This window comes from Cyprinus carpio, chromosome B25 (genome assembly GCF_018340385.1).
Source record: "Cyprinus carpio isolate SPL01 chromosome B25, ASM1834038v1, whole genome shotgun sequence".
Lineage (NCBI taxonomy): Eukaryota > Metazoa > Chordata > Actinopteri > Cypriniformes > Cyprinidae > Cyprinus > Cyprinus carpio.
The window spans coordinates 9,875,278-9,985,449 of record NC_056621.1 but is presented as its reverse complement, the minus strand read 5'-3'; the positions used below and the strand labels follow the sequence as shown (position 1 = coordinate 9,985,449).

Here is a 110,172-nt window from a genome sequence, read left to right as displayed (position 1 = left end):
TGATGGGTGAGAAACATGTTTCTTTCGTATCAGCAGCACAGTTCTTCTCGACTGACCTCTGGTGGTGGATTTGTATTTGTGAATTGTCTAAATACAAAATTCACTAAATGCAAACGTGTTTTCAGCAACACGTTTCCATAACTATATATATATATAGTTATGGTTACATGTGTATGATTAGCTAGCCCTATACCTAATACTGTTCTGCAGTCCATTACTGTCACCTACTGATGAAAGTAGGCTACACAAAATATTATGTGAAAATGTTTGCCCAAGTTATGTTAGATAATACGTACTAAATAATTTGTATTGATATTACAGTACATTTCCAGACACATAATGCTTTACTCTGACTAAAAAAAAAAAAAAAAAAATCATTTTATAGTGAATGTAAACTCACAAGTAGTTCACAGTTTTTTCTTAATGCCACTAACTGTGAAAGAAAAGCTGGGCTTTTTCTGTTGTTATGTTTGCATATTTTAATAATTCAGCTAAACTAGACTAAAATGTTACTAGAAAGAAAGAATTGGTTTCCTGTTTCTGGTGGTCAATCATCTTAAATTGAGATCACACCGTAACTAGTTAATCGAGGTCTTTGGGTTTACATGTGAGTATAGGGACAAGATTTAGCACGTACGTTTTGGTGAAAACAAAATTATTCACTTTGATATGATCATAAAAAAGACAAAGCCATATGTTGTTTTCCTGAAGTGCTTTTTTAGTGAATCTGAAAGAAAAGTACTGTCCACATACTCACATAGTGACAAAGGAAAATCAAAAATAAATTCAATGCTTTACTCATCTAACACAATTTGTAATGTCTATTCAATGCTTTACTCATCGAGCACAATCATGTTTTAAATGATCTTTTGGGGGAAATATTCGCTTGATTTGTAATTAATTAGATTTCGAATTAGATTATTAGCATCTAATGGCTTCAGCATGGTATTACAGATGATATTGAATATGAGCAGGCCTCCTCAAATTAATAATTGTACATGTATTTTTGCATCTTGGATTGTGCCTATGTATAAGAGTAGAGTATATCTCTGGAACATATCTAGTCTTTAAAATACAACCTTGTAAATAGGATTTTTAAGGATGAGAATTTATTTGCAACAATTAATGAAGCCTTCAGCCTCGACTTAAAGACTTAAGACTTGACTCAGACTTCAGATGAAAGACTTGTACATGTGTCTGATAGATACCAATTAGGGATGTCAACGATTAATCGACGATCGATTAAATGTCGATAAGAGATGCAATCGATTAAGGCTGTCGATGGTCGGTTAAACCGCTTTAATGTTGGGCTGCGTGCGGCTCATGCGCAGAACACGTGCGAGCGCTGTGAGTGACGGTGACGGTAGCAGTAAAAAACATCATCATTCATTCACAATGTACAAAGTAAGCTTTTAACGTGAGTTAAACTTTAAAGTAGCCTACATTAAAATAGAAACAACATAAAAGTTATTCAACATAAAAGCATATCATGCGCTTTGCAGGGTTGCGGGACACAGAGACAGAAAGGCTATCCTATTACTTGTTAAATTCGTTCCTACGACTTATTAAATTTGTGGCAATTGTCCATGTTTCATTAATTTTTGGTTCCCTAAATAACCCATGATTTAACTAATTAAGGGAACAAAACTAATAAATCGAACGAATTCCTAATTCATGAAATCTTTAATTTCCCTTCCATGTTTACCACAGTAAGAGATGCGAAAACAGTGATTAAAAGATAATAAAATAAACCTGCGAAATTAGAGGACTGTGTGAAGATTTAGGAAAAGAAACGATGCCTATATGTTATTGAATTTGTGGAAATTAGTGACTAACCGGCAAACCAGAACAAAGCCGCGTAAATGAAGGCTATGGGCTCGAGAGCATCCAGATGCATGGTCACGATCTAACATTTTCCTAATATTCCTCTAATAAACAAAGCTTTTATACCACACTTGTCATAATCAGAGCTTATAATTTGTAAATAAATAATTGCTGGATTCAAAAAGCGATTAAAAGACGCTGTGACCGACAATGACGTTTTCCCCTGGAGCATTCAGTGATGTCACTAAACGTTGACGCCATCGCTCACAAGTTTCTGCATGGACCTAACTAGTGCACAGGTTCTCAAGCCCTGGGACAAAATATGATGCTTTAAGGAAAATGTATAGCCTACATAAGTAATATGCCCAACATAAAAATAACTTTTTTTTTTTTTTTTTTTAAATATGCGAAATAAATCCGACTTAAATAATTAAGATAACGGATTTAAAACAGAAGTGTGGCGGCGCTCCATACGTTTCACGGAAAAAAAAGGATGGCAACGCATTCTGTTTGTTGTGCTTTATTTTACAAGAGAGCACACAATCTTCTGTTTTTTTTTTGTTGTGGTGTGCGCAACCAAATGAAAGTAAACACTTTTGCGGAAAAGTTTTTTTTTTTTTTTTTTTTTTTTTCATGTCTCAGCTGTTTCGATTGCGCCGGAGCCTGCTGCACACGTATATTCTAGCGATTCAAACTTACATCGCAGTCTGTTCATTATCAAAATAAAATAGTCAACTAAACATTTAAAAGGTTACACTGGGTCAGTTTAAATAGACCCTTATAACACACCGGTTCACTCTGCTGTTATGCCAAGGACGTTTTTGCTCATGTGAAGAGGATTATCTTTTCCGTCTAGATATGAATGCGTACAAGCCTAGTTAAACATTATAAATAATATTTTAATATTCAAATACATTGCAAATATGGAAACATTTGGATTTGTGCCGAATGAGACATGAGCAATAAACCTCCAAATAAATCTAGCCGAAGCCGCGCTCGCTCGCTTCGTTCATCGTCGTCTGCACACATTGCACTGTCACTATCTAATGCACTGTATGCCGGATTTTAAAAAAACAAAATAGGCCTACCGGAATGCAAAAGTTAAAAAATCTGACATTTTATAGGACAGAATCCAGCAGGATCAAATTAATGTGAGCAACAGTGTTTTTTTGCAGCAGCGCCGATGTAAGCAGTTCACTTTAATGTGCAGCGCAGCCACACGCGCACCACAGTTCCGTTTGGGATAATAATATTATTTTAAATAACCATAATGTCATTTGAAAACATTTTGCAAAACTGTGTTTTAAAATACAAACAACGAGCACCACCACAAAATCATTTTAAAGAGGCGAGTTCAGCGGTCTCCGTTGCGGCGTGCGCGGATAGAAAACAGGTCAACAAACTAAAATTACCTCAACAAAGTATGGCGCGCTCTCTTTATTTTATCAAATGATCTTAATCACATCTAATCATTTTTGTTAATCCTGCTACTAGCATTTTATTCAGACTAAAATCCCTTTAATTCAAGTGAGAAAGCGTTTGTGTGTGTGTTTGTGGGGCTTTGGCACATCCTGTCATACCGGTGACTGCGTGCATGCAATAGAGCATTTTGCAGCCATTATGGTTAAAACGATTAATCGATTTAATTGATCGTTAATTTAAACGACGATCGCTCATGGAAATAATCGAAAATTTGACATCCCTAATACCAAATTTGTGATTTTCTTCTGTGGAAGAAAAGAACTGGACTGTTGCTCAGTGGTCCAAAGTCCTCTTTTCAGATGAGAGCAAGTTTTGTATTTCATTTGGAAACCAAAGTCCTAGAGTCTGGAGGAAGGACCTGAACCCCAGAGAGAATCAATGGGGTATTGTCAAGAGGAAAATGAGAAACAAGAGACCAAAAAATGCAGATGAGCTGAAGGCCACTGTCAAAAAAACCTGGGCTTCCATACCACCTCATCAGTGCCACAAAACTGATCACCTCCATGCCACGCCGAATTGAGGCAGTAATTTAAAGCAAAAAGAGCCCCTACCAAGTATTGAGTACATGTACAGTAAAATGAACATACTTTCCAGAAGGCCAACAATTCACTAAAAATGTTTTTTTTTTTTTTATTGGTCTCATAAAAATATTCTAATTTGTTGAGATAGTGAATTGGTGGGTTTTTGTTAAATGTAAGCCAAAATCATCACAATTAAAAGAACATCACAATTTAAAAGAGACTTAAAATTACTTCAGTCTGTGTGCACTGAATTTTTGTAATACACAAGTTTCACAATTTGAGTTGAATTACTGAAATAAATGAACTTTTCCACGACATTCTAATTTATTGAGATACAGCATATATATATATATATATATATATATATATATATATATATTATGTACTCTTTCTCCTCAATTGCAGGGAAAGAGGTCTGTGTCCAGAGACTGCCTGAGCAGCAGCAGAACAACAGTCTATTAATAAACAGTCTATTATAAGGGTCAAATGTGTTCAACTATTGTATAAATGATTTATGTGTTTGGTTCAGTTATTTACTAAAATATAAATGATAAAATTATCCTCATGTAGCAACATTTTTATCTTCTACTGCATACAGTATGAAAGCATTTTGAAACTTTTCATTTAAATGTATTATATTTTTGATTTAAAAGTCAATATTAAAGGACACTTTGATAATGGGTAATGCAAAACAATCTTATAAAAAAAATAAAATAAAAATACAAATGTATGCTGAGCTACAAGGCCTGCAGTAGTAACATGTGAGGTCTTGGGACTTAAGAAAACATGCACACAACAGAAAGTAAGTGTCAGGGTTATGGACATGTATCTGTGTGTTTTTTCCCCTCCATGTGCCTGCCCTGACCCCAGTTTCTCGTGCGTTCGATTGTTCATTTGATTCCAGGTGTGTCTCGTTGTTCCCTAATTAAGCTGTGTACTTAAGTTCAAGTCTGTTCAGTCTGTGTTTGTCAGGTCTGCATGTTGGATTACATGTGCTTTCCCCTGTTCCTGCTGTGGATGTACCCCTGTGATTCTTCTATTAAATACCGTTCATGTTATCCACGTCTCCATCGTTTCTTCCGGCAGTGTATCGTGACTGTAAGTGTGCAAGATTGTCCCAGGTTTGGAAAATGTCAAAAGCTCAGCACCCACTAAATCCACACCATCTCTAATACTACCTCAGAGCATCACAGTCCACAGTCACATCTAAACCTCTACTGTATTAAAAAAAAAGAAAAAAAATGGACTGATATGATTTCAGTTAGACTAAAATGTTTACATGCCATTTTAAAAAGACAAATTACTATTTTAGTCAGACTCAAAATAACATTTAATTGTGAATGGAAACCTTAAAGTATCACAATGTTTTAATTGTCACTAACTGCAAATGTAAAGCTGCCCTTTTCCCCTCATTATATTTTCATATTTTAATTATGTGAATCAGTTTAACAGGTGGCTGAATTATTCTAACTTCTCTGTTAGACCACAAGTGTCACTAGAAAACTAAGAAGTGGTTTTGTTTTCTTAGAGAAGTGGTTCTAATCTTGTTTCCAGTGGTCCAACATCTTAAGTTTAGTACTTTAATTAAACACAACTGAATCAGTTAATCAAGGTCTTTGGGTTTACTTGTGAGGAAAGGGACCATATTAAGCATCTGATATTTGGTGACAGTGCAATTCAAATTTTATCAAAGTCTTTTGCTTTTGTTTATTAAATACTGAGCTTGACAGTCCTGAACAGAGGAAGCTGTGTGTTTTCATGAAACATGTTTTCAATGAATCTGAAACAAAAGTACTCTGAACATTTTCACCTGACTGACAAAGCAGAAAAAAGGAGGAGTTAAAACTACTCGTTGATACTCAGAAATGGGTCTATCTGAATGTCTTTACGAGGAATACGTCTAAACACATCAGCTCTGAGATCTTCAACCTCTGCAGAACTTCTACAGATTCTTTCTGTCATTGTGAAGAAACATCTTGAAGAATGAGAAGCTGATGTCTGTGTTGTTCCTGGTGCACAGACTTGAAGGGTTTTATTTGTGTTTCAGTTGAGAAATGCTGACTGTGACTTTTGTATGGACAATACAAAGGTTAGTTTATTTTGGCATGATCATATAGGATGAAAATAAATGAGTGATTTATGCACCAGCTTTATACACGAGAAGAGCTTTGACAGAGCGGACGCGATTCTCCTGCTTCTTCATTTTCTCCTGTTATTACGCTTACAGGTGAACTCCATAAAATAAAAATGAAACCATTTAAAATAGAATGATACTTTGATTATTGTAATAGATCATGAATATAAACAGTGGCATTGGTGAGGTAGTCAATGATCTGTTATGAATTGCAATACAGAAAAAGTGCAGCCTTGTGCAATTTTTGGTATCAAAACACCGCAACAGTTTACATCAGGAAATACTGTCAGAGTACACTATTATAACATGGCTTGTTCATGAAAAATGACTTGTCATTCTGATGGCATTGTTACATTCATTGATATAAATTTTTGCTTTGAGAGAAGAACTAAGGATTTTGAAGAATTTGGTAACCCATTGTCTGATGCTGTTTGTACGAATTGTCTTGAGAAATGCATTTGCTGGTTTGCAAAGGTTAAGGATGAATTGAGAAAAACTGTAATATATGAAATATAGTAAAATTGAATACTGAATACTTGTTCATACCAGATCTGTTAAGCATTCAAATATAAACTAAAAAAGGCAATGTGAATGTAATGAAATGTAGAAGCAATATAATTTGATTATTTTTGATACTGATGATTCTAAATTAGACTGATTGGGGTAAAAAGGGACACTGAAATAAATGAAATGAAGATGTTAAGTACTATTTTATTCATGCTTTTGTAACTGTGTAACAGAAAGCTTCAAGCTCTAAGGAATTTCCTTTTGATGTATTGCGTCAGTGTGAAGAAACATCTTGAAGAATGAGAAGCCTGATGTGTTTGCTGTTCCTGGTGATCTGCTCTGTGCAGATGACTTCAAGTTGTGAGGGCTTTTTAATTTTTGAATAAGAAAAAATGTATTGTTTTCAGATTTTTTATGGCAGTTTCATTTGTTGCATTTGGTGATTTAAAATATGGCAACATGATCAAATTGAAACCTTTTGTCTTATTTCTCCACATTTTAGCTGTCATTTCAGTTGATGTAGAACAATCTAAGTGTTGTGTAGAGTTCAGTAATGTGAAGATTCCTGTGAAACTGGTGAAGTATTACTACTGGACCAGCAGCAAGTGTGACAGACGCGCTATTGTGTGAGTGTCATCAACATTATCTCATTTTCAAACTGTAATGCCAATCTCTATAAGACACTCCATTGAAAAAACAAACAAACAAACAAAAAAACTTTGACTAAATCAGATTTCTGTGTCTTTTCCATCAGGTTTCAGACAAAAGCAGGGAGAGAGTTCTGTGTAGATCCAGAGACCCCCTGGGTGAACGGTCATATTGCTAAAGTGGACAAAAGAACAACAGTCTAAAAGAAGCTACACTGTTTCTATTTGAACTGTGCATTTCATATTGTATATTCAAACCTTTTGTTATTTCCAATGTGTATATATAAAGTATTTTATTTTTACAGAATAATTTATGTGATTGGTTTCAGTTGTTTTAATAAAATATATATCAGTGATAAAAATAATAATATGTAATCAAAATATAGTAATGTTTTTATTCTCTATTCCATACAGGTATATTAAATGTTATTAAAGTGTGTGTGTTTATCCAACATCGCACCAGCAGAGGGAGCCCTCACCTGAGTACTGACTGTTTACTGCTCCCTCTGCTTCTACAGTCATTTCCTGTTTGACAGTATTTAACACGAGTCAGCATGTTTGCTCATTGTGAAGTATTGCCAGTTAACCTGCCTTACCAAGCGCTTCTCATTGTTATTCTGCCTGCCTGTTCTGTGTATGATTTTGCCTGTCTTCATGTTCTCGATTGTTGTCCCTAATAAACTTCTGCAAATGAATTCTAATGCCGCCTCAGCCTCCATGTTACAGTTTATGTGGTTTATGAGGACACAAATTGGCATAATGACATGGGTGTGACAGGTATTACAATGTGAAGGTGATTTTTGAAGACACTTTCTGTGTGCTCGTAATTCAAGGCTTAGAAAATATATTAAATATTTTTTTTTTTTTTTTTTGTTTTTTTGAAAATCTAAAAAAACATAATGTTTTCTATGAGGGGAAGGTTTAGGTGTAGGGTCATAGAAAATGCAGTTTGCACAATATAAAAACCATTTAACCTTTGGAGAGTCCCCATCAACTATTAAAAAAAAATCTGTATGTGTGTGTTATTATGAAGAAATAAAGCATTAATTTTTCATATCTCAGACTATTGTGAATTTTCTAAATATGACTAAAAACAAATGTTAAGGATGATTTGAGAAATGTATCAAAGCAACTGAGAAAAACTGTAATATGTGAAATATAGTTAAACTGATTAATATTGAAATACAGATCTGTTAAGCACTCAAATATAAACAAAAAAAGGCAATGTGAATGTAATGAAATGTAGAGGCAATAGAATTTGATTATTTTTTGATACTGATGATTCTAAATGAGACTGATTGGGGTAAAAAGAGACACTGAAATAAAATTAAATGAAAATGTTAAGTACTATTTTATTCATGCTTTTTGTAACTGTGTAGCCTGTGCTGTGTTCTGGTGCTCTTCTGCTCTGTGCAGATGACCTCAAGTGATGAGGGCTCTTTTTGTTAAATAAGACTTATTTTCAGATTATTTAAGTAAGTCTTAGTTTTACTTGTTGCACTCTGATTTGAAAATATAGATAGATATCAATTTTCTCAAAAACTTTTGTCTCCTTTTTTGTGCATGAACAAACAGATTCACAATATTTTTCTGATTTGGGATATTTCAGCTTTATAGTATTACAATCTAACTGTTGTGGAGAGATCACTGATGTGAAAATTCCTGGTTCCCGTCTTACTACCAGCATCATCTGTCCCACACGAGCTATTGTCTGAGTGTCATCAAACATTATTCATCTTCAAATGGAAGACTTGAGCTCAGCTATGTTTTGTTTTGCTGAAGCACATTCTCAGTGAATCTGAAAGAAAGGTGCTTTCCACATTTTCACATAAACTACAAAGCAGAAAAAGGTTGAGGAAAAGAAAGAGCTAAAAACTGCTCTCATTCTGCAATGTTGATAATCAGAAATGGATTTACATGAATGTCTTTATGAGGAATATGTCTCTGACTATGTATATAAGAGGGTGCTCTGACGTTATTCTGGACACAACAGCTCTGAGATCTTTAAGCTCTACAGAACTTCTACAGATTCTTTCTGTCATTGTGAAGAAACATCTTGAAGAATGAGAAGCCTGATGTGTTTGCTGTTCCTGGTGATCTTCTGCTCTGTGCAGATGACTTCAAGCCGTGAGTGCTCTTTTCCAGTTTTAGTTCTGAATGAAGACAAAAAGGATCGTTTTTAAATTATTTATGGCAGTTTTATTTGTTGCATTTGGTGATTTAAAATGTTGTGACATGATCAAATTGAAACCTTTTGTCTTATTTCTCCACATTTTAGCTGTCATTTCAGTTGATGTAGCACAATCTAAGTGTTGTGGAGAGTTCAGTAATGTGAAGATTCCTCTGAAATTGGTGACGTCTTACTACAGGACCAGCAGCAGCTGTCCCAGACGCGCTATTGTGTGAGTCATCAATCTTGTATATCATTTACAAACTGTAAAGACAATCTGTATGAGACACTCCATAAAAAAATAATAAAAAAAAAAAAAAAATTTGATCTACATTTTATTTTTGTCTCTTTCCCATCAGGTTTAAGACAAAAGCAGGGAAAGAGTTCTGTGTTGATCCAGAGAGCCCCTGGGTGAAGAGTCATATTGATAAAGTGGACAAAAGAAAAACAGTCTAAAAAAACCTACACTGTTTATTTCTATTTGCATTTCATATTGTATATTCAAACTTTGTGTAATTCCATAAAGTAATTTATTTTTACAGAATAATTTATGTGATTGGGTTCACTTGTTTTAATAAAATATATATCAATAATAAAATTATCAAAATATAGTAGTTTTTATTCTCTATTTCATACAGGTATATTAAATGTTATTAAAGTGTGTGTGTGTTTACGTGTTTGAGGACACAAATTGGCATAATGACATGGGTGTGACAGGTATTACAGTGTGAAGGTGATTTATGAGGACACTTTCTGTGTCCCCGTAATGCTAATGCAAAATGCTAAAAAAAAATATACTAAATGTTTGTTTGTTTGTTTGTTTGGTGAAAATCAGAAAAGCTAAATGTTTTCTATGAGGGGTAGGTTTAGGTGTAGGGCAATAGAAAACACAATTTGTACAGTATAAAAACCATTACACCTATGGAGAGTCCCAGTGAACTATAAAAAACAAAGTGTGTGTGTTATTATGAAGAAACAAAGCATTTGTTTTACATACAGTATCTCAGGCTCATCATGAATTTTCTAAATATGGCTAAAAACAAAACCATTTTAGCAGCACATTTCCCTTTCAAAAGCTTTTGATAAACTTTTGATACATTTTCTTCATGGTACTGTCCTGCAGTCATATACTGCCGTCTAATGGTAGACGTTTTCAGTCTGATAGACTTTCAATGACGAAGATAAAATATGAAGCTATGCTGGAATACATTAGATACTATGCAAAGGTTTCCCAAAGTATTACAGATGATAAAACCATGCTAAAAATTCGTGTCCATTGTTAGATTACAAGGATTACAAGATTACAATTAGCAATGGACGGTTTGCATTATAATATCCAAAACAAAAAAGAAAATGTACAGAAAGTTTCTGAGAAACTCATGTTGTCTTGTGAGTTTCTAAAAGGACCTTGTAGATCTCCAGATGGATCTTTAGAAATTTCCAGAGACTCCCCTCTACATCTAATTGAGTCAAAAAATTCAATAGCCCCTTTTTAAATCCCAAAGATGATTTGAGAAATGTATCAAAGCAACTGAGAAAAACTGTAATATGTGAAATAAAGTTGAATAATATTGAGATACTTGTTAATACCAGATCTGTTAAGCATTTAAATATTAACTAAAAAAAAAAAAAACAATGTGAATGTAATCAAGTGTAGAGGAAATAGAATGTGAATATTTTTGATGCCATTGATTCTAAATTAGACTGATTGGGTAAAAAAGGGGACACTCAAATAAATTTAATGAAAATGTTAAATACTATTTTATTAATGATTTTTGTAACTGTGTAGCCTGTGCTGTTTCTGGTGCTCTTCTGCTCTGTGCATATGACTTCAAGCAGTGCTCTTTTTCATTTGGAAATAAGACAAAATGTATTGTTTTCAGAATATTTATGGAAGTTTTTTGGTTTCATTTTGTTGCATTTGGTGATTTAAAAATATAGATATAACAGCTTCTAATCTTCTTGAAAACTTAGTTCTCATAATTTTTTCCATGAATATGGATTTGTGATATTTTGCATATCTTCATATTTCAGCTATCCTTGCAACTGGGGTGGCACAATCTAAGCAGTGACGGCGCTACGCCCGGTTTAGCTCCATTTCTTTATGAGAGTCAGAATTTTTTATAGCCCCGGTTTAGCTCCATTTCTTTATGAAGTAACTCTGACGTCATCAATATCATTTATTTTCTCAGCCCCCCCACATATTGGTCTAGCCCCCCTTAGCACCGGTAGGGGAAAAATCTAAGTGCTGTGTAGAGATCACTAATGTGAAGAGTCCTGTGAAACGAGTGGTGTCTTACTACTGAACCAGCAGCATCTGTACCAGACGCTAACTACAAATGAAAAGCTGCCCTTTTTCTTTGACAAATCATGTTTATGTGTTTTTCCCTTCAGATTTAAGACAATTGCAGGGAAAGAGATCTGTGTAGATCCGGAGACTGCCTGGGTGAGCGGCCATGTAAATAAAGTGAGCAAAAGAACAACAACACACACACTTATGCAAATCCTCATAACATACAATTAATTTATATGGCTATTAATGTTTCAAAAAGACAAAATTTGATATGCTTTTAATGGGTGTTTATTCAGAGTCACATCTTCAATGATAAATCATTTTATTGCAATCTATTATGGATCAAATGCAAAGTGAAGGAAACTGGGTTGTTACTCTGATGCAAATGAGTGCTTAAAAACATCCTTAAATGTAAGATTAGTAAGGCTGATCTTGACCAAAATATACTTTACAGTGCTATACAACACAGAGATGCAAATGTGACACAATACAAAAGCAGAGAACACTGGGAAAGTTATGAATGTAAGAAAAGGCTGAGTGGGTGATTTCAAAACTACATATGACGCAACACCATTAATTTCATTCACAATAACTTTGCTTCCTCCTCATTGTAATAACTAGCTGGAACTTTTGTTTTCAGTTTGAGAAAGTCTATAGATTTGTTCCTCAGTTAGTTAGATTAATAATTTTGTTCACCTGGTGTCTCATTTATTATCTCATTAGTTCCTGTCTATTTGTTCTCCCAGTTTAGTTTGGTTATTTAGTGGTTGTGTTTGCTTGTCTGCCTTATTATTAAACACTGTTGAACACACAGTCTGAGGACTACGGTCTACATATCTTGTTCATAATCTTGTTCAACATTCATTAATTTAATGGGAAAAGGCATTACTCATATTCTTCCATTTCTGTAGGGAGATTTATATTGCTTTTATTACTCTAGAATACATTTTATTACTAATATTTATTTTGTTTAAATGATCTTTCTCTTTATACCAGCTGTGTCAAAAATGTTTGTTGTGTTTATGTGTAGAAATGTAAGGTTGTGTTTTAGTGTTATGCGGACATTAAAATTATTATTATTATTATTATTTTATAATAAAAGTTAATTTCTAAAGGTGTCTTCTGGTGGTGATCTTTCATAATAATACATACATACAACTGTATAATTTTTGCATAATAAAAGATCACAAACTTTTGAACGGGGTCGTTTTTATAAATGAAATGATTATTTTCTCTTGTGGACTAATTTATTATAACTATAATAAAAATTTAATTTAATTGAGCTAAATAATAATATTAATAATAATAATAATTATTATTATTATTATTACAGCAACAGAACAAAAACAGAAATCAAATTAGATGCTAACAAAAGTTTTAAGTTACATATACGTACATTCAATCACATTTTCAATAAAGTATTTATTATAACAATAATAAAATGTAATTTAATTGAGTTAAATAACAATAATAATAATAATAATAATAATTACTATTATTATTACAGCAATAGAATAAAAACAGGAATCAAATTAGCTGCTAACTAATGTTTTTTTAAGTTAAATATACATACATTCAATCACTTTTTCTATAAAGTATTTATTATAACAATAATAAAATGTAATGTAATTGAGTTAATAATAATTATTATTACAAGTTACATATACGTACGTTCAGTCACATTTTCTATTAAAGTATTTATCCTAGCAGTAATAAAATATAATTTTATTAAGCTATTGTTGTTGTTGTTGTAAAAAGCAGAAATAATTTATTGCATAATTTACTTGTATTTTAAAAATTTACTGGGAGAGTGTAGTTCCTTCAAAAATGAACAGTCTGACCTTTGACCAAACTATTTTCATGTTCTCATGTTTTTCTCTGTTTAAAATCTACAATATTTGGTAAAACTGACAAAACTGTGCCCCTCTGTAATACCAAATACATTCATCAAAATTCATGATTTTTTTGATGATGCTTTTGTGTTTGGAATGGCATGAGCGTGAGTCTAATGCATCTAATTTCCTTCTAGTATAATGGCACACTGTGTTCAGTACTCCAGTGTTGTGTTTTGTTTTTTAGCCAGCGTAGCGAAAGAGGAAGTGAAAGCTTTGCTGTTAGGGCTCTCCCTCAAATAGGCTTTGCCTAAGTATGACTTGTGAAGGTCAGAAGCACGTGTGAGATGACAGCAGATACTGTCGGACTTTCTTTCTGTGTGGGTGAATTCAAACCTAAATCTCCCTACTCAAATTCCACCCATAGAGGGATATTCCCTCACAGAAGAGTCTCTATAAAGTCGGAGTGCCCGGACAATGAGCCACACAGCAGCAAGGCCAGCTTGAGTGCTTTACCTCTAACAGACTCTCTGTACATCCAGCCAATCTAATACAACAGAACGGCCACAATGACCGCCTCTCGCTTCATCATTTTCTCCGCAGTGGTGGTGCTTCTGTGCGCAGTTAGCCTCAGTGAAGGTAAGATGGAGGAGAGAGATATATTAATATACTGAAAAACAAGGCAATTTAAAATATGCAAAATATTTCATTAAAGTCTGTGCAATGTACAGTCTAGTTGTATACTGTTTTAACAAAAACTTGTTTTCTTTTAATCTAGGTATGCGTATTGGACCACAAAGGTGCTGTTTTACCTTTTCAACTCGTCCTGTGCCAATCAGAAAAGTGGTTGAGTACAGCAGGACAAGCCAGCAGTGCCCCAAAGAAGCCGTGCTGTAAGTGTCTCAACAATATTCAGCATCTCTGAAAAATTACAGTAGTGTTATTATTATTTAAACCATTTTTTATCTGTTGTTTTTATATATTTAATATTTTTAATAACTTTACATCTGTCATATAAATAATCATTAATATTGTTATGGTTAAACTGGTTTGAACTAATTTGACCAGCAGAGCAATTCCTTTGTGTTTGATGGCATTGAATTTCTCTGAATACAGGTTCAAGACTGTGAAGGGTCATTACGTGTGTGCCAACCCCACTGACTCATGGGTAAAGAAGAACATCAAGATCATTGACAGCAGGAACGTCGGAAGCCAGGGGACCTTGTAATCATGTTGACCTCCGTCCTCCAACTTCTGAACCAATTTGGAAGCACTGGACAAGTGTGGAGTGTGAACAAAACTAAAGAAAAAAAGAATGCAATTATTGTACTCACCGACAAATGCATTGTCCCTAACTGATCAGTATATTAAAGCTATGGGGTTAAACAGTCCAGAATGTATGTTGTTTAAATTGTTTATCTTTTTGACTCATCTGTCATTTGTCTTACTTATGTATTTCTAAAAAGAGTGTTTTGCACTGAAAGATGAAGTATTGCAGATTATCAGCCTATGGCTCAAAGAATCTAGTTTATAGAAGAACATGAAATGAATCAGAATATTTTTGTAATGTGTTATTTAAGGCCATGTAATTATGATGACCTGTTTATGTAAGTTTTTGCTAATGTAACCACAATAAAGACACATTTGGGTCTGTATTTTTACTTTTTTTACTCTATTTGTGTAAAAATAATTCTGTTATCTTTTGCCATGATTCACACTGTTCACACTTACAGAGGTGCTCAGGTTTCAAGATTTCTGCACATTTGAAAAACCTTTAACCTTTATCTGTGGAAATGTAGCCACAGGTGTCCCTTTGTTGTCCATGTGAACAATGAGGCAAACATTGTTTACTTAGGCCTAATAATAGCAAAAACAAGTCACTAGCCCAGGATTTTTCCCAGACTGTACATCATTAATAACGCAGTTCTTTTGGGGTGTTACAATTGCTCTGTAAACCAGACGGAAAGTTTGGAAACAGTTTATGTCCTTATGTGTCTGATGTACAGTGTGTGGTGTTTTCAATCACATAGGTTTGTAGTCTTATATTCTACTGTTGAACTTGAGAAAGTGTAATCTTCAAATATAACACAGTTTAGTTCTCTTTTCTGCCCGCAAATACGTCATGTTGGAAATAGGAAGTGACGCTGTCCATTTTCGCTCCAGATACTGTATGTACGTAGCTATCTGTGTGATTTGACCATGTAGAGGTGGGATTGGGATTCAGAGAAACTACAGTGGTATTTAGTGACGGATTTTGAGGGCTGATCAGTTGGCCTAACACAAGGGCTTTCAACCTTTTTCAGACCAATGACCCTTTAGAGTTTAAGCCTGGCCTCTAATAACATTCTTATATCATCATATGAATGTATCTACAACAGCCTGTAATGTTTACATTATTGTAGTCTATATGTATTTGTACGCCTACATTCTAATGTTACTGAATGTATTTTATGGTAGGGAGAAAACAAAATATTTAAATGAATTTAGCTTCTTAAATCTATTTGTAATGCAAATTTTCATCATTTTTCACAAAGTTTAGTAATATCAAACTGTAGTTTGTCTAATACAAAACTGACTTGGAGTTGAGCTTCAGGAAATGCTGAAAGTGTTAAATAGTTGTGGATGTTAGGCTACAGCTTTGGCTACAGTTTGTATGCAAATAGAACACCTTCACATTAGAGTTTTTTTTTTTTTTTTTTTTTTTTTTTGCAGCTTTGGATGGAAAAAAGGAATCAAGATTAATGTGTCTGTGTAGATGCATGTGGTTTTCAGAAGTATGATGGGTGAGAAACGTTTCTTTCGTATCAGCAGCACAGTTCTTCTCGACTGACCTCTGGTGGTGGATTTGTATTTGTGAATTGTCTAAATACAAAATTCACTAAATGCAAACGTGTTTTCAGCAACACTTTTCCATCTTAATATATATACACATATATAGTTATGGTTACATGTGTATGATTAGCTAGCCCTATACCTAATACTGTTCTGCAGTCCATTACTGTCACCTACTGATGAAAGTAGGCTACACAAAATATTATGTGAAAATGTTTGCCCAAGTTATGTTAGATAATAAACTACTAAATAATTTGTATTGATATTACAGTACATTTCCAGACACATAATGCTTTACTCTGACTTAAAAAAAAAAAAAAAATCATTTTATAGTGAATGTAAACTCACAAGTAGATCACAGTTTTTTCTTAATGCCACTAACTGTGAAAGAAAAGCTGGGCTTTTTCTGTTGTTATGTTTGCATATTTTAATAATTCAGCTAAACTAGACTAAAATGTTACTAGAAAGAAAGAATTGGTTTCCTGTTTCTGGTGGTCAATCATCTTAAACAATTTTTGTGTTTACATGTGAGTATAGGGACCAGATTTAGCACCTACGTTTTGGTGAAAACAAAATTATTCACTTTGATATGATCATAAAAAAGACAAAGCCATATGTTGTTTTCCTGAAGTGCTTTTTTAGTGAATATGAAAGAAAAGTACTGTCCACATACTCACATAGTGACAAAGGAAAATCAAAAATAAATATATATTTTTTAAAAAGCTACTTTTTGTAATGTCTATTCAATGCTTTACTCATCGAGCACAATCATGTTTTAAATGATCTTTTGGGGGAAATATTCGCTTTATTTGTAATTAATTAGATTTCGAATTAGATTATTAGCATCTAATGGCTTCAGCATGGTATTACAGATGATATTGAATATGAGCAGGCCTCCTCAAATTAATAATTGTACATGTATTTATGTATTTTTGCATCTTGGATTGTGCCTATGTATAAGAGTAGAGGAAGACAAGTTGAACTAGAATCCTAGTAATATCTCTGGAACATATCTAGTCTTTAAAATACAACCTTGTAAATAGGATTTTTAAGGATGCTTAAAGACTTCAGACTTGACTCAGACTTCAGATGAAAGACTTGTAGATGTGTCTGATAGATACCAATATTTGTGATTTTCTTGAGAAAGAACTGGACTGTTGCTCAGTGGTCCAAAGTCCTCTTTTCAGATGAGAGCAAGTTTTGTATTTCATTTGGAAACCAAAGTCCTAGAGTCTGGAGGAAGGGTGAAGAAGCTCATAGCCCAAGTTGCGTGAAGTCCAGTGTTAAGTTTCCACAGTCTGTGATGATTTGGGGTGCAATGTCATCTGCTGGTGTTGGTCCATTGTGTTTTTTGAAAACCAAAGTCACTGCACACGTTTACCAAGGAATTTTGGAGCACTTCATTCTTCCTTCTGCTGACCAGCTTTTTGAAGATGCTGATTTCATTTTCCAGCAGGATTTGGCACCTGCCCACACTGCCAAAAGCACCAAGAGCTGGTTAAATGACCGTGGTGTTGGTGTGCTTGACTGGCCAGCAAACTCACCAGACCTGAACCCCAGAGAGAATCTATGAGGTATTGTCAAGAGGAAAATGAGAAACAAGAGACCAAAAAATGCAGATGCGCTGAAGGCCACTGTCAAAGAAACCTGGGCTTCCATACCACCTCAGCAGTGCCACAAACTGATCACCTCAATGCCACGCCGGATTGAGGCAGTAATTAAAGCAAAAGGAGCCCCTACCAAGTATTGAGTACATGTACAGTAAATGAACATACTTTCCAGAAGGCCAATAATTCACAAAAAATGTTGGTTTTTTTTATTGGTCTTATAAAATATTCTAATTTGTTGAGAATGTGAGCCAAAATCATCACAATTAAAAGAACCAAAGACTTAAACATACAGTCTGTGTGCAATGAATTTATGTAATACACAAGTTTCAAAATTTGAGTTGAATTACTGAAATAAATGAACTTTTCCACGACATTCTAATTTATTGAGAAGCACCTATATATATATATATATACATATATATATATATATATATATATATATATATATATATATATATATATATATATATATATATATATATATTGTACTCTTTCTCCTCAATTGCAGAGAAAGAGGTCTGTGTCCAGAGATTGCCTGAGCAGCAGCAGAACAACAGTCTATTAATAAACAGTCTATTATAAGGGTCAAATGTTCAACTATTGTATAAATGATTTATGTGTTTGGGTTCAGTTATTTACTAAAATATAAATGATAAAATTATCCTCATGTAGCAACATTTTTATCTTCTACTGCATACAGTATGAAAGCATTTTGACTACTTTTCATTTAAATGTATTATATTTTTGATTTAAAAGTCAATATTAAAGGACACTTTGATAATGGGTAATGCAAAAAATCTTATAAAAAAAATAAAATAAAAATGCAAGGTAACACTTTATAATAACTGCACACTATTAATCATTAATTAAGCATTAGTAAACAGATAATTCATAATTTATAAAGCATTAATAGACATTAATAAGCAGTTTATAAATACAGATATAAATGCTTTATTCTTGATTCAAAAGCATGTCTATAATGTGTTTAATTATTTTATTGTCATACTTTATTCATGATCAATTTATCATTTCTCAATGAAGTATAGCATTATTTAGAAACCAGTTATTTAGGAGTTGCCAGTGATTCATAAGATCACAAGAAATTGTAAGTAAATGTAGTAAATTCAGGTATTTATAAAGCATTTAGTAGTGGTTAGTTAACTATTTATGTGAGCTCATCTAAAGTGAGGACTAGTTTTGCCTTGTAAAGCATTTATAAAGGATATTTAAAGGCTCAGTTATCTTCTAAACATAAAAAGGAAACAAACACAACACAGTGATACAGAACATAGAAATATTAACAGCCTTTAAATCTCATTTGTAAAAGCTTTATAAGGCATAAATAGTCCTCACTTTAGATGAGCTCACAAAAATAGTTAACTAACAACTACATATGTTTTATAACTACCTGAATTAACCCTGAATTACAGCAGAAATACATGTTAATAAACCATTTATTAACACTCTAAGTAACTATTACTATATGTCTGAATAATAAGATGTATGAATGCACATTTAAATAGGTTTATTAATCATTTACTTACAATTTCTTAGTGATCTTATGAACCACTGACAACTCCTTAATAACTGGTGTGTAAGTAATGCTATACTTCGTTTAGAAATGATAAATTGATCATTAATAAAGTATGAAAAAACAATTATTAAATACATTATAGATATGCTTTTAAATCAAGTATAAAGCATTTATATCTGTATTTATAAACTGCTTATTAATGTCTATTAATGCTTTATAAATGATGAATTAACTGTTTCCTAATGCTTAACTAATGATTAATAGCATGCCGTTATTATAAAGTGTTACCAAATACAAATGTATGCTGAGCTACAAGGCCTGCAGTAGTAACATGTGAGGTCTTGGGATTTAAGAAAACATGCACACAACAGAAAGTAAGTGTCAGGGTTATGGACATGTATCTGTGTGTTTTTCCCCTCCATGTGCCTGCCCTGACCCAGGTTCCCGTGTGTTTGATTGTTCATTTGTGTCCAGGTGTGTTTCGTTGTTCCCTAATTAAGTTGTGTACTTAAGTTCGAGTTCAGTCTGTGTTTGTCGGGTTTACGTGTTGGATTAAGTGTGCTTTCCCCTGTTCCTGTTGTGGCTATACCCCTGTGATTCTCCTATTAAATACCGTTCATGTTATCCACGTCTCCATCGTTTCTTCCGGCAGTGTATCGTGAATGTAAGTGTGTAAGATTGTCCCAGGTTTGGAAAATGTCAAAAGCTCAGCACCCACTAAATCCACACCATCTCTAATACTACCTCAGAGCATCACAGTCCACAGTCACATCTAAACCTCTACTGTATTAAAAAAAAAAATAATAAAAAATAAATAAAGAGTGGACTGGTATGATTTCAGTTAGACTAAAATGTTTAAATGCCATTTTAAAAAGAAAAATTACTATTTTAGTCAGACTCAAAATAACATTTAATTGTGAATGGAAACCTTTAAGTATCACAATGTTTTAATTGTCACTAACTGCAAATGTAAAGCTGCCCTTTTCCCCTCATTATATTTTCATATTTTAATTCTGTGAATCAGTTTAACAGGTGGCTGAATTATTCTAACTTCTCTGTTAGACAAACAGCTGTCACTAGAAACTAAGAGGTGGTTGTGTTTTCTTAGAGAAGGGGTTCTCAGTCTTGTTTCCAGTGGTCCAACATCTTAAGTTTAGTACTTTAATTAAACACAACTGAATCAGTTAATCAAGGTCTTTGGGTTTACTTGTGAGGAAAGGGACAATGTTAAGCACCTGATATTTGGTGACGGCGCAATTCAAATTTTATCAAAGTCTTTTGCTTTTGTTTATTAAATACTGAGCTTGACAGTCCTGAACAGAGGAAGCTGTGTGTTTTCATGAAACATGTTTTCAGTGAATCTGAAAGAAAAGTATTCAGAACATTTTCACATGACTGACAAAGCAGAAAAAAGGAGGAGTTAAAACTACTCTCATGTAATGTTGATACTCAGAAATGGGTCTATCTGAATGTCTTTACGAGGAATACGTCTAAACACATCAGCTCTGAGATCGTCAAGCTCTGCAGAACTTCTGATTCTTTCTGTCATTGTGAAGAAACATCTTGAAGAATGAGAAGCCTGATGTCTGTGTTGTTCCTGGTGCACAGACTTGAAGGGTTTTATTTGTGTTTCAGTTGTGAAATGCTGACTGTGACTTTTGTATGGACAATACAAAGGTTAGTTTATTTTGGCATGATCATATAAGATGTAAATAATTGAGTGATTTATGAACCAGCTTTATACACGAGAAGAGCTTTGACAGAGCGGACGCAATTCTCCTGCTTCTTCATTTTCTCCTGTTATTACGCTTACAGGTGAACTCCATGAAATAAAAATGAAACCATTTAAAATAGAATGATACTTTGATTATTGTAATAGATCGTGAATATAAACAGTGGCATTGGTGAGGTAGTCAATGATCTGTTATGTATGCAATATAGAAAAAAGGGCAGCCTTACATCAGAAAAATACTGTCAGAGTACACTATTATAACATGGCTAAGCATCTTGTTCATGAAAAATGACTTGTCATTCTGATGGCATAGATACATTCATTGATATTAATATATTTACTTTTGAGAGAAGAACTAAGGATTTTGAGCAATTTGTTAACCCATTGTGTGATGCTGTTTGTTTGAATTGTCTTGAGAAATGCATTTGCTGGTTTGCAAAAGTTAAGGATGAATTGAGAAAAACTGTAATATGTGAAATATAGTTGAATTGAATACTGAATACTTGTTAATACCAGATCTGTTAAGCATTCAAATATAAACTTAAAAAGGCAATGTTAATGTAATGAAATGTAGAGGCAGTAGAATGTGAATATTTTTGATACTGATGATTCTAAATTAGACTGATTGGGGTAAAAAGGGACACTGAAATAAATTAAATGAAGATGTTATGTACTATTTTATTCATGCTTTTGTAACTGTGTAACAGAAAGCTTCAAGCTCTAAGGAACTTCCTTGTGATTCATTGCGTCAGTGTGAAGAAAGATCATTAAAGAATGAGAAACCTGATGTGTTTGCTGTTCCTGATGATCTTCTGCTCTGTGCAGATGACTTCAAGTTGTGAGTGCTTTTAATTTTTGAATAAGAAAAAATATACTGTTTTCAGATTTTTTATGGCAACTTCATTTGTTGCTTTTGGTGATTTAAAATATGGCGACATGATCAAATTGAAAACTTTTGTCTTATTTCTCCACATTTTAGATGTCATTCCAATTGATGCGGCACAATCTAAGTGTTGTGGAGAAGAGTTCACTGTTGTGAAGATTCCTGTGAAACAAGTGACGTCTTACTACTGGACCAGCAGCAGCTGTGCCAGACGCGCTATTGTGTGAGTGTCATCAACATTATCTCATTTTCAAACTGTAATGCCAATCTCTATAAGACACTCCATTGAAAAAACATACAAACAAACAAAAAACTTTGACTAAATCATATTTCTGTGTCTTTTCCATCAGGTTTCAGACAAAAGCAGGGAGAGAGTTCTGTGTAGATCCAGAGAGCCCCTGGGTGAAGAGTCATATTGATAAAGTGGACAAAAGAACAACAGTCTAAAAGAAGCTACACTCTTTCTATTTGAACTGTGCATTTCATATTGTATATTCAAACCTTGTGTTATTTCCAATGTGTATATATAAAGTATTTTATTTTTACAGAATAATTTATGTGATTGGTTTCAGTTGTTTTAATAAAATATATATCAGTGATAAAAAAATATAATATGGTAATCATAATATAGTAATGTTTTTATTCTCTATTCCATACAGGTATATTAAATGTTATTAAAGTGTGTGTTTATCCAACACCACACCAGCAGAGGGAGCCCTCACCTGAGTACTGACTGTTTACTGCTCCCTCTGCTTCTACAGTCATTTCCTGTTTGACAGTATTTAACACGAGTCAGCATGTTTGCTCATTGTGCCAGTGTCATGCCAGTTAACCTGCCTTACCAAGCGCTTCTCATTGTTATTCTGCCTGCCTGTTCTGTGTATGATTTTGCCTGTCTTCATGTTCTCGATTGTTGTCCCTGATAAACTTCTGCAAATGAATTCTAATGCCGCCTCAGCCTCCATGTTACAGTTTATGTGGTTTATGAGGACACAAATTGGCATAATGACATGGGTGTGACAGGTATTACAATGTGAAGGTGATTTTTGAAGACACTTTCTGTGTCCTCGTAATTCAAAGCTTAGAAAATATATTAAATGTTTTTTTTTTTTTTTTTTTTTTTTTTTTTTTTAATCTTAAAAAACAATGTTTTCTATGAGGGGAAGGTTTAGGTGTAGGGTCATACAAAATGCAGTTTGCACAATATAAAAACCATTTAACATATGGAGCGTCCCCATAAACTATAAAAAAAAAAAAAATCTGTGTGTGTGTGTGTGAAGAAATAAAGCATTAATTTTTCATATCTCAGACTATCGTGAATTTTCTAAATATGACTAAAAACAAATGTTAAGGATGATTTGAGAAATGTATCAAAGCACTGAGAAAAACTGTAATATGTGAAATATAGTTAAACTGATTAATATTGAAATACAGATCTGTTAAGCATTCAAATATAAACTAAAAAAGGCAATGTGAATGTAATGAAATGTAGAGGCAATAGAATTTTTTGATACTGATGATTCTATATGAGACTGATTGGAGTAAAAAGAGACACTGAAATAAATTAAATGAAAATGTTAAGTACTGTTTTATTCATGCTTTTGTAACTGTGTAGCCTGTGCTGTTTCTGGTGCTCTTCTGCTCTGTGCAGATGACCTCAAGTGATGAGGGCTCTTTTTGTTAAATAAGACTTATTTTCAGATTATTTAAGTAAGTCTTAGTTTTACTTGTTGCACTCTGATTTGAAAATATAGATAGATATCAATATTCTCAAAAACTTTTGTCTTCTTTTTTGTGCATGAACAAACAGATTCACAATATTTTTCTGATTTGGGATATTTCAGCTTTATAGTATTACAATCAAACTGTTGTGGAGAGATCACTGATGTGAAAATTCCTGGTTCCCGTTTTACTACCAGCATCATCTGTCCCACACGAGCTATTGTCTGAGTGTCATCAAACATTATTCATCTTCAAATGGAAGACTTGTCCCTAAAAGAATGTGATATACATCTTTCATTTTCTGACTTTTCTCTTCAGGTTTAAGACAATTGCAGGGAGAGAGCTCTGTGTAGATCCAGAGACGAGTAAATATGTTGCTGATGTGGACAGCAGAACAACTTTCTAAAAGGACATTAACCACTGTACTATTTCTAACTTGTACAGTAAATGATATTTTTAATGAAATGATTAATGGGTTTGAGCTCAGTTATTACATAAAATGTAAATTATAAAATTACCTTTTTGTATTAACATTTTTTTATCTTCTACTGCATACATTTTGGGCCTGCAATACTCACACTTGGCCTCTTGAGAACTTGTGCAAACAACCGGATCTAAGTACATTTTAACATTTTATAGTGAATGGAAACCCCTTAAGTAGATCTCCTTCTCAACATTTATGTCTTAGTGTCATTAATTGTAAATGAAAAGCTGTTATGACATTTGCATATTTAAATTCTGTGAATCCAGATTTCAAGCATGGCGGTCTGACCTGCAGACTGATGTACTGTAACTGAGCAAGAGAGGCAAATAGCATGTTTAAAAGCCCAAACTCAGACACTGAGCACCCATTTGAGACTGCTTCAGTATAAATGGCTGAGTAGACAATATATGACTCCAGTTAAATGACATCACTACAGCCCGAATATTATTGAAATATGCTACAAAAATGTAAACAAGAGCAGAAAAATACAAAAATTATGTGAATCAGTTTAACTGGTGGCTGAATTATTCTAACTTCTCTATTAGACCACAAGTGTCACTAGAGACCAGAAGTGGTTTTGTTTTCTTAGAGCAGGGGTTCTCGCTCCTGTTTCTGGTGGTCCAACATTTTAAGTTAAGTGCTTTAATTAAACACCTAAACCAGTTAATCAAGGTCTTTGGGTTTATACGTGAGTAAGGGGTAAAGGTTTAGCTCATGAAATTTGGTGACAGCACAATTCAGATTTGATTACAAATCTTCAGATTTAGTTAAATTAATGCTGAGTTTGACAGACCTGCAAAAGCAGAAGCTGTGTGTTGTTTTGCTGAAGCACATTCTCAGTGAATCTGAAAGAAAGGTGCTTTCCACATTTTCACATAAACTACAAAAGGTTGAGGAAAAAAAGAGCTAAAAACTGCTCTCATTCTGCAATGTTGATACTCAGAAATGGATTTACATGAATGTCTTTATGAGGAATATGTCTCTGACTATGTATATAAGAGGGTGCTCTGACGTTATTCTGGACACAACAGCTCTGAGATCTTTAAGCTCTACAGAACTTCTACAGATTCTTTCTGTCATTGTGAAGAAACATCTTGAAGAATGAGAAGCCTGATGTGTTTGCTGTTCCTGGTGATCTTCTGCTCTGTGCAGATGACTTCAAGCGGTGAGTGCTCTTTTCCAGTTTTAGTTCTGAATGAAGACAAAAATGATTGTTTTTAAATTATTTATGGCAGTTTTATTTGTTGCATTTGGTGATTTCAAATGTTGTGACATGATCAAATTGAAACCTTTTGTCTTATTTCTCCACATTTTAGCTGTCATTTCAATTGATGTAGCACAATCTAAGTGTTGTGGAGAAGAGTTCAGTAATGTGAAGATTCCTCTGAAATTGGTGACGTCTTACTACAGGACCAGCAGCAGCTGTCCCAGACGTGCTATTGTGTGAGTCATCAATCTTGTATATAATTTACAAACTGTAAAGTCAATCTGTATGAGAAACTCCATAAAATAATAATAATAATAATAATAATAAAATAATTTGATCTACATTTTATTTTTGTGTCTTTCCCATCAGGTTTCAGACAAAAGCAGGGAGAGAGTTCTGTGTTGATCCAGAGACCCCCTGGGTGAAGAGTCATATTGATAAAGTGGACAAAAGAACAACAGTCTAAAAGAAGCAACACTGTTTATTTCTATTTGAACTGTGCATTTCATATTGTATATTCAAACTTTGTGTTATTTCCAATGTGCATATATAAAGTATTTTATTTTTTACAGAATAATTTATGTGATTGGGTTCAGTTGTTTTAATAAAATATATATCAATAATAAAATTATCAAAATATATTAATGTTTTTATTCTCTATTTCATACAGGTATATTAAATGTTATTAAAGTGTGTGTGTGTTTACGTGGTTGAGGACACAAATTTGCATAATGACATGGGTGTGACAGGTATTACAGTGTGAAGGTGATTTATGAGGACACTTTCTGTGTCCCCGTAATTCAAAAGGCTTAAAAAAATATACTAAATGTTTGTTTGTTTGTTTTTTGGTGAAAATAAAAAAAGCACAGTGTTTTCTATGAGGGGTAGGTTTAGGTGTAGGGCAATAGAAAACACAATTTGTACAGTATAAAAGCCATTTCACCTATGGAGAGTCCCAGTGAACTATAAAAAACAAAGTGTGTGTGTTATTATGAAGAAACAAAGCATTTGTTTTACATACAGTATCTCAGGCTCATCATGAATTTTCTAAATATGGCTAAAAACAAAAATTTTAGCCATTTTAGCAGCACATTTCCTTTTTTTGATACATTTTCTTTCATGGTACTGTCCTGCAGTCATATACTGCCGTCTAATGGTAGACGTTTTCAGTCTCATAGACTTTCAATGACGAAGATAAAATATGAAGCTATGCTGGAATACATTAGATACTATGCAAAGTTTTCCCAAAGTATTACAGATGATAAAACCATGCTAAAAATTCTTGTCCATTGTTAGATTACAAGGATTACAAGATTACAATTAGCAATGGACGGTTTGCATTATAATCATATCCAAAACAATAATAAAATGTACAGAAAGTTTCTGAGAAGCTCATGTTGTCTCTTGAGTTTCTAAAAGGACCTTGTAGATCTCCAGATGGATCTCTAGAAATTTCCAGAGACTCCCCTTTACTAATTATTTTGAGAAATGCACTTGCTGGTTTGTAAATGTCAAAGATGATTTGAGAAATGTATCAAAGCAACTTAGAAAAACTGTAATATGTGAAATATAGTTGAATTGAATAATATTGAAATACTTGTTAATACTAGATCTGTTAAGCATTTAAATAAGAACTAAAAAAGGCAATGTGAATGTAATCAAGTGTAGAGGCAATAGAATGTGAATATTTTTGATGCCGGTGATTCTAAATTAGACTGATTTGGGTAAAAAGGGACACTCAAATAATTGAAATGAAAATGTTAAGTACTGTTTTATTCATGCTTTTGTAACTGTGTAGCCTGTGCTGTTTCTGGTGCTCTTCTGCTCTGTGCAGATGACCTCAAGTGATGAGGGCTCTTTTTGTTAAATAAGACTTATTTTCAGATTATTAAAGTAAGTCTTAGTTTTACTTGTTACGATTTAGTGTTGCACTTGGTGATTTGAAAATATAAATAGATACCAATATTCTCAAAAACGTTTGTCTTCTTTTTTTGTGCATGAACAACCAGATTCATGATATTTTTCTGATTTGGGATATTTCAACTTTATAGTAGTCAAGTCAAGTCACCTTTATTTATATACCACTTTAAACAAAAAAGATTGTGTCAAAGCAACTGAAAAACATTAATTAGGAAAACAATGTGTCAATAATGCAAAATGACAGTTAAAAGCAGTTCATCATTGAATTCAGTGATGTCATCATTCAGCTCAGTTCAGTTTAAATAGTATCTGTGCAATCATTTGCAATCAAGTCAACGATATCGCTGTAAATGAAGGGTCCCCAAATAAGCAAGCCAGAGGCAACAGTGGCAAGGAACCAAAACTCCATCGGTGACAGAATGGAGAAAAAAAAACTTGTTACTACAATCAAACTGTTGTGGAGAGATCACTAATGTGAAAATTCCTCTGAAATGGGTGCATCTTACTACTGGACCAGCATCATCTGTCCCACACGAGCTATTGTGTGAGTGTCATCAAACATTATTTCATCTTCGATGGAAGACTTGTCCCTAAAAGAATGTGATATACATCTTTTCATTTTCTGATTTTTCTCTTCAGGTTTAAGACAATTGCAGTGAGAGAGCTCTGTGTAGATCCAGAGACGCGTAAATATGTTGCTGATGTGGACAGCAGAACAACAGTCTAAAAGGACATTTAACCTCTGTACTATTTCTAACATGTATATGATATTTTTAATGAAATGATTTATGGGTTTGAGCTCAGTTATTACATAAAATGTAAATGACAAAATTACCTTGATGTAGTAACATTTTTTTTTATCTTCTACTGCATTCATTTTGGGCCTGCAATACTCACACTTGGCCTCTTGAGAATTTGTGCAAACAACCGGATCTAAGTACATTTTAACATTTTATAGTGAATGGAATCCCCTTAAGTAGATCTTATTCTTAACATTTTTGTCTTAGTGTCATTAACTTTAAATGAAAAGCTGTTATGACATTTGCATATTTTAATTCTGTGAATCCAGATTTCAAGCATGGCGGTCTGACCTGCAGACTGATGTACTGTAACTGAGCAAGAGAGGCAAATAGCATGTTCAAAACCCCAAACTCAGACACTGAGCACCCTTTTGAGACTGCTTCAGTATAAATGGCTGAGTAGACAATATATGACTCCAGTTAAGTTACATAACTTCAACCCGAATATTCCTGAAATATGCTACAAAAATGTAAACAGGAGCAGGGAACTTTATTCCATTGTATGTGGGAATGCACTAAAATTAATTGTTTTGGGGTTAAAATATTGATAAGTCAACTCATTGGTAAAATAATTCCTCTTGATCCTAGGTTGTGTATATTACATATTTGTCCTCTGAATTTTAAAATCACCAAACATGAAAGATTATTGTTAATTCTCTGTTTGCTGGTAGCTAAATCTGTAATTGCATGTTCCTGGAAAAAAAGAAGAAAGTCCTGATGTGTCTCAATGAAAAAAAGGGGATGACCTCATGCCTTGCCTTAGAAAAGATTAGCTATTTTTTGAAAAACAAACGTCATGTATTTTGGTCCATATGAAAAGTGTTCTAGTCTAGAACTTTCTAGAGTCTAGATAGAGGTGACTCTTTTGTGGAACTGATAGACATTGAGAGTATAGAGACAAGTATGCTATAGCTGTGTTTTTTAAGGGTAGTGAGTTATCTTTGAGTTCATTTATGTATTATTATTTATTTATTTATTTTTTATTAAGTTATAATGAAAAACTGAAGTGTTGTCTTAACCTTCATGACAATGTTTGAAATAAAATTCTGTGAATCAGTTTAACTGGTGGCTGAATTATTTTTACTTCTCTATTATCACAAGTGTCACTAGAAACAAGAAGAGGTTGTGTTTTCTTAGAGCAGGGGTTCTTGCTCCTGTTTCTGGTAGTCCAACATCTAAAGTTCTTGCTTTAATCAAACACATTTGAACCAGTTAATCAATGTATTTAGGTTTATATGTGAGTAAGGGGTAAAGGTTTAGCTCATGATATTTGCTGACAGCACAATTCAGATTTGATCACAAATCTTCAGATTTAGTTAAATTAATGCTGAGCTTGACAGACCTGCAAAAGCAGAAGCTGTGTGTTGTTTTGCTGAAGCACATTCTCAGTGAATCTGAAAGAAAGGTGCTTTCCACATTTTCACATAAACTACAAAGCAGAAAAAGGATGAGGAAAAGAAAGAGCTAAAACTACTCTCAGTCTGCAATGTTGATACTCAGAAATGGATTTACATGAATGTCTTTATGAGGAATATGTCTGTGACTATGCATATAAGAGGGTGCTCAGATGTTATTCTGGACACAACAGCTCTGAGATCTTCAAGCTCTACAGAACTTCTACAGATTCTTTCTGTCATTGTGAAGAAACATCTTGAAGAATGAGAAGCCTGATGTGTTTGCTGTTCCTGGTGATCTTCTGCTCTGTGCAGATGACTTCAAGCAGTGAGTGCTCTTTTCCAGTTTTAGTTTTGAATGAAGACAAAATGTATTGCATTTGTTGCAACTGGTGATATAAAATGTGGCAACATGGTCAAACTGAAAACTTTTGTCTTATTTCTCCATATTTCAGCTCCCATTGCACTTGAAGCGGCACAATCTACTTGTTGTGGAGAACTCTCTAATGTGAAGATTCCTCTGAAACTGGTGACGTCTTACTACAGGACCAGCAGCAGCTGTCCCAGACGCGCTATTGTGTGAGTATCATCAACATGATCTCATTTTCAAACTGTAAAGTCAATCTAAATGAGATACTCCATTAAGCAAACTTTGATCTAAATCTTATTTTGTGTCTTTCCTCTCAGGTTTAAGACAATTAAAGGGAGAGAGTTCTGTGTTGATCCAGAGACCCCCTGGGTGAAGAGTCATGTTGCTAAAGTGGACAAAAGAACAACAACTGCTACAAAAGCACAAACTAAGAGTCTCACAGTCTAAAAGAAGCTACACTGTTTTCTATTTAAAATGTGCATTTCATATTGTATATTTAAACCTTGTGCTATTTCCGTTGTGTATATAAAATATTTTATGTACAGAATAATTTATGTGATTGGGTTCAGTTGTTTTAATAAAATATCAATGATACAATTATCAAAATGTAGTAATGTTTTTATTCTCTATTGCATACAGGTATAATACATTTTATTCAAATGTTTGTATCATGAAGAAACAATGCATTTGTTTTAAATATTAAGGTCAGGCTATCATGAATTTTCAATATGACTAAAAACAAATCTATTTTAGTAATACATTTCCCTTCTCATGTAGACACTAAAACACTCTATACTTAGTGTTAATAGAATTAGAAGAATTAAATATTGACAGTATATATATTTTGATACTTTTCTTCATGGTGTCTGCAGTCATATACTGCCATCTAATGGTGGACGTTTTCAGTCTGATAGACTTTCAATAAAAAGATAAAAGATTAAACTATGCTGTAATACATAAGATATTAAGATATAAGTATTGTAGATGATAAAACCATGCTAAAAATTCATGTTAACTGTAAATATGAGATTAAAGGATTACAATTTGTAATGGACCTTTTGCATTACAACTCTATCCTAAAACAAAAATCAATAAAAAAGAAAATGTACAGAAAGTTTCTGAGAAACTCATGTTGTCTTGTGAGTTTCTAAAAGGATCTTGTAGATCTCCAAATGGATCTTTAGAAACTTTCAGTGACTCCCCTTTACTTATTATTTTGAGAAATGCACTTGCTGGTTTGTAAATGTTAAGGATGAATTGAGAAATGTACTAAAGCGACTGAGAAAAACTGTAATATGTGAAATATAGTTGAATTGAATACTGAATACTTGTTAATACCAGATCTGTTAAGCATTCAAATATAAACTAAAAAAAGGCAATGTGAATGTAATGAAATGTAGAGGCAATAGAATTTGATTATTTTTTGATATTGATGATTCTAAATTAGACTGATTGTGGTAAAAAGGGACACTGAAATAAACTAAATGAAAATGTTAAGTACTATTTTATTCATTATTGTGTAACTGTGTAACAGAAAGCTTGAAGCTCTAAGGAACTTCCTTTTGATTCATTGTGTCAGTGTGAAGAAAGATCATTTAAGAATGAGAAGCCTGATGTGTTTGCTGTTCCTGATGCTCTTCTGCTCTGTGCAGATGACTTCAAGCAGTGAGTGCTCTTTTTTATTTTAATTTTTGAATGAAGACAAAATGTATTCAGATTATTTATGGGAGATTTCATTTGGTGTCATTTGATGATTTAAAAGCTGTGATTAGTGTGATATAATTAAATGCAAACTTTTGTCTTATTTCTCCACTTTTCAGCTGTCATTTCAATTGATGACGCACAATCTAAGTGTTGTGGAGAGTTCAGTAATGCGAGGATTCCTGTGAAACTGGTGACGTCTTACTACTGAATCAGCAGCATCTGTACCAGACGCGCTATTGTGTAAGTCATCAATCTTTTATATCATTTACAAACTCTAAAGTCAATCTGTATGAGACACTCCAAAAAAAACAAAAAAAAACAAAAAAAAACTTTTGATCTACATTTTATTTTTGTGTCTTTCCCATCAGGTTTCAGACAAAAGCAGGGAAAGAGTTCTGTGTAGATCCAGAGAGCACCGAGTCATACAGTCCATGTTGATAAAGTGGACCTGTCCACTTAATATAAAAAAAGAAGCTACACTGTTTCTATTTGAACTGTGCATTTCATATTGTATATTCAAACTTTGTGTTATTTACAAAGTGTAATACCAGTGTACTTACATGGTAACTCCTCAGGATCTGTCCACTTAATATAAAGTATAACTCTGGACACCAACCACAATTTATATGTAAAGCCTAACTTACTGGCCGCTGCTGTGTAACATCAGAGTAATTACATGATAAATCTAATAAAAAGTGTAACACTTTCTTTACCAAAAAGTGCTGTCAGTCCTGTTACATGTGTACTTTCATTACCAAAAAGTGTTGTTACCAATGTCCTGTTACACATTTGTACTTACACATACCATTCAGTGTTGTTACATATGTGTAGTTACACAAACATTAGAGCTGTAGATACTAGTATGCATCAATGTGTACTTGCACTGTGGTTACATACTACGTACACATCTAGTTACTAAGTACACAGGTCTTGGGACTTAAGAAAACATGCACACAACAGAAAGTAAGTGTCAGGGTTATGGACATGTATCTGTGTGTTTTTCCCCTCCATGTGCCTGCCCTGACCCAGGTTCCCGTGTGTTTGATTGTTCATTTGATTCCAGGTGTGTCTCATTGTTCCCTAATTAAGTTGTGTACTTAAGTTCGAGTCTGTTCAGTCTGTGTTTGTCGGGTTTACATGTTGGATTACATGTGCTTTCCCCTGTTCCTGCTGTGGATGTACCCCTGTGATTCACCTATTAAATAACGTTCATGTTATCCACGTCTCCATCGTTCCTTCCAGCAGTGTATCGTGACTGTAAGTGTGTAAGATTGTCCCAGGTTTGAAAAATGTCAAAAGCTCAGCACCCACTAAATCCACACCATCTCTAATACTACCTCAGAGCATCACAGTCCACAGTCACATCTAAACCTGTACTTTATTTAAAAAAAAAAAAAGAAAAAAGAAATAAAGAGTGGACTGGTATGATTTCAGTTAGACTAAAATGTTTAAATGCCTAATACTATTTTAGTCAGACTCAAAATAACATTTAATAGTGAAAACCCTTAAGTATCACAATGTTTTTAGTGTCACTAACTTCAAATTAAAAACTGCCATTTTCTGCCCTTTTCCCCTCACATTTTAATTATGTGAATCAGTTTAACCGGAGGCTGAATTATTCTAACTACTCTATTAGACCACAAGTGTCACTAGAGACAAGAAGTGGTTTTGTTTTCTTAGAGAAGGGGTTCTCAGTCTTGTTTCCAGTGGTCCAACATCTTAAGTTTAGTGCTTTAATTAAATACAACTGAATCAGTTAATCAAGGTCTTTGGGTTTACTTGTGAGGAAAGAGACCATGTTAAGCACCTGATATTTGGTGACGGCGCAATTCAAATTTTATCAAAGTCTTTTTATTTTGTTCATTTATTGCTGAGCTTGACAGGCCTGAAAAGAGGAAGCTGTGTGTTTTCATGAAACATGTTTTCAATGAATCTGAAAGAAGGAAAGTTTCGAAAAGTACTCTGTGACATCAGCTCTGAGATCTTCATTTTCACATGACTGACAAAGCAGAAAAAAGGAGAGCTTTGAGTTTTCTCAATTTTCTCCTGTTATTACGCTTAAGGTGAACTCTCTTTGACTATGTAATAGTCATGATACTCAGAAATGGGTCTATCTGAATTGCAATTTTTTCTTCAAGCGAGGAATACGAGTCTAAACACATCAGCTCTGAGATACTTCATGCATCAGGTCTGCAGAGATCACTAATTGTGAAGAATTATCTAAATGATGTCTTACTACTGTCATTGTGATGTGTTTGCTGTATTTAAAATGTGATTGCATGATCTTCTGCTCTGTGCAGATGACTTCAAGCTGTGAGTGCTCTTTTTAATTTTTTCAGATTATTTATGGGAGTTTCATTTGTTGCATTTGGTGATTTAAAATGTGATTGCATGATCGAATTCAAAAAATTTCGTTAATACTTACTACTAGACAACAATCAACTTTCACAAGATTCCAGCAAAAAAAAAGTGCTGTGACGTCTTACTACTGGACCAGCAGCAGCTGTCCCAGTCTTGTCTTACTGAGAAGTCTGATGTGACGACGCAACACCATTTTTTAATTCACAATAACGTTTGCTATTTAAGTTTCTCTGTAAAAAACTAGCGAAACTTTTTGTTTTCATATGTCTTACTACATCTTGAAGAATGGACCAGCAGCAGCTGATCCCAGACGCACTATTGTGTTGCATGAGTGTCATTTAACATGAACTTATTGTTGTGTAAACTTATTGTTGTGTCTCTCCTCTCAGGCTTAAAATAAAAGCAGGGAGAGAGTTCTAGAAACTTATTGTTGTGTCTCTCCTCTCAGGCTTAAAATAAAAGCAGGGAGAGAGTTCTAGATCCAGAGAGCACCTGGGTGAAGAGTCATATTGATAAAGTGGACAGCAGAACAACAGTCTAAAAGAGGCTGCACTGTTTCTATTTGAACTGTGCATTTCATATTGTATATTTAATCCTTGTGTTATTTCCAATGTGCATATAAAACAATTTATTTACAGAATAATTATGTGATTGGTTCAGTTGTTTTAATAAAATATCAGTGATAAAATTATCATAATGTGGTAATGTTTTTAATTCCCTATTGCATGGGTCATTCCACAAAATCGGTGCCTTTTCCACGTTTTATCAATATTTTTTAAACATCTCTGAAATGAAGACATCTTAAAATGAAAGAGAAATTGTATTGTGCCATCTCAGGCTATGTAATTTAATATTTTATGATTATTTTTATACCTCATGTTTTGGTATTTTTATCAACCCTGTTACCGACACAAACAATCTCAATTAATAATTTAATTACAATGCCACTGAATGATATAAGCTTTAGCTAAAAAATATACAGAGGGTGACCTTTAAAATGTTTGAATTTTACACAGGCAATCTTTAAAAACTGGGACAAACCTAATCATTGTCATCCCTGTTACTATTAAAAGTAACAGGGTGACAGTAACAGGTTTGACAATTTCAAACAAATTTGCTAATTGCTAGCTAATAGTCACAAAAGTTCACAAAAGCACATATTGTACACTTTAAAAGGATTTTACTTGCAAATATTGATTATATTGAATGTAAGAAATATTTTTTTATATTGTCAAGCCTCATAAATCATCAAAAATAGAACATTAAAGAAGTGAGAGAGAAACATGCTTGTGTTTTAAGTTTAGGAATCCTGGTTGAGAGATGATGTAAGCTCATGATGTAAGTGATGTTACTTGAATGTACATTATTTTACAAAGGTTTTTTGATGAAGAAAACAGGGTTGACATGAAATCAGGGGACACCAATAAAATGATTTATATTTTATAGAAAAAATGCATACTTATGCCAAAAAAACAATGCTTAACAATGAGATATATTTAGCACATTCATTTTGTAAATTAAAAATCCTGCTGTAAAAGAAAAATCATAGTGAGAGACAGGACAAAAACCTTACCCTTACCAGAATATATGGTTGTTGTTGTTATTATTATTATAGGCTCCAGAATGTCCATATATAGACTATTCATTCTTTCATTCTACTAGTAACAAAATACAACAATAAAGCTGAAGTCAAAAGTTTACATACACCTTGCAGAATCTGCTAAATGTTATTTTACCAAAATAAGAGGGTTCATACAACATGCATGTTATTGTTTATTTAGTAACAACAATAAAAATAAATTTAATTAAAAATAATAATAATAATAATAACAGCAACATAACAAAAACAGGAATCAAATTAATAATATAATTATAATAATAATTATTATTATAATATTATATTATTACAGCAACATAACAAAAACAGGAATTAAAATTAAATGCTAGCTAAAAAAAATTAAGTTACATATTCAATCACATTTTCTATAAAGTTTTATAACAATAATTTAATTTAGTTAAATAATAATTTATTATTATTATTATTATTATTATTATATCAATAAAAGATATTATTACAGCAACAGAAACAAAAATGTAATCAAAATTAGATGCTAGCAAAAAACAAAATTAAGTTACATATTCGATCACATTTTTCTATAAAGTATTTACAGAACAAAAACAGGAATAAAAATAAATCAAAACATTATTATTATTATTATTATTATTATTATTATTACAGCAACAGAACAAAAACAGGAATCAAATTAGATGCTAACTAATGTTTTTTTTTTTTTTTTTAAGTTACATATACTGACATTCAATCACTTTTTATATAAAGTATTTATTATAACCAGTGGTGGATGAAGTACACAAATCAAGTACTTGAGTAAAAGTACAGATAAGTATAATAAAATAATACTCCAGTAAAAGTAAAAGTACTCCTTTTTTCAATTTTACTCGAGTGAAAGTACAAAAGTACTCGATTTTTTATGTACTTAAGTAAAAAAGTACTGATAGATAGATTTATTTTGCAATTTTATATAGGCTACTTAATTAAATTTTATATTAGCACATATTTTTTTATAATCCTACTGCTCAAAATACCTGGAAAATAACAAAAAAATAAAATTTTCTCAAAATAACCACTACATGGAGTCAAAATATATTTTTGTTGTTGATATGGACTACGCTGACGAGAGTGATGTAGTAATGTTCACTATGAAGCTTACACTGCGATGAACCTGAGAGAAAACAGATTTGTGACCCTGGACCACAAAACCAGTCATAATTTTTCAAAATTGAGATTTATGCATCATCCGAAAGCTGAATAAAAGGAAAGGATGATATTTGTCTGAGATGCAACTATTTGAAAATCTGAAATCTAAGGGTGCAAAAAAATCAAAACATTGAGAAAATCACCTTTAAATTTGTCTAAATGAAGTTCTTAGCAATGCATATTACTACTTAAAAATGAAGTTTTGATTTATTTACAGTAGGAAATTTACAAAATATCTTCATGGAACATGATCTTTACTTAATATCCAAATAATATTTGCCATAAAAGAAAAATTCATCATTACAAAAAAAACAAATTATTTTCTTCTTCTACAACAATAACACACCAACTACTTCAGACTAGTTTTGTGAGTCCAGGGTCACATCTGACCATCAGATTTTCACCAGTGAGAAAAAAAGTGTTTTCAAATTTGTTGTTTTGCAGAACATCACAGTTATATATGATATGAGAATAAGGCCTTAACTTTTAAGGAAAAAATAATTATATTTTCATAATGATTTTTTTCTTCTCTACACATCATGTCTGTGGTGTAAAAACATCCCGGCCAAATGCCCCCAGAGGACATTACTTCCCACTTTGATAATTACTGTAGTTACCATGTTCTGAACATCACAGCCTTTCTTTTCCCTCAGATGTAATCTATCTAGGTGACTGAATAAAAATATTTGGACTTTATTTTTTAAAAATTACCTCAACTTAGCACCAGCAAGCTTGTTAGCTAGAAAGTTAGCATCAGCTACCAATATTTACTTATTTTCAGTATGGTTATGACTAAACATTCATATTTGTCTACTTGGCTAGTAGTTAATTCAAACAATATAAACATTTATACTGTTGATAAACAATATAAAAACAGACGTCACATAGGGCTAAATGCATAGCATTTTAATAGAACTGTTAATGTTATGGCAGCGGGGAATTTGAACTAGCATTAGTTATTTTATTAAATCTGTGTTATTTTAATGGTGTGATTTTTTTTGTTTTTGGGGGTTTTTTTTTGTTTTGATTTTTTGTTTTTGTTTTTTTGACCTAAGAGTCACTGATGCTGATGTGTCTGCATTCAAGCATTTCAGTGGGCTTAAATAGATCACCCTTTACAGAAGATTTAGTTCACAAACAAAATGACAGTTTTGACCTAAATATAATTTTCAGTTACAATAATTAATCCTAAAATTCGACATAAGTAACTTACTTTTAGCAGCATCAGTAGCGCGCGCGCTCACAAGATCTCCCGATTCTTAATTGTGAATTGAGTTCACTTGAGACTCGCACTAAACGGTTCATTTGAATCAGTGAGTTGTCGACTCGAGAACAGCTGCAATCGGATCATTCAAATTCGTGAATGAATTGTTTGGTGCGATTTGCGAACCGATTTAAAAGGTTCATTGAAAAGAATCAGTTCGTTCTTGAATCCGAGCACCTGATATATTATAATGAGTAACGATATGTTTTATGAAATGTAGTTAAATAAAAAGTACGATCTTATGCATTGGAATGTAGTGAAGTAAAAGTAAAGGTTACTAAAAATAAAACTACTCCAGTAAAGTAGGCCTACAGATACTGGAAAAATATACTTAAGTACAGTAACGAAGTAAAGCTACTGACCACCACTGATTATAACAGTAATAAAATGTAATTTAACTGAATTAATAATAATTATTATTACAAGATACATATGCGTTCGTTCAGTCACATTTTCTATTAAAGTATTTATTCTAGCAGTAATAAAATATAATTTTATTAAGCTATTATTGTTGTTGTTATATATAATTTATATTTAGAAATAATTTATTCCACAATTTAAAAATTGACTGGGAGGGTGTAGTTCTCCCAAAAATGAACAGTCTGACCTTCCAGAAAAACTTTTATATTTGACCAAACTATTTTCATGTTCTCATGTTTTTCTCTGTTTAAAATCCACAATATTTGGTAAAACTAACAAAACTGTGTCCCCTCTGTAATACCAAATACATTCATCAAAATTCATGATGCTTTTGATGACGCTTTTGTGTTTGGAATGGCATGAGTGTGAGTCTAATGCATCTAATTTCCTTCTAGTATAATGGCACGCTGTGTTCAGTACTCCAGTGTTGTGTTTTGTTTTTTAGCCAGCGTAGCGAAAGAGGAAGTGAAAGCTTTGCTGTTAGGGCTGTCCCTCAAATAGGCTTTGCCTAAGTATGACTTGTGAAGGTCAGAAGCACGTGTGAGATGACGACAGATACTGTCGGACTTTCTTTCTGTGTGGGTGAATTCAAACCTAAATCTCCCTACTCAAATTCCACCCATAGAAGGATATTCCCTCACAGAAGAGTCTCTATAAAGTCGGACTGCCCGGACAATGAGCCACACAGCAGCAAGGCCAGCTTGAGTGCTTTACTTCTAACAGACTCTCTGTACATCCAGCCAATCTAATACAACAGAACGGCCAAAATGACCGCCTCTCGCTTCGTCATTTTCTCCGCAGTGGTGGTGCTTCTGTGCGCAGTTAGCCTCAGTGAAGGTAAGATGGAGGACAGAGATATATTAACATACTGAAAAACAAGGCAATGTAAAATATGCAAAACATTTCATTAAAGTCTGTGCAACGTACAGTCTAGTTGTATACTGTTTTAACAAAAACTTGTTTTCTTTTAATCTAGGTTTGCGTATTGGACCACAAAGGTGCTGTTTTACCTTTTCAACCCGTCCTGTGCCAATCAAAAAAGTGGTTGAGTACAGCAGGACAAGCCAGCAGTGCCCCAAAGAAGCCGTGCTGTAAGTGTCTCAACAATATACAGTATCTCTGAAAAATTACAGTAGTGTTATTATTAAAACCATTTTTATATCTGTTGTTTTTATATATTTAATATTTTTAATAACTTTACATCTGTTATATAAATAGTCATTAATATTGTTATGTTTAAACTGGTTTGAACTAATTTGACCAGCAGAGCAATTCCCTTGTGTTTGATGGTATTGAATTTCTCTGAATACAGGTTCAAGACTGTGAAGGGTCATTACGTGTGTGCCAACCCCACTGACTCATGGGTAAAGGAGAACATCAAGATCATTGACAGCAGGAACGTCGGAAGCCAGGGGACCTTGTAATCATGTTCACCTGCGTCCTCCAACTTCTGAACCAATTTGGAAGCACTGGACAAGTGTGGAGTCCGAGCTAAACTAAAGAAAAAAAAAAGAATGCAATTATTGTACTCACCGACAAATGCATTGTCCCTAACTGATCAGTATATTAAAGCTATGGGGTTAAACAGTCCAGAATGTATGTTGTTTAAATTGTTTATCTTTTTGACTCATCTGTCATTTGTCTTACTAATGTATTTCTAAAAAGAGTGTTTTGTACTGAAAGATAACGTATTGCAGATTATCAGCCTATGGCTCAAAGAATCTAGTTTATAGAAGAACATGAAATGAATCAGAATATTTTTGTAATGTGTCATTTAAGGCCATGTAATTATGATGATCTGTTTATTTAAGTTTTTGCTAATGTAACCTCCTCACAATAAAGACACTTTTGGGTCAGTATTTGACTTTTTTGACTCTATTTGTGTAAAAATAATTTTGTTATCTTTCGCCATGATTCACACTCTTCACACTTACAGAGGTGCTCAGGTTTCAAGATTTCGGCACATTTGAAAAACCTTTAACCTTTATCTGTGGAAATGTAGCCACAGGTGTCCCTTTGTTGTCCTACAGGTTCTGTAAGCTATTTTATATAGAAAAATAGTGGGAAATAGTGCTTCAGTGAGTGTACATCGGTTGTACCATGGAAGGGACGCTATACATAAGCCATCCACCATATTGGAATATCTGTGAACACTCAAGAGTAATGCTGCATTCCAGGCAACCTATAACCTGTGTTTTTCCAACCTTCTACCCGTGAAAGTGCACTGGAACGGCAGTCAAACCCGTGACTTTCCACCCGTTAACTCGTACTAGATCGATGTGCTCCCAGTTTCGTGCTCTGACGTCACATATCCTGCGAAACAACGGCATCCCCTACGGATGCAATGTTTATGCAGCCCCATGGATGCAGTGTTTAAATGCAAGTGGTACACATGATTATGTTATTACAATGTTTAGAAGAAAATAGACGTTGTTAGGACATAGCTATAAATGTTAGGTAAACCTGAACTTGCAACGTTTGGTAAATTAATGCAAACGATCATGCTTATAAAAAACAAATTGTAATAAAATGGCAGGGACCCGATTGTATAGTGCACTGGTTTGTTACATAGGGCACAAAAGAATTGGGAGCATTTTTGTTTTCGGACACAGCTTCATAGTGTCTCTATAAATTCAGTACCCTTTAAAAAAATATTAAAAAACACATTTCTTATCTGAAGTAGGTTTAAATTTAAATACAAACTGTCAGGATTAGCCATTATCAAAAGGCTGAATTTTGACCATTGTTGCTTGTGAGCGGTCTAATGAGTCTGTCAATCAAAAAGTCATTTAGCGCATTTATACCTTTTTATACAGTCTATGATTTATATATGAAAACAGCTCGTAAACAGTAAACAGAAAGATTATAAATTTTTGAGGTGCTTCATAAAGGCTGAGTAAAAATAAAAAAAGAAAGACCAAAGCAATGAGACAAAAAAAGAAGCAAGACTAGACTGAGTGAAAACTGAAGCTTTTCATCACTGGACAGATCTAACATGCTTAAAAATAAAAAAAAAAATGCCAAAATGTGATTCCGCTTGACAGGTAAACATACGGTTACTCTGGGCAGTGTACAAACAATGGACATGGTTTCATCTGGCAGAAGTTATAGATTGGCTATGCTACAGCAAATAAATAAATAAAAATCATATGAAGACAAAAAGTATTGACACTGATTCATATTGTATCTGCTTCCCTCAGACTGTGAAACTAAACAGCATGTGAACAATGAGGCAAGTATTGTTTACTTAGGCCTAATAATAGCAAAAACAAGTCACTAGCCCAGGATTTTTCCCAGACTGTACATCATTAATAACGCAGTTCTTTTGGGGTGTTAAAATTGCTCTGTAAACCAGACGGAAAGTTTGGAAACAGTTTATGACCTTATGCATCTGATGTACAGTGTGTGGTGTTTTCAATCACATAGGTTTGTAGTCATATATTCTACTGTTGAACTTGAGAAAGTGTAATCTTCAAATATAACACAGTTTAGTTCTCTTTTCTGCCCGCAAATACGTCATGTTGGAAATAGGAAGTGATGCTGTCCATTTTCGCTCCAGATACTGTATGTACGTAGCTATCTGTGTGATTTGACCATGTAGAGGTGGGATTGGGATTCAGAGAAACTACAGTGGTATTTAGTGACGGATTTTGAGGGCTGATCAGTTGGCCTAACACAAGGGCTTTCAAACTTTTTCAGACCAAGAACACTTTAGAGTTTAAGCCTGGCCTCTAATAACATTCTTATATCACCATATGAATGTGTCTACAACAGCCTGTAATGTTTACATTATTGTAGTCTATATGTATTTGTACGCCTATATTCTAATGTTACTGAATGCATTTTATGGTAGGGAGAAAACAAAATATTTAAATCAATTTAGCTTCTTAAATCTATTTGTAATGCAAATTTTCATCATTTTTCACAAAGTTTAGTAATATCAAACTGTAGTTGGTCTAATACAAAACTGACTTGGAGTTGAGCTTCAGGAAAAGCTGAAAGTGTTAAATAGTTGTGGATGTTTGGCTACAGTTTGTATGCAAATAGAACACCTTCACATTAGAGTTTTTTTTTCACCTTTGGATGGAAAAAAGGAAGCAAGATTAATGTGTCTGTGTAGATGCATGTGGTTTTCAGAAGTATGATGGGTGAGAAACGTTTCTTTCGTATCAGCAGCACAGTTCTTCTCGACTGACCTCTGGTGGTGGATTTTTATTTGTGAATTGTCTAAATACAAAATTCACTAAATGCAAACGTGTTTTCAGCAACACGTTTCCATATATACCATATATATATATATGGTTATGGTTACATGTGTATGATTAGCTAGCCATATACCTAATACTGTTCTGCAGTCCATTACTGTCACCTACTGATGAAAGTAGGCTACACAAAATATTATGTGAAAATGTTTGCCCAAGTTATGTTAGATAATACGTACTAAATAATTTAGTACGCCGAATTGAGGCAGTAATTAAAGCAAAAGGAGCCCCTACCAAGTATTGAGTGCATGTACAGTAAATGAACATATTTTCCAGAAGACCAACAATTCACTAAAAATGTTTTTTTTTATTGGTCTTATAAAATATTCTAATTTGTTGAGATGGTGGGTTTTTGTGAAATGTGAGCCAAAATCATCACAATTAAAAGAACCAAAGACTTAAACTACTTCAGTCTGTGTGCAATGAATTTATGTAATACACAAGTTTCACAATTTGAGAGATAGAGACTGCCTGAGCAGCAGCAGAACAACAGTCTATTAATAAACCGTCTATTATAAAGGTCAAATGTTCAACTATTGTATAAATGATTTATGTGTTTGGGTTCAGTTATTTACTAAAATATAAATGATAAAATTATCCTCATTTAGCAACATTTTTATCTTCTACTGCATACAGTATGAAAGCATTTTGAAACTTTTCATTTAAATGTATTATATTTTTGATTTAAAAGTCAATATTAAAAGACACTTTGATAATGGGAAATGCAAAAAATCTTATAAATAAAAAAAATTAAAATACACATGTATGCTGAGCTACAAGGCCTGCAGTAGTAACATGTGAGGTCTTGGGATTTAAGAAAACATGCACACAACAGAAAGTAAGTGTCAGGGTTATGGACATGTATCTGTGTGTTTTTCCCCTCCATGTGCCTGCCCTGACCCAGTTTCTCGTGTGTTTGATTGTTCATTTGAGTCCAAGTGTGTCTCGTTGTTCCCTAATTAAGTTGTGTACTTAAGTTCGAGTTCAGTCTGTGTTTGTCGGGTTTACGTGTTGGATTAAGTGTGCTTTCCCCTGTTCCTGTTGTGGCTGTTACCCCTGTGATTCTTCTATTAAATACCGTTCATGTTATCCACGTCTCCATCGTTTCTTCCGGCAGTGTATCGTGACTGTAAGTGTGTAAGATTGTCCCAGGTTTGAAAAATGTCAAAGGCTCAGCACCACCTAAATCCACACCATCTCTAATACTACCTCAGAGCATCACAGTCCACAGTCACATCTAAACCTCTACTGTATTAAAAAAGAAAAAGAAAAAAAAAGTGGACTGGTATGATTTCAGTTAGACTAAAATGTTTACATGCCATTTTAAAAAGACAAATTACTATTTTAGTCAGACTCAAAATAACATTTAATTGTGAATGGAAACCCTTAAGTGTCACAATGTTTTAATTGTCACTAACTGCAAATGTAAAGCTGCCCTTTTCCCCTCATTATATTTTCATATTTTAATTCTGTGAATCAGTTTAACTGGAGGCTGAATTATTCTAACTTCTCTATTAGACAAACAAGTGTCACTAGAAACTAAGAGGTGGATTTGTTTTCTTAGAGAAGGGGTTCTCAGTCTTGTTTCCAGTGGTCCAACATCTTAAGTTTAGTGCTTTAATTAAACACAACTGAATCTGTTAATCAAGGTCTTTGGGTTTACTTGTGAGGAAAGGGACAATGTTAAGCACCTGATATTTGGTTACAGTGCAATTCAAATTTTATCAAAGTCTTTTGCTTTTGTTAATTTAATGCTGAGCTTGACAGGCCTGAAAAGAGGAAGCTGTGTGTTTTCATGAAACATGTTTTCAATGAATCTGAAAGAAAAGTACTCTGAACATTTTCACATGACTGACAAAGCAGAAAAAAGGAGGAGTTAAAACTACTCTCATGTAATGTTGATACTCAGAAATGGGTCTATCTGAATGTATTTACGAGGAATACGTCTAAACACATCAGCTCTGAGATCTTCAAGGTCTGCAGAACTTCTACTGATTCTTTCTGTCATTGTGAAGAAACATCTTGAAGAATGAGAAGCTGATGTCTGTGTTGTTCCTGGTGCACAGACTTGACACACTCTTGCACAGACACACTCTTGCAGTTTAAATCTAGATTAAAGACCCATCTCTTTAACCTGGCTTATACATAACATACTAATACACTTCTAATATCCAAATCCGTTAAAGGATTTTTAGGCTGCATTATTCAGGTAAACCGGAAATTTGTTTACCCACTGTGTGATTCTGTTTGTTTGAATTGTCTTGAGAAATGCACTTGCTGGTTTGCAAATGTTAGCGATGAATTGAGAAAAACTGTAATATGTGAAATAGCTGAATTGAATACTGAATACTTGTTAATACCAGATCTGTTAAGCATTCAAATATAAACTAAAAAAGGCAATGTGAATGAAATGAAATGTAGAGGCAATAGAATGTGAATATTTTTGATGCTGATGATTCTATATGAGACTGATTTGGGTAAAAAGGGACACTGAAATAAATTAAATGAAAATGTTAAGTACTATTTTATTCATGCTTTTGTAACTGTGTAGCCTGTGCTGTTTCTGGTGCTCTTCTGCTCTGTGCAGATGACCTCAAGTGAGGAGGGCTCTTTTTGTTAAATAAGACTCATTTTCAGATTATTAAAGTAAGTCTTAGTTTTACTTGTTGCAATTTAGTGTTGCAGTTGGTGATTTGAAAATATAGATACATACCAATATTCTCAAAAACTTTTGTCTTCTTTCTTGTGCATGAACAAACAGATTCATGATATTTTTCTGATTTGGGATATTTCAGCTTTATAGTTCTACAATCAAACTGTTGTGGAGAGATCACTGATGTGAAAATTCCTCTGAAATGGGTGCATCTTACTACTGGACCAGCATCATCTGTCCCACACGAGCTATTGTGTGAGTGTCATCAAACATTATTTCATCTTCAAATGGAAGACTTGTCCCTAAAAGAATGTGATCTACATCTTTTAATTTTCTGACTTTTCTCTTCAGCTTTAAGACAATTGCAGGGAGAGAGCTCTGTGTAGATCCAGAGACGTGTAAATATGTTGCTGATGTGGACAGCAGAACAACTTTCTAAAAGGACATTTAACCCCTGTACTATTTCTAACTTGTAAATGATATTTTTAATGAAATGATTTATGGGTTTGAGCTCAGTTATTACATAAAATGTAAATTATAGAATTACCTTGATGTACTATCATTTTTTATCTTCTACTGCATTCATTTTGGGCCTGCAATACTCACACTTGGCCTCTTGAGAACTTGTGCAAACAACCGGAACTAAGTGCACAAGATTTTCCCAAGTCTGAAAAATACCAAAAGCTCAACACCCAGTAAATCCTCACTATCTCTAATACTACTTCAGAGTGGTCCACAGGCCCACCGTCACATCTTGGTATGTACTGTAAAAACCAGACTGGTTTGATTTAAGTTCATCTAAAATGTTTACGTGCCATTTTTAAAAGACAAATTATCATTTTAGTCTGACTGAAAATAACATTTTATAAACAAGAGCAGGAAACTTTATTCCATTGTATGTGGGAATGCAGTAAAGTTCATTGTTTGTGGGTTAAAATATTGATACTGTAAGTCAACTCACTGGTAAAATAATTCCTCTTGATCCTAGGTTGTGTATATTACATATTTGTCCTCTGAATTTTAAAATCATCAAACATAAAAGATTGTTGTTAATTCTCTGTTTGCTGGTAGCTAAATCTGTAATTGCATGTTCCTGGAAAAAAAAAAGAAAGTCCTGATGTGTCTCAATGAAAAAAAGGGGATGACCTCATGCCTTGCCTTAGAAAAGATTAGCTATTTTTTGAAAAACAAACCTCATGTATTTTGGTCCATATGGAAGGTGTTCTAGTCTAGAACTTTCTAGAGTCTAGAAAGAGGTGACTCTTTTGTGGAACTGATAGACATTGAGAGTATAGAGACAAGTATGCTATTGCTGTGTTTTTTAAGGGTAGTGAGTTATCTTTGAGTTCATTTATGTATTATTATTTATTTGTTTATTATTTTTTATTCAGTTATAATGAAAAACTTAACTGTTGTCTTAACCTACATGACAATGTTTGAAATAAAAATTCTGTGAATCAGTTTAACTGGTGGCTGAATTATTTTTACTTCTCTATTAGACCACAAGTGTCACCAGAAACAAGAAGTTTTTGTGTTTTCTTAGAGCAGGGGTTCTCGCTCCTGTTTCTGGTGGTCCAACATCTAAAGTTCTTGCTTTAATCAAACACATTTGAACCAGTTAATCAATGTATTTGGGTTTATATGTGAGTAAGGGGTAAAGGTTTAGCTCATGATATTTGCTGACAGCACAATTCAGATTTGATCACAAATCTTCAGATTTAGTTAAATTAATGCTGAGCTTGACAGACCTGCAAAAGCAGAAGCTGTGTTTTGTTTTGCTGAAGCACATTCTCACTGAATCTGAAAGAAAGGTGCTTTCCACATTTTCACATAAACTACAAAGCAGAAAAAGGTTGAGGAAAAGAAAGAGCTAAAAACAGCTCTGATTCTGCAATGTTGATACTCAGAAATGGATTTACATGAATGTCTTTATGAGGAATATGTCTGTGACTATGTATATAAGAGGGTGCTCAGACGTTATTCTGGACACAACAGCTCTGAGATCTTCAAGCTCTACAGAACTTCTACAGATTCTTTCTGTCATTGTGAAGAAACATCTTGAAGAATGAGAAGCCTCATGTGTTTGCTGTTCCTGGTGATCTTCTGCTCTGTGCAGATGACTTCAAGCAGTGAGTGCTCTTTTCCAGTTTTAGTTTTGAATGAAGACAAAAATGATTGTTTTTAAATTATTTATGGCAGTTTTATTTGTTGCATTTGGTGATTTAAAATGTTGTGACATGATCAAATTGAAACCTTTTGTCTTATTTCTCCATATATCAGCTCCCATTTCACTTGAAGCAGTACAATCTAAGTGTTGTGGAGAGTTCAGTAATGTGAAAGTTCCTCTGAAACTGGTGACGTCTTACTACAGGACCAGCAGCAGCTGTTTCAAAATTGACCTAAAACTTATTGTTGTGTCTCTCCTCTCAGGCTTAAAATAAAAGACAATCTGAATTAGATACTCCATTAAACAAACTTTGATCTAAATCTTATTTTGTGTCTTTCCTCTCAGGTTTAAGACAATTAAAGGGAGAGAGTTCTGTGTTGATCCAGAGACCCCCTGGGTGAAGAGTCATGTTGCTGAAGTGGACAAAAGAACAACAACTGCTACAAAAGCACAAACTAAGAGTCTCACAGTCTAAAAGAAGCTACACTGTTTCTATTTAAAATGTGCATTTCATATTGTATATTTAAACCTTGTGCTATTTCCGTTGTGTATATAAAATATTTTATGTACAGAATAATTTATGTGATTGGGTTCAGTTGTTTTAATAAAATATCAATGATAAAATTATCATAATGTAGTAATGTTTTTATTCTCTATTACATACAGGTTTAAAACATTTTATTCAAATGTGTGTATCATGAAGAAACAAAGCATTTGTTTTAAATATTAAGGTCAGGCTATCATGGATTTTCTATATGTCTAAAAACAAATCTGTTGTAGCAATACATTTCCCTTCTCATGTAAACACTAAAACACTCTATACTTAGTGTTAATAGAATTAGAAGGATTACATTTTGACAGTATATAACTTTTGATACTTTTCTTCATGGTACTGTCCTGCAGTCATATACTGCCATCTAATGGTGGAAGTTTTCAGTCTGATAGACTTTCAACGATAAAGTTAAAAGATTAAACTATGCTGGAATACATAAGATATTATGCAAAAGTTCCCCAAAGTATAATAGATGATAAAACCATGCTAAAAATTCTTGTTAACTGTAACTATAAGATTACAAGATTACAATTTGTAATGGACTATTTGCATTATAACCGTATTCTAAAACAAAAATCAATAAAAAAGAAAATTTACAGAAAGTTCCTAAGAAACTCATGTTGTCTTGTGAGTTTCTAAAATGATCTTGTAGATCTCCAGATGGATCTTTAGAAATTTCCAGAGACTCCTCTTTATTAATTATTTTGAGAAATGCACTTGCTGGTTTGTAAATGTTAAGGATGATTTGAGAAATGTATCAAAGCAATTAAAAAGAAATATAGTTGAACAGTTGAATTGAATAATACTGAAATACTTGTTAATACCAAATCTGTTAAGCATTTAAATGTAAACTAAAGAAGGCAATGTAAATGTAATAAAGTGTAGAGGAAATAGAATTTGAATAATTTTGATATTGATTCTAAATGATTGATTGGGATAAAAAGGGACACTGAAATAAACTAAATGAAAACGCTAATGTACTATTTTATTCATGCTTTTGTAACTTCGTAACAGAAAGCTCTGCTGAACTTCTTTTTGATTCATTGTTCATTGAAGACTGAGAAGCATGATGTCTGCTGTTTCTGGTGCTCTTCTGCTCTGAGCAGATGACCTTGAGGGCTCTTTTTGTTAAAGACTTATTTTCAGATTATTTAGGTAGCTCTTAGTTTTACTTGTTGCAATTTAGTGTTGCACTTGGTGATTTGAAAATATATACCAATATTCTCAAAAACCTTTGTCTTTATTTGTGCATGAACAAACAGATGCATAAGATTTTTTCAAATTTGGGATATTTCAGTTTAAGTACTTGAAGCGGCACAATCAAAGTGCTGTGGAGAGATCACTAATGTGAAGATTTCTCTGAAACAGGGGACTTCTTACTACTGGACCAGCATCATCTGTCCTAGACACTTACTGCAAAAGAGAAGCTGTCCTTTTCCTGTTATTATATTTTCATATTTCAGTTCTGTGAATCAGTTTAACTGGTTGCTGAATTATTATAACTTCTCTATTAGATCACAAGTATCTCTAGAGAACAGAAGTGGTTGTGTTTTCTTAGAGCAAGGGTTCTCGCTCCTGTTTCTGATGCTCCTTAAGTTTAGTGCTTTAATTAAACAAACCTAAACCAGTTAATCAAGGTCTTTGGGTTTATACGTGAGTAAGGAGTCAAGGTTAAGCACTTGATATTTGGTGACAGCACAATTCAGATTTAATCATTAAAATCTTCAGATTTAGTTAATTGAATGCTGGGCTTGAAGAGGAAGTTGCAAAAGAGGAAGTTGTGTGTTGTTGTCCACGTTTTCAAGGAATCTGAAAAAAAGTATTTGGCACAATTTTTCCAGCCTGGTCTCATTGTTAATACGTAGTTATTAATACGTAACTTTAAAAGACACAAAACGTGTAGTCTTGTTTAACATTATGTAATCCCCCGAAACGAGTTTGGAGCAGGAACTGAAATGTTATTTCCTGTAAAGTAGATGAGTAAACTGCTTTCAATAAATTCAACTAAAAACTTGTTTTGATATGACAATTGAATACAACAGATTTAAGTCATTAAAGCTACGATTTTAATATTAATACATGGGAATTCATTTACATTCACACTTTATGTTAGATGATTTACGTTTTTTAGCTGCTAATATGTAAGTATTTGTACGTTTTAGTGCTATAAATACGTCAAGGTTGTACATTTTTTTGTGTATGAAAACATAAGTAAATGCACGTGTGGTAGAACCACACTTAACGTAAAAATACACACGTATTCTCATGAGATCACGTTGATTTTTCAGATGAGCGACAAAGCAGAAAAGGATGAGAAAAAAGGAAGAGCTAAAAACACCTCTCATTCTGCAGTGTTGATACTCAGAAATGGATTTACATGAATATCTTTATGAGGAATATGTCTGTGACTATGTATATAAGAGGGTGCTCAGACGTTATTCTGGACACAACAGCTCTGAGATCTTCAAGGTCTGCAGAACTTCTACTGATTCTTTCTGTCATTGTGATGTGTTTGCTGTTCCTGGTGATCTTCTGCTCTGTGCAGATGACTTCAAGCAGTGAGTGCTCTTTTTTATCTTAATTTTTCAATTAAGACAAAAAGGATCATTTTAAAAATTTTTATGGCAGTTTCATTTGTTGCATTTGGTGATTTAAAATGTTGTGACATGATCAAATTGAAACCTTTTGTCTCATTTCTCCACATTTTAGCTGTCATTTCAATTGATTCAGCACAATCTTGAGTATCATAAACATTATCTCATTTCAAAACTGTAAAGCCACTTCATTAAAAAAATAAAATAAATAAACAAAAAAAAAAAAAAAATATATTTATTTTCATCAACAATAACTCATCATAAAAAAGCAAAGACAGACAAAAAAAACAATACATTAAAAACAAAAAAAAACAAACTTTGACCTAAATCTTATTTCTGTGTCTTTCCCATCAGATTTCAGACAAAAGCAGGGAGAGAGTTCTGTGTTGATCCAGAGACCCCCTGGGTGAACGGTCATATTGCTAAAGTGGACAAAAGAACAACAGTCTAAAAGAAGCTACACTGCTTCTATTTGAACTGTGCATTTCATATTGTATATTCAAACCTTGTGTTGTTTCCAATTTGTATATAAAATATTTTATTTACAGAATAATTTATGTGATTGGGTTCAGTTTTTTTAACAGAATATCAATGATGATCATAATGTGGTAATGTTTTTATCCTCTGTTGCATACAGTCATATAAAATTTTATTCAAATGTATATCTCATGAAATAAAGCATTTTTTTAATATATCTCAGTCAGACTAATGAACTGTATAAAAATGAGTATAACCGAATCTGTTTTAGTAACATATTTCCGTGGAATACATATATATTTAGTATATAGATTTTGTTATTACACGGCTCTGTGGAATACTTGATTCTGATTGGTCAGTCGCGACATTCCAAAGTATGTTATAATTTGGATAACAACCTGTAAAAGCTAATAACACAGGCTCATCCGGGTAACAGCAGTCGGTGCTGTACTCTTGCTTGGAACAGTTTTTCTTGGTGGAAGCTTTGCGTTTGTTTAGCTAATAAAATATTAAAACTTAATTCAAAATGGTGTACGATTATTTTATTATGTCCTCCTGGTATCGCGGACTCGCACTCGTTTCATACAAACGCAGCTGCTGCCATTTTGCTACAATTGTTTTGTACGCTGTAATGAATTATAAGATAACTAACAAACTGGTAAGATTTTAAAACATTTTTGTCTTAAATCTTTTATTGCCTTAATTATTTTTGTGTTGAAATGTTGTGTAATAAGTGGTTTGACTGCACAGTTTCCCTTAAATGACTGTTTAGTTTGAATTTGCCGCTTGCTCGCAACTGCTGTCAAATCAATATTTCATGTCTAATTATTTACTTATGTGGCAAGTAGCCGTGTAATAAGTGAGATAATGCTTCTGTCGGGGTCCTGAACACCCTGTCAAGGGTTATAAAACAGTGGTTCTCAAACCTGTCCTGGAGTAATCCTTATACTATGTTCTTCATGGTACTGTCCTGCAGTCATATACTGCCATCTAATGGTGGAAGTTTCCAGTCTGATAAAACAGTGGTTCTCAAACCTGTCCTGGAGTAATCCTAGCCCTGCACATTTTGTATGTCTCCCTTATCATCAGACACATCCAATTTCACCAATCAGGACTGTTAAATAAGGGAGACATACTGTACAAAATGTGCAGGACTAGGAGTCCCCCAGGACAGTTTTGAGAACCACTGCATTAGATATTATGCAAAGTTTTCCCAAAGTATTATAGATGATAAAACCATGCTAAAAATTCTTGTCGACTGTAAGATTACAAGATTTGCAATGGACTGTTTGCATTGTAATTGTATCCTAAAACTCATATTGTCTTATTGTCTTTATTGTTACTCATAGGACCTTGAGGATCTCCGGATGTTTCCAGAGAAAAGTTTCTTTTAGTCCAAAAAAAAAGAAAAAAAAAAAAAAGGATAACTATCAATTAAATCACACTTTTTTATTCTGACATATACTGACATAAAGTGATTTAAAGTGAAAGTCTGGCTCCCAAGTAAATCACACTTTTTTTTTCTCACTAAATGAAAAGAAAAAAACAGCTGCCCTTTTCCCCTTACTTGTGCATATTTTAGTTCAAATAAAAATTCAAGCCCCTGTCCCCTTTAATCACTGAAAAAAAGGAAGCTGTGTGTTGTTTTCCTGAAGCACATTTTCAGTGAACTTGAAAGAAAAGTACCTTCAACTCTCTTACATGGGCAGAAAGCAGAAAAAGGATGAGAAAAAAGGAAGAGCTAAAAACAGTTCTGATTCTGCAATGTTGATACTCAGAAATGGATTTACATGAATGTCTTTATGAGGAATATGTCTGTGACTATGCATATAAGAGGGTGCTCAGACGTTATTCTGGACACAACAGCTCTGAGATCTTCAAGCTCTACAGAACTTCTACAGATTCTTTCTGTCATTGTGAAGAAACATCTTGAAGAATGAGAAGCCTGATGTGTTTGCTGTTCCTGGTGATCTTCTGCTGTATGCAGGTGACTTCAAGCGGTGAGTGCTCTTTTTTGAATTAAGACAAAATTTATTGTTTTCAGAATATTTATGGAAGTTGAAGTTGCATTTGTTGCATTTGGTCATTTAAAAATATTGTTATAACACCTTATAATCTTCTTGAAAACATTTTTCTTATGATTTTTTGTATGAATACAGATTTTTGATATTTCGCATATCTACATATTTCAGCTCTCCATTCAATTGATGCGGCACAATCTAAGTGTTGTGGAGAGTTCAGTAATGTGAAGATTCCTGTGAAAATGGTGACATCATACTCCTGGACCAGCAGCAGCTGTCCCAGACGCGCTATTGTGTGAGTATCATCTTAGCTATTATTTCATTTTCAAACTAGAAAGTAAACATCAATAAGACACTCTTCTGAAGTCTTTGACTTAAATCATGTTTATGTGTTTCCCTTCAGGTTTAAGACAAAAGCAGGGAAAGAGTTCTGCATTGATCCAGAGACCACCTGGGTGAGCGGCCATGTTGCTAAAGTGGACAAAAGAACAAAAACTGCTACAGAAACTAATTTTACAACAACAACTGCTACAGAATCTAATGCTAGATCAACAACAAATGCTACAAAAACGACTGCTACAGAATCAACTTCTGCTGCATCGACAACTGCTACTACAGCAAAGACTCAGAGCCTTCCAGTCTAAAAGAAGCTACACTTTTTCTATTTTTCTATTCTGTTCTCTGCATTTCATTCTGTGTATATTAAACCATATTTCTGATGTGTATATGAATATGTATTCTACAAATAATGTATGTAAATAAATCCAGCTTTTTTAATAAAATATAAATTAATGATAAAATTATCGTCATGTAATTTTTTTTTCCTTTTAAGGATTTAATATTTAGTCTTTATTTAGATTGTATTTAAACTTACTTTAGTTTTATTTAAAGGTCAGTAGTGCGTGTAGATGTGGGATACAAAACATCTAGTAAAGAAATATGAAACATGAAAAATCTAATAAATAAATATAAAAAAGTAAGATTCAGCGTTCAAATCCATTCCATTGTTACACAAGTTTCTTGTAGACAACAGAGACACTTGTGCTAATCCTTGTAACATACAATTAATTCATATAACTGTAAATGCTTCAAAAAGATATTTACAAACACGTGTTTTTTATGGGTGTTTATTCAGTCACCTCTTCATTAATAAATCATTTTATTGCAATCTAATATGGATCAAATGCAAAGTGAAGAAAACTGGTTTGTTAAAATTAATCAACAAATGTTACATTATCAATGCTTAAAAATCATCATCAATCATTTTGTACAAGCAAGGCTGATCTTAACCAAAATATTCTTTACTGTGCTTTACAATAAAGAGATGCAAATGTGACACAATACAAAAAGCAGTGAACATTAGGAAAAGTTATGAATGTGAGAGAAAGCTTTTTTTTTCCATACTAAACTTACGTATATGATGAAACACCATTTATTTCATTCACAATAACTCTGATTACTTATTTCTTGTAAAAACTAGCTCTATAAACTTTATACCTAATAATTATCTTATAAGGTTCATTATTCTTATTAGTCTCATATCTTCTTCATCACGTTCATGACAGACCATAGAAATGAAAGGGGAAATTATCTGTAATGTGGGAACTTTTCTAAGCCCAACAGGGCTACAATTTTTTTTATTTCCAAAGAGGAAGAGACCTGGAGGTATATGTGAGTTGTTCATCAGCACCAGCTGAACATCTGCGATGACACTGTGCTTATAAAGGGGTTTTGAGTGGGACTGGACAGCGAGATCTGGCTGGTGACTCCTGCTGGACGATGGCTGAAGTCAGGGTTATTTTCTGTTTTGCCCATGTTTCTTTGTGTTTTGGTGCTGTCTTCCTTGTTTGCCCATTTGTCCTAGTTCCTCAGTTAGTTTGATTAATCATTTTGTTCACCTGGTATCTCATTCATTATCTCGTTAGTTCCTGGCTATTTATTCTCCCAGTTTGGCTTGGTTGTCTGGTGTTGCCTATGCTGTGGTTGTGTTTGCTTGTTTGCCTTACTATTAAATACTACTGAACACACAATCTGAGCACAACGGTCTACAAATCTTGTTCAGGATTTCATGGGAAAAGGCATTACTTATTCTTCAATTTCTGTAGGGAGGTTTATTATGCTTTTATTACTCTTGAATATATTTTTATAATTTATATTTATTTTGTTTAAATTATCTTTCTGTTTATACCAGTTGAATGAAAAATGTTTTTTGTGTTTGTGTATACAAATATGAGGTTACATTGTAATGTTTTTTTATTTAAAATAAGTTGTCTTCTGATGGTGATCTTTCATAATAATGCATGCTTTCTTGAACACCTTTAACATGAACACAATTAAATTCATGTAAATGTTGAATTTCAGGAGAAACAGTATTTGTTCTGTCTTGGTCATGATAAATAAAATACACATAATAATATAATACTTTCATCCAGTTTCTTGAAATACACACCATATAAAACATTGAAATGAATCCTTTATTACTAATTTAAAAAAAAATGAATACAGCAGTACATAAAAATATGCAGTCCATATTTGAAATAACACACATTCACATTTATTGCTGAACATAAGAAGGCCCAAAAAAATAGAAAGTTGTATGTTGCTTTTCTGAAGCATATTTTCATTTTTTGAATCTGAAAGAAAAGTTGCCACATTTTCATATGAGCAGCAAAACATAAAAAGAACGAGGAAAAGGATGAGCTTAAACAGGTCATATGAAGCGATTTTAAGTTTTCCTTTCTCTTTAGAGTGTTAAAAGATGTTCGTGAATAGATAAGATCCCTAAAGTTGCAAAGACTAAAGTCTCAATCATTATAATCAGTAATTATGTCCCCACTTGATGCAACAAATACCTCATTTGTAATGGGTTTTATTGGTTTTGTCTCGTCGCGCCGGGACACGGCATCACAGTATGGTGAGGGGCGTAACATTTCCATCACACGCTTGAGGTATTCGGCCAATCACAAGGCTCTGGATAGCTGGCCGATCAGAGCACACCTCGCTTTTCAGACCGATGAGCTTTGTAAAAATCGGCGCGTTTCAGAAAGGCGAGAAAGAATAATGTACAGTATGTGGAAAATAATGTGTGTTTGTGAATCTTAAACCCCATAAACACATTTCATTACACCAAATACACAAAATAATGTTCTTTTTAGCAACATCATACGACCCCTTTAAAACAACTCTCACTGTGCAATGCTAATACTCAGAAATGGATTTACATGAATGTCTTTATGAGGAATATGTCTCTGACTATGTATATAAGAGGGTGCTCAGACGTTATTCTGGACACAACAGCTCTGAGATCTTCAAGCTCTACAGAACTTCTACAGATTCTTTCTGTCATTGTGAAGAAACATCTTGAACAATGAGAAGCCTGATGTGTTTGGTGTTCCTGGTGATCTTCTGCTCTGTGCAGATGAGTGCTCTTTTTTATTTTATTTTTTGAATTAAGATGAAATGTATTGTTTTCAGATTATTTATGGCAGTTTCATTTGTTGCATTTAGTGATTTAAAATGTGGTGAAATGATCAAACTGAAAACTTTTGACTTCTCCATATTTCATCTACTATTGCACTTGAAGCGGCACAATCTAAGTGCTGTGTAGTGGTCACTAACCTGAAGATTCATCTGAAACTGGTGACATCTTACTACTGGACCAGCAGCAACTGTCCCAGACGCTGTTCTTCATGGTACTGTCCTGTAGTCATACTGCCACCTAATGGTGGAGGTTTTCAGTCTGCTAGACTTTCAATGATAAAGATAAACTATGCTGGAAATGGAATACATTAGATATTATGCAAAGTTTTCCCAAAGTATTATAGATGAGAAAACCTTATATTTTTCTCATTATTTCAGCTTCTGTTTACCTTGATGTGGCGCAAACATACCACTGTGTAAACATAACTAATAATGTGAGGATTCCTCTGAAATGGCTGAAATCATACTGGAGCAGCAGCAGCTGTCCTCGACAGTTTATTGTGTGAGTGTCATCAAACATTTTTCAAACTGCAAAATCTCACTCTTAAAAAAATTTAAATATATATTTTTTTATATTCAGGTTTAAGACAATTGCAGTTCTGTGTAGATCCAGAGGCCAGCTGGGTGAACAGATATGTTGCTGAAATGAACAGCAGATCAACAGTCTAAAAGAATATTCAATCCTTGTACTATTTCTAAAGTGTATTGGACATCTTTTTTATTATTATTATAATAATAATATAAAAATAATACAATTATTATTTAGAAGTCAATATTTAAGGCAGATACTTCAATAATTGTTAAAATTAAATAAAAAATACACGTCTGAGCTAGAGGGCCTGCAATACTCACACTTGGTCTCTTGAGAACTTGTGCATACCACCGGGAGTAAGTGCATAAGACTTTCCCAAGTCTGAAAAATGCCAAAAGCACCCAGTAAATCCACACTATCTCTAATACTACTTCAGAGTGGTCCACAGGCCCACCGTCACATCTAGATCTGTACTGTAAAAACCAGACTGGTATGATTTCACTTAGTCTAAAATGTTTATGTGGCATTAGGGTTAGGGTTAGAAGACAAATATTCATTTTAGTCAGACTCAAAATAACATTTCATAGTGAGTGGAGACCCTTAAGAAGATCACAATATTTTTGCCATTAACTGCATATGAAAAGCTGCCCTTTTTCTTGTTATTACATTTGCATATTTTAGTTCTGTGAAACTGGTGGCTGAATTATTTTAACTTCTCTGTTAGACCAACAAGTGTCACTAGAAACAAGAAGTGGTTTTGTTTTCTTAGAGAAGGGGTTCTTGGTCCGACATCGTATGTTTAATGTTTTAATTAAACACCTGAACCAGTTAATCAAGGTCTTTGGGTTTATATGTGAGTAAGGAGTCAAGGTTAAGCACTTGATATTTGGTGACAGCACAATTCAGATTTAATCATTAAAATCTTCAGATTTAGTTCATTGTATGCTGAGTTTGACAGGCCTGCAAAAGAGGAAGCTGTGTGTTGTTTTGCTGAAGCACGTTTTCAGTGAATCTGAAAGAAAAGTACTTGGCACATTTTCAGAAAAGGGACAAAGCAGAAAATGGATGAGAAAAAGAAAGAGCTTAAAACAGCTCTCAGTCTGCAGTGTTGATACTCAGAAATGGATTTACATGAATGTCTTTATGAGGAATATGTCTGTGACTATGTATATAAGAGGGGGCTCAGACGTTATTCTGGACACAACAGCTCTGAGATCTTCAAGCTCTACAGAACTTCTACAGATTCTTTCTGTCATTGTGAAGAAACATCTTGAAGAATGAGAAGCCTGATGTGTTTGCTGTTCCTGGTGCTCTTCTGCTGTATGCAGGTGACTTCAAGCGGTGAGTGCTCTTTTTTGAATTAAGACAAAAGGTATTGTTTTCAAAATATTTATGGAAGTTGAAGTTGCATTTGTTGCATTTGGTCATTTAAAAATATTGTTATAACAGCTTATAATCTTCTTGAAAACATTTTTCTTATGATTTTTTGCACGAATACAGATTTTTGATATTTCGCATATCTACATATTCCAGCTGTCTATTCAATTGATGCGGCACAATCTAAGTGTTGTGGAGACAAAATTAATGTGAAGAGTCCTGTGAAAATGGTGACATCATACTCCTGGACCAGCAGCAGCTGTCCCAGACGCGCTATTGTGTGAGTATCATCTTAGCTATTATTTCATTTTCAAACTAGAATGTAAACATCAATAAGACACTCTTCTGAAGTCTTTGACTTAAATCATGTTTATGTGTTTTCCTTCAGTTTTAAGACAATCGCAGGGAGAGAGTTCTGCATTGATCCAGAGACCACCTGGGTGAGCGGCCATGTTGCTAAAGTGGACAAAAGAACAAAAACTGCTACAGAAACTAATTTTACAACAACAACTGCTACAGAATCTAATGCTACATCAACAACAAATGCTACAAAAACGACTGCTACAGAATCAACTTCTACTGCATCGACAACTGCTACTACAGCAAAGACTCAGAGCCTTCCAGTCTAAAAGAAGCTACACTTTTTCTATTTTTCTATTCTGTTCTCTGCATTTCATTCTGTATATATTAAACCATATTTCTGATGTGTATATGAATATGTATTCTACAAATAATGTATGTAAATAAATCCAGCTTTTTTTAATAAAATATAAATTAATGATAAAATTATCGTCATGTATTTTTTTTTCCTTTTAAGGATTTAGTACTTAGTCTTTATTTAGATTGCATTTAAACTTACTTTAGATTTATTTAAAGGTCAGTAGTGCGTGTAGATGTGGGATAGAAAACATCTAGTAAAGAAATATGAAACAAATCATATTCAAACCCATTCCATTGTTACACACGTTTCTTGTAGACAGCAGAGACACTTGTGCAAATCCTTGTAACATACAATTAATTCATATAACTGTAAATGCTTCAAAAAGACATTTACAAACAAATATTATGTTTTTTTATGGATGTTTATTCAGATTCACCTCTTCATTAATAAATCATTTTATTGCAATCTAATATGGATCAAATGCAAAGTGAAGAAAACTGGTTTGTTACTCTGATGCAATTGAGGTTTCATGATGAGTGCTTAAAATTCATCCTCAAATGTGAGATTAGCAAGGCTGATCTTAACCAAAATATTCTTTACTGTGCTTTACAATAAAGAGATGCAAATGTGAGACAAAAAGCAGTTAACATTAGGCAAAGTTATGAATGTGATTAGAAAGCATTTTTTTCACAAACTGGTTAACGTATATGATGAATTCATTTCATTCTCGTTACTTTTCTGTAAAAACTAGCTCTTTATTATCCCTAATAATTATCTTATGGTTGTTATTCGTATTAGTCTGCCTTCATCACGTGACAGACCACCATGAAAATGGGGGAAAATTATCTGTAATATGGGAAACTTTTCTAAGCTACAATTTTTATTTCCAAAGAGGAAGAGACCTTACTATTGAGTTGTTCATACTACAGCTGAACACACAATCATGAGCACAACGGTCTTTGACAAATCTTGTTCAGGATTTGACATGGGAAAAGGCATTAGGGTTATTTTCTTCAATGTTTCTTTGTAGGGAGGTTTATTATGCTTTTGTTACTCCTCAGTTGAATATATTTTTTGTTCATATTCATTATCTCGTAGTTTGGCTATTTTGTTCTAAATTTGGCTTGGTTGTTTGGTGTTGCCTATGCTTGGTTGTGTTTGCTTGTTTATTACCATTTGTATGAAAAAATGTTTTTCTTGTGTTTGTGTTCTTCAATTTCTGTAGGTTACATTTTTAGTAGTTGAATTTATTTTTATATTTAAAAAATAAGTTTCTGTTTATACTGATGGTGATCTTTTTTAAAAAATAAGTGCATGCTTCCTTGAACACCTTTAACATGAACACAATTAAATTCATGTAAATGTTAAATTTCAGGAGAAACAGTATTTAATCTGTCTTGGTCAAAATATATAAAATACATCATAATGTAATACTTTCATCCAGTTTCTTGAAATACACACCATATAAAACATTGAAATGAATCCTTTATTACTAATTTTTTTTAAAAATTAATGCAGCAGTACATAAAAATATGCAGTCCGTATTTGAAATAACACACATTCACATTTATTGCTGAACATAAAAAGGCTCAAAAAATAGAAAGTTGTGTGTTGCTTTTCTGAAGCATATTTTAATTTTTTGAATCTGAAAGAAAAGTTGCCACATTTTCATATGAGCGGCAAAACATAAAAAGAACGAGGAAAAGGATGAGCTTAAAGAGGTCATATGATGCAATTTTAAGTTTCTGGTGATCTTCTGCTCTGTGCAGATGACTTCAAGCGGTGAGTGCTCTTTTTTATTTTCATTTTTGAATGAAAACAGAAAGGATCGTTTTCAAATTATTTATGGAAGTTTCATTTGGTGATTTAAAATGTGGTGGCATGATCAAATAAAAGCATTTGTCCTATTTCTCCATATTTCAGCTACCATTGCACTTGCAGCGGCAGAATCTAAGTGTTGTGGAGAGTTCACTGATGTGAAGATTCCTGTGAAACTGGTGACGTCTTACTACAGGTCCAGCAGCAACTGTGCCAGACCCGCTATTGTGTGAGTCATCAACATGATCTCATTTTCAAACTGTAAAGTCAATCTGTAAAGACACTCCATTAAAAAAACTTTGATCAAACTTTTATTTCTGTGTCTTTCCCATCAGGTTTCAGACAAAAGCAGTGAGAGAGTTCTGTGTAGATCCAGAGACCCCCTGGGTGAAGAGTTATATTGATAAAGTGGATAAAAGAACATCAGTCTAAATGAAGCTACACAGTTTCTATTTGAACTGTGCATTTCATATTGTATGTTTAATCCTTGTGTTATGTCCAATGTGCATATAAAATAATTTATTTACGGAATAATTCATGTGATTGGTTCAGTTGTTTAAATAAAATATCAGTGATAAAATTATCATAATGTAGTAGCCTAATGTTTTTATTCTCTATTTAATACAGTATTACATTTTATTTAAATGTTTGTTATTATGAAACAAAGCATTTGTTTTAAATATCTCAGTCAGTATTATAGATGTATTATAGATGATACAGTATTAAAGTAGATGATAAATGATGAAAAAACCATGCTTAAAATTCTTGCTTTTTTCTGCTGATGTCACAAACTGCCAGATTCATACAGTTTTGCACCTTCACAGAAAGACACACTGCATCACTCATAATCACACAAAGGTGCTCAGACAACATTTTCAAGCTCATAATTTGTTTTATTTTATTTTATTGATATCGAAATCACAGTCACAGAAGTAGCGAATAGGAAATGGAATGGACTTTTCAAGCAACTATGCTTCATTATTTTATAGGCCTATAAGAGACCCAAACCACAGAGTAACTATGATATGTTTATACTGCAAATATGCACACTAATGTCAACATACTGTATAATAATAAAAAGCGGTCATCTATTGGTAATTGGTAATGTTAATGGTCATCTTTTCAAGGCTGTAAAAAGCTCTACTACTGTTCTGTTTCACTGTTTGCAATGTTTTGTGTCTGTTTCTCACATAAAAGAATAAACAGGTCCAATAAAAACTTATTTAAATTGGCCCACTATGCAGTAAAGCCACAATGTCTTTTAAAAATTGTGTATCTGGGAAGCTGCAGAAGGTTGTTGAAAGTATTTGTGTGGTAATAGTGTCATTTCTCAAATCTGTTCAGAGTATATTTGTCTACCCTCATGGCATAAATGAACCTGGGTGCACTTTTTCACGAGATGCAAAATACGTAGGCTACCAATAAGTACATATCACTGCAGTTTCCAAAATAAATGAACACTAGAGGCACCTTTTATTCCTTTTCACACAAATTTACAGAGTTTCGATTAATAAAGTGTAATTTTCGCACAATTACTTGAAGAATATCTTGTTATGACTTCAAAACAGACTACAGATTTGAAAATTGATGCTTTGGAATGTTAGCATCGCACATATACAGCTTCATATCTATGGGTTTTCATAGCGGGTACACTCTCAGAAAAAAAATGTACAAAAGCTGTCACTGGGGCTGTACCTTTTCAAAAGGTACATACATGTATTTGTACCTTAAGGGTCCATTTTGGTACCTTAAAGGTACATATTAGTACTTAAAGTGAACAAATTAGAACCCAATAGGTACAAAAGTGTACATTTTGAAAAGGTACAGCCCCAGTGACAGCTTTTGTACCTTTTATCTCTGAGAGTGTAAGTTTGTTCTGAAGCTCACGGAGTACGGAGACATATTTGAGAGGCGAGGAGCACTTTTCCATGGGGGCACAAAAAAAAAGGAGAGCTGAAATGGCAGAGATCGAAAGCGGGTTATGTGATGCAGGTATCAAATATGCGTTTATCCTGCTACTATCAAGATATTGATATAGAAGAAGTTTAAGATATGATTTGGAGATTTAAACTGTGTTGTGCTCGCTATGTGAGGAGGACATGACTTCTTTTATGCGTTTTTTTTTTCTTTCAATAATTTAATTTAGATGTGTATTTCTATTTCCCCTTCCAATTATAACATTTATAAATTAATAAAAAAAAAAAAAAAAGAAAACGAGTCACAAAGTGTACAATAGAGCACAATCAAATCCTTATATTATAATCACATTGCACCTGAATCAAGTTAAAGGTGTAAACGGCCGATTGTCCTGCAGGTGACCGCATAAATCGGTTATGATGCACTTAGGGCTTTATGATTACTCCGGAACACTCGTAGATCTACAATGATTTTCAAGTGCTACTTAAGTTACAATGCTTTTGGGAAACAGACCGTAATATTAAGATCAGTCGTACGATCGTTTTTACGAACTTCTTAGGCTTACTAAGCTTTTGAGAAACTCAGCCCTGGGCTGGGTTTCCCGATAACGATTGATCTTTGCGCTTAAGAGCATTTTCTATGAGTAATTTTACGAACGTTCGTTATTGTTTCACGTGCGTTTCCCAAAAGTGAATTAGTGACATTTGATAAGATTATGTCTCATTTTCATATTGTGCAAAAAGACTTTTAGAAACATTGACAAGTTAGACATTATGTTAGTGTTATGAATGGCTGACTCTCAATCGGAAATTATGAATTTTTTTTCTAGTTCAGACACTCAAAAATTGATATCTACATTTTAGCTACTCAGTGTTATATGAGCGTAGGCAGAACAAGCTTATTGATCTCCAGAAATCATGGAGTAAAAACACCAGGTATGATACTGATGCTGCTTCATGGGAATACATTATTAAACTCCCTGTTACTATTTCTGTTTGCAATAAATTTAGAGAAATTGTTTTGTTTTTTTCTGTTGTGATCCTGGGGTGCGTTTTCCGTACAACTACGTAACTCGCTGATTAACCACCATAGTACGATGCATCGTTGTGGAAACGAACTAGCTAGTCACGACTGTTTCCCGAAACCATGGTACCTGTGTCGCAGATTCATCGTTCAAACTTACGTTGGTTTGAGCTGTCGTTTATTTTGTTCTTCTTCTTCTATCTAATGGCTGACTGGAGCCATGAGCACATACCGCCACCTACAGTAATTTGGTTTTATTTCATCTTTTCTTCGACTCGAATTTGAAATGACGTTACGTAGGAGTCGAGTAATAACGAATCATTTATTTGTTCCGCAATACATTATATACATATATGCACACAGATTTAAAAATGTGCTCTTTTCTGATCCCAATGTCTATAATTTCACAATTTCATAATAAATACCATTTCTTATTTAATATTGATAGGCCTACATAACAGCACAGTTGAAAAAAATACATGGGTTTTTAAAAAACTGTGATGTAGTGTTGTGGACACCTGTTGCTTATTATCCTCAATTTTTAATATGTAAGTCTTCTTGTCATTCAGCCATGTGTTAATGAAAATGACATGAAAACTGCAATTTTCAAAGTATGAAATAGCAGTTCTTTTGGAGGAGGTGGAAAATAATAAAGTCCAGCTATTTTCAAAGCTGAAAAAATACTGCATTACAAATACTGACAAAATTATAAAATCTGGGCAGGAATCACTCAAAAAATAAATGATGCTGGTTATGGATACGAACAAAGCCCAGAAGAAGTCAGGAATAAGTGGAGGGACTTCGCAAGTGTGACAAAACGGAGGGCTGCGGCACGTTTTGGCCATCCTGGGGCCTGTTGCATTGGAAGAATCCTTGGAGGTATAGATACATGTGCATCAACCAGGCCTTTGCCTTCAAAGTTCAGGCCTCCAACATCAGGCCCTTTCCACCCTGGGCCTCTAACATCAGGCTTCACATTTTCAGAGGGCAATAAGAAGAAACAACGCCTTAAGTTCAGTTGTTAGCTACACTGCATTATTATGCTGTTGGAAATTTTATAGAGGTGATGGATGATGGCCTGGGACTCAGCAAATCTTCAGTCAGCAAAACTGTGACATAACACCTTTGCTGTTACAGCTTATGAAGAACATCCTGATTTCCCCCAAACTCCTGAAGAAATCCAGCTGGCCAGTCAACAGTATTGACAACATCTCCAGAGTTATTGGCATCACTGATGGCACCCTTATCCCAATGTCAATCCCTGTGGTAAATGAGCCCTTGTACATTTACAGGAAGGGCTATCCAGCTGTAAATGTTCAAACAGTGTGTGATCACAAGGGGATGTTCAATGACATTGTAGCAAAATGGCTTGAAGACTCTTTGACTCTTTTGTGTGGGCCACTTCTGCAGTTTGCAGGTGGCTGAAGAGGGTGGCTTTGGTGATAGCTGGCTGCTGGGAGACAGTGGATATCTTCTTTACCCATACCTCCTGACACCTGTGCAGCATCCAGCCACCATTGCAACTTAAACTCTTTTTTTTATTCTGACATAACATCTGTTAAATATTTTGTTTATTTGCCAATATGCCCCCTGCCCCACAGACTTAAATGAACAAAAATAAAAAATACTTATATATACTATAATACTATATTCTAATTCTGTAAAAACAACAAAATCACTCAGTTATTTATAGGTACATTTTTGTTACTTTATTTGGGTACATTCTTTTAAAATACTGTGATTTGAGTGTTAACATTTAATATAAGTGAAAACTTTTAACATACCGTTTTACCAATATTGTTATATGAGAAATATGCGTTTATGTATGTTTTAAAATACTCACTTGACGAACTCATCTTTTCTTCGCACAAATGAAATGAAGGCTGTGTTCCAAACGGCATGATTAATGCTTTCAGAGGGCACTTCGAATGGACAATAATTGCGAGGGCCATGCTGCTATATAGTTTCAAAGTGAATTTGTGATTTAAATATTTAAAGGTGAATTAGGTAAGATCTACGCACCACAACTTTCTTCCAAATCACTCATAGTGGATGGTGAACGCTTCGAAAGGAATAGGGCATAGGGTCGATAACTCTGAATAGAACACAGCCCAGGTGCGGCGCAATCAACGACGTCGACACAGCAAACTAATGACGACCTATGCCTCTAACCACAGGTGGAGAGCTGTCGTTCCAACGACACAAGTTTGCGATGCAGTTTGCGAATGTTCGTTTGAACTATGATTTCGGGAAACACCAAATCTTTGAACTATGTTGGTAATGACGGAACTTGCGACCATAGTTGGCTAACGATGCTTTTGGGAAACGCACCCCTGATTTGTAATATGCTTTGTGTGCTACCCACTTTAAAATACAAAAATAGGGCTATTCAGTTAAATTACTAAAAGCAATCTTTTTGTTTAACTTCTATTTAAACATTATATATATATATATAATATATATATATATATATATATATATATATATATATATATATATATATATATATATATAAATCCAATAAATATAAAAAAAAAAATAACTGCAGTGCTCTGCATTCATATCAACAGCAATTTCTTCTAGACAACAGAGACACTTAAGCAACTCCTCATAATATACTAGTAATTTATATGACTGTAAAGGTTTTAAAAAGACAGTTACACACTAAAAGTAAAGGAAATTGGTTTATTACTGCGAAGAAACATCATGCAATTGAGGTTTTATGTTCAGTGCATAAAATTCATGCTTAAATGAGACTATCAAAGCCAGTATTGAGCAAAATGTTCAGCCTGACTGTTGCAGAGCATTACAATACAAATGTACAAATGTGATGCAATACAAATGGTGGAAAATGCAGAGTTGGTGATTTTAAAACCACGCATAGTGAAACAACAGTGTTAATTCCATTCACAATAAATCTGCTTCCTTTTTCTTAGTGCAGCATCTAAAAACTGAGTGGGTAGCACGTTTGTTTTCAGATTAAGAAAGTCTATAAGCTTCGTATGATGGTGTAACTACCTTATTTGGATAAATAATTCTCACAGTTATACGAAGTGGTCTCCCTTATGAAAATTAACCATGGTTTTATTACAAATACAACCAAAACTATAGTTACTTTTGTTGAACCTACTATAGTTTGCTACACTAACCATAGTTTAACCATGGTATTTGTAGTAAATGCCAAGGGCATAACGGGTAGTAAATAAAGTAAGTATTTGTAGTAAAACTATGGTTATAATTGTAATCAATATGCCAAAAAAATAATTGATACTACACTTTTACTATAATAAAACCATGGTTAATTTTCATAAAGGCTGCTAAATAGAAATGTGAAGAAAAACTGTTATGGACAAAAATACTAATATCTGAGATAAAGCAGTAGAGGAAAGTCAAGTTTAAAACGGTTAAGGTCAATGTTAATGGGTTCAACGATTGCAGAAATGTTATTAATTTTAAGGGTTTAAAGTGTAGTCTTATATAACATTATGTATTCTTTGAAAGAAGCAGCAGAACTCACACAGAACAAAACAAAATGTTCCCATTTCATATTAAGTAAATTAATACATTTCATATAGGCAAATAAATGCAGATGAACACATAAATCCAAAAAGTTATTCATATGTCATGTTTTAAGTGTTGTCAATAAGTCAGTATTGAATGTTTAGATGCTGTCAATATGTCAGAATTGTACATTTCTTTGCAAACATAAGTAATTTCAAAGTCGTGACATTTGTCAAGTATGGTAAAAAATACCATAAGATCATATTGCAATTCCATGAATGTCTGTGACATAGGCCCTATGTCTCTCTTCTCAGAATATCTGACCCTGTGAAATGTTCAGACAAGTTAATGCTGAGTAAGACAACCTGAAGGAAACATAAATTGTATCCTTCCTTATAACACTGAAGAGAAATAAAACAGAAGTAGAAAGAGGATGAGAAAAGAAACGGTTTAATTCGGTAATTTCATCATTTTCATATTTTATAAACATTTATAGGCCTAATCAAATGAAGCTTTTACAGGTCAAACATTAAACGGATATATACTGTATGTAGACCAATGGTGGTCAGTAACAGAGTAGCTTTACTTTGTTACTGTACTTAAATTCCCCGCTGGCATAACGTTTACAGTTTTTTTAAAACGCTACATGATGTCTGTTTTATATTGTTTATCAACAGTATACATTTTTAGATTATTTGGATTAACTAGCCTCAGTAGACATATGAATGTTTCTTCATAATCATACTGAAAATAAGTTAATATTGTTAGCTTATGCTAACTGTATAGCTAACAAGCTTGCTGGTGCTAAGTTGATGTAATTTTTAGATATATAGTCCAAATATTTTATTCAACCACCTACAGTAGATAGATTTCATCTTTGGAAAAAGAAAGGCTGTGATGTTCAGAAGAACATAACTACAGTAATTATCAGATTGAGAAGTGATGCCCTCTGGGGGCATTTGGCCAGGGGTGTTTATATTTTTCTTAAAATGTTCTTCCTAACTTCAGGCCTTATTCTCATGTCATATATAACTGTTATGTTCTGTAAAACAGCAAACTTTAAAACACTTTTTTCTTACTGGTGAAGATCAGATGGTCAAATCTGTTTTCTCTCAGGTACATCGCAGTGTAAGCTTCACAGTGAACATTACTACATCACTCTCGTCAACGCAATCCATGTCAACAACAAAAATATATCTCCATATAATGGTTATTTTGGGAAAATCCCAGGCATTTCGAACAGTAGGATTATAAAAAAAAATATGTGCTAATATAAAATTAAATTAAGTATCCTATATAAAATTGCAAAATAAATCCATCTATCAGTACTTTTTTACTTAAGTACATAAAAAATTTAGTACTTTTGTACTTTCACTACAGTAAAATTGAAAAAGGAGTACTTTTACTTTTACTGAAGTAATATTTTATTATACGTATCTGTACTTTTACTCAAGTACTTAATTTGTGTACTTTGTCCACCACTGTTCATTCTGAATATGGCCTATTTAAATTAATTTGTGTGTGCATCGATTATATTATTATTTGAATATATATGAATATACACCAAATTATACTACCAAACTATATTATCGAATTATATTGCCAAACTCCATATTTTATGTCTAGCAAGATGGTCTGTCTTTCCAGGAAAAACATTCTTTTTACCATAAAGAAATGTAGTAACAGACAAAAAAAAAAAAAAAAAAAAAAAAGGAACAGATATTGATCCTCATTCAGTGTTGCTTCAACGTTCTGTGAACATCTGCTCCAAGAACTTCTCTCTCCCTCACTATATAACAGTGACCAAGCAAATCATTCAGCACACACTTCTAGACCAGATTTTGTGTGAGCAGATACTCTGAAGAATGAGAATCCTGATGTCTCTGTTGCTGCTGGTGCTGTTCTGCTCTCTTCAGCTGACTTCAAGTGGTGGGTAGTGATTTGACATTATGTACTTCAATGCAATGAAAACTCAATGCAGGTTTAAAAATAAATGTATATTAAGTTTAAAGGTAAACTTTTTGACATTTTGACACTGGTTCTAATACGTATTGAATTCTTTCAGCTCCTCATGCACTTGAATCATCATCATGCTGTGTCCAGTTCTATAAAAAGAAAATTCCTTTGAAGCTGGTGGTGTCTTTTTACCGGACCGGAAACAGCTGTCCCATATCAGCTATTGTGTAAGTGTCCTCTAAAGATTTTTGGAGTCAAACTGAATGAGTCTATTTAGTGAAATCTCTTACTTAAAAGTTGTTTTGATGTTTTTTCGGCCCTAGGTTTCGAACTGCTGCTGGAAGGGAGTTCTGTTTAGATCCAGACAGCAGCTGGGTGAACAGCCATATTGCAAAAGTGAACAGCAGAACAACAACCTCTACTACAACAAAGCCTCTAAGCACTACAGTATAAATACTGTATCTTGTTCAGCATTTATTGGGGAAAATGTTTATAATTATTTCTCTATTATTTCTGTAGAGCGATTATTTATCTTAAATTTGTTTAAATTATATTTCATTGTACACCAAAATCAAAAAAAACATAAATCAATATAATTAATGTAAATTAAAATTAATGTAAATTAATGTAAAGTTGCATTGTTGTGTTTTGTGGACTTTAACATGTCTTTTTTATAATAAAAGCGAATATTTAAAGTTGTTTTCTGATTGAGATCTTTCATAATAATAAGTCATTTTTCATCTTAGCTGATTCAAATAATAATCATTTGTTTTTCCAGCTCATTTTTGAGAATGAATTAATGCTGTGTTGGGTATTTTAAAAATGTATATTTCAAAAATAGTGATTGATCTGTTGTGGTCATAATGTACAGTCTGCATTATAATACGATACTTCGAATTACAAAATGACAAAAGCAGGTTTTCCAGTATATTTATTAGTAATATTTTCCATTAGTAATAATGTTTTTTAAGTATTATATACAATGCTAACATATCAATTATTTAATTCATGCAGTGTTTATCACACCTACTAATTTTCTCTCTCAGTATAAATGAGTCTTAAACATATATAGCAGCTATTATTATAAGAAGGATGCATTTGTGGATTCACTCTCAGAGATAAAGTTAAGCCGGGTGTCACTGGGTCAAAAAAAAAAAAGTGCACCTTACTTAAAGGGTCCATACTGGTATCCTAAAGGTACACAGCAACCAATGATAATCGCAGCACCTTGGACCCAGACGTCAAAGTGCAAATCAAAATATTAAGAGTAGTAGTTTTGAGTAGATGAACCGAAACCGCTACTTTAACAGAAACTTTGACATGGATTAAGCTGCCTGTAAGTATGTGGAATTATCTAGGTTTTCATGTAAACTCTGTCACTGGGGTGGTACCTTCTTAAAAGGAACAATTTTGTACCTTTTATGTACTAATATATGTACACTTTAGGTAACCAACTATGTTAACATAGCAAAACCACATACTTGGATGATCCTGCTTAAAAAAAACAATAGAAACCATCACAGAAATTCTAACTATAAACACCATAAAAAACATTACAAACCATCCAAACCATCAACTATTAACCATTAAAAATTGTTTCCTGTAGTGTGTTTTGGGCCATATTGCATTAGGATAGTAGTTTTAACAATGAAAAAAAAAAAAAAAAAAAAAAAAAAAAAATACCACTAGAGAAAACCAGCATTAAAACCAATAAAACCGATTAAATTCTCACTATAACCAGTAAAACCATTACAAATTCTGTGATGGTTTCTGTTGTTTTTATACTGAACAAAATTATAGGCTAAATGAATTTTGTCTTCCTTATCCTGTGACCTATGCTGTGTGCCCAATGTGCCTAGCTTTACGAAAAATGAGTTTATTCAAGTGTGCTATTAGTATACTTCTTTTAAACTAAAAATAGAAAAGTGTGCTTTTAGTTTACTTTTTATGTACTTCTGAGAAATGGGTTTTATGTACTCCTCAGAAATATACATAAAATGACATTTAAATATACTTGACTTATACTTACAAAAAGTCTAAATATATTTGAGCTATACTTATGCTCCTAGAATCTGTGTTTTCGTTGTTATATGGTAGAGGGTGCTAGTACACATCTTCTGTACAGAATTTCCAAAAAAACACAAGTGAAGAAGAAACAGAAACAACAGATACTAGCACATGTAATCTAACACAATCATCTGACATGAAACAGCATCAAAACTGTAACGTTATGGAATAAAATGTCGACCGATGAAGGGGTAATAATTACAGTCAAGCTTTGGGGTGTTTCTACTACATGATTATCATTCTGAATCCAATTCATAGTCTTTTTTCAGCGTTTTGTTCAAAATGTTATTTCTTTATTTTTTTTATGAAACTTACCCACATTAAAGAGTTAAAAAAAAAGAATGCATGAAGCTAGAATAAAATGTTTTTGTTTACGAGCAGATACCCTGTTCTTTCTTCGGATGTTTTGTATGTTCAGATATTCATATAACAAAATATATACAAATTAAAACCTAAATAGGGAAATAGTAGTATACTTAAAGTATGATGTAAAGTTCACTTAAAGAAAATTTATGAGTATACTTGCAGTATAAAACTACTAAACTAGTAGTTTATTGAGACTTTACTTCAAAGTGTACTAAGTATTCGTAACACTTTATAATAACGTTCCGTTATAAGTCATTTATAAATTATTAGTTAATGAACTAATCATTTACAAAACATGACTATACATTCATAAATAATTAATAAGTGATAAGTTAACATTTTAGTAATGTTTTATTAATTCAGTTATAAGTCACTTATAAGTTAATAGTTAATGATGAACAAAACATTTACAAAAAATGACTATATGTTCATAAATGATTAATGAGTGGTATGCTAACGATTTTACAAATGTGTTGTAAGTTATCTTAAAAAAAGTTTAAATCATGAAATAAATCAAACTGATCATTAGTAGCTTTCTGCATCCCCTAATCTAAAGTGTAAACTATTCATCACTTATAAATGTGTTACATATCATTTGTAGACCTTTCTTACCTGTTACAAATTATTTGTATATGTACACAAGTCATTTATAACACTTTCTGCATCCCCTTATCTAAAGTGATAAAGTCCAAAGAGATTTATCAATTTTAGGCAGAGTTTTCTTATCCGAAACAGAAGGATTATCCAGATTTGTGTACCCTTCCCTGTCTTTAGCTGTAGATAATAACACCTCCAAAAATATAGATAATATTTTTCTTGATTTTATTTGGAGCAATAAATCTCACAAATTGAAGAAATATGTTTTAGCAAACAAAAGGAGTGATGGGGGTCTTGAAGTCCTGAATTTTGATGATACTAACAATAGATTTAAAATTAATTGGTTAAAATGATGTTTGCTTGAGTCAGATTCTTTGTGGTATTTTATTCCTAATAATATATTTAAGAGGGTAGATGGCCTTTCTTTTTTGATTAAAAGCAATTACTCTACTGGTAAATTACCTATTAAACTGGCTAGATTTCATTAACAAGCTTTGTTAGCCTGTACAACTTTTCCCCCCACAAAACCATCATATGGAATAATTTGGATATTAAAGTTAGAAATAGATCAATCTTTTTTGATAAATGGTTTAATGAAAACATATATATTTTTTTTTTGCTGATCTATTCAACTCTAATGGTGATTTGTTATCTTATGAATGATTTATGAATATCCATCAATGTCCCGTTCCGTTTAAAGAATTTAACTCTGTTATAAAGGCAATTCCTGATGGATTAATATGTCTAATGAAAGCTTCCCTTTGCCATGAGTCATGCACAAAACAACTTTCGCAGTTATTTTTGGGAGGTGTTTCACTTTTAAGTAAAGAATATAATAATACATTTATTTGTCAACTTTCTCAATCTCGAAACTCAATTTCTCCAAAAGGGGAATTTTAATTCTATCTAAAATAGATAATATTACATGGAGGAAAACATGGTACCTACTTTTATAGATTTCTTATGTGAAGTAGAACATTTAATTAAATCACTAAGATTAATTAATAACAAAAAAAGTATTTCTTTTTTTAGGAGATATGATAAGATATTTCATGTACCGTGATTAATACTTGGTTTGATGTATTTTTGTGTCTTTTTGTTATTATTAATAATTCCCTTGGTTGGTTTTTTTTTATATATATATATAATTCTCTTTTATTTACTTGTTCTGTCCCTGCTTTTCTCTCTCTCTCTCTCTCTCTTCTCTTCCATGATTTCAGATGACTTTGGATGTATTGTTAATACATTTTATGTAATGTATGCTAAGTTGTATCTCTTTAATGTCATTTTTGAATTTGCAAAAAAAAAAAAACTGCTGCGGCTGAGTCCATACTTTGTGTTTCTCGACACGAATTCATGTAAGGTCTCCAGGTAGCTGCATTAACTCAAAATGGCGATGACTTCTCTCTATATTTGCGGTCTCCGTGTATCGCCCCTCCCCCAACATATAATTGACAGACACGAGTTAAATGGTGCCAGAATCTGATTTATGAACATCCTGTGTCTTGGGCCTCCTGTGTTAAAATCATTCGCGAAACTACCGCCAGGTGGCGCAAAGGGACGGATTGCGAAATGAATGTAATTGTAAAATGAAAGGAAGACGTAAAACAACAATAACATTATAATATACATTATAACATCCTTAAAAGCCATTAAAAAATAGGATAGTCTTAGGCTACAGTCTACTCATTAAAAATTTAAACAAAGACCTTTACACAAAGGCTCTTATGCATGCTATTGTTATTAAACAGTCATTATATATATATATATATATATATATATATATATGTATATATATATATATATATATATATATATATATATATATATATATATATACGGATTAAAAGCTAAATGTTTTCATTTCGGTTCATTCTTGGTTAAAAAATAATACTAATAATCTTCAGGTTCCATATGCAGAGCGAAATGAGAGCGGTCCAGCATTTACAAATAATTCTTATTAACTCTGTTATTATTCTTGATTTTTCAAACTGCTAACACTTTGCATTTTTGAATTATGCCTTTACTGTGTGACCAAAAATTGTGAATTGTGACTTTGATCGCGCTGGCGGTCCACTTTGGCATATTTTTTGTTCATTGTGATTTTTTTCCCGTCGATACTGAAACACGTGTGAAATCCAAAGCCTATTTTACCTCATGAATAAGAGTTTAGTTTCAAATGGGCAAGATGTTTGGATTTGTCCCGAATGAGAGAGATAAGCCCAACCTTACCTTATGTATCGCTTTAAATTATTTTAAATTATTATTTTTTTTTTTTATAAGCCTATATTATTATACTCTGCAATTATATTTATCAAATATTTGTAATTCTTGTTCTGTTCTGATAAATTTGTTAAATTTAAAGGATTTGTTGTAAAGTGAAGGGAACTAAAAATATCCTGTTGGTACATTAGCCTATAGCATTATTAGGCCTGCCGTTATTATTTCTGAATGTAATAAAATGCAACTCTCACAAACTTAATGTATTTTTTAGCGTGTTAAAAAAAAAAAAAAAAAACATGCAGCAAACGAAAATATTCGGTTTATCGGTTAAAATGTGTTATTGTGGGTTAACAAATTTACATTATATACTTAGGAACAGAGTATGGGCCTAATCTAGGCTATGTTATTTACTATTTACAAGTTTCGTGTATGTTTTTATCCAGCTTTATTTTTCCATTGCATCTGAAAATGACTTTGTGCATCACATTCACTCCGCGCGCTCAATCTGCCTCCCGCGGTGCTCAGCTGTGGACGATTTCAAAATGTTTGATATAAAGGTTGCTGTCACATTTTATACAGGAATTGTTCATTTAAAAAAAAGAAACAAAAATCAAATTATATTGTTAGTTTTATGGTAACATGCAATCAAGGTCTTCAGATACTATACAAGATACAAGTTCATTTAGATTTAACATGCACTGTGACCTTTTACCGTTTCAACTTATAAACTTCTTAAGATTTTAAAGTCAGTTTAATAGTATTGAAATTCAAGTTGAATCTAGTATAAAAAAAGGTTTTAATTGATTAAATTATTTGTATGGATTAATAAGTTAGCATGACTTTTCCATCATAGCATTTTTTACGAACTGTATTCGTTTTCTGAAACCAAGCACCCACTTTTTTTCTTTTTTAAATCTACTAATCGCTCGCATATCTCCTACAATCTTTTTTTTTTTTTTTTTTTTTTTTTTTTTTTTAAGGAAGGTGCCGTCAGGGAGTCAAAAGATAAACCAAAGCAATTGAGAAGAAATATAGTTGAACTAATTTGTTAATACCAGATCTGTTAAGCATTCAAATATAAACTAAAGAAGGAAATTTGAATGTAATATAGTGTAGAGGAAATAGAATTTGAATAATTTTGATATTGAGGATTCTAAATGATTGATTGGGATAAAAAGGGACACTGAAATAAACTAAATGAAAATGTTAATGTACTATTTTATTCATGCTTTTGTAACTTTGTAATAGAAAGTTTGAAGCTCTGCTGAACTTCTTTTTGATTCATTGTTCACTGAAGACTGAGAAGCCTGATGTCTGCTGTTTCTGGTGCTCTTCTGCTCGGAGCAGATCATCTTGAGGGCTCTTTTATTTTCAGATTATTTAGGTAGGTTTTAGTTTTACTTGTTGCAATTTAGTGTTGCACTTTGTGATTTGAAAATATATATACCAATATTCTCAAAAACCTTTGTCTTTATTTGTGCATGAACAAACAGATGCATAAGATTTTTTCAGCTTTAGTGCTTGAAGCGGCACAATCAAAGTGCTGTGGAGAGATCACTAATGTGAAGATTTCTCTGAAACAGGGGACTTCTTACTACTGGACCAGCATCATCTGTCCTAGACACTTACTGCAAAAGAGAAGCTGTCCTTTTCCTGTTATTATATTTTCATATTTCAGTTCTGTGAATCAGTTTAACTGGTTGCTGAATTATTATAACTTCTCTATTAGATCACAAGTATCACTAGAGACCGGAAGTGGTTTTGTTTTCTTAGAGCAGGGGTTCTCGCTCCTGTTTCTGATGCTCCTTAAGTTTAGTGCTTTAATTAAACAAACCTAAACCAGTTAATCAAGGTATTTGGGTTTATATGTGAGTAAGGAGTCAAGGTTAAGCACTTGATATTTGGTGACAGCACAATTCAGATTTAATCATTAAAGTCTTCAGATTTAGTTAATTGTATGCTGAGCTTGAAAGACCTGCAAAAGAGGAAGTTGTGTGTTGTTGTCCACGTTTTCAGTGAATCTGAAAGAAAAGTACTTGGCACATTTTCAGATAATCAACAAAGCAGAAAACGGATGAGAAAAAGAAAGAGCTAAAAACAGCTCTCATTCTGCAATGCTGATACTCAGAAATGGATTTACATGAATGTCTTTATGAGGAATATGTCTCTGACTATGTATATAAGAGGGTGCTCAGATGTTATTCTGGACACAACAGCTCTGAGATCTTCAAGCTCTACAGAACTTCTACATATTCTTTCTGTCATTGTGAAGAAACATATTGAAGAATGAGAAGCCTGATGTGTTTGCTGTTCCTGGTGATCTTCTGCTCTGTGCAGATGACTTCAAGTGGTGAGGGCTCTTTTTTTTATTTTTGAATGAAAACAAAAAGGATCATTTTAAAATTATTTATGGCAGTTTCATTTGTTGCATTTGGTGATTTAAAATGTTGTGACATGATCAAATTGAAACCTTTTGTCTTATTTCTCGACATTTTAGCTGTCATTTCAATTGGTTCAGCACAATCTAAGTGTTGTGGAAAAGAGATCACTAATGTGAAGATTCCTGTGAAACTGGTGAAGTATTACTACTGGACCAGCAGCATTTGTGGCAGACGTGCTATTGTGTGAGTGCCATCAACATTATCTCATTTTCGAACTGTAAAGTCAGTCTGTAAAGAAACTCCATTATAAAAAAACAAAGAAACAAAAAAACTTTGACCTAAATCTTATTTCTGTGTCTTTCCCATCAGGTTTCAGACAAAAGCAGGGAGAGAGATCTGTGTAGATCCAGAGAGCACTTGGGTGAATGGTCATATTGATAAAGTGGACAAAAGAACAACAGTCTAAAAGAAGCTACACTGCATTTCATAATGTATATTCAAACCTTGTTTTGTTTCCCATTTTTATATAAAATATTTTATTTACAGAATAATATATGTGATTGGGTTCAGTTTTTTTAATAAAATATCAGTGATGATCATTATGTGGTAATGTTTTTATCCGCTATTGCATACAAGTATATCACATTTTATTAAATGTATATCTCATGAAACAAAGTGTTTTAAATATCTCAGTCAGACTAAGGAATTGTATAAAAATGACAAAAACCAAATCTGTTTTAGTAACATATTTCCCTTCTCATGTAAGCACTAAAATACTATATTCTTGGTATTAATAGAATTAGAAAAATTAAATATAGACAGTATATATATTTTGTTATTACACAGCTCTGTGGAATACTTGATTCTGATTGGTCAGTCGCAACAAACAGATTTACTTTATACAACAAAAACAAACAGTAAAACCTTATAACACAGGCTCATCCAGGTAACTGAAGTTGGCGCTGTACTCTTGCTAGGAAATGGGAGCATCAGCGCAAGTTCTACTAGGAAGACTTAATGCCACGTCACATTACAATTAGATCTAGCCTATCGGCACTTAACACGAGGATTATAAAAGCTCTCTACTCACACTTCATTGTGTTTGCAGATACTGCTGCGAAGTTTTTGCTCAAACTGTCGCTCGACTTATTGCCTGGCTTTTCCTGGGTTACTTGCATATACAGGTGCTGGTCATATAATTAGAATATCATCAAAAAGTTGATTTATTTCACTAATTCCATTCAAAAAGTGAAACTTGTATATTATATTAATTCATTACACACAGACTGATATATTTCAAATGTTTATTTCTTTTAATTTTGATGATTATAACTGACAACTAAGGAATATCCCAAATTCAGTATCTCAGAAAATTAGAATATTACTTAAGACCAATACAAAGAAAGGATTTTTAGAAATCTTGGCCAACTGAAAAGTATGAACATGAACAGTATGAGCATGTACAGCACTCAATACTTAGTTGGGGTTCCTTTTGCCTGAATTACTGCAGCAATGTGGCGTGGCATGGAGTCGATCAGTCTGTGGCACTGCTCAGTTGTTATGAGAGCCCAGGTTGCTCTGATATGTGGCCTTCAGCTCTTCTGCATTCTTGGGTCTGGCATATCGCATCTTCCTCTTCACAATACCCCACAGATTTTCTATGGGGTTAAGGTCAGGCGAGTTTGCTGGCCAATTAAGAACAGGGATACCATGGTCCTTAAACCAGGTACTGGTAGCTTCTGCACTGTGTGCAGGTGCCAAGTCCTGTTGGAAAATGAAATCTGCATCTCCATAAAGTTGGTCAGCAGCAGGAACCATGAAGTGCTCTAAAACTTCCTGGTATACGGCTGCGTTGACCTTGGACCTCAGAAAACACAGTGGACCAACACCAGCAGATGACATGGCACCCCAAACCATCACTGACTGTGGAAACTTTACACTGGACCTCAAGCAACGTGGACTGTGTGCCTCTCCTCTCTTCCTCCAGACTCTGGGACCCTGATTTCCAAAGGAAATGCAAATGAATTTACTTTCATCACAGAACATAAAATTTGGACCACTCAGCAGCAGTCCAGTCCTTTTTGTCTTTAGCCCAGGCGAGATGCTTCTGACGCTGTCTGCTGTTCAAGAGTGGCTTGAGACAAGGAATGCGAAAGGCTGAAACCCCATGTCCTGCATACGTCTGTGCGTAGTGGTTCTTGAAGCACTGACTCCAGCTGCAGTCCACTCTTTGTGAATCTCCCCCAGATTTTTGAATGGGTTTTGTTTCACAATCCTCTCCAGGGTGCGGTTATCCCTATTGCTTGTACACTTTTTTCTACCACATCTTTTCCTTCCCTTCGCCATGCAAGGTGTCAATAGTCGTCTTTTGGACAACTGTCAAGTCAGCAGTCTTCCCCATGATTGTGTAGCCTACAAAACTAGACTGAGAGACCATTTAAAGGCCTTTGCAGGTGTTTTGAGTTAATTAGCTGATTAGAGTGTGGCACCAGGTGTCTTCAATATTGAACCTTTTCACAATATTCCAATTTTCTGAGATACTGAATTTGGGATTTTCCTTAGCTGTCAGTTATAATCATCAAAATTAAAAGAAATAAACATTTAAAATATATCAGTCTGTGTGTAATAAATGAATATAATACACAAGTTTCACTTTTTGAATGGAATTAGTGAAATAAATCAACTTTTTGATGATATTCTAATTATATGACCAGCACCAGTTCGTCTTCTGCAAACTTTGCGAGTTTGACATTCCTCTCAAGATGCACATTAGATCGTTGGCTTTGCTCTGGTGTCGCGGTGAATGTTTTTGGTCGTTTAGTAGTGTTTGGATGATACATAGGCTTCGGAGCTGTTTCGGCAGAGGATGTGAAACATTGGCGGAGTTCCGAGTGCTTTCCAGTGTTGCCAGGTTTTTTCAAAACCGCCAATTGCTACTCAAAACTAGCCCAATCGCGTTTCGAGAAGGGTTCCCCGGAAAAATTCGCATTCCAGGCGCTAAATATCACATTATTGGGGTCGCTTCAACCCGCGGACATGTAAAGCAACTCGCAGCAACAGTGTTTAAAATATCCCAATTCCGCGGAAAAATCGCGGACGTGGCAACGCCGGTGCTTTCCGAGCTGTCGCGTCGGCGCTGCTTGGGTCTCTATCAACAAAATATTTCATCTGTACGCTCACGTAAACCTGCACGCATGAAATCTCTCCGGGCCTGTGGTCGGAAACAAGGCTCCCGGTCTCCTTCGGCATCTCGCCTTCATCACTTCATCAACCTACACCTTTTATAAGTATCATTTTTGTTTTATGCGCTTGGGCATAAATTTTATTCTCTGCAAGGTTATTTACTCAAACGTTGATTTGTAATGAGGCATTTCGAGGCTCGTTATTAAAGGCTTACAATCTTTATAGCCTACTGATAAAGATCGTTGCTTAAAAAAAATACTCATAAGCATCTATCTACTTAATCATATTCTTTTGTCTTTGTTTATTCAGTCATTGTTTCATTTACGTCTACCTACAATAATTCCTATTCCTAGTTTCATTTGCGTCTATCTACAATAATGCTTTTTAGCTACTGGAATGGGGTAAGTATTACAACTTAAGTCTTCTGTTGCATAGACCATTTCTGCAAAGAGGTCCTTCTATTTCTGCACCAGCGTCCTCTGAATAAAAGCATGAACGTAAACGGGCACTTTTTTGTATGCTCAAACACTGAAGTGTTCCCAATATACAACATACTGACTAACTAAGCATTTTATCATACTTTTGTACAATCCGTGTTCTTTTACTATTCTCAGGGCATATTTAAGGTGATTAGCTCTAGCTTAGCTATGTGCCATTAGTTTGCTCTGATAAATAACTAGCTGGTGCTCTTTCTGTGTGGTGAGCATTAAAGTATTCCATTTTGTAACTTGCATTCGTTTAAGGCCTTCTATAGTCTGATGTTTTTTTATGTACTTCCTACCTATAGATGACTTCCCTCTCCGGATTTCCTCCTAAAATTTCGTCAAAGTTTGGACCTGAAGGTTATACTTACTACTATTCTGTTAATTTAGTTTGTGCTCCGTGACTTTAATGTCCTCGACAGTGCATGCTCACTCATAACATCTGCTTTAAAGTTATACAAAAATCTATGTGTAAGGGCTTTATGCTTTTACAGGATTCAATAGCTACTGAAGTTTAATCGGCTATTAATGTATCATTGTTAAATTTAATGCATTCTTATCCTTCTGCAAGGGTTCACTCATCGGGTTCCCATGGTTAAATGGGGTCATCAAGCTTTGTGGGAATTCCATGGCTGCAGATGCAGAGAACTTTGGCTCTCACCTCATCTTTACACAGGTCACTCTTTGGTGCGCTAGTAAAGTCATTTTTGATTTTCAAGATTAGCACATTTAGACCGTTTAGGCTTGTGCTCTAGGTGTCGGCCCGGGTGTGATTTTTTCTTGGCGTGGATCCGTTACGTAGTGATTTGCGTGGATACATGAAGCCTTGAGGCTGGTATTCGGCAGAGGATCGTTGGGGAAACCATTGGCAGAGTTTCCGAGTGCTACTTTTCCAGTGTTTGCCAGGTTTTTTCAAAACGGCGCAATCTGCTACTCAAGACATAGCCCACCTCCGCGGTTTTCGATAAGGGGATTCCCCCGGAAAAATTGTCGCGCTTCAGAAGGGCGCGAAATATCACGGTATATTAGGGGTCGCTTTCAGCGCCTTGGACGTGTAAAAAAACAGCTTCGCGCAGCAACATTGTTCTAAATGCTACCATCCGTCCGGAACACCAACAACAGTCAAGGTAGCGAACATCTGCGCCAATGGGTGCAAACGGGGAGCGGGGGCACAGGAGAGCCACCTAGGACTATGGCGACCCGCCGTGCGTGGGCGGTTCCCGACTGATCCGGCGTCTGCGCTGCTTGGGTCTCTAATCACAAAATACTTCATCTGTACGCTCACGAACACGCCTCTGCACCAGAAATCTCTCCGGGCCTGTGGTCGGAAACAAGGCTCCCGGTCTCCTTCGGCATCTCGCCTTCATCACTTCATCAACCTACACCTTTATAAGTATCATTTTTGTTTTATGCGCTTGGGCATAAATTTTATTCTCTGCAAGGTTATTTACTCAAACGTGATTTGTAATGAGGCATTTCGAGGGCTCGTTATTAAAGGCTTGAAAATCTTTATAGCCTACTGATAAAGATCGTTGCTCGAAAAAAATACTGATAAGTATTTTTTGTCTTAATCATATGCTTTGGCTTTGTTTATTCAGTCATTGTTTCATTTGCGTCTATCTACAATAATTCTATTCCTAGTTCATTTGCGTCTATCTACAATAATGCTTTTTAGCTACTGGAATGGGGTAAGTATTACAACTTAAGTCTTCTGTTGCATAGACCATTTCTGCAAAGAGGTCCTTCTATTTTGGCACCAGCGTCCCTCTGAATAAAAGCATGAACGTAAACGGGCACTTTTTTGTATGCTCAAACACTGAAGTGTTCCCAATATACAACATACTGACTAACTAAGCATTTTATCATACTTTTTGTACAATCCGTGTTCTTTACTATTCTCAGGGCATATTTAAGGTGATTAGCTCTAGCTTAGCTATGTGCCATTAGTTTGCTCTGATAAATAACTAGCTGGTGCTCTTTCTGTGTGGTGAGCATTAAAGTATTCCATTTTGTAACTTGCATTCGTTAAGGCCTTCTATAGTCTGATGTTTTTATGTACTTCCTACCTATAGATGACTTCCTCTCCGGATTTCCTCCTAAAATTTCGTCAAAGTTTGGACCTGAAGGTTATACTTACTACTATTCTGTTAATTTAGTTTGTGCTCCGTGACTTTAATGTCCTCGACAGTGCATGCTCACTCATAACATCTGCTTTAAAGTTATACAAAAAATCTATGTGTAAGGGCTTTATGCTTTTACAGGATTCAATAGCTACTGAAGTTTAATCGGCTATTAATGTATCATTGTTTAAATTTAATGCATTCTTATCCTTCTGCAAAGGGTTCACTCATCGGGTTCCCATGGTTAAATGGGGTCATCCAAGCTTTGTGGGAATTCCATGGCTGCAGATGCAGAGAAACTTTGCCTCTCACCTCATCTTTACACAGGTCACTCTTTGGTGCGCTAGTAAAGTCATTTTTGATTTCACATGGATTTTTAAGTTATAATCAGGGCTTGTTTGGTCATACCTGGCTGTTGCTGCCTTCACATTACACGGACTGTTGAGGCACTTTGCATAACTCTGCTATGGTGGTCATCAGGTACATTTGTCCATTACCGTTTATGAAGTTTTGCCTATTGTGGCCTTCACATGTCAGCCTATCGGGGACTTCGTTTAACACTGAGTATCTCTTTTTTATGGTTATGCTGATCTGGCTCATTTTCTATTTTTGGGAGGAGGATAGGTTTCCTCTGCAGGTTCTGGCAGTTAGATGGAGTTTTATCAAGCATGCGCAGGAGTCTAGCCTAAAGAATTGTATCTGTGTATATGCTCTTATGTCGCTGCTAGAACCCTAATTCTACCTCTATCAATTAACCTAAACTAATCACCTTTATTACTCAATGCGGTGGTTTAGAATTCCTGTAATCTGCCATCAGGCTGCTATGTACATGATCGTCCTCATCGGATGTCCGTCAAGATCAGACTCTATTTCACGTAATGCTCAAGGTACAGTATAATACTCTTAGCAAATTACTGGTGGTGACTACTTCTCACATGCTCATTGTCCAGTTTAGATCATGGGTTTTTCATCACATAATGGCTATCTGGGTGGTCATCTACACACAATGGCGTTTCAACATCACATAGTTTAGAGAATGGTACTATGTGCCTATCACACTTACATGTACTGCATGTGGTTTAAAGGTAAATTTAAGCAAATACTGGTGGTGGGTGTCACAGCCTACATTCATGTCACATCAACTCGTTCTACCGCCTCTACATGAGCTTGCTTCATGGCCTTATCAGCTATACTCGTCTACGGCCGCTTGTAGCGGTTCTCTCATGGCCCCTGCTCAGGTCCTTTCTCTCTTTTTTTTCTTGGCTGGTTCAGCTCCCATAGTAGTCACCGCGTTAGAACCTGCGGATCTGTCCCAACCGCAATTCTACTTACGTGGCGGATTTCAAACATCAGATATCAAGCTACTACAGGAAGATGGGTCATCCTCGCATTTGAATCCCACATTAGACCTGAACCACTAAACGCATCTCAAGGAAAGATCAAGTCCTGTCCTCAAGGTAATCGATATGCAATTAATGGTGTTGTATACAATACCTCTTCAGTAATTTAGGCTCCCAACAACCTCTATGATGTACTGTGCTTAGCGTTGGGCCTTGGGGTCTTTGTATGGCCCTGTCTTTCGTGCCTGTCCCCCTATGTACCCATATTTGTTGGCATTTCCCAACTGGTCTAATTACATGGCCTTCCTCTCTGTGCATACTGAGGCATTGTTCATTCATACTGATGCATATGGGACATAAAGTGGAAACAATTCAGGGAGTGTTGAAGTCGTCAAAATCAGATTGGTTTCTACAGGAGTTTCTGCGAGACACATGGTCCGCGTTCTTTAATGTTCTGCTGGAAACAAAGATAAATCTGTTTGACACAAACCCCCCTTCAAAAGAAAGGCCCCGGTGTTTAAAACTGTGAGATGCTTATCAGGATCAGCTAAACACTGGATTTTTTTTTGTAAGAAATATATGAAAATCTATTTAAAGTTGGAACGCGGATAGAATCTTTAATGTCAAAGTTTTTAATACCACCCAGTGTATGTTAGTGTGTGTGACATTTCTATGCCTCCAAGCGTGACTATATGAACAAAACAAACCGTGATTGGTTGTTGACACAGCATGGGTGAGATCAGATTTCGATTGCAGCATCAGTGATGTGCTATTGACCTCAGATGGATTGAAATAAGCTGCCAACCCACTCTGTGTTATCCGCCGACTAAATCTGCCGAATTGTACCCAGGGTTGACTTAGTGCCGTATCTTGCCCGGTCAGCTGGTGAGCATCAGGATGGAGGTGAATACAGCGCGCCGCACCTGTTTGCTTAACTTTCATGGCGGGTGTGGCTTTGGTTCTCTGGTGTAGAGAGCACAGCTCACCAACAGCTTTTTGCTTGCTGGTTGCGCTAATATCTTCCTGCAGGATGTGTGCATGGGGAAGTGATGTATTCGTGGATGGCCCCTTTTTTGCGGCTAGAAGCCCACTCGTTATCTTCCTTGGCCCTCCACTACTATTTCCTCAATGGCGGCGGGGCAGCTGGTGGTGCGTCGGCATTTCTGGCGCAGGAGAGTTGGTCCGCAAAGCCGCGCCACTGGAAGTAATAGTCCGCGTCTCCCGTCCAAGGCCTGTAAGAGATGTTTGTGCCGCTCTCACTGCCAAGAGCTTACAGTGCTTGCAGACCAAGCTGCCCCTGCCCTGCATGCCAGGGCTAGCCTTGGTGAGTATGACGGCACACTCTCAAGCTATCCATGCCCCGGTCAGTTCTGAGCGTGCCTGAGTTGTCCGTTCAGAGGGCAGAGACATTGTGTACCAGAAACGCGTGTTCAGAGTGCATCCGGGGTATATGGCATGGCCGCAGGAGGGACGCATCACGCCGCGTGGGGTGCTTCAGGTATTGTGCCCTTCAGTACTGGTGTGGGCACTCCAGATCCCGAGATGGGCATGCGCCGATGATGCGGGTACACAAGGTTGCATGTCAGCCATCACACCGGGATTGTTCACCAAAGGGGGGAAAGCCTTCAGACCCGCTTGGTCCTGGAGAAGAACCTTGGCCTGTCATGGGCCGAACGGGCCCTTGAGAGAACAACAGATGCCTGCCAACATGGGCATGGGCATCTACATGCAACCGACAGGTACTTTAAGGGTCCTGGCCATACCTCGACTGCTTCTTGGCACATCAAACTGTTCTGGAGTTTGCTGGCAGTTCATCTATCTTATGCGGTTTCTGCCTCTTTTCTGACACGCACGACGGAAAAGTGTTGGTCCCAAGACGTACGAGCAGACCGGGCGCCTGTTTTCGCATACATCAACCGACAGGGCGGCCATACGATACAGCGCCACATACTCCCCAACTCACTCCGCCATGCGTACTTCCGGTCTCGGAGGTACATACGGCAGTGCTCAGGTCGCCATGTACTATCCAGCATCCCGGAGGAGCTCAATCGTTCGGAGGGGAAAGGGGGGGGAGTCTGATGCTCTCTTCGGACTCATTGTGCTCACTTTTCCTCTGGAAGGCTATTAAACTCCATCCCCCGACCCGCAAAAGACGGTCCCAGCTGGCGGTGGTGAGACACTATCACGGTCAGGCTAGAGCCGCTACTCTATAGGCAGGAGGCCCATATTCTCTGGAAGGTGTAGGTCTTTTTCACGGATTGGTGTTCTTCTCACCAAGAAGACCCCAAAAAGTGAGATGGCTCGGCCGTGAGTCCTTGCTTTTCTTCCTGCAAGAAGGTTGTACAGAAGCTGTCACCCTCGCACCTGTGAAAAGTGTAGGTGGCTGTCCATTGCAGCCCATCACAGATGCAGTGGGTACGTCCAGCCCTTGGGGGGAGGGCTGAGGACTTGAACGTTAGGATTCCTGAAGGGGGTCCAGAAGGGGGTGGTAAATCCTCCTAGGACACCCCTGATAATCCCCTCCTGGGTACCTCTCTATTGTTCTGGCGTGGGGGAACTTCGAAGTGGGTCGCCGGTTGAGCTGCTGGATTCAGCCGAGCTTAAGTGTCCTGCCCCTCGACGACAGCGCCTCCTGGGCCATGCGGCACAATTCATCAGAGAGGTCGGGGACCTCCAAGCATTTTGCCGGAAGAGTGCGCTTGTGTTCTGAGAAGGCCGGCCATACTCTCAACTTGTCCTACATCTCGGGCGCGGGATTAGCATGCCCAAAGGTTCCCACCACTCCCATGTCCCAGACCAGAGTAGTGATCCTTCAAGCGCTGCCCCTGGCGGAGGCAGATCCAGCTCTGTGCGCTGCCTGTGGTCCTCGTAGTTCAGCGCTTTGCCATATCCTTGGCCCTCACACCAGAGCTTCAGAATGCTCATGAGCCGCTCCCTGTCCTGCTTTGTTGTCCGCAGAACGGGGGTAAAGGCTATCTCCAAGCAGTGAGGTTGGCCCACTGGATAGTGGATGCCAATCGCCTTGGCGCACTTCATTCCTGGGCATGCATTCGTACTCCCCTGTGTGTGGGTGCTCCGTCCACACGGGTTTTGGGCCGCTCTCCTATGTGCTGTGCGGCACTAGCGCCTCTCTGGCAGACATCTGTTCGAGCTGTTGGGCTGGGTGACACCTAATACTTTGTGCGAGGTTTTACAACCTTCTCGCGTGTACCAGCCAGTTTCTTTCCGTGTGTGTTGAGTAACAGGTAGATTGGCGGAAAGGCTGGCTTGGTGTCACGCTTGCGTGCGCCATTGGACCCCAATAACACAGTTAGGGATGCTACGGCCTTTCTTTCTCCGCTTAGAGTGTCCCCGGTTGTCGGACCCTGGTCGAGCAGCCGCCAGCACCCGTGGTGGTCAGACTTGGCGAGCAGTCTGGCCTGCCCAGCCCCAGCACTGGTTTAGGCTTACCCGGAGTTGATCGTGGTCAACCCCTACGTGGTGCTAGTGTGTCCATTTGTGCCTGATTCCCTATGGTTAATCTCAGTTTGGTATTAGCTTCCACGGTAGGTTTCCCTCTGGCAACCCTTTCTCCTTTCAGACGCCCGTCTGTCAGTCTCTTCTGGCGCTATTCCATCCCTACTCTAAGGTAGTACCTGCCTCAGCAGACCCATGTCCCCATAATAGTACTGCCCCCGGTCAGTCCATATTAGTAAATTCCACATCTGCACCCCCTGACGGGTAGTGTGGGCTCCGTAGCGACCTTTCCTAAGCGCTCGCTTCCCCATCGTCTTGCCAGCTGTTGAACGAACAAATAGGAAGATTTAAAGCAATCTTTCTCACGAAGGTTTGAAATCCCTGCCACTAACTTTTTGTGACGGAACAGCAGTGCTTGGCCTTCTCGCATCACGATGTACTCACTCTTTTGGCCTCCTTCAGTACCCTAGGTCAGTGAAGTTTTGCGCTGGGGCTTTTGGAATGTGACGACCTTAAAGTGTAGCTTTTGTGGCACGCCACTGCTTGCCACAATTTGCAAGCGCCACAGGGGGTTTGAACGGTGTTTCAGGTTGTGTCTTAGTTCCACTAGTGACCCCATAATGTGTCGTTCGAGCATAACTCGTAGTGGACCGACAGATAGGGAACTGTCTCGGAGTTTACATATGTAAGCTCCATTTCTGTTCCCTTCATGGCGGGGAATGTTCGGAGACGTCATGTCCCCATGCCACACAACTTAGAACCGCATTCATGTGGGTTGCCAATAGGGGAACAGCGCTTCTCGATGGGCCTGCAGCTGAGAAAAAGCCTGAGTGCAGTGTATGCACCTGCCTGGCGCATATTTAAGCCCGTGGGCGCATGGGAGATGTCTCAGGTCTACATGTTTGATCAATGTCCCGTCGCCATAGCCGAATGGCCCTCAATTTTTCAACATTTTGCTTTTCTCTTAAACCAGGAGTATATTATTGGCCTTCCCAAGTGAACCGCCAATTTCGTAATCTACATAACATCTCGCGTTCGCCTCCATCGGAACGAGGGTGAGGTACGTACGGACGTTTGTCCTGTAATATGTATGCGCTAAAACAAATCACGAAAAAAAATGTACAGAAAGTTTTCTGAGAACGTCTCTATTGTCTTATTGGCTATAGTGTTTCGCAAAGGACTTGTGGTCTCCGGATGTGGTTTCCAATAAAATTCAGAGAGTCCGTCTTTATTTATTTTTTGGTTTTTTTTGTTTTGGCAAAAAAAAAAAAAAGAATGATTTTTGTTAGGTCTGACAGATGAGGGAGATTTGAAAAACAGTTTTTGGGGTAAAATCTGACTCGCCCATAGTCACAAGCACCAAACACCTTTTGTATTCGTCGACTCATGAGATCGCACGACAAAAATTGTCCCTTACTTGTGGCTATTTTAAGTTCAAATGAAAATGACCCTGTTAGCCTTAATCGACTGAAAAAAAATGAAGCTGTGTGTTGTGTTTCCTCCAGCACATTTTTTCAGTGAAACTTTTGAAAAGAAAAGTACCGTTGAACTTTCCTTGCATGGGCAGAAATGCCAAAAAGGATGCGTTGAAAGGAAAGCTAAAAACAGCCCTCAATTCTGCAATGTTGAATAACTCAGCGAAGAATTTGCATGAGCGGTATTTAATGATGACAATATGTTTCTCTGCCTATGTGAGGCAAGGTCGATCTATAATAAAATTAGAATGTGTGGAACAGTAAATTTATATTCATTAATTCAACTCCAATTGTGAAACTGTCGTGTAATTAAGGTAAGATTCAATGCAACATTGTGGCGTACGAGGGTATTAATTATTGTGCGCCCATATTTTTATTTCTACCTTTTTCCTTCCTATTTCTGCGTTCAAGTGTGAACGGCTCTGATCCGTTAACCCTGGCTCAATAAAAAAGCGAAGATGACATGGAATGGACTTTTTCAAGCACCTATGACTTCATATATTGTATAGTCTTATAAGGAACACCAAAGCCACAGAGATAACTTGTTATAGTTTTTCAGTACTGCAAGGATCATGTCACACTTAGGTCAACATACGGTATAATAATAATAAGCAACGGTCATCTATTGTTAATTGGGTATGTTAGATGGTGGAGGCTTTTCAAGGCTGTAAAAAGCACTCTAGCTAGTCTGGTTTCTGTTTCCACATGTTTGCAAGGTTGTTGTGTCCTTTTTCTCATACAAAAGCATACAGTTCCAATGACAAGTATGTCTAGGAAAATTGGCCCAGGGTGTATGCCGGTGGAGCCACAAAGCTTTTTAAAAAATTGTGTATCTGGAAGCTGTAAAAGCTTTGTTCGGAAATACGGTTGGGTGTAATAGGTACCACCGCGGTCCCCACCACCTAAACGGGGGATAGATGCAGTCCTAAGGACGGACCGTATCTACCAAAAGTACGTAATATTGTCTGGTATCAGAGGTGTGTAAAAAGTTGGAAGACAGACCTCGATGTCTCATGGGCTAATAAATAGGTGTAGAAAGCCATGGTCAACAAACATGACTTCACTTTTCAAGTCAGCAGGAAACCAAAAAGTGTGGCATGTGAACCGAAAGAGTCAATAGAGCCAGTAAAAATCAAAAATAAAGAAGAACATCTAAAGGTCACTGCAACAAAAGAAAAGTTTCCAAAATCACAGTGATGGGGCTAGAGCACGAGCCGTTTTATATTCCTTTTCACCAAATTTACAGAGGTTTCATCATTAATAAAGGTGTAATTTCCGCACAATACGGTACTTGAAAAATAGAATGTTTGACGTCTTGACTAGGATTTAATAGGGCGCGGTCTGATATCTTGAAACCCAGCTCGCGTGAGGCGTTGGAAATGTTACATCGAGGCGACATTACCAGCGTTGCATAATCTATGCGGTTTTCCTTGACGGGGTCTCTCGGAGGCTTTTGTTTCGGGTAGCTCACAAATCACGGATGTACCGTACTTGAGAGAGTGGAGTAGCAGACTTGTCCATGGGGTACAAAAAGTTCTTGGGGACATAATGAAGAAGCTCCCAGAAAAAAAGAAAGTTTTTCTTTCCTATTTTTTCGGTTGTTTGGTAATAGGCACCTATTTTGGATGTTAATTAGATAGGGGTGAAGTAACTGTTGGAATAATTTTTAATGTTTTTGTTAATAACGAAGGGCACTACCTGGTGGGTATGACAGAGGAAATTATGGCCAAGTCACTTAATACAAAAAATTAAACCACAATCAAAGATTAGATAGTGTCAATTATATTGTGATATTAAAACGTCGGTGTATAATTTCGCAGGAGAAAAAAGTCGGAATTACAATGCGAGCATAACCTCCCTGTTAAAGCCTGAATCGTTTGCGACGTGACATACAACGTTCGTGTTGTGGTCTCCGTCGTGACCCGTCCATAACGCTGTAAGTCGGTATAGTCGCTGAGAAAAAACGGTGAGTCTACCGATAAAGTCACTCTGGAGAAATAAATCATTAAATTTCGAGAATAGAAGTCGTTGTGTTTCGAGAAAAAAAACTCGTTAAAATTTCGAGAACAATGCTAACGTCGAAATTTACAAGCTCTTGGAAGAATAAAACGCTCATTTAATGTCGAGAATAAATCGTCGTTGTGTTTCGGAAGCGGCAACAAGTCGAAATGAAATGTAGTCGGTAACGCATTAACACAGTTGTTCATTGCGATAGCCTTCTGTGAGTGAAAGAACAAAAAGTGTGCAGGAGTCTCTGAAGTCACTGTGGGGGTCTGGCGAGGGGCTGCTCTGTGCCGCGTATTTTAGACTTTCTTCAGTAACATCAAGGAAAATACTATCACAATCGTTTTTAGACTAATGGTATGACACAATAATAATTAGCACACACAGAACTGTACAAGAGAATTTGCAGAAGCGGCGAGGTCTTTTTAGAAGAAAAAAAATACAGAGTCCTATTGAAGCGGAGGGTACGGCAACCTACTCGCTTTTGCCCACAGTGAAATGGACGTAACAACGCAAGCGAGAACATGCAGGGTTCTCGCGGGCTTCAAACCAAGTGCACCTCTGGAACGTGGACAGCGATGTAAACTTAAAAACCCCGGTGACGCGGTGTCGTCTATGCCTCACCCCATAGCGGCGTCCGCTGAACGTAAGGCCGTTCGTTGTCTCAAGTTGGTATCGTTGACCGACTTGTGTTTCTCCGACAATTCGTAACGAGTTTGGTTTTCTCAGAAACACACACGACCTTTATATCGCTATATGTAGGGATGCGATTTATTCCCCTCAGATTGTGATTCGACCTTATTGTTCGAAAGGTAACGAGTTGAATCTCGCAAAATTAATGACTTTAATCTCGAGCTGGTTTTATTTTTTTATTATGCCTGCTGGCCCTAAATCCTCTTCCGTAATGGTGGGAGATGTAGTGTTAAGTAGTGATTCACTTCTTGTTGTTCGAGGGCTGTTGGAGATATCTAGCAACCAAGGAATAAGGCTGCGATTGTTTTCTTTGAACATGTGCGACACCTAGTTCCCCCTCCATATAGCAGCAAAGGTTGCTTACTTTGAGCATTGGAGTACATCCATTACATCGACTATGCCCCTGGGTTACATGCGCTGCTTAAGAACTAGGTGCATAGAATAAAAACATCACTGCTGTGTTTACCAAGTCCGTACGAAGAATAGTAGGAACACAGCAATCATCTGCGTTGTGTTAGGCCTCGCGTCATCATCGCGTGCTCTTTCGTAGACATATTCTCCACGTGTGTGTCGGGTCGGGAACGGCAGCATGTTCTACAAAAAGCGTGTTGTGGGTCTGTGTTATTAGTCCCTACATAAACCTCACCATTCACATTAATAAACCACGATTATGATGAATTGTTGAATCCTTTTTGTTATAAAGGGGGTCAATTTTAGGGTAGGGGGGTCCGGAAATGGGATGGCGGTGGAGATACGCCCAACTCAGAAATGTTAATGGAGAGTGTTATTGTGTGTAAGTATTCAGTATACGGGCACATTTTCGAGCTGTTCATAAACTGTTAATGGTGGGGGTGGGTGACTTTGTAATTGTTTTTGCCACGAAAAGCCATGAGGTAGACATGTGTGGAGGTACCCCTCCGCCTTAAAGGAATGGCTGATAAGATAAAAGCCTTATATCGTCCTAAAATTATAGATTCGGGAGGGTCGGTCATATGTGTACCTTATGTTACTTTAACAGCAGAATGTGGCAAGTGACGAACCATTGAAGAATATTGGGAGGGTTTGGTTTAAGACGCAAGAGCTGGTACCCATACATAGTGCCCAATTAAATATAAAATGTCCAGATAACTCCTACTTATTTATTAGAGTATGGAAGAATGCGAGATTATATATTATTGAGACGGAATCAGGATACAGTGAGGAGTTGGTTGATCCTTATTGGTGGATAGGCTTTGTGCTACCCCACTGGTTGCTTGACCAATTAATAAAAAATGACAACGAAACAAAGTGCTAAAGGGGGGGGAGGCCAAAAAATTATATTAGATAAAGAACAGTGAGTTAAAGATTAGAAGCAAAAATAAATAACTAAATAAATCTAAAAATAGCAAAAATACTAACTGCCAGTGCGCTGCATTCCCAATTTTTTTATAGAATAGCCTTTCTTCTAAGCCCAACAGAAGATCGTAAGCAAACTCCTCAGTAAGATACTGGTAATTTTTATGACTGTCAATGTTTTAAAAAGACAGTCACACACTACAAGTGAAGAAGAAACTTGGTTGTAAATGAGTGTAACGAAACATTTTCAATGTCCGATGCTTAAAAATTCACAGGCTTAATTAGACTATCAAGGCCAGTCTTGAGCAGAAATGTTCAGCCTAAATGTTGCAAGAGCATTACATATACAAATGTAAAAAGGGATGCAATACAAATGGTTGGAAAATGCAGAGTTGGGGTTATTAACAAGCAACAACAACAGATAGTTAAACGAACAGTTAAGTGTACATTTTATTTGGGCAAACGTAATATAATTGGTCAGTTCCTGTTAAGCAAAGTTACAAAAATACATACAAATGCTCATGAGAACAGTATTGTAATTTCCCATGAAATAGCTGTGGACGTAGGCCACTAGGTCTCCTCTTCCTCGGAATATCTGACCCTGTGAAATGTTCAGACCCAAAGGTAATGCTGGAGATAATACAACTCGCAGCGGCAATCCTTCGTAGAACACTGATGAGAAATAAAACAGAAGTCGAAGAAGAGGGGTGAGAGAAAAAAAAAAGTTTAATTTCCGATCATTTCATACACTTGTTGGAACCTAGTAAAGCCTTTACTTGAAGAGCTTGTTGGGAGTAGAAATGTAGCTCTATACTCCCGCAGGCTCTAATAAAGTTTTTTGGTGCAGAAACAGTATGCACGCCAAACTTTTAGTTTGCTCAAAAGTTGTCTCATCCTCAGACCAATCCAAGATGTAAAGAGTTGTTGTTTGCTCAGCACAACAGATTCTGAGAAATTGTGCATTACATCACGTGTTCACTAATGGACTCATCTGCAGTGAATGGGTTGCGTCAAAATGACAGTCCCAAAATAGCTGATAAAAACCTCACAATGCCGCTGCTTGAACTTTTAGGTCTGACTGGCACCCATGTCACTGCAGAGGATCCACTAATAAGCACCTGAGGGGGGTACATGTTCAACAATTCGGTTATAAAATTTTCAGATTCAAAATAGAGCCCGTATATGTTTTTGAGTAAAATGTTAATTACGCACCATACAAAAAAAAAAGGAAAAAGAAAAAGAAAGACAGATAAATAGCCTTAGATTTGGGTGAAGACTAGCACTGAACACGCAGGTTAGACAGTCCCAGAAAAAGTGACTATGACCAAAGTCCACTTAAGACAAAGTCATGTCACTCGAGGCGGCACAGTTTTGAACATGCATCCAAGTGCAACTCCTATCCTCGTTGAAAGGAGAGAGGAAACATCATACTTCTAACAAACCTGTATCAGGGTTAGGGGCTTGCGATTAACTTTCATATTTGAACTCATCAAAGAAATCTAGAGTAACAACTGTGTCATAAATGTTATTTTGGCCAACTAGCTTTATGAAAAGATTATAGTCAGGCGCTATATCCGTCAGGGTGCGCATTGTGCAGGGGGGGGTCCTCGACGCGCACGTCTCAGAATGATAACTGGTTTTCTATAGCAACCGGGACGCATTCTACCGTCTGGTTGCCACCCCCCCCCCCCCAGTTGACGCGCTGACTCGAACCGACTTAGCGATTGGCTCCTCATATCAGAAGGCTGGGGGTTGGCTGAGTCCAATGTGGATGAGCAGCCATAGTTGAGCGTGATTTATTTTTGGCCGAGCCAGCATTCATAAATTAGCATTAGGGGGCGGAGGCCACGATGGCGTCCAGATGCAAACAGAGTTTTTTGTTGTTAGAGTTTGTATTCGTTTTTCACACACCACTGACGCAACCTACTGTAGAGTCCTTTAAAACTGATGTTTATTGAGTAATAGCATTGAACAATCGGAGCAACAATTGTGTAATTTAGTAACCTTCAACCTTTAGAAATAAAACACTTACAAAAGTTTATACTGACGTCTGACAAACTATATAGTTCAAAGATAGTTGGGATCTCTTCCCTTTGGTCGTATGATGTAATGGCAGAAAAAGAGACGAGGGCGAGCAAGACAGATGGAAGGTAAATTTGGTTTAAGGAAGAGATCGTATCGTGCTGACACTCAAAACATGGATTAACATGGGAGCTCATTGGTCCTACGCTCTGCGAGCGCAGTATAGTGCCAGAAGCTAAAGTATAACTCGCAGTCCATGGGTTCCGGTAGCCAGTGGGCATGCCAGATCCCAAGAAAAGTAAATCGGAGCCAAAGCTTGCTGAGGCTACGTAATAACATCGTGCAAATATTGGTGGAGAAAAATGAATTCAAAAATCGAAAATCATACACATGAGATAAAAAAAAAAAACAGAGGTGACAAAAGGGTGGGGGGGGGGGGGAATGCATAAAATCCTTTAAAAGAAGCTATGAATTCTCTTCAAAGGATGCATGATGTTAAGAAATACTTGTGACTCTTAAGGAGTAACAATAGACATCAGAAGAGAATTTCAGAGTTGGAAAGAGAAAGAAAGGTGAATGAACAGGCTGCAAGATACAAACGAATGATGGAATCTAAGGCTCTTTACGTTCTAACCAGAGCAAGAAGGAGAGAATGTCATTACAATGAGTGATTTGACATATGCCGCGCTGTGTGTACCGTGAGGATGCAGAGATAACCTTTCATTCATCACCATTGGAGGTTGTTCACTCGCATTGGAAGGGAACAAGCGTTGGGAAGGTTCGACCTAAGGCGAGAGTCAGTCTGAGTGTAAAATATTGATGCCGCGCGAGATCAGCCCAGGAGCTCATGTGGACGGACGTTCGACGGGATCCGAGCGTAATCTTCAGTATAGGAAAGTTTAATGATTTTGGAGAGGACCTAACAACAACAAGACAGACAGCGGTAACAGAAATTGGCCTACAAATCGATGATCTGCGCGCCTACACAGGGGAACAAAAGGATATTGTTGTCCGGTGCCAAAAGATATAATTGACGGCAAAGACAATCCGTGGATTAAAGTATGACTGATGTGTGCAGCAAGATGCTTAAATCTTTTGAGGTAAAGGTTAATAAGTTCTATTCTTTGGTTTCAAGATGTGCAACTGGAAAAGACACCTTTAAGATCTCCAGGAGTTGTTGTATCACAAATACAATGAGAGAAGGGGTCATACAATATTGTTTATCGTTATTTATCCTGTCAAACAGGTACTTGCAACGTTGTGTAAAGATATTGAATTGAAGTGTGTGTTCGTAAAGAGGAAAATGAGAGTATTGTTCATTTGATTTTACGGATTGTAGTTTATACAAAATTATTTTGGTGTGTGATTTTTATTTTTTTTGTTATCAACCAAGTACTTCATATTGAATTGTAGCTTAAGAAAATGCGTTATTATTTTTTTATGAGTATACTGTTGACTCTTCACAATTTGGAACATATGTGAATTTATCATTATATATGGAAAATTTCTTTATTCACAAATGTAAATGAATACAGCGGAAAAAAAAAACTAATTTTCATTTCAAAATAGCAATAGGTCACTACCTGTTATACCTTCACAAGAAACAAGAAATGGACAAAAGCCAGGAACAACTGGAAGTTAACTTTAAACCCCTTAAATATATTCTTTGAATAATTTGTGATTATTTGGTATTTTGTGTACAGTGAGTGGGTTTTATTGTTTATTGCTTTTTTTATTCACTTTTTTTAAGCATTTGTTTTAATTACAATTTAAGTTAATTGCCCTTTAGGTGCTTCGTTCTAAAAAACCTGCAAAAATCCAATATCCACCTTTTTTTGTCGTAAAAATGGGCGCGGTCATTTGTAAATTCTGTGGGTCTGGCTTCCGGTCTCATCTGCCTCCACTCCATCCAGCTATTTTAGCTGAACAAAAAAGTTCGTTTTGGTGCTTGATATTGAAAGTTGGTGTGTCTTATCATATTATTTTAATGTATTATCTTAATAATGAACACATTGGTTTGTAGTGCAAACAGTTTTATCGTTTACTGCACGTTGTTATTCTCCTCATTATTTACCTATAGCGGTTAATGAACCGGAAGTCTCACCCATAGCCTTACTTCCGTGTTGAAGAAAAAGGTGGATAGGAGTGACGTCTTGGGTATTCTATAGTCTTTGCTACTGATCACCATCATTAGTCACTTTCATTAATTCATTCAGTTATTAATAATATGTCCTTTTGAATTCCCACAGAAGAAAGAATCTCATACAGGTTTGGAACAACAGTGAGTTTGTATTTTGGGGTGAACTGTTCCTTTTCATTCTGAATATGGCCTATTTAAATTAATTTGTGTTTGCATCAATTATATTATTATTTGAATATATATGAATATACAACAAATTATACTACCAAACTATATTATCAAATTATATTACCAAACCCCATATTTTATGTCTAGCAAGATGGTCTGTCTTTTCAGGAAAAACATTATTTTTTACCATAAAGAAGAAGTAGTAACAGACACAAAAACAAAAAAATGAACAGATATTGATCCTCATTCAGTGTTGCTTCAAAGTTCTGTGAACATCTGCTCTAAGAACTTCTCTCTCCCTCACTATATAACAGTGACCAAGCAAATCATTCAGCACACACTTCTAGACCAGATTTTTTGTGTGAGAAGATACTCTGAAGAATGAGGATCCTGATGTCTCTGTTGCTGCTGGTGCTGTTCTGCTCTCTTCAGCTGACTTCAAGTGGTGGGTAGTGATTTGAAATTATGTACTTCAATGCAATGACCACTCAATGAAATTCATTTCAGGAAACATTTGATGGTGTTTAATTCAATATGTTTAATCCCGTCAGCAGTTTTTCATGTCCAAGAATTTATTAAAAACACGGAAGGGTTAAAAATAAAATGTATATTAAGTTTAAAGGTAAACTTTTTGACATTTTGACCACTGGTTTAATACGTATTGAATTCTTTAGTCCCTCATGCACTGTGACATCATCATCATGCGGTGTCCAGTTCTATAAAAAGAAAATTCCTTTGAACCGGGGTGTCATTTTTACCGGCCGGAAGCAGGCAAGTTCCATATCAGCTATTGTGTAAGTGTCCTCTAAAGATTTATGGAGTCAAAACCTGAACGAGTCTAGTTGGTGTTGAAATCTTTCCTAAAAGTGTTTTGTTGTTTTTTTTTCGGCCCATGGTTTCGACCTGCTGCTGGAAGGGAGTTCTGTTTAGATACAGAAAGCAGCCTGGGTGAAGAAGCATATTACAAAAAGTGGAAAAAGCAAACAAACCACCTCTACTGCAAACAAAGATCTCAAGCACTACGAGTTGTAATACTGTATCTTGGTCAGGCATGTATGGGGAGGAAAATGTTTAGAATTATTTCTATATTATTTCTGTCGAGCGAATATTATCTTAAATTTTGCTTAAATTATATTTCACTGTACACCAAGCGGGCATCACAAAAGCAGTTTTCTGTACTATTTAAATTCTATGTATAAGTTGCATTGTGTGTTTTGTGGACTTAACATGTCTTTTGTTATAATATAAAAGTGAATTTTCTAAAGTTGTTCTTCTAATGGAGATCTTTCATAATAAGAAGTAAATGTTTCATCTTAGCTGATTCAAATAAAATTTTTTTTCCCATTTGTTTTCCCAGCCTCATTTTTGAGATGCATTAAATGCTGTGTTGGGTTATTTTAAAAATGTAGATTTCAAATATAATGTGATGATCTGTTGTGGGCATAAGGTACAAGTCTGCCTTATTAATACGATACTTTGGAATTACAAAATGAAAAGAAGAGGCAGTTTTTCCAGTTATTTAAGTAGTAACTATTTTACTTTAGTAATAATGTTTTTGTAAGTATTATGACAAGGCTAACATGGAAGTATTGTACTCCCTGCAGTGGTTTTCACACCCAATAATTTTCTCTCTCAGGATATAATGAGTCTTAAACATATATAGCAGCTATTATATAAGGATGCATGTGTGGATTTTCCCACTCTCAGAGATTAAAGGTTAAGGACGGATGTCACTGGGTCAAAAAAAAAAAAAAGTTACACCTTACTTAAAGGGTAATAATTGGTATCCTAAAGGGACACAGCAGACAATGAGAATCGCAGACACCACCCACCTTGGACCCAGACATACAACTGCCAGTAAAATTACTTAAGTGTTTTTAGAAGTGCTTTTGAGTTACGATGAACACGAAAACCACATAGGTGGAATGATCCTGCTTAAAAAAAAACAATTAGAACACAAAAAAACCATCACAGAAATCTAGTGGTTTCAACTATAAATAACTTTCACAAACAATTACAGAACACCAAAATATTCACTATTTAAAATTGTTTTCCTGTAGTGTGTGTTTTGGGCAATATTGCATTCGAAAAGTGTTGTTAACAATGGTAGAAATAAATTAACCACTAGAGAAACCAAAAGGATTAACAACAATAAAAACGAATTAAATTCTCATTATAAACAGTAAAAAACCATTTACAAATCTCTGTGATGGTTTCTGTTGGTTTTATACTGACCAAAATTAAAAATGCAATCATGCTTGTTTTTTGCCCCCAGTTTTCATGAGCTAAAATAAACCGATCTTAAGACTTGTTTTATGGAAACAAAAGGCAGTGTCTCTCAAATATTGTTCACAAATCTGTCTAAATATGAGTTATTGAGATTATCTCCGAGATAATCCATCCACATCACAGGTGTGGGCCTATAAGAGATGCTGATTAGACAGAATGATTATTGCACCATGTGTGTCGTAGGCTGGCCGAAATACAAGGCAACTCAGAAAATGTGCCAGTTTTATCACACCGCACAATTGCAAAAGATTTGCGCAAGTTTTGCGGGAGCGTGTTAATTGGGAATGCTGACCTGCAAGGAATCGGTCCACCCGAGATGGTCGCCATGAAATGAATGTTTATTGCTCTAACATTAGCCATCTCCAAAGGAGTTTCAGAGCATTTAGCCAATCCATCCAACCGCCCTCGACAAAACCGAATTGAGTGCGGCAAATGCTAAACATTCGAAGGCGTCTCGGCATTGAAAGGAAAAAGGTTGATCTCTTCCTGGATGAAATCCCGGTTGCAATTGTAAGGGGCAGATGGCAAACAGATGTATGGCGTCAGGTGGGTGAGCGGATTGTGATGTATCGTGTGGATGAGTGGCCCATGGTGGCGCGGGGGTTATGGTATAAGCAGGCGTATGTTATGGAAACGAACACAGGTGAATTTATTGATGGCCCAGTTCTTGCCTGGCCCAGCATACTCAAAGGACATGTCATCATTGGCATGTTTGGTTGATATGGATCGGCGTATACAAACAGAGTGTTACAGTCATGCCAATATCCAGCAACTTCACACAATTACATAAAATTGCACATTTTAGAGTGGTCTCTTATTGTGGCCAGCCTAAGGCACACAATGTGCAATCATCATCGCTGTCTAATCAGCATCTTGATATGCCACACCTGTGAGGTGGATGGATTATCTCTGCAAAGGAGAAGTGCTCACTAACACAGATTTAGACAGATTTGTGAACAAGATTTAAGAGGAATAGGACTTTTGTGTACATAGAAAAAGTTAGATCCTTGAGTTCAGCTCATGAAAAATGGGGCAAAAACAAAAGTGTTGCATTAATAATTTTGTTCAGTTTATGTGTACAATTGTAAAATAAACCTTCAGTATTGTATGTAACTTTTTTTTGTCTGCTGTGTCATCTAAGGTTTGGAATTTGGGTTTCATTGTCCTGTGACCTTTGCTGTGTGCACCCATGTGACCTACCCTTACGAAAAAATAAGTTTTCAAGTGTGTCTATAGTATACTTCTTTAAACTAAAATAGAAAAGTGTGCTTTTAGTTTAATTTTATGTACTTCTCAGAACTGGGCTTTATGAAATCTACTCAAAATTACATTTTTAAATATGACTTGACTTATACCTTACAAAAAAAGTCTACATATATTTGAGCTATAATTGTGCTCCTCGCATCTGGGTTTCATTTTTTTTTGTTATATGGTAGAGGGTGCTGTCCACTCTTCTGTTACAGAATTTCCAAAAAAACACAACTCGCACGTGAAGAGAAGAAAACAGGACACAGATACTAATACATGTAATCTAACGACGATCAGGGGGTGCTGTACCGGTGTGGCACAGCGGTTCAAAACTGGGTGAACATGTGGTGGATTATTAAAATGTTGACCCGATGTGAAGAGGGGGGGGGGTGGAAGTAATTACAGTCAAGAGAGTGGTTGTGGGTGCGTTAGGGGGCTACTCCATCTATGTTTGATGATGGTTGCATTATGAATCACAAGGTGTCACAGTCCCTTTTTTTCAGCTTTTGTTCACACATGTTTTTCTTTACTTTTTTTAGGAACACTGTTACCCACATTAAAGTTTAAAAAAAGAAATGCACGTAGAATAGAATAAAACGTTTTTGTTTCCAAGCCCGATACCCGGTTCTTTCTTTGAGTTTGTTGTTCCGATTTCATATAACACAAATATATACAAATTAAAACCTAATACGGACCTTAGTAGTTACTTAAAGTATGATGTAAAGTCCACTTAAAAAGAAAACTATGAGTATACTTGCAGTATCCAACTACCTAAACTAGTAGTTTACTGAGACTATACTTCCAAAGGATACGTATTCAACTAGTAAACGATCCCGATACATATAAGTTCATATTAAGTATAATTGCGTACAAACTCCAAACATAGAGGTAAATAGTGTTTACTCACAAGGTTGCAACTGTTATATTTAAAGTATACTCTTATATCTAGAAAGTGGTCCAATTTAGGACCCAGGGAGTATTGAAACCGAACACTTACAAAGTATACTATTAGAACACTGATATTTGTATACTTGGCTACAAAAACGTATACTAAAAATATGACTTGAACTTTAACTTTAAGTATACCTTTATAACCATAAACCTCCACATTTCATTCATTTAACTTCCTACTGGTATTGAAGAGGAAAGAAGTAGCCATGGTTGATCTGCCAGCGTAGGTTCCTTGTTATGCGGAGGACTCTGCTCAGATTTTTGCATAATGATGCAATTTAAAAGGTTGATAGACCAAACAGATGTTTATAAAAGTTCACATTATTGTTGCAGATGAAATATAACACAGATAACACCGAAAAAATATTTTTTCTAAGTTAAATGTTGATTATTAGTAATTCAAACCCACAATTTTCTCAGTTTCCTTAGTTGGTCTGATTAGTTTATCCTGTTCACCTGATTTCTCATTAATTCAATTCACTAGCTCCCTTTGTTTGCCATGTATATAAACCTGGAGTTCTCCTCCTGTTTTGCCTGAAGCATGCATGAGAGACTTATTTGATTGAATTGATTGATTGATTGGTTGGTTTGGAGAGTTATTTCCCAGTATCCTTGACTATCCTGCATCTCTACGATTCCATCCAGCCAGAATTCTCCTATGTCACTGCATGTTTTGCCCAGCTCTTGTTACTCCTGTGTTCCCTCCCAGCCTTACTTGCTCCCACCCCCTCAATCAGCCAGTTCCTCAGCCCCACCTCTTGCTTGCTGTCCTTCAGCAGCCTCGACATCTCCCACATGCTTGTAAGGATCTGCCATGTGTTCTTTAGGCCACCAGCTCCATCCAGCTTTCAGCATCTGTGCCCATCGCTCCACACTCGGCCTGTAAACACATCGGTTCCCCTTGGCTCCTTCCTCTTTCAGCTCCAAAGGAAACCATCTGCCATATGGTTTCTCCGGGTTTCAGGGGCGCGACTGGTCATCTGACATGTCTGGAGAAGTCCAGAACGGGCATCCATCCATTGGCCGTCGGCCTGGACTGATTCTATTCATCAACGAAAAAGTGGTCAGATAAAGTGACGTTGACAAGTCCGACAAAGTGTGGGAGCCACTAATGCAATTATTTGTTTTATAAGAAACCGAAACTGCCGTATATGGCCTGCAGTAAGGTAGTATGGTCCGCTGGATCATTTTAGACTCGGATGATCAATTTTAAAAAGGATTTGACAATGTAAGTCATTATAAAGGATTCTTTCAGTTTATGATGTTAATACTATTCTCCAAACCGTGGACTTGTAGGGTCGCTAGTTCCAGCTGCTCCTCGTATTAATTTCAGTGTAGTAGGACGTGAATTCTAATGTAACACATCACGATTATTAGCAAATAAGAAATGAAACCCAAACTAACCATGAAAACAAGCCATTCTTCCAGTCAAGATTGAAACAGGATTATCTTTTTAACACGTTCAAGGATAATACTACTTATGTTTGAAATGTTTGGGAAATGTGTTATTAACATCATCATCACACCACTACGCACAAACGGGGCTTCGCAGGGTTTGCACTTGCCTCAAATTTCAAAGGTAAAGGGCAATTGTCAACAAAAGTATTTTTGCCAAATGATGACAGAAATGTTTTGCAGAACTATGTTCTTGGGTTAAGCGGGTCCTTAAAAAGTTCTAAGTTAAATCGTTTGTTAATTTAAGGCCATGTAAAACTTTAAAATTTACAGAAACTCTTAATTATAGAGGTCTGTAATTTGGGAAGAAAGATAAAGGATTGCAATATAGATTAGTATTTAGATTAACCTTCAAAAGGCATGATTTCACTAAATAAACTTGAGCGCCTGCACATTTCAAAGTCCCGTGTGCTGCTTTGTGCTGCGGTTACGGGGGGGAAACTGCTAGTTCCGGAAGTGAAACTGTTCTGTCCAGAGACAATTAGCTTTTTCAGTAAGCCCATCTGCTGTTTTGCCCTACATATTTTTAAAGTGAACCCAGTGGATGACAAAAAGCTAATGACATTATAAAAAATCTAACCAATTTAAGACCAACTAAGATATTTTTATGTAATTTAATATAATTGCTTAATAATAGCTAATTGTGGTAAATTAATATACATAATTTATACTTTGACTTTCTTTAAAATTGTTTAAAGGCTGAATGTGAAGTGCAGGTCCTAAAAGGTCTTTAAAGTGTGAAGGTGGTAAAACCGTGGTCTCGGGTTTCACTATGTGGGTGGAGTTTGTGTTGGCACTGGCTTCATACCCTTTGTTCCTGTTACAGAATGCTCTGACCAAAATGGAAGCAGCAAGTTCAAGTCACTCTCTGCAATTCATCCAACACGCATCAACGCATGGATCAGCAGCAGGAAGAGCGTCAACACCAGCCGTGCTGTCCAAGCGTGTGTGACAAAGGTGTCCGAGCTCACCCAGCAATCCAAACAGCTGACGACTCCGCTGCGACACCCGCACGTCGTTCCCCGGGCTTCCCGAAACCAGCTACAAAACCTGAGCCATGACCTAACAGTTCCGAGAGCTACTCTGAGTGAGCCAATACAGCAGAACCGTTCTTCGTAACCAAAGTGTTCCCTGCAGTTCTCCCTGCAGCCTCGAACCGTTGAGACCAAGGAGTCCAAGGTAGGAGCGTTAGTGCTTGACTTGGCTTCCAGGGGAAGGCTGCCCTGTGGGGAAATGTAAGGTTTGGGAGAACCGAGGTCCATGACGCGCCTCGTTCCTACTCATCATCCGCATCCGTTCTACTCTCCCGAGGAGATGCGGAGAGTTTTTTCGTACCAGATGCCAGGTTTCCTGCTGGCGGTCAGGGAAGCGGCCCGCGAGCTGGCGGAGCCTCAGAAGGAAAAAAAAAAAGAAAGGATCTCCTCCGTGGCGGATTACTCCATCCGTTTTCCGCACCTTTCGGGCCCCGTGCAAAGTGGAATGAGGAGGCGCAGTGGGATATGTTCCTATGCATGGGTTGGGCCGACCATGTTCACAGAGGAGATCTACCCTCCTCGAGTTGCCAACCAGTCTCAAATGGTCTCATCGACACTTGGCGCTGCTCCCGCGTCTGGATGGCTCGAATCTAGCGCCTGGTGGGCATACACGCACTGTCCTACACGTTCTTCCCTGGCAACCTTTGAGAGTGGCGGCTCGAGTTAGAGAGACACAGCAGTTCGGTTCCGCTGTCTTCATCGGATTCACGACACCCATGCAGGTGGTGTAGAGCTCTGACTGTTTCAACGTGGAGGAGAGAGGAGGAGGCGGTCAGGTAAAGGACTTTGCCTGTATTGTGCCGGCTCTGGACACTTTTCTTACACTCTCCTGACCCCGTAAAAGAGCCAGCCCGGTAGTAAATTTGAGCGGACTATATTGGGTGGGATCTCCGCTGGGTGTAAGTCTGCAACATACAACTCTCACTCTCCTTCCGCGAGGAAGACTGCGGCATGGGACCAACAAAAACACACGCACACCTGTCACTGCCCTTCTGGATTCGGGAGCAGAGGGATAACTTCATGGACATAACCCTTGCACAACACCTGAAGACTCCAACGATCACTATCTCTGTCACATCATGATCACCGTCAGCGCACTCAATGGCCAGGAACTGCCCTACATCACCCAACACCACTGGACCTATTTGTTACCGCTGCTTCATAGATCGGCAAACACACTGAGACACCTCCCCTTCCTCCTCATGGACTCCCCTAGTGGACCCATCGTCCTTGGTCACTACTTCCTCTGACTTTGGTCAGAACACAGACCCGCGAGTGGATTGGGGTTCCAAACACTGATCCCTCGTGGAAGTGTAATGGTTGTCATGAGTCTTGTTCTGGTTTCTTGCTGTCCTGCTGTGCTCTGTCTTCTGTGTTTCAATTCGGACCCGGTATGTGCAACGGTTTTTGTCAAACGTTGCCCCCGCTGGAAGATACCTTGGACCTGAAGGACGGTGTAGTAGTCCCAGTCCCCCGTGCTGTCGTCCGTCGTCACTACCCTTCCTTGGCATCGTCACCTATGACCTGTGCCCCTAAGAGTATAGTTCCAGGTAAGGTCTCTCTGCCTAAAGCCAAGCGGTTACTCTCTTTCAGTTCCTGAGGGGAGGCCATGGGAGAAATATATTTCTGACTTCTCTAGCATCGAGGTTTCATCTGCCCTTACCTCTTCTCCAGGCTGGTGGCGGTGAAGGGATTCTTTTTTTTTGTGGGACAGGGCGGATGAGTTCCTCTCGTTTGGCGGACCATTTGTATTGTGTACCGAGGAGCTGAACAACATCACGAGTAAAGAATTTCCCGATCCTTTGCCGTTTGATGTCTTTGCCTTCGCGATAGGTTACAGGGAGCATCCGTCTTCACAAAATTGGAGTTAAGTAAAACTGCTTATCACTTTCGGTTGTGCATCAGGAACACGGGGATGACAGGAAAACACTTTTGTGCTATATTTGTTGCACTGGCACTTGCGGAATATCTGGCTGAACACCGTGACTCCCTACTCCAACGGTCGCTCGCGGTTTTTCCAAGCACTCGTTAATTGATGTGTTGAGAGACATGAGTAGCTCAGTTCATATGTGTTTACCCTGGACCAATGAACAGTAGCTTATTTTTTTCCTGTCGTCTCTCCCAGGAACACGTGGCAACACGATCCAGAAGACGAGTGCTCCCAGAGGTTACTAGAGAATGGGTTTTTTGTCAAGGCGGAGAAATGCCTATTTCATGCAAGTCTGTTTCCTTCCGAGCTTACATCGTCCTCGGTCTGAGGGAATATGTTGGGATTCCTGAAAAGGTTAAGGCTGTGTGATAGCGATTCGGGGGGGGCCAAGTCCAGATTCCCGTAAGGGCCCTACAGTGGTTTCTGGGGGTTCGCTCATTTTCTTATCAGCATTTTTATTCAGCAATTTCACAAATCCCCAACTAGTCTCAACCATCTGACTGCCTTGCACCTCCCCCAGAAGAACTACGTTTCAGGTGTGTCGAATACAGCTGAAACTGTATTCTCCAACCTCAAGAGCTGCTTCGTAGTTGGCTCCCATCGTAGTCGTCCCCTGATCCATACACGTCAGTTTTGTGGTGGGAGGTCGACGCATCAGGGCTGGGAGTAAGGTTTGCATTTCTTTCCCAACGCGCTGCCTTTCAGACGAACAAGATGCATCCTTGCGCGTTTTTCCTCCACATCGTTTTATAGTCCTGTCCGAACGTAATTATGACATTGGTAACAGAGAGTTGTTGGCCTGCTTCAATTAGCATTGGAAGAGGTGGTGTCTTGGTTGGAGGGGTCGGGGGTACCTTTCATCATCTGTTCCGATCATAAGAATTTAGAGTACTATTTAGAACTGCCAAAAGACTTAAACTCCAGGCAGGCTCCGGTGGAGACACTGTTTTTTGGGTCGTTTTGATTTCTCGCCTAATCCGTAGCGCCCAGGTTCCAAAAACGCTCAAACCCGAGTTCTTTGTCACGTATTTTTTGATCCCATCCGAACGCCCGGCTGACTCCCGAGTGTATTTGTAACCTGAGAACATAGTCATCTCGATCATCACTCATGGAAGGTCGAATCAACAGTCAAGACGGCCGTAGAAGGGGGAACGCACTCCGCCTGGGTGTCCACCGAACCAGTTGTTTGTTCCCCGGAGGAGTTACGGTCTCAACGTGATTCATGGGGTCACTGCTCCAGTGTTTGCTTGTCATCGCCAGGAATAAGCCGCAACATAGATGCTGGTAAAGCAACGATTTCTGGGTGGCCACTTATGGCTCGCGACATTCACGATTTTGTGTTTGGCCTGCTTCCGTTTTGCGCCAGTAGTTAAGACGTCTAACCGACCTCCGGATGGGTTTTTCACTGCTGCTGTTTGTCCCCCCCTTCGAGACCCTGGTCCCCACATCGCTCTAGATTTTGTTACGCCCTCCAGCCCTCTAATGGCATGACGGGGTCATTTTGACCGCAGTGGACCAATTACTCGAAGGCGGCCACATTTCATTTCCCTTGCCCAAATTACCTTCAGCAAGGAGACAGCGGTCACTGTGATTGATCACGTCTTTCGGTTACATGGCCTCCCGGTAGACGTGGTTTCTGACAGGGGTATCCCAATTTGTGTCCAAATTTTGGAGGAAATTTTGTAAATTGTTGGGAGCGAACGGTTAGTCTGTCTTCGGGTTACCATCCGCTGCAGAGCAATGGTCAGTCTGAGCGGGCCAACCAGGATTGGAGAGTAACGTTGCGATGTTTGGTCTCCAAGAATCCTTCTTCCTGGAGTCAGCAACTCTCTATGGTTGAGTACGCTCATAACTCACTACCAGTGTCTTTCACGGGCCTCTCTCCGTTTGAACTGTAGTTTAGGTTACCAGCCACCTATTTTTCCTAGTCTGGAATCGACAGGAAGGGTCGGCTGGGAATGGCCAGGAGGCGTTTCCTAGAGCGGAGGGTACTGTCACGGTTGGTAAACCATGGTCTCGGGTTTGCACTATGTGGGTGGAGTTTGTGTGTGTCACTCGTCAGCACTGATTGTTTTTCATGTGGGCGTACTCCGTTGATTGTTCATCTGCACCAGCTGTTTACATTACCAGATCCCTACTTATTGCCCTGTCTTTCGTCTTGTGTTTGGTCAGAGTGTTGTATGAAGTCCTCCTGTTCGTTGCCTGGTTTCTCGTTCTGTTTCTCTGTGCTTTCATCATCGCTGTTTGTCTTACCCTGGAATCACCCATCCACTCTTGCACCACCGATTTCACCATCTCACCACCACGTGATGCTCATCTCAGGCCTGTTGTACATGCTCTCCTGCTGCCTCACCTCACTGCCACTTCCTGGATCCTCCGTCAGTCATCGCCAGCGACCATCCGTTGGTTTCACCTGGGATTTATTTTGTATTTTCTGACTTTAATAAACATTCTGATTTCACTCTTGCACTTGCTTCCTCACCCTTTGTTCTGGTTAACCTAAGCAGCTTGTAAAAACAAAAAACAACAAAAACAAAAATTTTATTTAAAAAAAATCCCGCAGTTACCCCGGTATTTTATGGTAAGCCATTTGGAATAACTTTGTTCTTTTTTTTTTTTAATAAGCCATTTTTAACTGTCCTCTTATGTTGTTTTGAGAATGTTCTGTAATAATAAAAAGGACCTCTGTACATTTGTTTGTTGCAAATTTACAGACAATGCAACTGAGATGTTTATTTGTTGGTGTGATATTGCTGTCAACTGAAATTTTCCTTCTGAATTAGCTTAACTGCACGTTTTATAGTTTTATAGTTAATAAAATCTTTACAAACAAATTACATTAATTATACTTTATTTTCCTTCAATAAAAAGTAAATTGAGTAAGATGATGTAAAAGATGTGTGGATGTGAAAATGTTGGCCCTCGTCACTATCAAAAGTTGCCCATCCCTGCTATGGAGCAATGTAGCCTATGAGCACTATATTAAAATCCCGACAGGACAACCCCTAGCCCAAACGTTCACTTACTATTTATTACTTCGCATTGCGTCTGACATGAAGATTCCATTCATTTATAAACGCAGACAGCAGTGATTCTACAATGGGTTACATTTGAAGAGAAAGGCCTATTGAGTTAGAAAATGTAAGGTGAAAAGTCTGATTAACATGACACACACACACACACACACACACACACACACACTCAGAGAGAGAGGACATGTGAATACTCAAATAGAATAATTCTGTTGTTTTAGGTTTCTAGATTCTAGGTTTATTGCTTATTGTCCATATTTATACATTTTGCATTCTGCTCTTTTTCTATAGATTTCAAGTATTTTAGTTTCATACAATAATACATTTATTTCAATCCCCGTACTGATTTTTTTTTTAGAAACCATCACATATAATTTGTAATGGGCTTTTACTGGTTATAATGAAATTGGTATTGGTTTTAATGGAAAACTGTAATAGGTGCCTGTTGTTCTCTACTGTACTGTTAATTGGTCACCTTCTGTGGTGGCTTTTGTTAAAACCATTAAATCCTAATCTAATATGTCCCAAAAAACACAGCTACATGATACCATTATTTTTAATGGTTTTAATGGTTAAAAGTTGATGGTTTGTAATTTACTGTGATGGGTTTTTTTGTTTTTGTCAGAAGGTTCCACCATGGGTTTTTGTGATGTTATTTGGGGGGCCATAACTACGATGAGAATTGCTGTAAATATTGTGAGATAATAGCGAATCTGTTGTAGTTTTGGTGGGCCTATTTGGGGACATTTGTCACTGTAGCTCTACC

The 110,172-nt window shown here is 35.9% G+C and overlaps 8 protein-coding genes across 13 annotated transcripts; all 8 read left to right on the top strand.

Annotated features, from left to right (window-relative positions):
* The first annotated feature begins 5,684 nt into the window (after positions 1-5,684).
* On the top strand, positions 5,685-9,759 carry LOC122134492 (monocyte chemotactic protein 1B-like). 3 transcript variants are annotated; one of them, XM_042753675.1, is made up of 4 exons: positions 5,685-6,054; positions 9,158-9,242; positions 9,394-9,517; positions 9,645-9,759. In XM_042753675.1, the coding sequence occupies exons 2-4, from the start codon at positions 9,179-9,181 to the stop codon at positions 9,739-9,741; spliced, it is 285 nt and encodes a 94-aa protein (XP_042609609.1). In that variant the 5' UTR covers positions 5,685-6,054; positions 9,158-9,178; the 3' UTR covers positions 9,742-9,759. The 3 variants fall into 3 exon arrangements, with proteins under 3 accessions (XP_042609609.1, XP_042609611.1, XP_042609610.1); XM_042753677.1 differs by lacking the exons at positions 9,158-9,242; positions 9,394-9,517; positions 9,645-9,759 and adding exons at positions 6,706-6,828; positions 6,971-7,094; positions 7,223-7,816 and having other exon boundaries at positions 5,703-6,054; XM_042753676.1 differs by lacking the exons at positions 9,158-9,242; positions 9,394-9,517; positions 9,645-9,759 and adding exons at positions 6,702-6,828; positions 6,971-7,094; positions 7,223-7,816 and having other exon boundaries at positions 5,704-6,054.
* Positions 9,760-11,098: 1,339 nt separating this feature from the next.
* On the top strand, positions 11,099-15,065 carry LOC122142519 (C-C motif chemokine 14-like). Of its 2 annotated transcripts, none has more exons than XM_042753667.1 (3): positions 11,099-11,123; positions 14,189-14,303; positions 14,527-15,065. In XM_042753667.1, the coding sequence occupies exons 1-3, from the start codon at positions 11,111-11,113 to the stop codon at positions 14,636-14,638; spliced, it is 240 nt and encodes a 79-aa protein (XP_042609601.1). In that variant the 5' UTR covers positions 11,099-11,110; the 3' UTR covers positions 14,639-15,065. The 2 variants fall into 2 exon arrangements, with proteins under 2 accessions (XP_042609601.1, XP_042609600.1); XM_042753666.1 differs by lacking the exon at positions 11,099-11,123 and adding an exon at positions 13,708-14,049.
* A 6,021-nt stretch (positions 15,066-21,086) lies between these two features.
* LOC109095550 (C-C motif chemokine 4-like) lies at positions 21,087-77,600 on the top strand. 3 transcript variants are annotated; one of them, XM_042753673.1, is made up of 5 exons: positions 21,104-21,201; positions 31,433-31,463; positions 76,920-77,018; positions 77,166-77,292; positions 77,419-77,600. In XM_042753673.1, exons 3-5 carry the CDS (start codon positions 76,955-76,957, stop codon positions 77,513-77,515), a joined length of 288 nt encoding a protein of 95 aa, XP_042609607.1. In that variant the 5' UTR covers positions 21,104-21,201; positions 31,433-31,463; positions 76,920-76,954; the 3' UTR covers positions 77,516-77,600. The 3 variants fall into 3 exon arrangements, with proteins under 3 accessions (XP_042609606.1, XP_042609607.1, XP_042609608.1); XM_042753672.1 differs by lacking the exons at positions 31,433-31,463; positions 76,920-77,018; positions 77,166-77,292; positions 77,419-77,600 and adding exons at positions 21,826-21,956; positions 22,098-22,224; positions 22,352-23,133 and having other exon boundaries at positions 21,087-21,201; XM_042753674.1 differs by lacking the exons at positions 21,104-21,201; positions 31,433-31,463 and adding an exon at positions 56,439-56,507 and having other exon boundaries at positions 76,945-77,018.
* On the top strand, positions 25,129-30,356 carry LOC109071225 (C-C motif chemokine 2-like). The gene is made up of 6 exons (XM_042752776.1): positions 25,129-25,372; positions 25,524-25,650; positions 25,784-25,874; positions 29,790-29,856; positions 29,984-30,107; positions 30,216-30,356. Exons 1-6 carry the CDS (start codon positions 25,309-25,311, stop codon positions 30,343-30,345), a joined length of 603 nt encoding a protein of 200 aa, XP_042608710.1. The 5' UTR covers positions 25,129-25,308; the 3' UTR covers positions 30,346-30,356.
* LOC109111489 (monocyte chemotactic protein 1B-like) lies at positions 39,046-40,282 on the top strand. The gene is made up of 3 exons (XM_042753663.1): positions 39,046-39,260; positions 39,400-39,514; positions 39,736-40,282. The coding sequence occupies exons 1-3, from the start codon at positions 39,191-39,193 to the stop codon at positions 39,845-39,847; spliced, it is 297 nt and encodes a 98-aa protein (XP_042609597.1). The 5' UTR covers positions 39,046-39,190; the 3' UTR covers positions 39,848-40,282.
* Positions 47,225-53,950, top strand: LOC109111488. Its single transcript, XM_042752775.1, has 7 exons — positions 47,225-47,467; positions 47,619-47,754; positions 47,851-47,902; positions 50,480-50,616; positions 53,065-53,129; positions 53,322-53,445; positions 53,554-53,950. The coding sequence occupies exons 1-7, from the start codon at positions 47,404-47,406 to the stop codon at positions 53,792-53,794; spliced, it is 819 nt and encodes a 272-aa protein (XP_042608709.1). The 5' UTR covers positions 47,225-47,403; the 3' UTR covers positions 53,795-53,950.
* Positions 58,207-59,325, top strand: LOC109112165 (C-C motif chemokine 22-like). The gene is made up of 3 exons (XM_042753661.1): positions 58,207-58,503; positions 58,696-58,819; positions 58,928-59,325. The coding sequence occupies exons 1-3, from the start codon at positions 58,440-58,442 to the stop codon at positions 59,166-59,168; spliced, it is 429 nt and encodes a 142-aa protein (XP_042609595.1). The 5' UTR covers positions 58,207-58,439; the 3' UTR covers positions 59,169-59,325.
* On the top strand, positions 69,245-69,977 carry LOC109095551 (C-C motif chemokine 4-like). The gene is made up of 3 exons (XM_019109271.2): positions 69,245-69,388; positions 69,525-69,642; positions 69,739-69,977. The coding sequence occupies exons 1-3, from the start codon at positions 69,325-69,327 to the stop codon at positions 69,866-69,868; spliced, it is 312 nt and encodes a 103-aa protein (XP_018964816.1). The 5' UTR covers positions 69,245-69,324; the 3' UTR covers positions 69,869-69,977.
* Positions 77,601-110,172: the final 32,572 nt, after the last annotated feature.

Coding starts and splice junctions, on each gene's coding strand:
- LOC109111489 (XM_042753663.1), top strand. CDS start 39,191: ATGACCGCCTCTCGCTTCGTCATTTTCTCCGCAGTGGTGGTGCTTCTG. Junction 39,261..39,399: donor CGCAGTTAGCCTCAGTGAAG/GTAAGATGGAGG, acceptor CTTTTAATCTAG/GTTTGCGTATTGGACCACAA. Junction 39,515..39,735: donor TGCCCCAAAGAAGCCGTGCT/GTAAGTGTCTCA, acceptor CTCTGAATACAG/GTTCAAGACTGTGAAGGGTC.
- LOC122142519 (XM_042753666.1), top strand. CDS start 13,980: ATGACCGCCTCTCGCTTCATCATTTTCTCCGCAGTGGTGGTGCTTCTG. Junction 14,050..14,188: donor CGCAGTTAGCCTCAGTGAAG/GTAAGATGGAGG, acceptor CTTTTAATCTAG/GTATGCGTATTGGACCACAA. Junction 14,304..14,526: donor TGCCCCAAAGAAGCCGTGCT/GTAAGTGTCTCA, acceptor CTCTGAATACAG/GTTCAAGACTGTGAAGGGTC.
- LOC109111488 (XM_042752775.1), top strand. CDS start 47,404: ATGAGAAGCCTCATGTGTTTGCTGTTCCTGGTGATCTTCTGCTCTGTG. Junction 47,755..47,850: donor GACCTAAAACTTATTGTTGT/GTCTCTCCTCTC, acceptor CTTTCCTCTCAG/GTTTAAGACAATTAAAGGGA. Junction 53,446..53,553: donor TGTCCCAGACGCGCTATTGT/GTGAGTATCATC, acceptor GTTTCCCTTCAG/GTTTAAGACAAAAGCAGGGA.
- LOC109071225 (XM_042752776.1), top strand. CDS start 25,309: ATGAGAAGCCTGATGTGTTTGCTGTTCCTGGTGATCTTCTGCTCTGTG. Junction 25,373..25,523: donor TGTGCAGATGACTTCAAGCG/GTGAGTGCTCTT, acceptor TCCACATTTTAG/CTGTCATTTCAATTGATGTA. Junction 30,108..30,215: donor TGTCCCAGACGCGCTATTGT/GTGAGTATCATC, acceptor CTTTCCTCTCAG/GTTTAAGACAATTAAAGGGA.
- LOC109095550 (XM_042753673.1), top strand. CDS start 76,955: ATGAGAAGCCTGATGTGTTTGCTGTTCCTGGTGATCTTCTGCTCTGTG. Junction 77,019..77,165: donor TGTGCAGATGACTTCAAGTG/GTGAGGGCTCTT, acceptor TCGACATTTTAG/CTGTCATTTCAATTGGTTCA. Junction 77,293..77,418: donor TGTGGCAGACGTGCTATTGT/GTGAGTGCCATC, acceptor CTTTCCCATCAG/GTTTCAGACAAAAGCAGGGA.
- LOC122134492 (XM_042753675.1), top strand. CDS start 9,179: ATGAGAAGCCTGATGTGTTTGCTGTTCCTGGTGATCTTCTGCTCTGTG. Junction 9,243..9,393: donor TGTGCAGATGACTTCAAGCC/GTGAGTGCTCTT, acceptor TCCACATTTTAG/CTGTCATTTCAGTTGATGTA. Junction 9,518..9,644: donor TGTCCCAGACGCGCTATTGT/GTGAGTCATCAA, acceptor CTTTCCCATCAG/GTTTAAGACAAAAGCAGGGA.
- LOC109095551 (XM_019109271.2), top strand. CDS start 69,325: ATGAGAATCCTGATGTCTCTGTTGCTGCTGGTGCTGTTCTGCTCTCTT. Junction 69,389..69,524: donor TCTTCAGCTGACTTCAAGTG/GTGGGTAGTGAT, acceptor GAATTCTTTCAG/CTCCTCATGCACTTGAATCA. Junction 69,643..69,738: donor TGTCCCATATCAGCTATTGT/GTAAGTGTCCTC, acceptor TTTCGGCCCTAG/GTTTCGAACTGCTGCTGGAA.
- LOC109112165 (XM_042753661.1), top strand. CDS start 58,440: ATGAGAAGCCTGATGTGTTTGCTGTTCCTGGTGCTCTTCTGCTGTATG. Junction 58,504..58,695: donor TATGCAGGTGACTTCAAGCG/GTGAGTGCTCTT, acceptor TACATATTCCAG/CTGTCTATTCAATTGATGCG. Junction 58,820..58,927: donor TGTCCCAGACGCGCTATTGT/GTGAGTATCATC, acceptor GTTTTCCTTCAG/TTTTAAGACAATCGCAGGGA.